Genomic DNA, 144,179 nt, shown 5'->3' on the forward strand with positions numbered 1-144,179 from the left:
TGTCAATGTATGTGTGGGTCTACTTCTCAATTTCATTCTGATTGCTAAACACCCATGAGTTTACTGGTAATCCAGAAATGTATGGTTACAATTTTTGAAAGTGAAATATGATAGTGCAAAAAATGTTGTCAGGAAAAGATTACTTTTGGGGGTAATTTTCTTTTCCTAAAGAAAGTGGGTGCTATGGACTGAAGTGTGTCCCCCCCAAATTCACATTGAAGCTGTAACTCTTGATGTGATAGTTGTTGAAGACAAAAGTCTTTAGAGAGGTAGGGTTGTGAGATGAATTCACAAACGTGAAGCCCTAATCCAATGGGATGGGTATCCTTATAAGAGGGGGAGGAGTTCCCAGAGGAGTCTGCATCTCAGACTGTATCGTAGAGTCTCTATCCTCACGTTGGAAAGGCCACATGAGGATAAAGCAAGAAGGCAGCGTCTGCAAGCCAGGAAGAGAGCTGTCACCAGAAACACCCCTGACAGCACCTTGACCTTGGACTTCTGGCCTCCAGAACTGAAAGAAAATTAATTTCTTTTGTTTAAACTACCCAGTCTGTGATATTTTGTTATAGCAACCAAGGAGACACATACAGGGGGATTTGAGAAACTCTTGAGAAAACTGAAATTAAGAAACTTGGGCCCCCACTGAATATGCTGGTGGATCCTTACTTCCACTTATTGGAACACTGTAATAAAGAGGAGAAACAGTCTCACACTAGATGCTTTTTATGGTGATAGTTTCATTATTTGATATATCTGACAGCATTTAACTGATCCAGATCAATCCTTCAAGAATAAAATGTAGAGGTGGGCTTTGATGTGTTTTTTTCTAGAGAAACTTAACCTGATTAATACATTATTATTACTAGAGGAAATGTGCATAGCTTAATGAGATTAGTAGAATCATCTCTGTAAGGAATGAAAATAATTTTTGAGATTGTAGCACCAAAAGGAGGAAATAGACTGACCTGGAAATAACACACAAGAGAGTGAAAAACCATTCATTGTTTTAAAAATGACTATCTAAGGTTGTTGAGGGCTTATAATGTACAAAAATAGTACTAAGGAAATTTCAAATTAGATTATTGTAAACAGTCTAAGAATGAACTGCTCATGAGAAAAATTAACTTGCTTTGGAGCTATGAATAAGATTCTTAAAAAGGATGGGTGGAATTTGACCTGGTCTTGAAAAGTAGCCCTTGAGAACCCAGATGTGGTAGGGGGCATCATAGGCCATGGACAGGGTCAGGCTATGGAAAGGTAGAAAACAACAGTGTTGAGCTCGAGGACACTGTGGTGGCTGGGAAATGAGGTGCTGGAGAAGGAAAGGGGTGCTCAAGAAAAAACACTACAGAGCCCATAACATGTGTAGACAGAACATGAAGAGTACACGAAGCAACACGGAATCAATTTTTTTTAACACCTCTCTCCCAAACAGAAGCATTTTCCATAAAGCTCTACATTTATCTTTAAGATGTCTTTTCCTATGTATTTTTGTATGTTGTGCCTACGACCCACCTGGGTTAAAAGCCTCTCCACTCCAGTAGCTCAGTTTTAATGATTGGAAGTAGATGAATAAGGAGACAATTACAATTCAGTGTATGATTTATTAATGGCAAAAACTACCTTTATGTGACACTAGTCAAACAGGAAGAAGCCATTAAGCTATTTGTATGCAAATCACACATTAAACTAAAAGAATACCAATCCGAATGTAAGTCTGAGTTCGTATAATTTAAAAACAGAATCACAAATGAAGAACATGGGCTCCGCACAGGGCTGTCTAATTCTTAGAGTGTCATAAGAGGGACTGGCTTAAATGTGCTTTCACCACAGTCTTGAAACTCATAATAATTTTATCTGAATTCTGAGTTTTGTAGGGGGCCAATGGAAAACCTGTCAAGGTCTTTGTTTCAGGTCGTGTGGCGTTCTACCTCCCACATCCTCCCAGTTGGGTTCTCGGGCTTCCCACCTCCAGGTCTTCACCCGGAAACTACCGTCCTCGTGGTCCAGGACCCGCCTCTCTAAGGTCTGCGGCAGGGATCCCAGGCACAGGTTAGGGTCTACACGAGACCATTAGTATTGCTGTGCTTGAGGAACTCCAGATTAAATGCCAAATAAAAACACATGACACACCAAGACACCACGGAAAAAAGAAGACATTTTTCCTACTTTTTGAATGAGGGTTCCTGTATTTTCATTTTGCACTGGGCCTTGCTGACCATGTAACCAGCCCTGGAGTCCTGCAGCAGTGATCGGCCCCCGCTGGGCAACTCTGGCTAAATAAAATAGTTGCCTCCTGCGAAGTCCATTGCCGCATCTGTAAAATCCTAATAGTAGTTCCTATCTCACCGGATATCTATGAATATTTTGGAGATAATTGATGCAAAGTGATTGCCCCTGCGCTTGACGCATTTCTACGCTCACTTAAACCAGGTGTTAACTATTAACACATTTTCTAATTACTATTCACTTCCTTACGCCTCCTCTCCCGCAGGCTAATTCTTCAAAACAGACATTTTCACAGGTAGCAGTAAATGTATATCCGGGTCTTGCTTTAAGCATTTACTGTCTACATTTAAATCTTACAGTGTGCAGAATATGTCCAAGGCTGAGCTATACTGTAAGGCTGGCGATAAGGTGTGGTTGTTAGAAGTGCAGTAATCATCGCAAACACTAGATAAAAACTCGGCACAAAGACTGGTCACTCATTTAATCCTTCTATCAAAGCTCCTTCACCCACATTGGGACACAAAGCCAATGTTCTTCCAAAACCAGGCCACGTCTACAAACGAGTATAAAATGAGCATCCTGAACACCTCCAGACCGCAAGCTCTGCTATCACCGCGCTCTCTGGGGCGCCAGCCGGAGGCCGGGTTCCACAGGAGCGCGCAGTTCCGGCGCGTGGCCCTGTGCTCCGGAAGTGGCTCCCCCCAGTACCGCTCTTTGCGTCAGAGCCAGTCTCACTTTTCTTCAGGCGTCGGCCGAAGCCGCCTGCAGACGAGTTTTGGACGAAAGGCCCTCCCGTACGGGGGCGTGGCCACGCAGCCGCAGTCCCCGGCCGGCCCGGACGGGGACTCCGAGCCTCAGTAACGAGGTAAGTGCCGCGGTCTGGGGGCCTTTTCGGTCCTCGGATCGGCCCCTCTGCGTCCCTCCGGCGGGCGCGCGGTCTGGCGCGGAGCGAGGGCGGGGAGCGCGGCTGCGGGCGGGTGTCCCGGGGCGCGCAGGGCGGCGGCGGGAACGCCCCCCTCGAGCTGCAGGCGGCCGCAGCGAGGGGCGTGTGTCTGGTCCCGCAGCCCCGTGGGTGTCTGTGTGGGGGGCTTTCGGGGAGATGATTCACTCTGCATTCGGTGCTCTTGTCTGTACACGAAGCTCGTGGTGCTTTCCTCCCAAGGTCGTAAGAGCTGTGGTGACTGGAGTCAGTGATACGCGCGGTGCCAACACTTAATAAACTGCCTCTCCGCGTTACCCGCCTTTCCTGCCGCCGGAAGGGGAGGGCGGGATGGAGACCCGTGGGGTATTCCTGACACACGGCTGCTGTTGCTTGAGACCGTATCGTTTATAACTGTGTGTTCATTGCCGCATGTCTTCTATTTACACCGAAATTTTAAGAGAAAGCGTTTATGCGTGCTGTATCCAGTTCTCTTTCTCTTTAGTAAATCCTGCCCTGAATCAGGCATTTGCTCTCCTCACCTCCACCGTAACGTGTCCATATCAGTAGGCTACCCTTTCTGCGCCTATCGTCTTTCCAGTTTCCGCTTCTCTTCAAGGGAGTCAGTCATAGGTCATCTGAATACCTAAAGTAATCTGGGAAAGCAAGAGTCAAATGAGGATCTCACAGCTACAGCAAAGGAAGCTTTTTGTTATCTTTATTCAGTGGGTATGAAGGTGTCTGCCTGTGAGTAAGGCACTGTTCATATTTTATGTAGTTGTGTATGACACACTTTCAGTAGTCAGGCAAGCCACACTCAGATAGGAAAGAGTAAGAAACATCCACCTATGGTATATAATAATGCCCAGAGCAAAATGAGGTGAGTGGTATTTGTTCTTGTTTTTTAAGGATCTTACACAGGAATCGCAGTTGGTGAGTAGGGAAGGGGAAGAGGGCATTCTGGGCAGAGCGACTGGAATAAGCAGGGAAGAGGTGGCAGTCGGAAGCCTCTTGGAAGGTACAGGAATAGATAACTGTCCATTGATGGGAACTTGTGGGGTGAAGTAGGAAATAAAGCTGAAATATGTTATTGCTTTGCAGCTAGGTTTTAAGCCTAGATTTCATTTTAAATATTGAAAAGAGAATCTGTGAGGGCATTTAGTATATATTCGTAAGCATACATTAAGCTTGTGGTAGTTTCAGAAAACATTTGGGAGGCTTTTACCATTAGATTACCTCTGAGGTAGTCTGAGACCTTATCTGGAATGATATCCTTGGGAATTCATGGAAAATGCTAGTGAGCTTCCCATTCAATTCTGAAATTACTCCGAGAGTAGGAGTGATAGTCATTTACCACTCTTCATTTAAGGCTCTTCTTGCACTTAGTTTCCAGGCCCCTTCAGAAGAGTTAAAATTTGACCTTCAGGGAGTCTTGACTAATTCTCCTCAGTCTGGGCAAAGTGTCTGTTCTGTGTGCAACCAGAGTGCTTTCTGCTTTGGGAACACTTGTACTTGTTTCTTTGTTTTCTGTATATGTCTGCCCCCTACAACGTAGGTGCTCTGTAAATGTTTGCTGGATGTCTGAACTATCCACATCCTACACTGAATCAAATTTTTTATGTTCTAGTATGAAGATGGGGGGAAAAAAGACAGAAAAAAGTGGAGAGGAGGGAAGGTGTTGAAACTGAAAATAAATGAAAGAAAAACTACAAAGGAAAAAAAATATGGATACATCTACAGAAAAACTGAAGAACATGCCAAAGGAGAAAAATTGGACACCAATTAGAAAAAAGAAATACAGCAATATGACATAAACAGCTAATGTCATTACTATAAAATAGCTCATGAAAATTAAAGAGAATGTGTCATAGAAAATTGGCAAAAGAATTAACTTCAAGGGAAAAAAATGTATCTGAAAAAGAGTTATCTCTGCATTACTGTTTACTCACCACCCTCATCCTAGTCTAGGTTTATCTCCCACCAACTCCCAGCTATTTTCCTTGATCCTTCCCTACCTCTAATCTGATCTCTCTAGTGCAGCTGAAGTGCTGTCTTCAAAACATAAATCTGATCATGTGACCTCCCCACCCCTTTCCTGAAACCTAGGTGGTGGCTCCGTTGGATTTGGTGAAGAGCAGTCTGAATAAGACTCTCCCTTGTGTTATATATACCACATCCTTCTCAGTCTCTGCTTCAGCTGTGCTGGCCTTCCTCCACTGTCTAGCCCAGCACCCTGTAGATCCTTTTCACATGGTGTTCCTTTTACCCGAAGCTCTTTTTCCTCTCATTATTACATTTCATACTTCTACTTTACTTTCACTTTTTCAGGGAAACCTTTCTAGACTTTCATTTACTCCTTTTATAAGCTCTTGTTGCACCATTTATTTAACACATCTGGTCAGTGTCTGTGTGCGTGTTATATCTTACGCCCTCCGCCTGTCAGTAAATTTTTGCCTACTATCATTCCTCAGTGCTTATCTGTTGAATGAAAACTCGAGGCATTATTTTTATGATCCTTAATAGCTCATTTTTCTTCGTACTGCAAGCTTCCCCAGAAGAGTACTAGCTCTTGGAATAGTTGTTTTCTAAGAACCCTGGGGTTTTATTGCAGGTTAATTAAAATGTATGACAGTCAGTGCACTACCAAAAGAGGCTGGCTAGTTGACTGGCTAGCAGATAGCCAACTGAGAGTCGATTCAAAGTAGATTTTACCTTTATGTTTGCTCTTAGCTTTGTAGATCAGACACGTGTTATCAGTGTCATCCCACAAGTATAGGTCATTCTCTCAAAAACAAGTTCGCATTAACCATAAGCTTATAGAAGTCTGTGTACATGAGAAAGCTGGTTTATTAAGAAATATACCTAAAGTAGATAGGGGCGTTCACCTTGTAAAACACATTATTTTCCTTTCCTTTGACCTACATTAGCTGCTTGGCATGTAGAACCACTGAAAGGGTTTTGTTTTAGTTGCATGATTCAATATTTAGTTATGATACATCTGTCCCCATTATTGAGTTATTCCAGTACAAATTGGATTTCTTAAGTCTTTGAGCAGGGGAACTCTTCTTGGAATCTCCTTGAGTTGGACACTGCCAGCTTTTGCTCTTTGTGTCATTGTCTACTGAAGAGGTGATGCTCTTCAGGTTACACTACCAGGTTAACTGAGGGCATCCTCATGCCTGGGTTCTCGGTGATGCCTCCTTTCTGGCAGCTGTGCTGTGCGCTCCTGTGTGCAAGTCTTCACTCCTCCTCCTGCTCTCATAGATTATATTAAATGCATTCTTTTGCTGTTTGGAGGCGCTCAACTTGGGCTTGTCAGTCTTAGTGATGACCTACAAATTTGTCCTTCAGTTTCTGTCTTCATATTTTTTCCTGTCGTTTCTCTTTTATTTTATATCTTCTCTGTCAGCACATAGGATTTCCATTATTATGCCACTGTTTTCTCCTGCTCACTTTATTTTTCTTTCCTTCCTTCCCCCCATCAAAATCATACTTTTTCACATTTCTTAACAGTGATAGTTCTGTACTTTTGGTTGAAGAATAAAAAAAAAAAACATTGGGCTTCAACAGTGCATGGCCTTCTGATGATAATTGGGTGTTTTAGGCCTGTTTGTTGACTTTTGGGTTATCTGTCAACCAGCTTCATTGTAGGGGCAAATTCATTGTTGACCTTTTAAATCCTGACTGAAAGGCTGTTGGTAGCTAGCTAGGTGTCAATGAAACAAAAATGTAAATGCTCGGAAGAAACTAAGTGCTTGAGGTGAGTAAGTGGGAGAAAAATAAAACTAACTCCATTTTTACGTAAAGTGAATATAAATCTTGCCTACTTTAGTGGCAATTGGGTGTTTTAGGCCTGTTTGTTGACTTTTGGGTTATCTGTCAACCAGCTTCATTGTAGGGGCAAATTCATTGTTGACCTTTTAAATCCTGACTGAAAGGCTGTTGGTAGCTAGCTAGGTGTCAATGAAACAAAAATGTAAATGCTCGGAAGAAACTAAGTGCTTGAGGTGAGTAAGTGGGAGAAAAATAAAACTAACTCCATTTTTACGTAAAGTGAATATAAATCTTGCCAAATATAGTGCTTTTCCAATTTTCTTACTGCCTACTCACTGGTACTGTAAAAGTCAGTATACTAAAGGAAAAGCACTATAAAGTCAGTATACATACTGAAAAAAAGGCTAGGAAAGCATTTTTTGGCATCAGCATGAAACTAAGTGCATGAAACATTCCCTTTGCTTTTAAGAATTCCTGATGCAGTACTGGCAACCATAGAACTTCTTACATTGGAATTTTTAATATTGGAGTCTAGTTCTCCTGTGATTGGAATGCAGTGCAACTGAGGACCAACTCTGCGATTTATTAGTTAGGTTTGTTTTACAGTGGTTAGCAAATGCTGTATACTATATACCTCATGCACCAGCAGGGTATAATACTTAGAAACATGTATTAATAAATTTTAATGCATAATTTATCACTTGTTATTAATTATTGTATGAATGATGTAATTTTCAAAAAATGTGTCATAAATTCCTATTATATTGCTTATAAAATGTAGCAATTCTTTTTTACTTAAACCTAGTCTAAATGACTTTTCATTGATACATATTTTATTAATTGAGATACCTACAATAAAATGCACAAATCTTAGTGTACAGCTTGAGGAATTTTGACATGTGTATACATGTCACTGTCACTGAGATCAAGATATCAGACATTCTAACTAATTTTTTCCCCTTTTGTCTAATTCACCTGTGCCCCTATCTCCTTCTCCGTGGCAACTATCAGTCTCTTCTCTGTGTTCATGGATCTGTTTCTGTTTTGTTTGTTTGTTCATTTGTTTGTTTTTAGGTTCCACATACAGTATTTGTCTTATTTCACTTAGCTTAATATCCTCAAGGTCCATCTATATTGCAAATGGTGAGATTTCATTCATTTTTATGACTGAGTAATACTCCATTATGTACATATATACCTCATATTCCTTATCCATTTGTCTGGGGATGGACACTTACATTGCTTCCATATTTTGGCTATTGTAAATGATACTGCAGTGAACATAGGGGTGCATATATCTTTTTGAATTAGTGATTTTATCTTTAGGTTAAATTCCCACAAGTGGAATTACTGGATTGTATGGTATTTTTCATTTTTTGAGAAACCTCCATAAACCTCCATACTGCTTTCCATAGTGGCTGCACTAACGTACATTCTCATCAACAATTTAGGGGAGTTCCCTTTTTCCACATTCTCTCGAATTCTTGTTATTTCTTGTGTTCTTGATATTACTAGGCAGTCTGACTGGTGTGAAGTATCTCATTGTGATTTTGATATGCATTTTCTTGATGATTAGTGATGTTGAGTATCTTTTCATGTCTGTTGGCCATCTATATGCCTTCTTAGGAAAAATGTCCATTTGGGTACGGTGCACACTTTTTAATTGGATTATTTGTTATTTTTCTGGAGTTGAGTTGTATGAGTTTTTTTATATATTTTGTTTATTAGCCCTGTATTGGATGTATAATTTGCAGATATATTCTCCCATACAGTAGGCTGCCTTTGCATTTTGTTGGTGGTTTCCTTTGCTGTGCAGAAGATTTTTAGTTTGAAGTAGTTCCACTTGTTTATTTTTGCTTTTGGTTCCCTTGCCTGGGGAGACACATCCCCCCCCAAAATTACTAATGTGAATGTTCAAGAGCTCTCTGCCTATGTTTTCTTCTAGTTCTATAAAAGCTGTTTTATAGTTTCAGGTTTTATATTTAGGTGTTTAATCCATTTTGAGTTTATTTTTGGATGTGGTGTAAGACAGTGGTCTGGTTTCATTCTTTTACATGTAGCTATCCAATTTTCCCAACAACATTTACTGAAGAGACTCTTTACAGTGTGATTTTTTTCTAAGTGGATCTAACTTTGAAACAAATTCTAAAGAAGTTAACATATCTAGTGGGAAAGAAACCTGATTACTCTGCATTCTGTTAGCATATACTCTGCACTTGAGACAGTGAATGAACAAGTGAGTATTGCAAACTTTCTGGTTGTTGATTTAACAAATATTTATTGAACAATTGCTATGTCATCCACTGTGTTAGGTGGTAAGATTTAGTGTTGAGTAAAACCAGATACTTGACTGGAATTTATAACCTACTGGAAGGAAGACACATTTAACATAATTAGATTAAAAGTAAAATTAAACTAAATTAAACTAAAACTAACAGTCATGATAAGTTCTAGCAGCACTGTAAGTGCTCATAAATGGAATCTTTTACCTTCTCCAGGAGGCCAGAAAATATTTCCCTGAGAAATGACAGTTGAGCCAACATCAGAGGGATAAGATGTTTACAAGCTAACTTGGGGAGAAAGAGCATTCATACCAGAGAATATTGCAAGTGTAAAGACTTGGAGGTAGATGTGATCATGGTGAGTATGAAGGAATAAAAAAGGCCTGTGTGACCATCCTAAGAGCAATTGGAAACCACTGGGGAGAGTGTAATATCAGATCTGCATGTTAAATAATGTATTATGACTGAATTGTGGATAACTGCGGAGGGACAAGTGTGAGTTGGAAATAATTTTAAACACACTCAAGAGGAAATACCAAGTAGGCAGTTGCAGTTGTATATTTAGATCTGGACCTAAAGAGAGATCTCAGACAAAGGTAGAAATTTTTGAGTCATCTTTGGTTAGGTGGCAAATTAAAACAATATATACATGTAAATCTTTAGGGTTAAACAGTATATTGTAAAAAGAAGAGTTGGCCTTGAACTCATGACTGATTAGAGGTCTGTGAGCCTTAGAAAACCAAGGTAGAGTGTGTAGAGAGGAAGGAGGAAAACCAGGGGAGTGATCTGTTCTGGAAACCAAGGACAGAGTGTTTCAAGGAGGAGGAGGCAGTCAGCAGTGTCAAATGCTGCTCAGATGTCAAGTAAATGAAGTCTGAAAAATTCCTGTTGAATTTTGTGGTAGTTTTAAGTGGGCCATTGGGAAGGGAAACTGGATGTGGAATGCATGAAATAGTTTGAACTCTTTAAAAGCTTAGCTCTGAGGCAGTTGAAGAGAGAGGGTGTTCCCAGTCAACTTTGTAGTGTGGATGTTTTGTTGTGTCTTTAGTGAAAATGATCCTGGCATGATTAAAAAACACTGGGAAACATCCATTTGAAGAGATTGACAATGCTAGAGGGAAGGAATCATCTATAGAAAGGGTTCTAGGAAGGCAGAAAAGGATGGGTTCCCAAAACACAATTAGGAGACTAACCTGACATACGTGTAGGGGTATTTCTTATAACTTTATTAATAGAGGTTGAGGATGCATGTAAATTTGTATTTGTGGTAATAAAAATGATGGTTCCCATCTGATATTTATTTCTCCATGAAATTGAAAAAAAGAGGAAGAAGGTCAGATGTTTAAGGAAAGCACGTGAAGGTTTAAAATAGTCGTAGAGTGTATTGATCAAGAAAGTACAGTAGAGTTGCTAGGAAGTGTAGAGGCCAGTCAAGGTTAGCCCTGGGGGATTTATCATATAATCTAAAGTATTTCCTGCCTACTGGAGTGCTGTGAGAAAAGACTCAGAATGTTGCTTTCCTCCAGGATTAACTAGAGGGAGTTTAAGGTATTGGCAAGTGTTGATCATGTACCAAACTGGATAAAAGGAAAATTAAAAGGCCTGACCATTTGAGAGAGAAGGTGAAAGGGGTCAATGAACTTGGTGGTTTCAGTGAAGTCACAGACCATTGTGGTGGATGAAGTTGAATAAGCAAGCTGATGGAAGTTGTGATCTCATTGTGGAGTATTTGAATTCATGAGTTTAGAAATGGAGTAGTTATTAGTGATGACAAGGGCTGCAGTGTGACCATGGAATTGTGGGTGGCTGAGATGGAAAAGATTAGGTCATTAGAAAAGAGGAAGTCAAGAAGTGAGGATGTAATATCAGATGGGTTATTCAAGTGGACGTCTACCTCACCCAGAATGATGGCAAAACTTAGGATGGAGAGAAATTGTAAATTGGTTGCCAATATCTTCAGTAGATAAAGGATGAATGATACTAATAGGAGATAAGAGAAGCTGTTAAGGCTAAATCCAAGAGCCTTGAAGAAACAGGACGAGGTTGATAATACTATTTTGGTGAGAAAAATTTGAGGGCTTGTGTGTGCCAGGCACTCTTGCAAGGCACAGAAAACACTGTGTAAATACTGCAAGGCCCTGTCCTCTGAGAGGAGGTCAGACTGTAGAAGAAGGCAGCCACATGTGTAGTTAGTGACAGTACAGTGAGATCCTACCTTCAAAGTATAGTGGGAACCTCAAGGAAGAACAGGTTATGTTTAGCTAAAGAAATAATTGAAGGTTTCACTGGAGAGATTATATCTGAACTGAAGTTTGTGTAGTTCCTCAAGTGGAGAAGGGGAAGGACATTACAGGAAGAATTATATAAGATGTATGGCTCCTAACAATGACAGACGAATATAAACTCAAAATGATAGTGTCCCTTTTCATAGTAAGCACTATCGTAATATGGAGTTCTTTATCATTATAACATCTCCATCTCTTTGGCTATAGTTCTGTTTTTTTGTTCTAGAGTTCAACATGATTCTCTAATGGGATGATGGAAAGCATGTATCTGGTGTGTGTATGTCCTTGTGTTTTTGATATTTCTTTTAAAGTTATGCTTGAAATAATATAGTACCAAAGATAAATGTGGAGGTGCTCTATAAATAAATAGAATACAGTTCTTTGACGTATTTTCTATTGTTGTTACAAACACTCCTTCAGGAAATTAAATGTCTCCCATTTTGGGTGAATTTCTGATTTAAACTACAAGGACACAAAGATGAACATGATGGTCTCCGATCTCAGAGAACTCATCGTTTATTATGATCCAGGAACAGGATGTACTGGTGATATCAATATACTGACCACAGGGAATGCTGTGACCTTTTTAAAAATCACAACTTATTTCTCTTAAATCCTCAGACATGTTTTTAGAATGTTGATTTATTCCTTTGCTGTTTATGGAAGAGGTTTGATTTCATCAAACTGAATATAGTTAAAAATTTGGTTCAATTGGTAATCTATAATAAGACTCAAAGTATGTTTCTTCTTGAATTAAGAGCCTCCCTAATTTTGGCTTTATTCCTCACAGGTTGTGAAGATGAGAAAAGAAGTGAAGAGAATCTGAGTTTTTATCTGAAAACTTGTCAGGAGTGTGAGCAGACTGGAGTCCAAAAAGTAAGTCACTTCAACTAATGGTCCTGGGACTAATAAAATGTGAAAAGTTGTTTTTATTCAGTATGTACAAAAGTGAAGGGTGGGACCTAGAGGAATAATTAAATATCTTACTCATGCAGCACTTTGTTTTATATGTGGAAAGGATGTGAGATAAAATGTGCTGTGTCAGCATGCCATTATATAGTTTAGACCTTATTTACTTTAAAATATCTGACGAATTCTTCTGATTTTTTCCCAAACTCTCCTTTCTGCCATTTTGGAATGAAAGCCCTTTGGGGTTGTTTATGTGTTTTATGTTATTGGAAGTTACTTTAAGATGTTGCTATAGTTTAACAAATGTACTAATACTTTGGATCAGTTACAAAGGTTTTATATCACTTTATTCCTTGAATTGGTGATTTATTTGAAATTCTCAGTGTCTTGTGGAAGTGCTTATGAAAACGTGTTCAACCCAATTTTTTTGAAAATGTACTTTGTAATTTTAGCTTCACTAGTATTAGAGGATAAATATGCTATTTATAGTTTTTATGCTTTAAGATACGTTTTATTCCTGATTAACTTCTTGTTCCTTCTTACTAAATATTTCAGAAGATAGCCTTCCTCTCCAAATCAGATTTTTAACTTAGAAATTCTGTTAATTCCAGAGAACAAGTTTTCATTTAGTAAAATTTAATTCAACCTTTAATTGTAGCTTATGAAATTTGTATTATGTTAAAACAAAGTGTTCTTAATCTGTTAATTAAAAAATATTATTTGGCCATCCTATTAAGGAGTAGAAGGCAAACTGTTAATGTTAATAGTCATTAATATAATGCTGGGACAATGCTTCTTTTTGCCAAAAACTTGAGTTTGTTGATGGAATTGAGTTTGTTGAGGACAGTACAGGATGACAAAATTTCTTCATTTTTCATTTGATATGAGTCTAAGAGAAATGCTTTTCTTGGCTACATATTGTATTATCTGCAGGGGCACTGAAGATGCACTGTTAAAAAGCCAGAGACGAGCACGATGATTGCTTGAAGAAATCCCTGCCATGAAGGTAAGGATTTACTACATGGGTGTGTGCATATGTGTGTGTCCATGTCTCCTGTCAGCCTGCACTTTGTGGGTGTGCAGGGGGTAGGGGTAAGTGGTGTTATTTACTTGAATATTAGTTGGAGTTGACTAAGACTTATTTATATTGGTCTGTTTGGTGCAGAATGTAGCACATTTAGGAAATTGTAATGTTTAAGCTTGCATTTTTTCATGTTTTTTCTGGAATTTGTTAAAGTACTAGACTAATTTGAGCCAAACCATGCCAAACTAATCTCACCTATGTCTAATGATGCCTCATGCCTAAGGTTTTTGTTTTTACTGTAATGTTAGCCATAAAGTCTAAGAAGTTCAAGCATTGAACGTTCATGCTGTTTGGTAATGTGGATGGTGATATTGGAGGCTGACATCATGCTTTGCCTATTGCCAGCTCAATGAATTTTTGTGTGGTGATGTCAGCATTTTATTCAGCTCTGTAGGAACTTGAAATAAAATTAGTGTTGGATCAAAATGATTGTTTCTTTCAGCCAGATTCTTCACTAGCATAATTTTTAGGTCTTCTCACTGCTGTTACTTTGTGGAAACTTTGATTTACCAAGTGACATACTATTAAATGTCTGGGAGACTGTTTTATTGCAAAACTTAAAAACAACATTTGGTACCAACAATTATCTTAATTGTAGGGTCATTTTGCATGTATATTTGACTATTACATTTTGGTATTCTTAGTTTTGAGAAAGATAAAGCAAGATAATTCTCCAATATTTTAATTGAGTTAGATTATCAAACTTCTCACCATGTTTTCCTTTTGAAGAGGTGATTGTTTTATAGGACAAAATTACCACAGTTAATCTGAGTGGAAGTTGTAGGACATGGTTTTATTTGGTGTGAGGTATGTTTTTTGTGAGGTATTTTCATTTGTTTTATTTTCACAATACTGCTGAGTTCATGGAATCCATTTGATGCATCATTCTCAAAGCTCCAACCCCCTTCTTATCCAGTCATTCAGAATAATACCCTATATTTGACCTCTGATTATCATTTATGTCAATTTGGGTTACACATTTAGGCTTTTTTTATATACTGTCTTTTTCCCTATGAAATTTCTATAGAAATAAAGTCTTCAGAGACCTTTGTTGTGAAGACAACACTGAGACGGGAATCACGATTCATCCTTTTGCCTCTTACACTTTCTCTTAGCCGAGGCCCTCACTAAATTACATTCCTTTATCTAGATTTTTCCATATAATTTCTTCTGGGTAGTTTTTAATCATAGTCCTAAATTATCCAGAGGCTTTGCCAGTTGCTGATTTTATTCTATCATGGAAAGATACATTATATATAATAAGACTGTGTGCGCTGTGTGAAGAGTTTGAGAACAGAAGGTTGATTACTCTTTAGAATACTTTCCTTCTGTAACTCTCAGTAGTTGCTTTAATTTAATTTAAAAAGGAAATCCTATTTGATCTATATGTGGAAGTTGTTTTTTCTTATCGTTAAATTTCATCAGCAGTAAGAAATCAGGCTCAGTCATAGAGTTCACAGGTTTATAAGACCTTTATGGAAAGGTTTTGTTTTGTTGCCTCATAGAAAGCTAAAATTCATAGCCTGTATGTTCCTTGAATTGATAAAATTAGTAGTGTATATATTCTTTGAATTCGTGGTAGTGGTTAGGGTAGTCTTAGATGGATTGCTGTGACTTCAACACTTTTTGTAATATTATTTGAAAATTGCATTAAGTTTGAATGTGGAAACCAGAATAAAAAGAATACGAGGAAGACTGTGTTTGCTTTCGTTACATGTCAAATTGCATTTCTCATTCATGGTTCTTTTACAGAATTGGTCTTCCTTTCTAAGAGAGGCAAATAGAGTATTTTTAAAAATTGAAAGTTCATCTGTAATTTCTTAAGGAAGTGTTTATCATGTACATGGGAATATCAAAGAAATGGTCACAAGACAGAAAACTCACAGTTTCAATGAAATTTGGAGAAATACCTCTACTTACTCATTTTTTCCAGATGTATTTTTTCCCTTGACTCATATACCACTACGTTTTTTTTTATAAAGGTTTTATTGATATACACTCTTATGAAGAGGTTTTACATGAAAAAACAATGTGGTTACTACTTTACCCATATTATCAAGTCCCCACCCATACCCCAATGCAGTTACTGTCAATCAGTGTAGTAAGATGCCACAGATTCACTGTTTGCCTTCTCCATTGGTCTATGGGTCTATTCTTGTGCCAGTACCAAATTATCTTGATTACTGTGACTTTGTAGTAGAGCTTGAAGTTGGGGAGCATAATCCCTCCAGCTTTATTCTTCCTTCTCCAGATTGCTTTGGCTATTCGGGGTCTTTTGTAGTTCCATATGAATTTTAGAATGATTTTCTCTAGTTGAAGAATGCTGTTGATATTTTGATAGGAATTGCATTGAATCTGTAGATTGCTTTAGGCAGGACGGTCATTTTGACAATATTAATTCTTCCTATCCGTGAGCACAGGATGTGTTTCCATTTATTGGTATCTTCTTTAATTTCTCTTATGAGTGTCTTGTAGTTTTCAGAGTATAGGTCTTTCACTTCCTTGGTTAGGTTTATTCCTAGGTATTTTATTCTTTTTGATGCAACTGTGAATGGAACTGTTTTCCTGATTTCTCTCTCTACTAGTTCATTGTTAGTGTATAGGAATTCCACAGATTTCTGCATATTAATTTTGTATCTTACAACTTTGCTGAATTCAGATATTAGATCTAGTAGTTTTGGAGTAGAGTCTTTGGGTTTTTTTAATGTACAATATCATGTCATCTGCAAACAGGGACAGTTTAACTTCTTCCTTGCCAATCTGGATGCCTTTTATTTCTTTGTGTTGTCTGATCGCCATGGCTAGGACCTCCAGTACTGTGTTGAACAGAAGTGGGGAGAGTGGGCATCCCTGTCTTGTTCCCGATCTTAAAGGAAAAGCTTTCAGCTTCTCGCTGTTAAGTATAATGTTGGCTGTGGGTTTGTCATAAATGGCCTTTATTATGTTGAGGTACTTGCCCTCTATACCCATTTTGTTGAGTGTTTATCATGAATGGATGTTGAATTTTGTCATATCTTTTTCAGCATCTTTGGAGATGATCATGTGATTTTTGCCTTCTTTTTGTTGATGTGGTGGATGATAATGGTGGATTTCCAAATGTTGTACCATCCTTGCAACCCTGGAATAAATCCTACTTGATCATGATGGATGATCTTTTTGATGTATTTTTGAATTTGGTTTGCTAATATTTTGTTGAATATTTTTGCATCTATGTTCATCAGGGATATTGGTCTGTAATTTTCTTTTTTTTTGTGGTGTCTTTTCTGGTTTTGGTATTAGAGTTATGCTGGCCTCATAGAATGAGTTGGAACTCTTCCGTCTTCTTCTACTCTTTGGAAAACTTTAAGGAGGATGGGTATTAGGTCTTCACTGAATGTTTGATAAAATTCAGTGGTGAAACCATTTGGTGCAGGGGTTTTGTTCTTAGATAGGTTTTTGATTACTAGTTCCATTTCGTTGCTGGTATTTGGTCTGTTCAAATTTTCTGTTTCTTTCTGTGTCAGCCTTGGAAGGTTGTATTTTGCTAGAAAGTTGTCCATTTCTTCTGGGTTATGCAGCTTATTAGCATATTCTCTAATAATTCTTTGTATTTCTTTGGTGTCCCTAGTGATTTTTCCATTCTCATTTCTGATTCTGTTTATATGAGTGGACTCTCTTTTTTTCTTGAAAAGTCTGGCTAAGGGTTTATCTATTTTATTAATTTTCTTGAAGAACCAGCACATGCTTTCATTGATTCTTTCTATTGTTTTATTCTCAATTTCATTTATTTCTTCTCTGATCTTTATTATGTCCCGCCTTCTACTGACTTTGGGCCTCATTTGTTCTTCTTTTTCTAGTTTTGTTAATTGTGAGTTTAGACTGCTCATATGGGATTGTTGTTCTTTCCTGAGGTAGGCCTGTGTTGCAGTATACTTACCTTTTAGCAAGGCCTTGGCTATGTCCCACAGATTTTGCAGTGTTGAATTATTGTTGTCATTTGTCTCCATATATTGTTTGATCTCTGTTTTTATTTGGTCATTGATCCATTTGTGTTTTAGGAGCATGTTGTGAAGCGTCCATGTGTTTGTGGGATTTTTCCTTTTCTTTGCGTAATTTATTTCTAGTTTCATACCTTTTTGGTCTGAGAAACTGGTTGGTACAATTTCAGTCTTTTTTAATTTACCGAGGCTCTTTTTGTGGCCTAGTGTTTGATCTGTTCTTGAAAATGTTCCATGTGCGCTTGAGAAGAATGTGTATTCTGCTGCTTTTGGGTGTAAAGTTCTGTAGATGTCTGTTATGTCCATCTGTTCTAATGTGTTGTTTAGTGCCTCTGTCTCCTTACTTATTTTCTGCCTGGTTGATCTGCCCTTCAGAGTGAGTGGAGTGTTGAAGTCTCCTAGAATGAATGCATTGCATTCTATTTCCCCTTTTAATTCTGTTAGTATTTGTTTCACATATATAGGTGCTTCTGTGTTGGGTACTTAGATATTTATAATGGTTATTTCTTCTTGTTGTATTGACCCTTTTATCATTATGTAATGTCTTTCCTTGTCTCTTGTGACTTTCTTTCTTTTGAAGTCTATTTTGTCTGATACAAGTACTGTAACTCCTGCTTTTTTCTCTGTATTGGTTGCATGAAATGTCTTTTTCCATCCCTTCACTTTTGGTCTGTGTATGTCTTTGGGTTTAAAGTGAGTCTCTTGTGTTCAGCATATAGATGGGTCTTGTTTTTTTTATCCATTCAGTGACTCTGTGTCTTTTGATTGGTGCATTCAGTCCATTTACATTGAGGGTGATTAGCGATAGGTATATACTTATTGCCATTGCAGGCTTTAGATTCATGGTTACCAAAGGTTCAAAGTTAACTTCCGTACTAAGAGTCTAACTTAACTCACTTAATATGCTGTTACAAACACAATCTAAAGATTCTTTTTTTTCCTCCTTTTTATCACTCCTCCATTCTTTGTATATTAGGTATCATATTCTGTACTCTTTATCTCTTGATTGATTTGGGGGATAGTTAATTTAATTTTGCATTTGCTTAGTAATTAGCAGTTCTACTTTCTTTACTGTAGTTTTATTACCTCTGGTGACAGGTAATAAATCTTAGGAACACTTCCATCTACAGCAGTCCCTCCGAAATACACTGTAGAGATGGTTTGTGGGAGGTAAATTCTCTCAGGTTTTGCTTATCTGGAAATTGTTTAATCCCACCTTCAAGTTTCAGTGATAATCTTGCTGGATAAAGTAATCTTGGTTCAAGGCCCTTCTGCTTCATGGCATTAAATACATCATGCCACTCCCTTCTGGCCTGTAAGACTCCTGCTGAGAAGTCTGATGAGCCTGATGGGCTTTCCTTTGTATGTAATCTTGTTTCTCTTTCTGGCTGCTTTTAATAGTCTGTCCTTATCCTTGATCTTTGCCATTTTAATTACTATATGTTTTGGTGTTGTCTTCCTTGGGTCCCTTGTGTTGGGAGATCTGTGCACCTCCATGGCCTGAGAGACTATTGCCTTCCCCAGATTGGGGAAGTTTTCAGCAATTACCTTCTCAAAACACGTTTTCTCCCTTTCTCTCTCTCTTCTTCTTCTGGTACCCCTACAGTGCAAATATTGTTCCATTTGGATTGGTTACACAGCTCTCTCAATATTCTATCATTCTTAGAGATCCTTTTTTCTCTCTGTGCATCAGCTTCTTTGTATTCCTTTTCTCTAATTTCTATTCCATTTATTGTCTCCTCGACTGTTTCTAATCTGCTTTTAATACCCTCCATTGTGCTCTTCAATGATTGGATCTCTAACTGGAATTCATTGCTGAGTTCCTGAATATCTTTCACTACCTCCGTGAGCATGTTGATGATTTTTATTTTGAACTCCCTTTCTGGAAGATTCATAAGGTTAGTGTCTTTTAAGTCTTTCTCAGGAGTTGTATCCATAATTTTACGCTGAACCAGGTTCCTTTGGTGTTTCATATTTGTATATGGTGCCCTCTAGTGTCCATAAGCTCTACTCTCTGGAGATGCTCAGCCCTGAAGCAATGTCGGAGGTTGCAGAGGAGTGGTATTGGTGCCTGGGGGGAGGAAAGAGCTGTTTCCTGCTTCTTTGCCGCTATGCCTGTCTCCACTGCCTGAACCAGTGGGCCAAGCACAGAGGTATAAGCCTCTATGCTTTGCGTCTGTAGTTGCTGTAGACAGATCTTCCCTCTGGCTAGCCTAATGACAGGGTAGGGTTTGCTGGTTTGCGAGCCAGATGGGTCTGGCTGGAGGAAGGCACAGTAGGCTGTGTATCACGGAGGGGGTCCTTGGAGCTGTGTAGGCAGCCAGCTGGGCAGAGTGCACCTGGACAATTTTGTCTACCCATACTTTCTCCTGAGCAGTAAGCTCTGTGCAGTCATTGCCCCTTTAGCAGCCCTCTTGCTAAGGGCTTCCTTGTTAGGATGTCTCTCAGCCTGCCTGCCTTGCTTTTGTTCCAGAGCAGCCAGATATGGATCCCTGCTTTCCACAAGTGGCTGGAATCTCAGTCCCTCCAGGAATTCTGCCTGTCTTAGCTTCCCAATCCCCTAATCACGAGAGTATCATGAAAGCACCATGTAATGTAGGTTTGCACTCCCAGAAGGAGCTAGGTATTCAGCAGTCCCAGGCCTTCCACTCCCTCCCTGCTCCGTTTGTCTTCCTCCCGCCCGTGAGCTGGGGTGGGGGAGGGGCTCGGGTGCCACTGGGGCATGGCTCTGGTATGTTACCCTGTTCCGTGAGGTCTGCTCTTTTCTCCAGGTGTGTGCAGTCTGACGCCGCCCTCTTTCCTGTTGCTCTCTCAGGATTAGTTGTATCAATATTTTCATATTATATGCAGTTTTAGGAGGAAGCCTCTGTCTCACCTCTCATACTGCCATCTTTAATCTCCTCGACTTCCACTTTTCTAGGGCCTGAGAAAGTCTGCACACTCGCAGGAGGATGTCTTCCTGCTGCAGTGTTTTCTGGTCTAGTGTCTAAATAGTCTCTTCTTGATCCACCTCCAGCTCCAGCTCCAGCTCCACATCGCTGCCGCCTCCTCCTCCTCCTCTTCCTTCTCCTCCTCCTCCTCCTCCTCTTGCTCCTCCTCCTCCACATCTCCCTCCACCTCCACCTCCACATCCGCCTCCTTTTCCTCTTCCTCCACATCCTGCGGGGCTTTGCTCTCCAGGCCAGACAGGCTGTCAGGCAGGTGTTCCTGTGTACCCAAAGGGCTGGATGTTTTTGGGGCCCCTTCAGGCAAAGCTAATTCTTCCCCTCTGGTCTTCTTTGACGCAGGCTCCAAAACTTCCGCCCCATCCCATGAGACAGCCACACCTCTTTTCACCTGGACACACTTGCTGACACTTGCCGTTCCCAGGTGTGGTGGAAAGGAGTCTTGGGTAGAGAGGCAGGAAGCTTCCCATTCCCCCAAGACCTGGGGTTGAGTCATCTCACAAGGCCCAGTACTAGCAGTATCCAGAGGCAACTGAGGGATTCCTGGGAAAGGAAATTTCAGACATGAGAAAACTAGAATAAGTGTGTGAAGTCTGTAGGAATTGAGATGGTCATGAGACTATTCCTATGTGGGCACATGGCCTGGAAGTACATACATATGTGAAATCACAGAATGCCGTGGGACATACATTTAATCTGATTGTGATTATGTGGGACTGAGGGTGTGGAGGTCTGTGTATGTTCTGGGACATACCTGGTGAGAGTTTCTGACATTGGTAAGGGGGTGGTGAATGACGGTATACATGTGTGTGTGGTGCGCCAACACACGTGAACAGGGGTGGTACGTGTTCTTATTGTGAAACAGTTAAAGACGGAGCATGTTGGAGGAAGTGTGCTTGAGATTCCCAGAAGCACAGCTCCCTGAAGGGCTGAAGGCTTTTGGCTGAAGGTTTTGTGGGTGAAGTGGTAAGTGGAACAGAAAGACTGTACATGAAAGTGCATTCATTTCAGGGCATATGAGTTTTTGAGTGCTTAGGCTGCCTCTAATGAGGGAGGTAAAACAAGTTACCTGTGTGAAAGGGTGTACATTATTTATGGGTTAGCCTGTAGACAGCTGAGTCTGAGAATGATTGCGTGAGCAGGGAAGGTGGAAGTGTGTGTCTGTGTAACGCTTGTAGAGAATGGGAAGGACGCATCTGGAATGAAGGCATGTGTGTATGAGAGAAAAAGTGAAAGGAAGGAATAATGGGGCTGAACCTGGTATGAACGAATGTAGGGTGTGTGTGTGTGTGTGTGTGTGTGTGTGTGTGTCTATGTGAGTTTGTGCTGATCTGAGGGAAGAGGTTGTAATTGAATTACCACACTGAGCCCACTATCTCACAGCTGTCCCAGTGTTCATATGGGGAACTGTCCTATCCTTGAAAGCACACCCCCAGTTTGTCCCTCTGCAGAGGCTTCAGTCTTAGTTCCTCTGCTCTGAAGCCCTTTCCTGTTTTTGAAGGGAAAGTGAGATAAGCAGGGATTGGGCTGAGCAGCTCAGCTACTCATCCTGCCCAGCCTCTGTGACCTCCCTTACCATCCTCATCAGCAGCATGAAACTCTCCTGCAGAGGACACGCAGGAGGAGGAACACTCAGAGGTCGAGGACTCTTCTCCTGGCATCTCACTGCAGCCTAGGACCACCACACTTGCCTCAGGCCCGGAAGAATCCTCTGGGGTGTTCTCGAATTCTGAGGAATGAATACAAAAAAACAGATGTGGCATTTTCTGGAATCTGTATCCATTCAAAAAAGACATGTTGAGTGACAATCATGTTAGGCATTGAAACCCCCCACCCCATGAAATAAGCATTTGAAACTTCACTTGCTCCAAAATATAAGGAAACAACAATTATGAAAATTGTGTGTAGTAGATGTCAGTGATATTGGGTATCTTGTATGTGATATTTCTAAAGATGTATACAAAATATCAAAACTATTGACTAAAATTACTTATAAGCTCCTGTTCCCTCATGAGAAATTATATAGAGGACATGGGGGTATAAGTTTTAAAAGAATTCTGCATGTCTACCTGCCTGCCTATCTGTCTAGATTAGTATCTATATTGATATATAGAAAGATAGGGATGTCAATATAAATATAAAGAGCTGTAGAGATACAGCATTTTCACAGGGAATTCCTGGGCCGTAGCTGTGGTGCTGGAGATGTTCAAAGGAAGACTTTACAGACTCGCCCCAGACTCCTCTTCTGGGAATGTATTTCTGTATTTCTCCAAGACTCTTAACCCCCCTATTCAGATCTTTTAAAAACCTCTTTCAAGGATGCAGACACACCCACATGATACATTTCTGCCCATGGATTGGAAACAGACACCCTGGGTGCATGCATGAGCCGCCAGTGACTGTAAGGAAGAAAAGCCTTTCTCCCAACCTGCCCTTTTCCTGGACTTATCTTCATTTCACTGGTTCCAGAGGGAGACTTGGCCCAGGGCCTGGAATGCCCTTCCCCCTGGAGCTACAGTAGTTCTGACCATGTGACTAAATTTTCTGCAGCGGGAAATGAGTGGCGAGGACATGTGCCCCAACCAGGCATAGGCATGAAGTCCTCCTCTGTGCCCCGCTGTGTTCTCCCCTTTTCTAGCTAAATGGGAGGTTGATAACTTGGGGTCTATTTGAAAGCTGAGTGTTAATGATAAAAAGTTTCTATCAGCAGGGAGACTTGCCCTATTTCTTCACATATACTAATTGTTACTTAAGAAATAGATACATTCCTTTGTGTATTAGTTACTAGGGCCTCTTCTACTCCAACTAATCAATCTACTCTGTTAGTGATATAATGAGTTTTGAGAAGCAAATAATTGGACCTGGTGCATATTAAGCAAGCCATTATATTAGAAACTACTCAGTGTCTTCCCTTGGCTTATGTATGCTGTATAAGCCAAGGGAAGACACAGAGTCACCTCACAGTCACCACAACTATTCCAGTTTCCCGTTTTTCCAGAAGAGCCAAACTTTCTCAATTCAGCTGTCGTGCTTAAATGGTATTTGTGTGTGTGTGTGTGTGTGTGTATCTGCTGGTTTTTTCCTTACATTTCATAAAGGAGCCTCACATTTACATCTCTATAGTCTGAGACAGTGAAAGAAAGGTCTCAATGAGACAATCTAAGAAATCAATTCATTTTCTGTATGACTTTACACTCGCATCCCTGCACCTCCAATTTTAGGTAGTCAGATATTTTTCCTAATTTTTCATTTACCTCTTTGAGCCACACTTTCTTCATTAACTGGAAAAAGTATTATTGGAAAACTTGTAACATTGTAAAAAAGGAAATAAAGGGAAATAGATTCTATAGGAAATATTATACCAATCAGTCACTCCGTCTGTGGTACAGGAACCCAGAGCGGCACCATGTGGGGAGCACAGGTCCTGAGCCAGAGACAAGGACCTGGTCTCGGGAACCTCCTCTCGGCCCTCGGGTGATCTGGTCCCTGAGAACGAGCGGCGCACCCACACCTTCTCCTCCCTCCCGCCTTCCTGCCCTTTCTCTCCCGTAAGTAGGAATCCTCACTCCTTTTTTCTTTAGAAGACGATTTCTAGCTCCCCAGTGCGCAGAGAATATCACTGACACAAACCTCCTGACATCCTGGCCGCTTTGGGGGCACGTGTGGTTTTAAGGTGTTTCGTTTTTTGTTTGCGCTTCATGGCTCAGCACCTCAGAGAGTGACTGAAATCAGGTGCCTTCCTCCCTGGAACTCTGCTGCCACAGGTTCAAGTCAAAGCCGAGAATCAAGTATATCAAAGAGCAGCAAGCGACTGGACAGTCTCTCTCCTCACTCATTCACTCCCTGGCCTGGCCGGGGCTTAAGTACACTAGTAGGGCCATTATGATGTAAGTGAGACAGGGTTCTGTAGCAGTCTGACCCGTGCATCAGGGCGGATCACTGACGGGTGGGGACCCTTTTACCCAACAAACTCTACCATCAACTTGAATTTTTATCTTGCACTTCATATCCAAACTTGAGAACCAATGATATGGATTAAACAAAAGACAATTACTGTATGTATCTAGGGTAACCACATTACTAAATCTCCCCAAGGGTGAGGATAAGGCATTACCTGAGAGAAACAGGCCTAAACCCATGCCTGCTTCATAGAACATAGTAACTGTCATATCTATATCTTGGCAGTACCATATAACTTATGTACACATGTAAATTATATGGAAGATGCATGTGTATAGTGGGTTTGCGAACACCTTGTGATTCCATACAGCTCCACCATTTGTTAAATTTTCCCTGCTATAGGGAACAGGCTCGTGTTTTAACCATGCATTGTCTCTTTTGAATCTCTCTTCCCCATCGCTTTCCCAAAGCCTTCAGGGAAAGAGGAAGCCCCTGGCTTTACATCCAGGGCCCTCATCATGAATCCTGTGCTTGTCAAGCATGAAGGCTTCATTCACCAGCTTCTGTTCTAGGCCCTGTCTCCTGGAAACCAATGGGTTCTGCACAGGGTTTGAACTCTAGTTAGCTCCATTCTGCTCCCAACTTCCCACCGACTGGCTCCTCCCTGAGGGACAATATGTATTTCCTTCAAACTTAGCAGTTGCTCTAGAGCCAGGCCATGATCCAGCCAGCTTCAGCCTTCTTTACCTCCAGTAGGTCCTCCCTCACAGTGTTCCGTTCCCCCCACATGGGCTCAGCCTCTTGCGGCCACTAAACAGTAGGCACATTTCCCAAGATATTCTCAGCCTTGCCAGCTATCGGAGAAACCCAAACCAAAAATTAGATACTATTTTATACATATCAAGTTGGTAAAAATTAGATCAGCCTCTACAAATGAGGGTAAGGATATGGGTAAAAAAAAGAACCTTCATGAAATAAAATGAAGTATTGACCTATGTAGCTGTGTTGGGGAACAATTAGCCAACATTTTATGAAATTAAATAAGGATATAAGCTATGAGCCTACAATCTCATTCCCTAATGGGATCTTTACAAGGGTGATACTCGTAGCATTATTTATACTAGCAGGGAAGGTGGCATTTTAGTTTCTAACTCAAGAAGAATGGATAAGCAACATATGGTTGGTATATACAACAGAATACATTTCCAAGAATAGAAGCCAAGCCCATTAAACTGTATGCCTATAGGGCAGGGCATCAGGAAGGAATTGGAGATCAGAAACCTGGGCTTATGACTGGCTTCTGAAGTGTGGGGGGAGGGGCAGTAGTCTTGTAGCATTCCCTTAGTCTACAGAATCTGATGCCATCTCTGGGTAGCTAGTGTCTGAACTGCTTGTTGGAGGGTCGGAAATAGCCCTCTTCCTACCTGTCCACCACACACACAGACACACATACACACATATGTTGGAACTGATAGTACAGCCAATCTGATGTTTCAGCCCAGCCTTCCTCTGGCATGCTTGGCACACCCCTCGGTGTTTGTGGTGGCGCTTCCCTTTCCCTGGCATGCTCTTCTGGGTGTCTGTGGATCTCTTCCCCATGTCCTTGAATTTTTGCTCTGTTGTCACCTTCTCAGTGACCATTCATTTCTCTTCCTAATAAAAATTTCAGCCCATCTATGCTGGCACTTCATATCTTTTTTTAAAAAAAAAAGTAGTATTTATCATTTTAAAACTTACTCTAGTACTTATTTGTGATTTTCACTATCTTTATCTTCTCACTAGACTATAAGCTCTCTCGGGCAAGCATTTCACCTGGTTTTTCATTGATGGATCTCTGCCACCTAGAATAATACCTGGCATATGGCAGGTGATAAATGCATGTTTGATGAATGACCAAATGTTTGAATACATCCTACTTTGTTCTTACCTCTCAATGAATTCCACCATGTTTTCCCTTAAGATATATAACCCATGTGCATATCTCATTACTCCAACTAAATTGTGAGATCTCTACTTAAACTGTTTTCTCTTGCAACTTCTCTTCATGTACTTGTCCTATCAATTAGTGTAAATGTCTCCAAATATAATTGTGGATTTGCCTTTTTCTTTTTTTCAGTTACATATTTTTGCTTTATGTATTCTCAAATTCTATTATTAGGTGCATGTATATTTATGACCATATGACTCCTTAGGACTGGAAGGACACTGAGAACACTATCAACCAACTTGACTTAGTCAACATGTGTAGAACACTTTACTTAACGGTACTAAAATGCACATTCTTTTTAAGTACACATGAAACATTCACCAAGATAATTCCCAGTTGACTTAACATGTATAGAACACTTTCCTTAATAATAGCAAACTAAACATTCTCTTCAGGTATACATGAAAACTTCACCAAAATAATTCATATTCTGGGCCACAAAACTAATCTTCACAAATTTGTAAGGACTGAAATAATACAAAGCATGTTTTCTGAATGTAATAGCATTGAACTAGAAGTTAATAAGAGAAAGACTAAATAATTAGAAATATATGCTAAATAATATAAAAACTGTAAATAAATAGAAATAAAAATCTTACACTTGTAAATAACCTGTGGATCAAAGAAGGAATCGTAAAGGAAGTTCTAAAGTATTCCGACTTAAATGAATAAAAACACAGCATATAACAATATGTGTGCTATAGCTAAAGAAATGTATACATAAATACATATAAATGCCTATTTACAGAGAATAAATAGAAAGAAGTCTCATAACAATGATCTTGATTACCAACTTAAGAAATTATGAAAAGGGAAGCAAGTTAAACCCAAAGGAAGCAGAAGGAAAGAAATAAAGATATGAGCAAAAATAAATGAAGTAGAAAACAGAAACAATAAAGACAAATCAATTGTGTAATTTACAAATTTTTAGCTAGTCTGATCAAGAAAAATAAAAAAGAGAGCGAAGATAACAATTGCCAGTATCAGAAATGAAGTAGAAGACTTTCCTACAGATCCTACAAAAATGAAAAGGTTAGTAAGGGAATATTATGAACCACATTTTACCATAAAATTGAGAACTTAAATGAAATGGAAAAATTACTGAGAGATCTAAACTCCCCAAGTGCACTTAAGAAGAAATACAGCCCAAGAATGCTATACCTATTGAAAAAATCAAGTTTGTAGCTAAAAACTTCCAACAAAGAAAACACTTAGCTCATATGAGTTTGGTGGTGAATTTTACCAAACACTTAAGGAGGAGTTAATACCAATTTTAGAGAAATTTTTTTCAAAAAATGGAAGGGGGTGGAATATTTTCCAATTCATGTTATGAGGCCCATATTAACCTGATACCAAAACTAGGCAAAGACATTACATGAAGAAAAGACCTACAGCCCAAATGTCTCTCATGGACATGGATGCAAAAGTCCTTGGCAAAATATTAGCAAACCAAATCCAGTAATATATAAAAAAGATAACACCAATGAACAAGTGGGGAATGCATTCAACCCCCTGAAAATCAATGTAATTTGCCATATTAACAGATGAGAAAGGAAAAATGATAATCTCAAAAGATGCAGAAAAAACATTTTAACAATTCAATATATATCATAATAAAATCTCTCAAGAAACTAGATACTGAAAAATAGAGAAATCTGCTCACAACATCCTCCTGCCTAAAGCCCTGTACAATTCTGTTGTTCATATGTCCTATATAGTCCACCGGCTTCATACATTGGCATTCATTCATTCAGTATGCTCAGTACCTACTATGTGGTAGGCTCCATTCTAGGCAGTGGGGATACAGTTGTGAGCAAGATAATAAAAATTCTCTGCCCTCGTGGAGTTTACGTTTTAGCAGATGAATGCAGCTCCTCAGAACTCCCTGCACCCTTGCTCACTGGCCTTTCATTTGAAATTCCTGTTCTTTCTGGCACAGAGCCTCTGAGGGACATGCTGGTGCCTCTCTCTGGAATTTTTTCCCCTCCTGTCTATGTAACTCTTACTTACCTTTCAGATATTATCCTTAAGAGTCACTTCTGTTGGGAGGTCTTCCTTAATTTCCCCACCTGATGAAACTCCCCTTTTATACGATCTTCTGCTACTACATACCTTCCTCCTTGTCATAGCCCTTACTGCATGATCGGTTGTGGGACACTTTGATTGACTTCTGAGTCTGCAGTGGATAATCGGTTCTGTCAGGACAGGTGCTCTGTTTTCACTCAACGGTATCACTAGTGCCCAGGACAGAGTAGATGCTCAATCAGTATTAAAGGAGTGATTCTGTACCTTCATCCGAGACTTTATTAAATTTAGGCCTGGAACAGAATGAGAACTGTGACTAAGAACCTGCTTGGAAAATAGCATCCAAGGAAACATTGGGTAATTTATTAGTGGTCTTTAATCAGTCTAACCTTATTTGGATTCAGCCCATGATTTTTCCGTCTCATTTGCGAGATCTCACAGGAGGCTTTGGGAGATCTCAAGTTCAGCTTGTGTTCCTCTGCTCTGCTGACTATTCAAAAGGCAGATGAGGTCTGTTTTGTGCAACTAGATTTTGTGCATACTTGCAGCCTTTCCATATTTGTTCCCATTCTTCTCACCTGTGAGATACGGGGCTCTGTCAGGCAATTGCTCAGATTCCTTCCCACCAAGACTCTGGAGCCAGACCTGGGGGTTTGCACATAACCAGCGAGGAGTCAGCTCATGGAGGCGTCTGAGGCTTCGGTGTGATGCCATGCCCACAGCTCCAGCTTCACCCGAATAGCCAAGGGAGGTGTTCGCAGAGAGAGGCTGGATGGAGCACTTTTCCAGGGACAGGCCATGGGGTGTGAGCCACAGCAGTCAGAAAGGGAGCAAGAACAGTGGCGTTGATGCTCTGTGCCCTCCTCCGCCACCCAGGCTGCCCCCACGGGAACCAAACTGTGCATCTCAACCTAGAATTCAAGGAATGTGGCACAGCCTGAGAGGCATGCAGCAACCTTCAGAGAGGCAGGGAGGAGCACTACTCCCAGTCAAAGGCCTGACAGTGCGAGGACTATGGTCCTGAGGGCTGGGCGAACCCTCCCACCTTCCCTGGGCCTCCTGCTGCAGCCAGGTAGCAAAGGCTGCATTGTGCACTGAGCAGGCCTTGGTCCCTCGAGTGCCAGGGAGGAGGCGGGAGGGAGGACACGTTGGGAGGCTGTCCCCTTCCAGGACTCTTCTGGCTGGTGTTCCCAGGGGCCTCAGCCTGGGAAGGATGGTGCACACATGGGTGGCTGTTTCTGCATCCCAGGGGAGCTGAGTCTGTCCTGGGGCCCAGTGAGCTTCCTGGGGGGGGGGGGGCCTGGCCTGTGGCTTGACCGACATGATCTGTTCAGTGATGGCTCAGGGGTCTACTGGGTTGGGGAGGCTGCTCTTCCAAAGGCAGGGAGGTGTCTGTGCCTTCTGGCTCCCTGGCCCCCTCCTGTGCGTCTGTTATTCTGGCTCGGTAGAAAGGGAGTAAAGCCTGGGAAGCATGGGCTTCTCCTGAAGAGAGGCTTTGAGCGACTGTGGAAGGAGTGGTGCCCTTGGCTGCCGCTCCTGGGGTGTGACTACTCCCTTCTGCCCTTTCCTCCCAAGATCCCCTAGGCCAGGAAGAAGGCTCAGGCTGTGAGTTCCTCTGGGGCCCACGATGGTCATAACCTTGGCCATAAACTAGTCATTCCACCCTATTTTTATCAGGGTTGCTATAACTGGAAAAAAACAGGCAGTTTCTTGCCTCCTACCTGCTACAGTGTGATTTTGCAGGGTGGGGGTGGGGGGTGGGCTGTATATCAAGTTGAGGCCACAGAGAGTTGTTGCTCTAAGAAATTCTTAAGTCATCTGAGACTTAACATTGGGTAACCAACCATCCTGGTTTGCCTGGAACAGTTTTCCTAGGATGCCATCAGTGCTGAACCCAGGACAGTCCCAGGCAACCAGAGTGGGTGGTCACCCTACTGCAAACTCCTTGTTTCTTTCAGAACAGGGCCAAGGGGAGGTCCTGTGGTCTTGCTATGGCACTTGACAGGACGAGTGGAGGCTTGTGGGAGCGGTTGGTGTGGTAGAAGACTTTCTTGGGAAATACATGAGCATTACTCCAAGGAATCATTCCTAGCCCTTATTAGGATCCTGCCTCTTCCTGGACCACCCCTGTGGTTCCCTGGGGGCGCAGACCAGGAGAACCCTTGCCAAGGCTTTCTAGTCTTTGACAGATGACATCCTGCTGTAGTCCTGTGACCTGGGCTGGATAATGTAGAAGGCACCAGAGGTCTGTAAACCAAACCTGAAGCAGCCATGTTCTACCTAATCTGCTTGAAGCCCCAGTCTAGGCACCTTGCACCTTCCCAGGGAGAGGTCCCCAGACTAAAGCCACCCTGAACTTGAAACTATAAGCAAACACCTCCCCTCCCCAGACACACACAAATAATGCCCTTGACACAAAAGGCATGACCTTCAGGTTTTAAATTATTTTGCCTCTCTGGATTTCTAAGATTTATAAACTTTCCATATCCTCCCCCTAAACCCCCATGTACCCCATGGGGACAGACATTGCATGGGAGTGGGGGGAGTATGAAAGTCTGTAAGTCAGGGACCTGGGCTGTAGATCTGACAGTCTGCCTCCGTGTAGACTAGGCAGACATCACGGGTGATTGCCTTCGATGCCGCAGTGTCTGGGTTTAAATTTGGTTCTTTGACTTGCCTGGAGCAATTTATTTAATCTGTGTGCTTCAGTTTCCTCATCTGTAGATTTTTTTTTTTGGTATCATTAATCTACAATTACAGAAAGAACATTATGTTTACTAGGTTTCCCCCTTCACCATGTCCCCCCGACGTACCCCTTCACAGTCACTGTCCATCTGTGTAGTAAGATGCTGTAAAATCACTACTTGTCTTCTCTGTGTTGTGCAGCCCTCCCTGTGTCCCCCACGCACTATACATGCTAATCGTAATGCCCTCTTTCTTTTTCCCCGCCCTTATCCCTCCCTTCCCACCCATCATCCCCAGTCCCTTTCCCTTTGGTAACTATTAGTCCATTCTTGGGTTCTGTGATTCTGCTGCTGTTTTGTTCCTTCAGTTTTCCTTTGTTCTTATACTCCACATATGAGTGAAATCATTTGGTACTTGTCCTTCTCCACTTGGCTTATGTCACTGAGCATAATACCCTCTAGCTCCATCCATGTTGTTGCGAATGGTAGGATCTGTTTTTTTCTTATGGCTGAGTAATATTCCATTGTGTATATGTACCACATCTTCTTTATCATTCATCTACTGATGGACATTTAGGTTGCTTCCATATCTTGGCTATTGTAAACAGTGCAGCGATAAACATAGGGGTGCATCTGTCTTTTTCAAACTGGAGTGCTGCTGTAGATTTTTTTTAAAATTAAGGTATCATTGATACATAATCTTATGAAGGTTTCATAAGACCATATTTCATTCAGTAACAAAATAATGATTTCCTCTTACCTGTTGGGTTTTCTATTTGGTAACCCTTTAAAAGCTTCTATGGGTCCTTGACTTTCTGCTGCATTTCCCTTCTGCCGGTCACTGTGCCTGCAGCTTTGGTGCTGGAATCATTCTGATGGATAGGGACTGGGAGTGCTTCCGATGGATGAATTGAAGGACTATAATTTTGCTCATGGGTGGGGTCTTGAACCTCACTCTTGGTGGCCTAGGAGTGATCCTGTCCATGTATACATTTCCTTATATACTCCATTCTATCTTCAGACAGTTCTAAATATTTAAAAAAAAAACACCTTTCTAAATATTTGACTGTGCTTCAGAAACTGGAATACACATATCCACAGAGTTATGCGATGGTGCTCCAAGAGGACCAAAACAGGCCATAAGATAAATAGAGGGTAGCTTCAAGTACTTCAAATTAAATTGTTGGTAATAAAAAAATTTTTTTTGAAGTAAATATTTATATTACACTAAGCTGAACAAAAAGTCACATAAATTTTTAATGTGAAATCTGAGAACCCTCAACAATCTTACAACTGCCGTGGACTCTTCTGTTTTGGCCCCATGAATCTGGTGTTAAACACTCTCTTTCCTAAGAAGAGATACTGGGTTTGGAAGTTTGAGATGCAGTGCTATTATCACACAGTGTCTTGGATATAGTATGTGCTCAGAAATATAGCTATTATGTCACTGTTGTTTTATCAGTCTGAATTCTCTTTTTATATAATTTCCTAACCCCAGCTCTAATTTTTTTGATATTGTTTTGTTTCTTTACAATAGGATTGTAATTCTTCAGCATTTGACTCCCAGTGAAGTCAGACACAACCTCCTCTCATTATTTAGAATCCATCCCTTTGTTCTGAACCCTACTGGTTCCAAATCTACTCCTTGGGAAGATAATGACTGTAAAGTCATCAACACATGACAAATACGGGATGGCAGCTAACTCATCCCTCCTGAGACCTTTTCCTCCTGACTATTCATAGTTTCTTCAACTCTTCTGCATATAATATGCTTTTTATCCTGTGATTTTATCAGATGGCTCTCTCACCATCCTGGTCCTCCCTCAAAAGATTCTCTGATTTTATCTATATCTTCTTCAAAGAACTGATCCAACAGACCCGGAACTTCTTATTCATGTTGTATGCCTTTTACTGCAGGCTAATCAGACTCAAAGGGAGCAGAGAGAAGCCATCTCCATCTTACTGAATATTTCACCAGTATTAATTGGAAATGTGATATCACCTATTAAACAGTTAAAGTTATCTGGCTGTTCAATAGTCATTTTCTTTCTTTCTTGATTTCTTGATTTTGTTTTTTAAAAGCAACTGGATTTCCTTCTCAGGCACTATTTCTTCCCCAATGGATATTGTCTGTTGGGATCACAGTTTGGGGTCCTGTTTAATCCTCCCCAAGGACTGGGTTATGATGTCATCTAGGCCAACCTGCTCTTCCTTCCCTGGAATTTGAAACTTGAACACGACTACAATTACATTCAAAGTAGCTGAACTTCCATCCCACCCCAGCAGGACTCTGATCATACTGTTCTTTGTATGTAGTTCCACTGTTGTAGTTCCTGCTTTCCAGCCTTCCCTTCTTTCTGCAAACCTCACACCCTTATAAAACATCCCTTTGGCTTCAGTTAGCTTGAGTTGCTATCTGTTGCTTACGATCAAAGAAGCCCAACTAATACTACCATTGTACATGATGGTTTGCTTATCTACTACTATATAAATACTTGTACCTCTCTCCCTGAAGTTTTCTTTAATACTTATTCATACAGTTTTAAAAATTATTGGTAATATCCTCCCTTTTAATTTTTGCCACAATGTGCTAGCTATCTAAATTTTGAATCTGAATGTGTTCCCATCTTCCTTTCCTTCCTAAAATATGGTTCTATAATTTTTTTACTAAGGAGTTATTTAACAAAGCATCTAATTTTAACTAAACATAAAAGATCAGTGGCGTTTTGAAAAGACAAAATGTCTGCCTTTTAAATAGAAAGAAGTCAGCTCAGTCACGGAGCTGCATGGAGCACAAGGAGCTTTATTCTTCTCCAGGTGAAACTGGGGGAGTAGGAAGCATTTGCATCTGCCAAATGTCAGTATTCTGCAGGTAAGTCATATTTCATCCTCTTACTGGTATTGAAATGACAAAAGGAAAGCAGGGATCCTAGCATAAGACTTAAATCAGTTCTTGAGCAAAGAAGCAAGCTTTGTCAAGGAAGTGGCCCAGCAACACAAGGCCAACACTTAAGTGCCAGTGAGACAGCAAAGCCTCTCAGCGTCCTGCTTATACTTGACACGCAGCTAGCCAGGCAACTTTGATGTGTTGGGTCTGTGCTGATCTCTATCAAATTCAGATTTTTGTTACTAAAGATTAAAGTTACTAAAGTTTCATACCCCTTTTTACTAGTGAGATCTCAGCAAGATATCTTGCTTTGGAAGTAGATGCTGAGAAGGAGTTAGTAGTAGCCCAAGAAATTTAGTGAGACTGACATCTACAAAAGCAGAAAGGGAAAGGAGGCAGGATTGAGCAGGGAGAGTCCCAGGCCGCTGTGCAGATAGATGTCACAGGTTCTGCCAACCCAACAGGGAGCTCCTATCAAAATGCCAAAGATTGCTGATTAGAAAAGTCTGCTTTGGGCAGAAGCAGCCAAGCCCTAGTACCTTCATCTTGTGGCTGTTGGTGGGTGATTGCTTAGGAAGAGCGTGATCTCCTTTCAAAATCTCTGGGTCCTGGGATAGCTGTAGCCTGCAGTTCATGTCTTATTGAATTCCTTGCAGCTAAGTGGTGGGCTTCTGTCACTGTCACACCGTCCCTCTGAGTTGTCCTAAGTTCATTCATGGTGTAATTGCTCAGGGCATGGACTCTGGAGCCAGACAGTGTAGGTTAGAATTCCAGCTCCAACATTTGCTTGTGTGTGACCTTGGAAAAAATTTTAAACTTCTCTGTGCCTCACGCTCCTCATCTTTAAAGTGGAGATAAAATCAGTAATAACCTTACAGAATTATTATTAAGCACTCCAGAAAATGTTTGGCAAAAATATATATTGTACAGACTATGTAGTTATATAAATGTAAATTGCTTGCACAGTATATATATTTGCTATTATTTATTCACTGAATATTAACTATGTGCCAAATTCCTACTGACCTATGTAACTCTGGGGAGTTTAAAATACCTCTAAAACTGAAATCAGTCAAAGGGAGAACTAAAGTTTAAAACCTGTTTATTGCTTACAAACTGCAGTCCGGGGCCATCTCTTTCCTACTTGGGCAGAAGCAAGCAAGATCTCCCCCTAACTTTCCAGGTTCAGATAAGCCCTTTGTTGCCCAGGTAATTACCATTGATATGGAGATGATCAGCTCTCCACCCCCTGAGGAATGCCTGTTGATATGCAGATGCACTAAAGCACAGTAAGATATTCTGGAGATATTACAGTTTTACCCAGAGGCCACCCCTCCAGAAATCTTGCCTTACAATCTACTCATTTCCCCTCTTCTGCTATGGTCCTTGGGCAAGAAAACTGGAGCATTGTGACCAGACTAATGACATTCAATAGCAATAGCAATAAAATCATGATAATCCTCAAGCTGGAGGATTCAGCTAAATTCAGAATCTTATGCAGATTAAGTCTGTAGCTTGCCCATTCCACAGACAGTGAGTAGCTGAAGAGGTAGAGGGTTCAGAGCAATCATCACACGGCAGCTGCAGCCACAGGGGACATCCAAGCCACAAGGACTGTAGAAGAAAATAACTTTAAGGGTGATAAGATACGTGTTTTAATGAAACTAGCATAGGCAGATCTTGTACATCAGGTTAGATACATGCAAGAGAGTGGTCCTGTGATAGGACAGTAGCAGTAATGGGATCTCATCCTGCTCTAGTATATTTCATCCTTCCTCCCTGTGGGAGTTATGGATGGGTCAATATATAGGGCTATGGGAGGTAAATACACTGACTATAAAGATAAAAAATGCAAAACATCCCCGTAAGATGCTCTTACCTCCTGGACATTTTGGGTACACTACCATGATCTTTGGGGGCCACTCTGTTGTTACTCCAGGACTACACATGAGGCCAGCTTCCGGGCCGTTCACCCAAGTTACCTGAAGGGCCAGCCATTGCTGGTCCATGTGTTGAAATGTCCAGGGCCACGTCCACTCAACAGAGTCTCCAGGGTTTAACAGTTGGAGCTGGCAGCAGGACCCTGCTCTGCTGGCCATCTCCTGGCTTCAATAATTCCTCTTTGGTTTGCACATGCAGTTATATAGGAGAGGCAGCAAGGTGTGTTAGCATATCCATAGGGCTCAGAACTTGTTCAAACGCCATAGAACTGTCCATAGGTGAACTGAACAGCCCCATAGACTATTGGTGCCTGACTTCAGGCCAGATTTCAAAAAACTGTCATGCCTCTCTATCATGCCTGCCTCGGTAGGGTTATATGGTACATGAAATTTCCACTTTATTATTAATTGCTGCACCCATCTTTGTAATGCATGTCCAGTAAAGTGGATGCCTTGATCACTCTCAATCACCGGCAGCTGGCCATAGGCTGCAAAGAGACACTCTAGACCCCTCTTGGTGGTTTGCTGATCTGCACAATGTGCAGGAAAAGCAATCAACTGTCCAGTAACTGTATCCACACAAGTCATGACATACTGATATCCTTCAGATATGGGTAGACGCCCAATATAGTCTATCTTCCACCTGACAAGGGGTATTGGCCTCCTTACTATTGTCCTATGTTGCTGTGCACAGTGTAAGTCTCTCTTAGAACACACAAGGCACTTCTTCTGGGCTCTGCTGACTTCTTCAAAGGTCAGTGGCAATCCCCACTGATGGGCTACGGCCCACCTTGTCTTTTGCCCCACATGTAGCAAATGCTAATGTAACCATTGGGCCACATCAGAGGCAGGCATCTGGGCTAATTTGTCTGCTTCATCATGGCACCCCTGGGGATGCCAAAGGCAAATGGCCAACCATATGATATACGGTAACAGTCTTAGCCTGACCAGAGGCCCATAGGTCTTGCCACAGCTCTTGTCCCCAAATGGGCTTGTGACCAATTATCCAGTTGGCATGGTACCAAGTCAGTAGCCACAGGGTCAAGCCCAATAGATGGCCCAGCTGTCAGTACAGACCACTATAGGAGAGGGCTCCTGGGTGATCACAAGCCATACATACTTCCTGCAACTCAGCCCATTAACTGCTCTTCCCCTCTCCATCCTCCATCTATATTGTCTCAGTCTTAGGATGGAAAGCCACAGCCCTCCACTTCGGGGGCTACCCATGACTGGAGCTGTCTGTATACCAAGCATCTTCAGGTACAGGGGCTTTTCCCTCCTGATAAGGACTCTTGGCTACCAAAGGCCCAAAAGTAAGTTCTTCTTGCTTTCCGCTGGTATAGGTCACTGGCCCCAATAAGTGCTGGAATTCTTCACTTAAGGGGCTAGTAGAGAGGGTGCTGCACTGCTGAAAATATGCGCCCTATTGGGCCATTGTAGGTGTCTGTGCCATGCCACTCTGTGGCCTTTGGGTCCGGTCTCACACCCACCCCGCGATGGGATAGGTGGTTTTTTACCTTGGTTGGAGCTGTTCCAGCAATGGGCTCCGTAGCCAGCAAGGCATGGTACACAGCAGCCAGTTGCTTCTCTATCAAGGTGTACCGGACCTCTACTCCTTTCCATAGTTGTGACCAGAATCCAGTACATTAGCATGTCCATTCAAGCCGCTGCCAAAGACCCCATCCACACCCATCTTTGGTTATATGGACATTTAGCTCACAGGGCCTTGATGAGTCCATTACATTCAAGGCCTGTGCAACCTTGACTACCCACTTGGTAGTGTTAAAAGCAGCTGCGCATGTCTAATCCCAGTTCCACCTGATGCCCTTTCATACCAACTGCTATAAAGGCTTCAGAATTTGTGCCAAGTGCAGGATAAACACTCTCCAGTAGCCCAAAAGACCCCAAAACTCTTATAATACCACAACAGTGGTAGGGGTGGGGAAAGCCAAGCCTGGCCTTTGTCTACAACTACTTCAGGAACAACTTTTGTTTTACCCGACCTTACAACCCCCAAGAATTTCACAGACAAACCAGGTCCCTGTATCTTGCTGTGCACAGCCCATCCTTCCTCCTGTAGATGTTGTAACAGTCTAGGAACTGCCCCTTCTAAATCTAAAGGAGAATCAGACATGAGCATAATATCATCAATGTAGTGACACAACCTCAACGTTTGCCTTTTTTTCCATGTGGCCAAGTCCTGAGCTACAAGTCTATGACAGATGGTGGGACTGTGGAGGTATCCCTTTGGAAGGACAGTGAATGTCCACTGGTGGTCTTCCCACATGAAGACAAACTATTCCTGACTTTCCTGTGCTATGTCAGTAGAGAAGAAAGTATTAGCAAGGTCTAATGCATAATGATACATTCGCAGCTCATGGCTGAGGTGTCCAGAATGTCTGCTATAGAGGGGACAGCAGCATGCAAAGGGGTGTGACTTTATTCAATTCCCTGAGTCCACAGTCATGTACCAGGAGCCATCTGGCTTTCTCACTGGACACCCTGGGGAATTGAAAGGACTATGTGTGAGCTTTATGATGCCCATCTTTTCCAACTCCTGTAGTGTTTCTCCAATTTTCTTGTGCCCCCCAGGCAATTTATACTGCTTAATATTTGTCACCCACCGAGGTACAAGCAGAGCTACAGGTGGGTGCGTAGCATGTCCCCTCAGACTGCCTTTACCACACGTACCCTCAGTCTGAACTCACCTCTGGTGGTCTGTAACCACAGGCCCTGCGGGATATCTACCCCCAAAATATCTTCAGAGATTGGAGAAAAGTACATAATAAACTCCTTTGGGGGTAAATGCCCTATTCCCAATGGGATTAAGGCTTTCTTCACTCTAATTGCCTTACCCCCATAGCCATCTATCATAGCAGGGGTCCTGGGAAAACGCTTAGGGTTGTCATAAATCAGAGAATATTCAGCTCTTGTGTCCACCAGCGCCAGGACACGTTGTACTTTCACAGGGGACCAATGAATTGCTAATTCTGTATGTGGCCTCCAGTTTCCACCATGTCCCCCAAGGTGGGGACCTTGGCCCTCCCCCAAGTAAAACCGTGATGCCCAATTGTCCTCCTGGGGGGGTGAAGGCTCAGATGAATCCTGAGTACTGTTTCCCAGGAAGTTTTGCAGGGACACAGGCAGGGCATGAGGCCTTGACTCCAGTTTCCATTTCCTGGACCTCAGCAGCTGGAACTGCTGTTCTGGCTTAATTGGTGCCACAGTTCTAACAATATTGTATTGGGCTGCCCATCAGATTTTTCTTTCACTACCCTGGCTTTTATCAAATCATCCCACATCCTTCACGGGGCCTTTTGCACTTCTTTCAGTCGTGGCCCCTTCTTTCCATGCCCTTATTGTTTCAACCTCCCCCAGATCTGCTAAAGTACGAGTAGCCTCACTTATGGGTTGCCCTATGTGGGGGGCAAGAGCAGTTACTAGAGACCCAAAGAGAGATGGGGGATCTGTATGCAGTACCAGATTTCTCATTCCTATAGTGAGCACCTCCTCATTGGGGCCCATATTATAGATGATATTTTTCATACACAATTCCCACAGTACCTGTTGGAGCTCCTCATAACGTTTTCCAACTACATGGTAAATATGGTAAACCACCCTGATTAGGTCAAACTACCCTGATGACAGCTGTCAGCCATTCCAGGAGTGTCTGATTCCCTGAGGCATGACCGGCATTTTTCAACATTGCCAGAGGGAAGGGTGAGTCATCAGGGAAGCCATTCTACTCATGTCAGTACCCGACATAATACCTTTTTCCACCCCAATATCCCAGAGACATAAAAGCCACGTAGGCAGAGATTCTGATAGCCTCTGCCTAAACCGGATGCTCAGGTACACCAGCTTCCTGGGTGTAGATAGGAAGAAAGCATGGAGTGCTCCACAACCTGGGGAGGGAGCGATTCTCCCCCTGAGGAGCTGCAGTTTTTTGTTTTTATTTTCTTAATTACAGCTGGGTGGGCCTTTAAAATGGGAGAATGGTACCTCGGGCAGTAGCCTTGGTGGCAGATCAGCCCATGGTCCCCCTTCCTCCTCTTCTCCCCCTGGCTCTTCCTCCATCTCTGGGGCTGAAGGCACCACTCTTCTCCCCCCACCCACCACCACCGACTTCTGCAACACGGCTTTTCCTGCCACCTCCCCCTCGCCACTGCTAAGGAATCTTCTAGGAGCATGACCTACCTTTTCAGTAACTATCTTTCTTCCTTAACGGCATCCCATAGGTTATCGTTCAGCTCCTCCAAGTGATGCTGAAGTGTCTCTCTCCTGCCTAAGTCCCTCTCTCTCCTCACTAAACCTCTTGATAATTCTTTCTCCTGGTTAACATTTTCCACTATCTCGATGAAAAACGACCCTACAATGCCAGCTGCTACATGGCTCCCTAGGGTCCCCAAGCAGTCTTCCAACTCACGGAGGGCTAATTCTGCAGCTTCCAGTGTTTTCACCCTTCCCCAGTTCTGGGGAAGGCCCCACCCCTCTAGGAGGTACTTTACGCTAGACCAATTTCCCACCTGACAGCAGGTGAAGCTGCACCCTCTGCTGCTGCATCCACTGGGGCCTCCCCACCATCCACAGTGGGGGTTCTGGGCATTTCCCCACCATCTCTAGGGGCAGCCCTCCTATAGGTTGCACCCATTTTGACAGACTTCGGGTTCAGACATCCTGCCGACTATGCCAGATGTAACTCCAGAGAGAGAAAATTCTGGAGCAAAATACCTCTAAAACTGAAATCAGTCAAAGGGAGAAATAAAGTTTAAAACTGAATGCTGCTACAAGATAAGTGTGGGTAAATTTGTAATATTTCAAGAATATATCTCACCTGGCTTTAGTGCATCTGCATATACCCCATTTTACAGCCCTGGCAGTTGAGGTATAGTGAGGTTAAATGACTTGCCTAAGGATAGAGGTTAATGAAAAGCAGAGCTGGACCTTGAACACAGGTGGAGCTTGTATCTCTAGCTTTTTGCTTGAAATTGCTACAGAGCCTGCTCCTTAAATGTGTGCTCATCTTTAAAATTGTTTGCTTCTATCACCTGATCTTGAGGACTCTTAGGAACATAAATCTCTGAAAGTAAGGTCCTAATTTACTCTGGATCCATCTATCTTGCTTTGGAGAGAAGCCCTTAAATTGTGTTTCTGGTTTGGGGACTTCTGTGGTTTGTTATTTTGGGACTTATAATTTGGAACCTTAAATTGGAGCCAGCCTGAACTCCTAGTGGTTCATTGGATCAAATTTGCCAGTCACCTGGCAAAACACTTAGGACAAATTCCCTAGCCTTTAGCCCCATTAAAGACAATAAAATGATCCCTAGTTGACAAGGCTGACAACTTTAAGAGTGTTGCAAGATTTGGAATTTAGAAACATGATTTTGCCTTAGTTTTGTTATTACTTTAAATTGTATGTTAAAAACAATTGTTTTCCTGGTTATAACTCTTATTTTTTGGCATGTGCATTTGTGTATGAATTTCCTGTGTTTTGCCTTTCATACACAGGTGGAATAATCTGGAAAATTGCAATGTAGCAGACTAAAAGCATTAGATTTTCATATCAGGCTGTCATGATTTATAGCAGATTTCCAGAAAGCAATTAAATCTCACTCAATCCTACTGAATGGGGAGTAAGGCAATCTGCATTCTAACTCCAACTTTGCCATAAATTCATTGTATAGCTTGAGCAAAAACATACTGAATTTCTCTGGGCCTTCGTTTGTTCATCAGTGACTTCTGTGATAATTTCAACCCCAATAATAGTAGAATTTTGAGGAAAGACTGGCAGCAGAGCTTTCTATAGGGAAAAAAATAAGGCAGTATTTATTATGTTGATTCTTCTTTTCCCCCTACTCATTGTGAAGTTGTGTGTGTGCTATTGTCTGGTCAGTGTGAGACACATTACTCTGTAGTGCCATTTACAGTGAGAAATAAGGTAGATGGTAAATCATGAAATGAATTTTTAGAAATGACTATAATGATATTATTTCTGATGACATTCTTAATTCAGTTCTGGAGATAGGTTAGACAGGTGAAGTCTGGGGGTGGTGAATTATATTGATCTAAGCGGGCTCACTTGATAATCTTCTATAATAGAAACTTTGTAGCCACAGTGAGAATTATTTTTTTCCTCATCAAGCTTATTATCTTTCTTCCCATGTCTCTTCTACTGTTTTTTTTTGTCACTGTCACCAACAGAGTAGATTCATACATAATACAGGCTTTTTGTTTCTTATTTTAAAGGTAAAGAAAACAAAGCCAAGGAGAAAGAGTGATATTGTAAATTTTAATTTTATAAATGCCATAGCCTAGAGTTTTACTTTAATGGCACAATTACATTTCATTAATTGAATAATTATTTCAGTCAACCAGTATTTCTTGGGCCTAGGCACTATGCCAGGTGCTGAAGATACAGCAAAGAATGAAAATGCATCTTACCATCCATAGGGAAGTCAGACAATAAGAAAATTTCACAATACAAACTAGTGCATAGAATAAAAAGAAAGTACAAAATGTTCTGAGAATGTGTGTCTGGTAGGGTCTGCCCTGATTTGGGGCAAGAGGTGAGGGAAAATTTTCCTGAGAAATTGACTTTTGAGCTCAGCTGTTAAACAAAACTACAGTCTATTCTGCTACTTTGACACATATTTCTCTAAATTAGATTAGCTGATGCATGATTGGTGAATTGGAGAATGGTGTCAATGTAAAGTGAAAGTCACATTCTTTGATGGTGTAGATCTTCCCCAGCATATTAATCCAACAAAATAATGCAGTTGAAGGCAAAATCCACTGATAGAACTGAACACAGTGGAGTTGGGGTATCCAGTGCTGTGCATGGTGCCTGTTCATCCTGCCAGTCTTCCCCCAGGGTGTATACATGCTCTATCTTGGAAGTACTTACTACGTGTGTTTTTTTTTTTTTTTGAGCTTTCAGCCTTCACCATTGCCTTTCTATAAATCAGAAAACTCAATCTTTCTTCACCCCTGTTCATTATAAAAAGTTCACGTTATGGGAAGATTCCCGTATTTATAATAGCATTTCTTCATTGTGAATTTAATGTCTTTTTAAAAAGGACTAGTATTTTCTATTGGGATTCTTATCATTATTATTGTGTACACAAATTAGAACATTGTATAGATTTGGAGTGGTTTTCCCCAAGTTTAATTTTCTTCAAGATTTTGTAAGGGAGTATTTCCAAATACTTTATAGCAGAAACACCTTTATTTGAAACCAAACTCACAATTCAAAAGTATGTACAACTACTATACATTTTAAAATGAAACTTTTTTCAACGAGCTTGATGTAGGTACATTCAATCTCAGCATATTGCCTTTGACTTGTGAATTATTTTTACTTACACTCACACATTTTCTTAGACATACACCAGTCATATGATAAGGCCAAAAGTATTTTTAAAATAAATTGCATACAATACGAGCCATACGTTCTAAGTTTAGAGTAGGATTAGCTTTGTCAAATGTAGTCACCAACTCAAAAGGTCCCTCATGTTCCTTCCCAGTCAGTCCGCGCACTCCAGTCCCAAGCCACCGCTGATCTACTTTTGATCACTATAGATTAGATTTGTCTTCCCTAGAGTTTCATATGTCAAAGCAGTCAAGCAGTTCCTAAACAACAGTACCTCCTCAGGTGCTTAATCTGGCTGACTCTTCCTTCACAGACTTGGCCAGTGAGATGCCATGAGCCCAAATGGATTTAGACAGTACTCATAGCCCAGAAAGTAGCATGAGCTAGCTGTTCACACTGATTCTCCTTACCCTCCAAGACCCATGTGGGTTGGCCCACATGAATGCTTATGCACACAGTGGGTCTGTGTCACAGCTGAAGACACGGGTACTGGAGTGTGCGGATTGACTGGGAAGGAACAGGAGGGAGCCTTTTGAGTTGGTGACTGAATTTGACAAAGCTAATCCTACTCTAAACTTAAAACGTATGGCTCATTTTAATCCTTCTGTGTGGAAACAGACATTATTCTTACTCTCCTGGTCAGGAAACAAATCTGCCTACTGACTCAGATGAAGCTTTAGCTTTATAATCCTGGAATGTCTCTTGGGAGAAGAGAAAACTTTAATTTTATTACTGCAGAATGAAAGCAAATCTAATCCCTCATATGAAGTAGCTTTGTAAACATCCTGAAACAGAGATGTCAATGCCCTCTGCTCAGATGTGCAGAAATGCCACACCATATAAATGGAATCAGACAGTATGTGCTCATTTGAATATGGCTTATTTTGTTCTGCGTAATGTTTTGGAAAGTCATCTTTCTATTTCTGACTAGAATTGCATTGTATGGTTATTACACAAATGTTTATGTTTATTTACCTGGTGATGGATGCTTGCCTTTCATGTTTTACTGCACTCAGATGCCATTTTAGCTTGATTTTGCACCCGCTTAGTGACGATGCTGTGTATTCCTCACTGTTCTCTCTCTAGGGAAAGAAAGCCTTGGCAGCAACTGGAGATAGCCTCTGGTTTGGATGGAGTTCTTCTGAGTGGAAATGGCTCTTTTTCTAATAGTAATAGAAATAATACTAGTTATAATTTGTAGTGTAATATAACAAATAATTTACTAGTAACAGGAATCACAAATAGAAATAATAATGAAGGATTTTGTTGAATGAACATACTAGCCAATGAATCATTACTGATGTTCAGCAGATAATGGAATACAAAGGTTGATAAATGTTTCTACAAGATATGCCACTTTTTTGTGTCTAATGTCCTTTTACTCATGTAGGAGGGTCTTTTTTTTTTTTTTTTATCAGATCCATTCAGCTGGTAAAAAATTAAAGGATGGTAGATCTTCTCAGACATAATAAAGGATAATGTAGTTGAATGAACCATTTTGATGTCTTACCTGTTCGTTAGCCTAGGACTTTTTTCCCCTTTCTTTTTGTAGTTTTGCACAATATCATTTCAGAGGAATTTCCTGTTTGGAGAAAAAAAAAATCCCAGCAGATTAACTCACTCACAGAGCTGGAAGACTATTTCCCTCTAAGCATTGTTCAAAGGAAACTAATTCTCTTTAGAGAGCTAGTAGAATTTGCCTTGGACATCCATTGGCTCTATTTATTTGTTTTTGCTCCCCATAAAAGCAGAGTTAAAAAGGAAACATTCTGTTATTTGAACATATGTTAACATCCTAGTTCATTTCTGTCATCATAAATGGAAGAAATATTGAACATCAGCTGGAAAGGAAACACCGAATTCTTCAATCTTTCTGAAGATTTGCATATTTGATGTTTGTGTCATCTTTGCATGAAAAGAATGTCTTACTAAGTTATAGAATTCATGAGACATAGCTACTTCCCTTAGAAATAACATGATTCTCTTTTTTTTTTTTTTGGCTTTCAATGTTATATAGAAGATGTCTGACTCCAGTCTTTTTTTAAAAAGATATTCTCTCATAGTAACCTGGAGTGCTAGGTGTTGTTGGGTAATGTTATCCGCTCAATTGTTCAGCAGCCTGAGTTGGGAAGGGAGGGAAGTGGGGTCCTATGTGGACTAGGAGAGGGGGGAATCTGTACATTAGTCACAGAAGTCGTGTTTCTACGTTTTGCTAATATTATCACACCAGAGGCCAGATATTTTACATTCAGTTTTTATTTTATTATCCCTCTACTCCAAGTGCCCAGGATAGGTATAGCTTTGTCTGGAATCTTCCCTGGGGGTTTTACCCACCAATTTGGGAAAATAACTTGTCATCGAGGAGGGCTGTCTCTCTACCATGTTCCAAATTATCTCTAACTTGGGAATGTGTCTTAACATATCTGGAAGAAGTAGCACAGTAGGTAAAATTCTGGATGAGCGAAAACTTGTAGCTTGCTGAGTGTCACTGATAACTTGGCCCGATGCAGGCTGCAGGTATTTCTAACAGAAGAGGTGCCCTCACAAGGAGTGATTCTCATGGCCTTTCTTGCCCTTTCAGAATCGGGTTGAGAGTCCTGCTTTCTTCATTGTAGGGGACTGCTTCTCCGTGTCAGAGTGAATGTGTGCTGCTGTTGAGGAACTGGGTAGGCAGCAAGCTGAGTTGCTGCAAGGTTTCTGTTGTGCCCACAGGTTTACTTTTCCTGTCCTGCCTCTATCAATCATGGCTCTGTCCTGCCCTTTGCCCACCCTCACCTCTTGCCCTTGTCCCTCATTATTAGGGTTGCCCGTAAGTTGTCAAAATCTGCCTTACTTAATTCTTTACTTACTTCTCTGCACCACTTCCAGGGAGGGAAAACTCAGCTGGCTTTAGTGAGATCTTTTGATCCTATTTAACATTTACTTTCCAGATCAGATCATCTTTCCTGTTTATTGACCACATGCTTTACTTTCAGTGCTCAGGAATTATTTCTGGTATTTTTCTTTTATGATTTTTGTCTGTTTCTGGGGGGAGGATTTGAGACTAATTGTTCTGCTGTCACCTTCCCTAGAATTTAAAAGATTACAGAGAATTCTGCATACATTGCAGTTTATCCCCTTCCAAAGAATCTGAAAGATTTCTTTGCAAATTCTTTTAAGGGTCACTTTCAACATATGGCTTAAATCATTCATTTTTCAATTGATTCATATTAGCTTCCTTTGGACTTGTACCCCAAATTTGGGGGTGCTCCCTTTCTTTGAATAGTAAATATTTTGTCGGTAAGTACATGGTTTATGTGGCAACAATAAGTTCACTTGAACGGGAGACAATCATCAGGCCAAAAGAATAAATGCTGCTAATCATCAGAAAGTCTGTGGCTATTAGGGATGTCACATAGAAATCTAAAATCACTCAGAGGCCAAATCTAAAAGAAGATACATCCTCATCAATCTACATGAAAATAGATTACACTGGACCCCACAGAAGGAGTACTTCTTTTGTGAGACCTGTCATCCACAATGCTTTAACCTCAGCAGCTTTGGAGAGGTTAGGGGTGTACCTGAAGGAAAGGCTTGTAATTGCAGGTGTGTTTGCAGCCATGCTAATCCCCAGGCCACCTGTGGGAGGGCCGATGAACTGTCAGGTCTTCAGAAACTGTGATTGGCCTCCCTCCATGCTCTCAGAGTTCCAGGCCACATCTCCTATACTCACACAATTTATTTTGTAGATTATCTCTGGCAAAATTTTCTCTCTCTGGCTCCCTGTGCCCTTGAGGCTGCTATTGGGTATTTTCCCCATCTATGAAGTAATGAATACCCAAAAAGGCAAACAAATCTTAAATATAATTGGGAAGATAAGTCTCCTGCAAATAATAATATAATACAAAAGCAAATATGAAAGATTTTTGGATTATCTTTGCTGCTGTAAATTTTTGTTAGCATAGATGATGAAGGACTCTAACAAAGTTGACTTGTGCATTATGTCTGTAATTCCTTGTACCCTGTTCCTTAGGTAAATCCCTTACTGAAATGATTTCATGAACCAACAGTCACATTACAGCTACTTTCAAAATGGCATCTTAGCTGACTTTCTGAGTACTCTCATTTAACCATATCCATCAAATGAGATTTAGATTTTGAGTATTATATATATTCATTGTCTTTTAAAAGCATTTTTTTTCCCATAGAGATATATGCATTCTAATTTACCTTGTAAGGAATTAAGAGCAGTGTCCCAATTTAGAAAATTTCTGTTTCTTTCTGACATTTAGTAAGCTATTAGGGAAAACTGTTGAGTTACATCAGTTATTTAGTGAATTAAATGAGAATGCATTGAGCTTATTTTTAGAATGTTCCTTCTTATAAATGTACCATGTACGTCAGAGAGACTTAGCAGCGCCACTAATGTGGGAAGTGAGCTTGTCAGATATCACTCCTTTGCAGGTCTAATTGAAACTTAGAGAGGGAAGTAGGAGACCACTCAAGAAAATTCCAAGTGATTCAAGTAGCAGTATTTATAATCCTCTGAGTCAGTAATGACTCAGCACTGAAGCACAGAGCTAAGGATGCTGGTTAAAGAGACACTGGTATGAAATTAAAGCTGAGACCACTTGTGGTTCTTTGTGGATATGTGATGTTATGAATCAGCAAAACACTTAGCACAAAACCTTGTTCACTCCAGGTTCACTTGTATAATTTTTCATAAACTTAAGAAGCCAGTTTAAACTCTTCCTTCCAATTATTTTTTTAAAAATAATACAAACAGAAAAAAAGTACCTGTGTAAGTTCTTTTGAGGTTAAAATTTGGAATCTAATTAGATTTATAAGAAACGGGACCAGCATTTCTTGAGTACTTTATGCCAGGTACATTACAACCATGTGCTGTTGGTCCTGCAATACCCATTTTATAAATGATGAAACTGAGGCTGAAAGAGATAAGAAAAACTTTCTGAAAGTGCACTGAACAAACTATTATCAGTCATGATTCAAACTCAGGTCCCTGCTGCACACAGCCCTAAGTTCCCCACACCATGCTGACTCCTGTAGTGGAAGAAGAGAAGCACCATGACAAATGTGCCAAGCTCCCAAATGGAACTCAGATGTAAAGTAAACTCCCTAAAATTTTATTCACTAAGTTATGGAGTTAACATGTGAAGTCATTTTGAAATTTTGGAGGATAAAAACATGATGTAAATGAAGAAGATACTTGCAATCTATTGGTAAAATTATAACCTTCAATTTTCATTCCCTTTTCTTTTGAATTTTGAAGACATTCAGGCCACCTTTGTCATATTTGTGATGATTGCTATATGTATATCAGAGAATTTCTTTTAGAATGCCATTGGATTATGATGAGCTTCCTCAGTAGAATATGTTGGGGACTGTCTTGCCTGAAGGTTTCATGCCTGGGCAAGTGTCTTGCCAGTGGACTTCAGCCCTGGGCAAGTTTGCTATGGATTCAGTGAGACCAAAGAAATGGCAGCAAATGTTCTTTGGGGTGAAAGAGTTTATTACCCGGCTTGTTCTCCCAGCAGTAGGTTGAGCACTAGCATCTCTGCCTCCACCCAGGGCACAGGGCCGAGCTCTCTATGTAGGGCAATAATAGTTTATTACCTAAAGGTGTGGAAGTGGTAGCCTAGCAACAGGCCAGTTACATCATCAGGTGGTTTAAGTTCAGTGAGGATCCTGGCCATAGGAACCCCAACTTCCCCACACTCCACCCCTCCAGGATTCTCGCCTTCCAATCTAGACACTTTCAATCTTCTGAATGGTCCCTGTATGAGAAAGCTGGAGCACTGTAACCAGATTCCACAACAGCGAAAGAGGATAACAACAACTCAGAGATAATAACAAAAATTAAGATACAACAAAATTTTGATACAGGTAACAAAAATTATAATAATCCTCAAGCCAGAGCAGGTTCCCCATCCACAAAGACCTTAGGAGCAATAAGACACATGTTTTAATGACACCAACATAGGCAAATCTTGCCCATCAGGTAGGATGCATACAAGACAGTGATCCTGTGATAGGACTGTAGCAGGAAGGGGGTCCCTTCCAGGTCTAGTATACCATACTTCTACTCCTTTCCCTGTGGGGGTTACTGAAGGGTCCATATATAGTGCTGCTGGAGGTGCATGCACTGACCATAATGATAAAACTCCCCGGTAAGATGCTCCTACCTTCTGGCCATTCAGAATTTACTACTGTGATCTTTGGGGGCCACTCTGCTGTTACTCCAGGAATACACAAGAGGCCTGCTTCCAGGCCTTGTCCACAAGATGCCAGGAGAGCCAGCCATCGTTGGTCCATGTGTCAAAAGGTCCAAGGCCACGTCCACTCAATGGAGTCTCCAGGATTCAGTACAGTTGGTGCCGGAAGCAAGGTATTATTCTAGTGGCTTCAGTGATTCTTCCTTGGTTTGCACTTGCAGTTGTATAGGGGAGGCAGCAATATGTGTTAACATGTCTATGGGGCTCAGGGCTCCCTTTTGGGGTCTGTCATTCAACTGCCATAGCACGGTACATAAGCCGACTTACCATCCCTGCAGACTATTGGTATCTGACTTTAGTCCAGATTTTAACAAGCCATTGTGCCTCTCTATCATTCCTGCTGTGGTAGGATTGTATGGCACATGAAACTTGCATTTGATTCCCAGTTGTTGCACCCATTCTTGCAGTGTATGTCCAGTAAAATGGGTCCCTGATCACTCTCAATTACTGTGGTTGGCCATCGGTGGCAAAGAGATGTTACAGGACTCTTTTGGTTATCTGCTGATCTGTACAACAGGTAGAAACTTAATGGCTGAAACTGCTCCTCTGGTTTCAGTTGTTACCATAGCTCTAATAAGATCTGATTTGACTTCCCATCTAATTTCCTTCCATCTGCTCCTGCCAGTATTAAATCAACCCATATCTGGGTCCTCATAACCTTCATGGAGCCCTTTAAATTCTTCTTTGGAGTAGCAGACCTTCTTTCTTACTGTTTTCTCATTGCTTCAGCCTCTCCTAAGTTGGCTACTGTACATGTCACCTTGTTTATGGGATGCCCTAAGTGAGGGGAAAGAATGGCCACTAGAGACCCAAAGAGGGATGTGGGAGCCGTTTGAAGCACAATGTTTCTCATCCCAGTAGTGAAAATATCTTCATCTGGGCCATAATTCTCTGGACTATAGATGGCATTTCTTATGCCTAGCTCTTATAACACTGTTGGAATTCAGCATACGTCTGTCATCTAACAGGATAGGATGGTCGATCACCTGGATTGGGCCACACAGCATGAAGTGCAGCCATAAGCCAATCGAGGAGGGAGTGACTCCCTGGGGTCTGATGTGCATTTTGTAATCACTGTCTCAAGGCAGGCTGCACTGTCAGGGAAGCCAGCTTTCCTGTCTCTGATCCCGACAGAACAATTCCATCCACCCCTAAGTCCCACAGATGCAGGAGCCAAGCTGATATTGACTCCGAGGGCTCCTGCCTGAACTGGGAGCCCAAATCCACCAGCTCAGCCTGAGTATAGGTGCTGACCATAGAGTGCTCCACGACCTGGGGAGGGGGCTGCTGCTCCTCTCCTTGGGGAACTTTCAGCTGCTGGGTCTTTATTTTCTTTACAATCACTGTGCATGCTTTCAGTACAGGAGGGGCCAGAGCCTCCAGCACCACCCCTTCATCCTTCCCCAGCTCCTCCATTTTCGGGGCTGATGGCACCTTTCTCTCCCCTCCCCCAGTCCCTCCTCTGCTACAACCTTTACCTTTTCTACTGTGCCTCACAGCAATACTAGCTCAGTCTTCAGCAGCTCTCTTACCTTCACCTCAATGCTTTGCAGCTGGCATTCTCGTGCCACCTCGGCCTGTGCTTTCCTCAGGAGTCCCTCTTTTTTCTTCATGGCCTCTTCCTCCTTCAGAGCACCTGGTAGCGCTGCCATTTCGTTCTGTAAAGAATTTTTTACCTCTTCAATGGCACCTTGCAGCTGTGTTCTCGTGCTGCCTCCTCTTGCATCAATGCCATTTCCTTCTTCAGGGCATCCACATAAGTTTGCAGCTCGTGTTCTCATGCCACCATGTCTTGGGTCTCTTCTGTAGACCTTTTTAATACTGTGAGAAAGCAGCCAACCCACAGTCCCTGCTGCCTCATGAGCACTCTGTTTCTCAAAAGACCGATTTATTGTACAAAGGGCCACCCCTACAGCCTCAGGTGTCACCTCCTCTTGCCTCCAGTCCTGGGGTGGGGCCCAGTCCTCTAGGAGGCAAGCCACCTCAGACCACATACCCACTGGGGGACAATCCACTGTTTCCCCATTCACAGGGGCAGCCTGCTGAAGCACCCCTCCCATAAGGGCAGCCTGTCTTTTTCCTTGGTGAACAATGAACACTGCCAACTATGCCAGTTGTCTTCCCAGTGGGTTTGTGCCACAGGCAAGTTTGCTATGGATTCAGTGTGACCAAAGAAAATGGGGTGAAACAATTTATTACCCGACTTGTTCTCCCGGCAGTAGGTCGAGCACTAGCATCTCTGCCCCTGCCCAGAGCACTGGGATGAGCTTTCTGTATAGAGCAGTAATAGCTTATTGCCTAAAGGTATGGAAGCAGTAGCCTAGCAACAGGCCAGTTACATTATCAGGTGGCTTAAGTTCAGTGAGGATCCTGGTTATAGGAACCCCAACTTCCCCACAGCAAGTTCATTATGGATTCGGTGAGACTGAGAAATGGCAATGGAACATTGTTGGGGTAAAAGGATTTATATTCGGCTTTATTCTCCCAGTGGTAGGTTGAACGTTATAATCACATCTGCATCCAGCCATAATCCTCCTCTATCTCTGCCTCTGCCCAGAGCATTGGGCAGAGCTCTTAATATACTGACTCAGTCAATAACAGTTCATTGCCTATGGCTGTGGAGGCATTAGCCTATTTGCAGGCCAATTACATCATCAAGTAGTTTAGGGTCAGGGGAGGAACCTGGCTATAGGAACTTCCATTTTCCCCAGAGGGACCACGTATTTACGCTTATGACATCAGTTGTCCATGTGGGGACACAGTTCATCAGGGATTTTAAAAGGGTGAGGTCAGTCATCAGGCTTGACAACACTTTGCACTGCAGTGTGTTCTTCTGTCTTCCCAGGTCAGGACTCCATATCCTGATCCCTCCAGAGTAAATCTGGCTCTTTGAAGGACTGGACTATTTCTCTTGCTGGTCAAGATGCATTTGCAAAGAGTGGGAAGTGACTGCAAAAATGTTACATCCTTTTAGCATGGGTGGTCCTTTGAGCTACAGAAAGGATACTATAGATAACAAGGGTCCCTGCACATTAGAATTCATAGAGTAATACATCTTATATGCATGCATACACTAATTTATTTGGAGGTCATAGGATTGCCAACTTTGTATTTTTCAAGTAAGAACATAAAACAAAAACCCTGCCATCTCCTGTTATTTCATAAGAGAAAGGTCAGTTTAAAACTAAGAAGAAGGACATACTATCAGGATAAAGAACAACCTTCTAAATGGAATAGGCTTAGCTTTACTGAAAGCTCACTCTATTACATTTATCTCTAATTTTGGCTCTGATTGATGGGCATTGTCTCTCCTGAGGGGGCTTGCCCCTGGGCAAGTTCACTCTGGATTTGGTGAGACTGAATAACAAAAACAGAACATTAGGAGTAAAAGGATTTATACTAAACTGTATTCTCATTGTGGCAGGTCAAGTGCTGGAGTCATGCCTGCCTCTAGGGCAGTGTGCATGTAGCAAGCCTGTTTCAGTCTCTGCCTCTGGGCACAGCACTGGGTGGAGCTCTTTATATAGGAACACCAACAATAATGGATCATTGCCAACAGGTGTGGAAGCAGCAGCCTAGTAGTGGGCCAATTACATAATCAAGTCGCTTAGGGTCAGGTGAGGATCCTGGCCATAGAAACTTCCCTTTTTCCCTGCAGGTGCTGAGTCATGAAGCAGCACTGCCTATGAAGTATTGACAGACAACCCCTGAATGTGAGCCATTTGGAAGCCAGACATGAGTCCTAGATCTTTGGCTCACTTACCAGACTTGAGGGTAATTTTGGAAAATTGCCTTAAAAAAGAAGCCCAGAACAGGGCCTTACATATACCATGTACTCAAAAAATGTTTATTATTGAAACTGAAGAGAGATGAAAATTTGCCAAGGGCTAGGATTGAGTCTAGGGAGTGGCCTGCAGAGGGGACAGAGAGTTACTCTAGGTCTCCCTTTGCGATGCCCACTCCTCTCTCTCCCCTGGTATAAAGCATCAGAATGAGGGTTAAAAGCCATCTCCTCAGGAGCCAGACTGTTGGAAGTCCACGTGAGAGTAACTGGGCTGAGGTCATGCTGTCCTAGCAGTGTCTGTGCCGTCTCTGAGAGAGGCACCAGGTGCCTCCGTGCCCCTCTCTGCCTTGGTGGGCCTTGTGATCCTCTTGCTGGGTTCACTGTGGACCAATGCCTAATGGTATTTGCTTCATATATTTAGCTTTTCAGATATTTTATACATACAGATTTATGATGTTATGATATCTATTTTATTCTTTTTGTGTTTTATAAATTTCCTCTTGTCCTGATTAAGACTTTAATCTTAAATGCCGCTTTTCTAATTATATTTGTATTGCTGCTTTTCTTCCTTTTCTGTTTCTTAAAAAGTGTATTTTCCATATGTCTGTTTGCCTTTTTTCAACATAAAAAAAAAAACACTGTTTAAAGTGTGTTTTGAAAATAGGAAACATTTATTTTTTAAAGTCCAATCTAATAATCTTTGTCTTTGAAAGATGAATCCAGTCCACATTTAACTGAGCATCATGTATCTTTGATTGTATTTCTTTTATCTTTGTGCATACCATTTGTGCTACTTTGTTTTTCCTTTGTCCCCTTATTTTTGGTGGGTTGATTAAGGTACTATTAATTCTCTCCATTTTCCTTATTGAGTTTAGAGGTTCTATCACTGTCTTGCCAATGGGTTTCAGCCATAGAAAAGTTGACTATGGATTCAGTAAGACCAAAAATGACAATGGAACGTTCTTGGGTAAATGGTTTATACCCAACTTTATTCCCATGGTGGCAGGTCAGTCACTAACATCCTGTCCATTCAGACCGAGTCTGCATGCAGCAAGCTGGTCTCTGCCTCTGGGCCTGTCTGTCCACACAGCTGTCCCCCAGTTTCTGTCCTCAGGATTGCCACCACTCCAGCCTCTGCTCTCCTGCAGCCCTACAGTCCTTCAGCCCAGAGCACTGGGCAGAGCTTTTTATACAGAGTCAGTAACAACATATTGCCCACACATGTGTAGTGAGCAAGCGGACCAGGGCCAGGTGAGAATCCTGGCCATAGAAACCTTCACTTTATCCACAGTCACAATTTCCCGAGGTATTACCTTCCCATTCCGTTCATTCCTATTGAACCATTTCTTTCTCTGCTATTAATATGAAAACGAGGTACAACTATATCTCTCTATCAAAGTGTTTTATTTTCTTGCTACCCTCTTTTACCTTTATAATGCTTTCATTTCTCTACTCTTATCTTAGAGGAAACTTTAAGAAAACTTGTATTTCCCTTCTTTAATTGCTCTTTCCCACTTTCCCAAGGATTTGTGGATAGGTTAGTACTTACAGACATTTTTTGTTTTTTCCCTATAGGGTTTTTCTTCTACTTATATGATCATTATTTAGCACTTAGATTACAAATCCCCAGGCATTCTCTCATTTTCAATTTAGATTTCAATGTATATATATCTAAGTTGAAAATTGTATGCCCTACCCTATGCAGAGAGACAGAGACTCATATTCTTGCTGTTCCCTTACTTCTTTGTGCCCTACTGGGGATCCTATTTTGATTCATACTTTGTTGTTTTAGAGTCCTTCCCTGAAGCATTTCCGTAGATGGAATACATGGGTGGTGTAAGCCCTGGATCCTTCCATATTTTCCCGCGTCCTTCCCTCACTCTTTTTCCTATGTATGGCTCTATTCACTTTGGGGTATTAACTGAGCAGTTGAGGGGACTATTGAGTGATGGTAAAGCCAGGTGGAAGCAGTAATCTGTGCTCCTCTAAGCTGGTCATATACCTCCTAGCGAGCAGTCAGTCATTGCTCATGTTGTCTATGTTGCTGGTCAAGAGGTTCTCCTGGATGACTGCTTCAAGCAGGGACTCAGGGATCCAGATTCCTGCCACCTACTGGTTCTTTAATCCTTTCAGACCTTTTCATAATCTTCTGTAGAATCTTCTAAATATAGCAAATTGTACACATTTTAGAAGGTGATGAGTACTATTAAACAGAGCAGGATAAAGAGTATTATATGTATGCATTGGAAGTATGTATGAGGGCACAATTGTGGTTTAAATAGGAATGGTCAGAGTGGGCTTTGTTTGGAAGGGGACATTTGAGCAAAACAGAGTGCTGAGATGTGAGGATATCTGGTCTAGAGCATCCTAGGAAGAGGGAACAGCCAGTGCAAAGGCACTGGAGTGAGAGCAAGTCTGAAATATTTGATGAGCAGCATGCCTCCAGTGTGGCTGGAGTGGACTGAAGTGGATATGGAGGACAGTGTTATTAGATTTGTTTAGAGAGATAATGGAGGTCTGATCAGTTAAGAGGTTACTTCAATAATCCAGGCAAGAAATAGTGGTGACTGACTCTGTAGTGGTAGTGATAGGGAGGTGAGGAGGAAGGGTGTAATATAAAGGTGTTAAATTTTAGATAGGTTTGAAGGTAAAGCCAAAGGGATTTTCTGACTGACTTGAGAGATGGTGTGAGATAAAGAAATGGATTAAGAATTGCATTTATTTAAGTAACACTTATGTATCACTTACTACATGAGATATTATTCTAAGCATTTGACAAATACTCATTTGACAGAGACTAAAAAATACTAACAAATACTACCCACCCTTAAGGGATATTGTTATCTCATTTTTAAGATTGGAAACCGCAGCACAGAGAAGTTAAGAAATTTGCCCAAAATTATACAGCTAGTGTCATTACAGGATTTGAACCTAGGCAAGCTAACTTCTAGAATCTATGATATTAACCATCATTATACTGCCCTTCCTGTATGGATTCTGCCAGTTACTGAGACTATTTCAATAGCCTTTATGGCACTAGAGAAATAATCACAGGATGTGTCTCTGTACCAACTGGGCTTATGAGGGTCTTAGGCCTAAATTATATTTATTTCCTGACCACCATAGGTCTCCATTTGGTCTGGTAGAACACAGTGGCAGTTTGGATTCTTGTGGATGAGTGCTACTCAGAGCCAGCCTTTCAGTAATCCCAGACAAGTTTGGGTATTTCATTTCCATAGTGCAGGGTCACCCTGGTAAATGACCATGTCACTGACTCCTTCCTCGAAGGGATCTATGACATTTTATTAGGGTCTGTCTACACTTGGGAAAATAAAAAAAAAGTGACTTTGAAGAAATCAGACACTAATTTTGAGGCTTTGGGCTTGAACAGGTAGAAGGATGGGTGCTGTGGACTGAGGTGGGAAAGGTCATGGGTCATCCAAATGCGATGGTGGCAAGAAAATCAGGAGGTCAATTTTGGGCCCACTAATTTTGAGGTACTTTTTAGGTATACAAGTAGAGTTTCCAAGAAGATAGCTGGATGAATGAGCCAAGATTTCAGGGGAGAGGTCCAGTGTGGATGTATAAACCTGGCAGTTATCAATATGTAATGGTATTTAAATATATAGATGAGATCCCAAGAGAGAGGGTGGAGAAGTAGGAGAGGTTGAAGAACCAAGTGCTGGACTTGAAGAGGTTGGAGAGGAGACAAGTGTAGTCACGAATTCCACGAAAGACTGTATTTCCACGAAGTTGAATGTGATCAACTGTATTAAATGTTCCTGATATGTCAAGAGTAATGAGAACTGAGCATTGGATTCAGAAATGTGAAGATCATTAATTACCTTGGGAAAGCAAATTTGGGGAGTGGTGGTAGTAGAAGCCTAATTAGAGTATGGTAACAAAATTGGAGAGAGAAAGACTAAATAGTGGATAGTCAAATATTTCAAAAAGTTTTGCTGGAAAGGACAATAAAGAAATGGGCAGTTAGCTGAAGGGGTAAGTGGAGTGTAGAGAGGACATTTTAATAAGGTGATGAAGATAATACTATTTATATGTGGTGGAAATGACCCAACCATAGATAAGGAGAAATTGATGACATAGGACAGAGAAGGGAACATACCTGGGGTCAAGCATTTGAATAGGTGAAAGGCTGTTTCATTACAAATTTGAAGCAAACCATAAGCAGTAATCCACAGAGATTTATTCTAATTCACCACTCTTTCATTTATTTATTTTTTTGCTATTCTCATACCTAGTTGGCCATCACTGCCAAATCTTTGTAAGAGTAATGAACCACTTTGGAGAGGAAACTCCACTCTTTTTCTTACAATTACATTGCTGTAGACCCACTTTGTTATTCTGGGGCTTCACAAATGAGTTCTGAGAATGCAATTTCCCAGGGCTCTAGGCAGGAGGAGGGAGAAAAGAGGTGGTAATCATGGAATTTTAAGACCTAGAGAATATTTGGTTCCTTTTCTCATGGCATGTTGGCATCATAACCCACCTTCATACACATTTATCTTGCCCCTGATAACAGGCTTGGCATTTCATTAGGAAAGACCAGTTTCCGTCTCCCACTTAAAACATCTCCCTGTTCTTCATCATGGACATTTACTTTTTAGTACCTTGGTGTTTATTCTTTTCTGTCAGATTATCTATTAATTTACTTTAATTAAATATTATATTGTTAATAATTGTTATTTCACTTAGAAATCAAGACCCTGCCAGGTAGCTTTTAGCTTAAGAAACAAAGCAGAAACCTTAAACATGAATAATTCCAAGGCTTAACTCTCTTTTTCCACTTTTTTCCAAAGCAGCATATTTTTTTCCAGTATTATCTATAATATCACACAAACGTAGATTCCCAGTGGACAGAAAGTTGGCATATTTCAACTGTGACATAAGAGACCCCACAGTACAGTTGTCTGAGGCTTAGTGAAAGAGAAATTGCCTACCACTGGCTCTTGTCTACTGTTATTCTGATTACTCAGCCTCCTTAAGAATCTAATTTTTAATTTAGTAGCTTCTGAATTCAAATCATGGTGCATTTTGTGCACTGTGCCGACTGACTGTTAGTGGCCACACCCCTATGCTCAGTCGTGGATCATCTGAGCAAAGCAAGGACACTGTCATGCTATGTACCTTGTGCCTTTCTGCTGTCTGTTTGCTGTGCACACCATATTGGTGCTCCATGCTGAGATACCAACCTCCTCCTCCATATGATGCCCTTGAGGAGGGAGGTATCATGCCTTCTTCACCTCCTCTGCAGTGCCCAGCACAGTGTCTGTCACACAGAGGCACCCAAGAAATATTTGTCGAATGAATACCTTAATGTAGTTAAACTATGTAGCTTGGTTATCAGTTTCTGCATGAAAGTAGCTTGCAGTTTAGAAGACAGAAATTTAATATATTTAGTTTCTAGCTTCACTGTAAATAAATTCTATGATCATCTACTCCAGTGCTACTAGCAACACTTTTACCAGAATTATCTTATTTGTCTGTTTAGTGATTTAGGGCCTCTTTTTTCCTATGACTCAATTTCAGTCAGGTTGTAAAGGTGTAAGACTTAGTTGGTTTAGTGTGTCTATAGATAACACCAAAAGCTTTTAACAGAGACTGTAATCTTTTTCTACCTTCCACCAGGCCCTATTTTACATGAACGTCAGCTCCTGTTCCCTTCAAAGTCTTTATAAACACTTGCCCCTCTGCCTGAGATGTCTGTCCTCCACCTGCTCACCTGACAAACTCCTGAAGAGGGATGTTAAGAATATTAGTGTAAGAAGCTATAGTTGGGGATTAAAGATGGCGGTGTGAGAGGTGAGAAAGAGAACTCCTCCCAAAACCACATATAATGTGAAAATATAGTTAATACAACTAATCCTAGAAGAGCAATAGGAAAGAAGGCTGCGTGAGACTGCATACACCTGGAGAACAGAGCAGACCTCATGAAACAGGGTAACATACCAGAGCCTTGATCTGACAGGACCCAAGCCCTTCCTCCACCCCAGATCACTGGTGGGAGGAAGAGAAATAGAGTGGGGAGGGGGTGGTAGCCTAGAACTGTTGAACACCTAGCCCTGGAGATCTGCTTTGGGAGCACAAACCAACATTGCATGGTGCTCTGGAGATTAGTGGAATTGGAAAGCCAAGACAGGTGGAATACTTGGAGAGATTGAGATTCCAGCCATTTGTGGAGGACAGGGATCTATATCTGGCTGCTCTGGGACAAAGGAAAGGCAGGTGGTCTGAGAGGCTTTCTAGCAGAGAGAGGGCTGCTGAAAGGGCGGGGTTGGCACAGAGCTTGCTGCTTGGGAGAAGGGATAGGTGGACAGTGTTGTCTGGGCACACTCTGCCCAGCAGGTTGGGAACTTGCAGGAACTTCAGGCACTCCATCCGCCTGGCTGGCTACTCAGCTCCGAGGTGCACCACTGTGATATTCAGCCTGCTGTGCATTCCACCTGGCCTGTAGGCAATAGCTCTCAAACTGGCAGTCCCTGCCCTGGAGTCAGGCCAGCCAGAGGGAGACCTTGCCTATGACAACTACAGATGCAAAAAACAGAGGTTTACACCTGTGTGCTTGGCCCACTGGTTCTGACAGTGGAGACAAGCACTGCAGCCGGGAAGCAGGAAACAGCTCTTTCCTCCCCCCAGGCACCAGCGATGCTCCCCTGCAACCCCAACATCACTCCAGCAGCTGAGCAACTCCAGAAAGTAGAGCTTCTGGGCACTAGAGGGTGCCACGTACAAATATGAAATGTCAAAGGAACCTGGTTCAACCCAAAATATCACAAACACCAGAAAAAGGCACAAATGAAACTGAACTCACCAAACTTCCTGAAAGAGAGTGCAAAATAAAAATCATGAACATGCTCAAGGAGGTACAGAAAAATATTCAAGAACTCAGGAATGAATTTAGGATGTAGATTCAATCATTAAGAAAGTCCATATCTGAAATGAAACATACAATGGAGGGATTTAAAAGCAGATTAGATGTAGTAGAAGAGATGGTAAGTGGAATAGAAATTAGAGAAGAGGAATACAAAGAAGCTGAGGCACAGAGAGAAAAAAGGATCTCTAGGAATGGAAGAATATTGAGAGAACTGTGTGACCAATCCAAACGGAACAAAATTCACGTTAGGGATACCAGAAGAAGAAGAAGAGAGAAAAAGGGACAGAAAGTGTCTTTGAGGAGGTAATTGCTAAAAACTGTCCCAGACTGGGGAAAGAGATAGTCTCTCAGGCCATAGAGGTGCACAGCTCTCCCAGCACAGGGGACCCAAGGAAGGCAACACCAAGACATAAAATAACTGAAATGGCAAAGATCAAGGATAAGGACAGACATTTAAAAGCAGCTGAGAGAGGAAAAAAGATCACATACAGAGGAAAACCCATCAAGCTATCATCAGACTTCTCAACAGAAACCTTACAGGCCAGAAGGGAGTGGCATGACATATTTAATGCAATGGAGCAGAAGGGCCGCGAACCAAGAATACTCTACCCAGTAAGATTATCATTTAAATTTGAAGGAGGGATTAGACAATTTCCAGATAAGCAAAAGCTGAGAGAATTTACCTCCCACTAACCACCTCTACAGTGTATTTTGGAGGGACTGCTATAGATGGAAATGTTTCTAAGGCTAAATAGCTGTCACCAGGGGAAATGAAATCACAGTAAAGAAAGTAGAACAATTAATTACAAAGCAGATGCAAAATCAAACCAACTACCTTCAAAGACAATCAAGGGATAGATAAAGAGTACAGAATATGGTATCTAATACATAAAGAATAGCAGAGAAGAGAAAAAGGAGGAAAAATAACCTTTAGGCTGTGTTTGTAATGGCATACTAGATGAGTTAAATTAGGCTGTTAGATAGTAAGGGAATTAACCTTGAACCTTTGGTAACCACGAATCTAAAGCCGGCAATGGCAATAAGTATATACTTACTGATAATCACCCTAAATGTAAATGGTCTGAATGCAACAATCAAAAGACATAGTCACTGAGTGGATAAAAAAACAAGACCCATCTATATGCTGAATACAAGAAACTCACTTTAAATCCAAAGACATACACAGACTAAGTAAAGGGATGGAAAAAGATATTTCATGCAACTAATAGGGAGAAAAAGCAGGAGTTGCAGTACTTGTATCAGACAAAATAAACTTCAAAACAAAGAAAGTAACAAGAGGCAAAGAAGGACATTACATACTGATAAAGGGGCCAGTCCAACAAGAGGATACAACTATTATAATTATCTATGCACCCAACACAGGATCACCTACATATGTGAAACAAATACTAACAGAATTAAAGGAGGAAATAGAATGCAATGCATTCATTTTAGAATACTTCAACACACCACTCACTCAAGCAAAGATCAACCAGAAAAAAAATAGGTAAGAAGAAAGAGGCACTGAACATGTATTAGAACAGATGGACCTAACGCACATCTACAGAACACTCCATCAAAAAGCAACAGGATACACATTCTTCTCAAGTGCGCATGAAACATTTTCAAGAATAGATCATATACTATGCCACTAAAAAGCCTCAGTAAATTAAAAAAGATTGAAATTCAACCAACCAGCTTCTCAGACCACAAAGGTATGAAACTAGAAATAAGTGACACAAAGAAAATGAAAAAGCCCACAAACACGTGGAGGCTTAATATCATGGTCCTAAATAATCAATAAATCAATGACCAAATAAAAACAGAGATCAGACAATATATGGAGACAAATGACAACAATAATTCAACACTGCAAAATGTTTGGGATGCAGTGAAGGGCCCTGCTAAGCGGGAAGTATATTACAATACAGGACTACCTCAGGAAAGAACAATCCCATGTTTGTGGTCTAAACTCACAATTAACAAAACTAGAAGAACAAATGAGGCCCAAAGTCAGTAGAAGAAGGGACATAATAAAAATTCGAGTAGAAATAAATAAATTCAAGAAGAATAAAACAATAGAAAGAATCAATGAAAGCAGGAGCTGGTTCTTTGAGAAAATAAACAAAATAGACAAACCCTTAGCCAGACTTATCAAGAAAAAAAGAGTCTATACATATAAACAGAATCAGAAATAAGAAAGGAAAAATCACTATGGACATCACAGAAATACAAAGAATTATTATAGTATACTATGAAAAATTATATGTTAACAAACTGGATAACCTAGAAGAAATGGACAACTTTCTAGAAAAATACAACCTTCTAAGGCTGACTCAGGAAGAAACAGAAAATCTGAACAGACCAGTTACCACCAAGGAAATTGTATTGGTAATCAAAAAACTACCTAAGAACAAAACCCCTCTACCAGATGGTTTCACTGCTGTATTTTGTAAAACATTTAATGAATACCTAACAGACATCCTTCTTAAAGTTTTTCAAAAAGTAAAAGAGGACGGAATACTCTCAAATTCATTCTACAGGGCCAGCATCTCTCTAATATCAAAACCAGGCAAAGACACCACAAAAAAGAAAATTACAGACCAATATCTGTGATGAACATAAATGCAAAAATATTCAGCAAAATATTAGCAAACTGAATTCAAAAATATGCAAAATGATCATCCATCATGATCAAGTAGGGTTTATTCCAGGGATGCAAGGATGGTACAACATTTGAAAATCCATCAACATCATCCACCACATCAACAAAAAGACGGACAAAAACCACATGATCATCTCCATAGATGCTGAAAAAGCATTTGACAAAATTCAATATTCATTCATGATAAAAACTCTCAACAAAATGGGTATAGAGGGCAAGAACTTCAACATGATAAAGGCCTTATATGATGAACACACAGCCAACATCATACTTAACAGTGAGAAGCTGAAAGCTTTTCCTTTAAGATTGGGAATAAGACAAGGATGCCCACTGTTCCCACTTTTATTCAACATAGTTCTGGAGCTCCTAGCCACGACAATGAGACAACACAAAGAAATAAAAGGCATCCAGATTGGCAATGAAGAAGTTAAACTGTCCCTGTTTGCAGATGACATGATATTGTACATAGAAAAACCTAAAGAATCCACTCCCAAACTGCTAGATCAAACATCTGAATTCAGCAGAGGTGCAGGATATGAGATTAATACACAGAAATCTGTTGCATTCCTATACACTAATGATAAACTAGCAGAAAGAAATCAGGAAAACAATTCCATTCACAATTTCATCAAAAAGAATAAAATACCTAGGAATAAACCTAACCAAGGAAGTGAAAGACCTATACTCTGAAAACTACAAGACACTCATGAAAGAAATTAAAGAAGATACCAGTAAATGGAAACACATCCCATGCTAATACATAGGAAGAATTAATATGGTCAAAATGGCCATCCTGCCTAAAGCAGTCTACAGGTTCAATGCAATCCCTATGAAAATACTAACACCGTTCTTCAATGAACTAGAGCAAATAGTTCAAAAATTCATATGGAACCACAAAAGACCCCGAATAGCCAAAACAATCCATGGAAGGAAGAATAATGTGGGGGGGGGGTTACGCTCCCTGACTGCAAGCTCTACTACAAAGCCACAGTAATCAAGACGATTTGGTACTGGCAGAAGAACATACCCATAGACCAATGGAACAGACCAGAGAGCCCTGATATAAACCCAACCATATATGGTTAATTAGTATATGATAAAGGAGCCATGGATATACAGTGGGGAAATGACAGCTTCTTCAACAGCTGGTGTTGGCAAAACTGGACAGCGGCATGCAAGAGAATGAAACTGGATTATTGTCTAACCCCATACACAAAAGTAAACTTTAAATGGATCAAAGACCTGAATGCAAGTCGTGAAACCACAAAACTCGTAGTAGAAAACATAGGCAGAAATCTCGTGAATAGAAACATAAGCAACTTTTTCCTGAATGCATCTCCTCACACAAGGGAAACAAAATAAAAAATGAACAAATGGGACTACATGAAGCTAAAAATTTTCTGTACAGCAAAGAACATCATCAGCAGAACAAAAGGGCATCCTACAGTATGGGAAAATATATTTGTAAATGACATATTCCACAAGAGGTTGCCATCCATGATATATAAAGAACTCACACACCTAAAAGCAAATAACCCTATTAAAAAATGGGCGGAGGATATGAGCAGACAATTCTCCAAAGAAGAAATTCAGATGACCAACAGATACATGAAAAAATGCTCCACATCACTAATTATCAGGGAAATGAAAATTAAAACCACAATGAGATATCACCTCACACCAGTTAGGATGGCTAACATAGAAAAGACTAGGAATAACAAATGCTCGTGAGGATGCAGAGAAAGGGGAACAAACCCTCCTACACTGCTGGTGAGAATGTAAACTAATTCAACCACTGTGGAAAGCAATATGGAGGTTCCTCAAAAAACTACAAATAGAAATACCATTAGACCTGGGAATTCCACTCCTAGGAATTTACTTACCCAAGGAAAACAACTTCTCAGATTCAAAAAGTCATATGCACCCCTATGTTTATCACAGCATTATTTACAATAGCCAAGATATGGAAGCAATCTAGGTGTCCATCAGTAGATGAATGGTTAAAGAAGTGGTACATATACACAGTGAATACTATTCAGCTATAAGAAACAAATCCTACCATTTGCAACAACATGGGTGGAGCTGGAGGATATTATGCTGAGTGAAATAAGTCTGGCAGAGAAAGACAAACACCAAATGATTTCCCCCATTTGTGGAGTATAACAACGAAGCAAAACTGAAGGAACAAAACAGCAGCAGACTCAGAGACTCCAAGAAGGGACTAGCAGTTACCAAAGGGGAGGGTTGGGGGACGGCAGGTGGGGAGGGAGGGAGAAGTGGATTGTTGGGTTTCATGATTGGTGCACATAGTGTGTGTGGGATCTCAGGGAAGACGGTGTAGCTCAGAGAAGACAAATAGTGACTCTACAGCATCTTACTACACTGATGGACAGTGACTGCAATGGGATATGGGGGGACTCAATAATAAGGGTGAATGTAATAACCACATTGTTTTTCTCGAAACCTTCGTAAGAGTGTATATCAATGATACCTTAATTAAAAAAACAGGGATTGGTTGTTGATTCAGAGAGAAAAAAAGAAGCTATAGTTGGAACCAGTTTTGGCTTTATCAGAAGTTTTTTTAGGTGGTTTTGATTCTACCTTTGTCTTGTACGGGGATTAGGTAAAATCCTTAACATCCTGGCTCTCTATTATTTTCTTTGTAAAATGTGGGTGAAGCTCATCCTGACGGGCTGTTGTGAAAATTCAGTGAGATAATACATGTAACATGGAACAGCTACAGTCCCTTAGCCAATGCTCAGTAACAATTGCTGCTATGACCTCCCCACCCCCCCACCCCCCCATCATCGTCATCTTTAAACCGTCAGTTCGTATTATAGTCTCCTCGGTGAAGCCTTTATAGACTCTGAGCAGCATTAGATATTTGTTTTCATGCATCCCTGCAGCATTTATATAGCCAGCACTCATTACATTATGTTGCTCTTGCCCCTTTTCATGTTGGCCCTCTCAGGGCTGAGCCACTTGATGGCGATGACCCTGTCATCGCAGTCACTGGGTCTCCAGTATCTAGCTCTAACACTGGAACTGACACCTAAGCTTGGCTCAATAAATGTGTTTTGAATGAATACAGGAATAAAATAAACTTTTACTTAAGGATAAAGTTGGCATTCATCATGTATCTGAAAAAGTAACAAAAATTATAGACACAAGTCTGTGACTGAGACTGAATACAACTGTAACAATAGTTTGCTAAGAGTCAGTAGGATTATATTGTTTGTAAACTCGCCATGTAATTTTAGTAAATTGGGACTGCTTTAAACATCAATATACAGTGTAAATTTGTGCACATTTATAGCACTTGAATATTATTTTATTTTTTAAGTAATGGCAAGTTTATTAGTTATATTTTTTGACTTTTTGTTGGATATATCTTCACTTTTTTTTTGAGATGGTTTTTTGATGAAGAATGCATTCCTGATCAAAATACTGTCTGAGGGACTGCAACTGCTTTAAACATGTTTTCTTTTATTATAAGGTTTTAAGGCATTCATTTTTTGGAGAAAAGCAGTCTGCCTGATTTCCATCATGTTTAGAGTTATTCAGTAGTGGCCAGCTCTGCAAAACTTGAGGGCAAGGAGGCAAATAGGAGACCCATTTTGGATTTCTGTCTCTTTGTGTTACTCCGTGGTCACTCACTACAACCTTTTCACTTCCACCTTACTTCCGAAAGGCTAAAATCTGGTTCTGGAAGTGGGAGCCTGAGGTTCTGGGGGTGTCTCAGCTGCTGTTGCAGTAATTGTTGTTGCTTTTGTGAGAATTATCAATGCCTTACCAATTTGGAAATACCTAGTGGTTAGCCCGTTTGATGCTGTTTTTGTATTCATTACAGAAACCCAGATTTCTGGGATGATTGGGCTCAAATTTTCTTGGATAGAATTTCAAAATTATACAGAGGTCCTCTTGTGCTTTGGAGGCCCAAGTACACAGTGACCTGGGAGACTGTGACTAGCAGAAAGAACATGGGCTTTGGAGTCAAGTAGATCGGCAGACTTAAACTCAGTCACTGCTGGTGTGTTCATTTTTTTAAGCCTTCCTTTCCTGATCTTTTATCTAGGGAATTATAATATCTACTTGTAAGGTGTTCTGGTGATGAATAAATAGGATTATATCTAGGAAGTATCTAGCATAGTTCTTGGCCATTGTTCAATTTCAGTATAAAGGGAAGAGACTGGGGGAAGAAAAAGGAAGGTTGAATGGGGCCCTGTAGATTGAGAGACACCTAGAGGACATAACAACCAATTGCCATACATGGAGTTTATTTGGGTCCTCATTCAAATTACTGGAAAATATATTGGGAAGTTTAAATGCTGGGTGGACATTTGATAGTATTAAGGAATTACTAGTTTTTTAGATGTGACAATGGTATTATTATGTTGAGAAAAATGAGTTCCTTGCTTTTAGAAATACAGAAATATTTATGAATAAAACAAAAAAAACTTGTTAACATATCCTTGATAAGAATGTTGTAGCTACACACAGCTCTTTTTAACCAAGACTGTATATATAGACATATGTAAAATTTGACAAGTAAATATAATATCACTGCACATGGGGAATGGGATAAATTAAATGCCAGGTAAGGTCCAGGCACGTACATTGTGTTCCTACTTTCACTGGCATTAATAATCAGGTGGGCAACATAGAGTAGTAACATTGTACCATAATATTTCACCTGTTTATTTGTATATTGTGAGTGCTTCTTTTCTGACATTATAAAATGAGTACAAGCAACTCTTTGATACTGTTAACTGATTTACATTTTAAAAAAAAATTACTATTCGTCTTCTTTTAGACTCTAGATGTATTTAAGACTGTCCTGAAATAGCAAAGTGAGCTGTCAATAAATAAATTTTCAATATTTCCTGTGTGTGGAGGTTGTGATCTTACTGATACTGTATAACCAGAATAAAAGAAATAATTTGGATGCTGAGTTTGGCACGTCTGAATATTCTTAAATACAAGATTTTGTATTTATCTGGGAAACAAACTCATTTTTATTGACCAACTATAATAACTTTTTAGACATTTTGAGGGAAAAATGGCTAGCAGGAGAGGAGAGGGCAAAAGTATGGTTTGGTTCCTCTGTGAAATGAGGTCACTTTGCTATCTTTCTCAAACATCAGGGATGACTTAGATTGGAGTGACTCCTGCCTGCCCTGCTGCACCCGTGTTCTCACTGATGACCTCACCTTATACTTTATAGAGAAGAAAGAGGGGAATGTGCACTCTTCTCTTCATTCCCTGTGCTGTTATCTACAAACTTAACCCCTATCAGCATCTGCTTCAACCCCTTTTCTCCAGCTTCAGAACAAGGTTTCTTCTCATCAATCTTGTTCTACTTTTGCTGTTCACCTGTGTTTTAAAAAAATTTCAATTGTGGTGAAATGCATAACATAAAACATGTTAATGGTTTTTAAGTGTACAGCTCAGTAGTGTTAAGTTCATTCCCATTATTGTGCAATCATTCTCCAGAACCCCTTGTATCTTGCAAAACTAAAATCCTACACTTGTTAAACAGTAATTGCCTATTTCCTGAAAGAATAATCCCGACTTCTCTTTCTCACCTTTTCTTCTCCAGCTACAACCAAGATATTCTTAACTTTCTTATTCTCTGAGGTCTGCTGGTGGACTCTATTTCTTTGCTGTGTATCACACTTTCCCCCCAAAACAATGCTTTCCTGGCTCACCTCCTTTTTTTCTGAGTGCTCCTCTCTGTTTCCATCGCTAAATATTGATTGCTAATGACCCATTGCTTAACCATCCTCTAAATGTTGTTACCTGCTTGGTGCTGTCTGTCCTTGGTGTTTATCCTGTTCTACACTTGTTTTTGGTAATCTCACTCCCCACTCCCATGACTTCAGTTTGGAAGTTTCCCACATCTTTATAAACATCAACCCAAGCCTTTTGCCTGAGCTTTAGGCTCTGCAAGATTTACTTTACTGCTACTCTGTGCCAGACACTCTGAGAGCACTGAGGTTTCAGAGATGAATGAGAGAGGCGTGGAGAATCCAGATGCTGTCAAAGAAGGTCTGCCTGTAAAATGGTATCTTATGTCTCATTTAAACCATATTCTAAAGCCATTCATTCTTTTCTTGGCTTCTATCAAGCTACAGTATATTTTCCTAAGCATATTTACAACTCCTTAGCATCCAGCACTTGGGTACCCTCTCTCCTCCAGTTACACCACTTCCCTGGTGCCCACCCAGTCCCTGTGCTTTGGAAACACTACATGGGGGTGACTTCCACATCTTTATCTACAGCTCTGATGTCTCCTTGGAACCCCAAACATACCATCCATTTGCCAACTTGTCTTCTCCATTTGATGCAATAGTTATCTCAAATTCAATATGGCGCAATAGAAATTCCAATTTTCATTTCTCATATCTGCTCCTTTTTCAGTAAATACTACCACCATCTACCCATTGCACATGCCAAACATTCAGCAGTGTTCTTTGATTCCATTTTATCTCTTGTCCATACTTAATCTATCACCAAGTCCTTTTTGACTCTACATACAAACATATCCCAATTCTGTCTGCTTTTTGCCATCTCCCTGATCTCTTCATGAGGACTACTGCAATGGCTTTCTGACTGCTTTCTGCCTGTACTCCTGTCTACCTTCCACAAAGCAGCCAGTGATCATTTAAGAATATACACCTGACCATACCTCTTGCCTAACTAAAACCATGCAGTGACTTCCAATGGCATTAAAATAAAATTCAATCACACGGTCCCAGGTCACATGGCCTTTGAATTCTAGTCTGGGTCTACCTATTAAACCCAATCACTTCCTTGCTGTTGCTCCCTGGGCACACTGGCCTTTCCATTTCTTGACATGGCGTACGCTTTGCCATTTTAGGGATTTTGCACCAGCTGTTCCCTTGGACTGGAATATTCCACTTCCAATCATAAAGTGACTTTTTCTCTTGCCGTGTAGAGTATGCTCAGAGAGGTCTTGCTTAGTCATGCAATTTAAGGAGCCACTGGACATGTTCTTATGTCATCCTATTTTTATATTTGCACAGTGCTTAACACTGTCTTCCATTTTTCTTGTTTATCCAGTCATTTGTCTGGTCATTGTCTAAATGCCTCTGCTAGAATGCTCCATGAAAGCATAGATCTTGTTTCTTTGGTTCATTGCTGTGTTCCTAGAGCTTTAGACAATACCTGGCACTTAAAAGTTACGTAAAACACGTTTGAATGAATGAATGAAACATCTCCAGGCCCCAAACTTATAAATTCAATCTCTGAACAACTGCCAGCGAGATCTCTCTCAAGAATTTATCTTACAAGCCATTCCTTACTTAAAACACTCCAGAAGCGCTGCATTGTCAAGAGAATATAATCCAGGCTGCTCAGAACACAAGACCCTCTACAATCTGGTCCCTGCTTGCCTCTCTAATTTCATTTCTCAACAAGTCCCCCTACATGCTTAATAAGCTGCAAGAGGCTTAATGACTAACATGTCCAAGGTGCCATGCTGTTTCATGCCTCTGGGTCATCAATGCATTTCTTCATCTGTCTGGACCACCCTGTCTTCCTATTATTTGTACTGCTCCAATCCCCGTATTTACTCAGTTTTCAAGATACAGCTGAAGCCAGGAGCCATTCTGATCCCCCTACCAAACTCCAATCTTTTCTTTTATGAATTATACTTCCCTCCATCATAGCAGCTGTAAGTCTTTACTGCCCTTATTTGCTTTCATGTTTGTCTCTGCACTTAGATCACAAGGGCAAGTAGAGTGCTCTACATAATTTTATTTCCAGATGTGACTCATGGTTGGCACTAGCACATGTGTAGGTTGACTGACTCACTGAACGTATATCAATTTATCTTACTTGTCACAAAAATGTAAAGAACTTGAGAATACTTGACATCCCTTGCCATCAGGGTTGACAGGTGCTACTTGTTATACTGTGTTTACTGCACTTGGGCCTCACTGCAAAACTCAGATAAGGTAGATAACTGTTTTTAAACTCTTAAGAAAAATGTACTCTCAGAGAGCACAGTCACTTTACCACCTCAACTAATTCTTGTATCATCACTGGGGAAATGAGTGGGCCTGACAAGAATCTGAAATACTTAAGGAAAAGTTGATTGAAGAAGGCTTCATGAATGATTTTTATAAAATTTAATATCTGAGTTTTGCTGACATTTAAATAAATACCAACAAAAACAAAGTGCAATTAAACATTTGCCATAGTAAATAAAGTGTTATCAAGGTGTTCATTCTGAATCACAATTATATAAATACAGTATGTGCAACTGTGAAATAGATGGTCATATGAGGTATGACTCGCTGATTGGAGTCTTGAGTTTTGGATACTTTTGTTTTCAGCATAATTGCAAGTCCTGCTATGCGAATGTGAGTTATACTAGGCCTCCTTTCCCTGGACTTCAGTTTACTATTTTCTGATTTCGAGTTATCTGTATTTTATTGACACCTTACTATAAAGTCCCCAGTGACTTTCCTCTCAACATGCCCGATGGCCCCACCTTGCTTAAGTCTTTGGGGTATTTAATTCATTGATTCAGTGAATGTTTATGATCACCCACTGTGTGTTAGCATTAGGCACTGATTTGGCACATGGTAATAAAAACAGGAAAAGGATCCCACCAACGCTACAAAACCAAACCAAACCAACAAAAACCTGAAAAAAAAAAACCCAAACATAAAAACAAACAAAAATAAAAATAAAAACCAAACCAAGCCAAATAACAAAAACAGACTTGGTTCCTGACCTCAAACATCCTATTGTGTACTAGGAAAACTGACATCAAGTAAATAAGCACAGAGATAAAAATCCAATTAAACTGTGATGAATGCTATGAAAGAAAAGCACATGGTGTTCTGAGAAACAGTAACAGGGAGCCCAATTTAAGTAGGGGATGGAGGCAGCCACTTTGAGAGGACCTGAAGAAGGAGAAGGGGAAAAAATGTCCAAATAGAGAGAGAAAAATGGTAGGTTGGAAGATACGTTTGTTGGGCAACACATGAAGAATATGAATCCTGTTTGAATCTTTTTCCTTCAAGCAACAGATAAAGAGGAAGAATTGTCAGTTACCACAAAGAAACCAAGCATCTCAGGCAATAAAGTGATACAAGGAGAAAGTGTATGGAGCCATATTTTAGAGAAGATTAAGAGAAAGTCTAACTTGAAACATTTTCTTCATTTTGGCATGTTTCAGAAAAAATAAGAGAGAACCAGATAGCTTGAGCTTACATATAAGAAATGTAAAATACATTATGTAGGTATTCCAGCAGAAGAAAGAGGAAAGATGTTGGTTTCTGGTCAAACACCAGTTCTGCTACATTCCATCCAACACACCAGAGAATTTCTGGGAAGTTGGTTTTTCTTCTGACATATAGCAGACTTCCCTTAATCCTTGATGGTCCATAAATATAGGATACATCCATGCTCTCAGGAATGGGAGAGATGACCTCAGGAATGGGAGAGATGAGATCATTGGCTGAAAACGGTTTTATGTGCCTAGGATTGCAAACAATAAGCATGAAAGAGAAACTGATCGTTTTTGCAGAAATGAAACTTCCTTTGTGTGGTTAGCACATGTGATTAAAACAAGAACTGCAAAGCATACTCACCACCCTGCTTGGGCTTTTCTGGATTTTAGGCACTTTCATTCTTTATTAAAACTAGGGAAAAGGTTTTTTCTTTCTTTCTCTTTAAAAGTTAGAAACAAAATTTTTTTCTAAGGTAGTAGCTCTCAACCTTGTCTATACACCTGAATTACCCTGAGCACTTCAAAAAACTCCATGTGCCTTGAAACCATATCAGGGACTATTCAGTGGGTCTGGGATGGGTTTGGGGCTCAGTAGTATTGAAAGCTTCCCAAGCGATTTCAATATGCTGCCATTTGAACTACTTTTTTAAGACTTTATTTATCTCCTGTCTTTTTTCTCTTTAAAGTAATCCCTTTTCTGAAAAACATAAAAAAAAAAAAAGCTCGAATCATCAGATTTCTCAAAAAGGAGGAGCTTGGCAAACTTCCACTAGAATGTTTATGATCTTTCGTCTTGCCCTCATCAGCCTGCCTCAGAGGTGGTGATGGGTGGCTGGGCCGCAGGCCCCAGTAGGTAAGTGTGGTTCTGGCTGGAGGACTGTGCAGGGTTTCCCAAATATTCTCATTCACCACAACTTCTACATGACTCTACATGTCTACAAAACAGTCCTACAGGACTAGTGTTCTTTTCCTTCGACAGACCACATATTCTAATCAGGCCTTCTGAAAATAGGGCCGCTGGGCCCATACCCGTTTCCCCTACTTGCCATTCCTTCCCCTCACTTTGGTCTCAATTTCCACTCGCAGATGCCAGTATAGATACACAATCCTTTATCTGAAACCCTTGGGCCACATGTGCTTTGAAATTCAGAAAGTCTTAGGCTCTGGAAAGATGGGTTCTGCATTCCACTTTATACCCTCCCTCAGTGTGGCTGGAGGAGCCCTGCAGTCCAGCGTTTTCATGTTTCTGCAAGAAATGCATGGCCACTCCCACGAGGGGGGCGGAATAAAGACGACAAGTAGCATCACCTCTGTGAAGGTTGAGTTTTGCCACCAAATGACACTGCTAGAAACATTATAAATAAAAAAACTTGTTGATTTCAGAGCTCTTTGGATTCTGGAATTGTGGATAATGGATGGAGGACCTGTGGTAGCAGCGTTATTTAAAACTTGTTTTGCAAAACTGTCTTTTCACTGATTTAACTAGTTCTCACTGCTTATAAAAAAATAGTAACATGAAGTTAAATGGATTTCTATTGCCAGTTGCTTTCTTTTCTTTTTTCTTTTGGTGTCATTAATCTACAATTACATGAAGAACATTATGTTTACTAGGCTCCTCCCTTCCTCAGTCTCCCCCACATACCCCTTCACAGTCACTGTCCATCAGTGTAGTAAGATGCTGTAAAATCACTACTTGTCTTCTCTGTGTTGCACAGCCCTCCCCACACTATACATGCTAATCGTAATGCCCTCTTTCTTTTTTCCTGCCCTTGTTCCTCCTTTCCCACTGATCCTCCCCAGTCCCTTTCCCTTTGGTAACTATTAGTCCATTCTTGGGTTCTGTGATTCTGCTGCTGTTTTGTTCCTTCAGTTTTCCTTTGTCCTTATACTCCACATATGAGTGAAATCATTTGGTACTTGTCTTTCTCCGCCTGGCTTATTTCACTGAGCATAATACCCTCTAGCTCCATCCATGTTGTTGCAAATGGTAGGATCTGTTTTTTTCTTATGGCTGAGTAATATTCCATTGTGTATATGTATCACATCTTCTTTATCCATTCATCTACTGATGGACATTTGTTGGCTTCTTAATGTTAGTACTTTCCATTTGGTCAGAAATGGAAATCCCAGAGAACCTTAGATTTCTTTTTTGGGGGGGAGTGTGTAAAACTAAAATAGATTAAACAAACAGATATTTAGAAATTGTTACCACTGAACCCTGGTGACTCAAGTTCAGAAACCTAAATAACTGACTTAAACCTCAGGTGGGCTATATTTGCCCATGGTTAAGCTAGTAACTTTCCCTTCAGCCCCCAGGTATCTTTCCCCCTATAATTATGTTATATAGTCTTCATAATTATATTGGCTGAATTTCCATTGTATTGGCCTTCTTTATATCTATGAGGACATGAGACCAGGAAGTCCTGGGGGAGGTGAACCTGTTGTAGAAAATGAACCATTAAAACTGTGTAATCTCATTGTTTTCGTAGCCTAGTGAGGCCCATGAGAAGTTTCAAATTTGACTTATGTGCATTTTTTCCCTATTAGATTAACTACTTCAGAGCAGATCTTCCTATGTAATTCTCAGAGCATGAGGTATAGTTGGTGCATGGTAAAAAAAATCCCATTGTTTTCTTAATAGTCAATAGTATATTTCTCTTTGGAATAAGTGGTCTTAAACAAAGAAAATACCTCAGAGATTTCAGTATGAAAAAATAGGTCATTGTCAGAGTCATAAGTCTGGGGCAGGACAAATGGAGGTTAGAATTACTTTGCATTTTTTAAAAAAGCTGGTGTTGGTGAGAATGGACAAAAAGGAGAGGATGTCTGTGCAACATGGGAAATCAGCCAAAAGACTTCATGCAACAGGGTGGTTATCATAAACTCCAACTGCTTACGTGTTAGCAGTGCAACCCCACTTCTTCACTTCTCTACACTTTCTTCTACACAAAGCCTTTGTGTGAATGATTTGCTGTTGTTTGTGTGCAAAACTAAGGAAAGCAGTTCAAGAACCCACACAGCAGTAAAGACAAAGTTGCATGATGCTGAGTGGAGAGCCAGAAGCCAGCTAGAGCAAGAGGTGGTCATGAGGACAAGAAGAGAGGAGGTTAGCCTTTCAGCAGGAGGTGTGTTGGAGACTAGTAGTCTTGTCTAGATTTTAAGAGGCAGGATGGCCTTGAATATCGTGTAGATTAAGTAGTAAATGCTCAAGTTACAAAGGACATTAAAAAATGATAAACAGTGGACTTAGTAGAGTGTTACAGTCATCTGGGCAATGGATAGAGTCCTGAAGAGGGAATTAGAAGTTCTGGGTTTGAATTCTTTTCCTTTTTCCTTCAACTTCCAGAATCTTTATTTTTCCTAGAATCTAGATATGGTGCACTTTAGTTGGGCAGTCCTCAATACTATTTAAGCCTCATACAGTAGGTTTTCTATATTACTTCAATATTTGTAAATGTGAGGATGCACAATCCAATAACTAGGAAAGGAAAATTTGAGATTGTACTGACAAATTTACTCAATACTGATATAACTACACAATTTTATATGAAACACATAAATTTTATTATTATAGAGTTTGGCCTTTTTATATATAGCTGGGTCATAAATGAAGATGCTCTTTGCTTGTTTGTCCTAACCTATGAACTCTTTCAGTCAACAGATACCTTCCCATAGTTTACACTATGTCCTTAAAAAACATAGGTGATTCTTCCTCTGAGAAAAGGTGAAAAAATCCAAAAAACGTTAACCTAGAAATATCAGATTTTGAAGTTTCAGCAGATGGAACACCAAAAGTAGATTATATCATTTACTTACATAGCACTATAGGAATTTACAATGTTGACTGAAAGAAGATACAGATTTTTCACTAAACTTTGTTTAAATGGGTCTCAAAATTCTGTGACCCATTCAAATTGTTTCCATTAAAAATTAATGACTTAAAACTGCTCCTCCCCACATAATAGTCCATAAAATATTGCCCTTCCCTTCTGCAGGTTTTATGATGCATTATCATTGAACACTGTTTCACTATTAAATGGTTAACAGAAACAATATTTCTGAGACTGTTCTCCTACCACTGATGAAGACTGGAGTGGCTGGTGAAGAGATAATGGTCACTTCAGCTTCTGAGCTTTCTGGGTGGACTTGGTGACCTTCGAGCTATAGCAGGCTTCTTGTCCACTGCTTTGATGATGCCCACAGCAAACATCTGTCTCATGTCACAAACAGCAGAATGATCCAGAAAAGGATAGTCAAAGAAGTGCTCAACAGACATGGGCTTGCCAGAAACTATATCAACAATCTCAGCATCACCAGATTTCAAGAATTTGGGGCCATCTTCCAGCTACTTCCCAGAATGATGATCAATCAGTCTTTTGCTTCAGCTCAGCAAACTTGCAAGCAACATGAGCTGTGTGACAGTCCAGCACAGGTGCATAGCCGTCACTGACTTGGCCTGGATGGCTCAGGATAATCACCTGAGCTGTGAAGCCAGCTGCTTCCATTGGTGGGTCATTTTTGCTGTCACAAGCCGTAGTGTCATAACATTTTTGACAGATACATTCTTGACATTGAAGCCCATATTGTCCCTAGGAAGAGCTTCACTCACAGTTTTGTAGTGTATTTCAACAGACTGCTTCAGTTGTAATGTTGACTAGAGAGAGCAAAGGTGACTGTCAGGCCAGGTTTGAGAATACCAGTCCCCACAGGAACAGTATCAATACCACCAGCTTTGTAGATGTCTGGAGGGGCAGACACAGGGCTGTCAGCTGGTTGAGTGGTGGCAGGATGCCATCCGGAGCTTCAAGCAGCCTGGTTTCACTGGCATCTTTACAGGTGACTTTCCACTCCTTGAACAAAAACATGTTTGTGTTGAACTCCAGCATGTTGTCACCGTTCCAACCAGAAATTGACACAAATGCTACTGGGTTACAATTGTAGCAAATTTTCTTAGTGTAGGTGCTGACTTCCTTAAAGATCTCTTACTTTTTCTAGCTGTAGGGTGGCTCGGTAGAATCCATTTTGTTAACACCCCAATGAATTGTTTCACACCCGGTGAGTAAGCCAGAAGAGATCTGCCCATTTGTGTAGATACCCCTTCAAATTCACCAACTTCAGTGCAACAGTCAGGACAACTCAGCCTGATATATGCCTATAATCATGTTTTTGATAAAGTCTTTGTGTCCTAAGGTATCAGGTCATATACTACTTGGTGGTTCCAAGTTTTATACAGAGGATATCAATGGTGATACCACACACCCACGTTCAGCTTTCAGTTTATCTAAGACTCAGACATGCTTGAAGACTTTTTACATCTTAGCATCCTCTGTCTCAATTTTTCTAAGGTTCTTTTGTTGATCCCACAACATCTATGGATCAGATAGCCTAATACATGTGTCCAGTGACAATGATAAAGATATGAGTTGTTACCTTTCCCATATTGGCTTAGATCTAGTGGTGTTTTCATGACATCTGTGTTATGGCAGCAAATCTGTTGTGAAAAAGTGGGTTTGAATTCTGTGGCATAGAATTATTATTTGACTTTAGGAAGACACTTAACTACTCTGAACTGTAGTTTTCTTATTTGCCAAAGGTGAAAAGAAACTAATTACTAATTCTCTTATCTATAAAATGGCTCAGATGGTAAGTAAGATGGCCTAGGAAGGAGCACAGAATTTGGAATCAGAAATATTCATGTAAAATATACCTATGTTTGCATCCTGCTTCTGCCACTCACTGGCTGTGTGACCATCAGTTAGCTACTTAAATTCCTAAGCCTCAGTTTCTTCATTTATAAAGTGGTAATAATAACATCTATGCCTCAGATGGCTTTGAGAGGATCAAATATTTTAGCCTAGGTAGAGATGTTTGATAAATATTAGAGCCATCTCTTTCAGATTTAAATTCAATTTCTTTGCTCAGTTTCCTTCTCCATGATGTCTCAAGAGAAACATTTCTGGTCCTGTTTTATAGGGTGGTCTAGTTCATACCAACATATGAAAAAGAAATAACATGAAGTAAGATTAATTCAACTTTGCATTTTGCCAATTATATGAAATTTAACAGCAATATTCCAATCCATATACTGCTGTGGTTACTGATTAAATGTACTAAATATTAACCAAAAAGCTCTGTTTAAGGAAGGAGAGTTGATAAATTTTGCCTACAGATTCTTTCATTACTATATAGTTTCTATATCTAATATAAAGAATACTTTCCCAACATTAATTCTTAACCCCAAGTTGTTTGTTTTAATAATCCTGGAAGATACAGTAATAATGGAACTCTTACTTGATTTTTTTTTTCCCTTGGAATAATTGCAGGCTGCAGCTGTCATTTACTTCACTCTTCACTCCATTAAGCCAGGCAAAGGTCTACTTAGATTTATAGTAAAAGGCAGCCCACAGACAAAGAAGGTGTGAAATCCTTAGTTCTCCTATGAAAGTGAAGTCCTTCTCTTTTTCTGGATCATCTCCTCACAGATCTCACTAAACAGCCAGCCATCAAGAGGATGCCTCGGTCAGGACGTCATCTCACTAAGTACTGCGTCTGCAGACTCACCGAGCAACAGCTAGAGTGAAGGGACAGGTCTATCTACTTCTGTTCAGTTCATATTTCTTGGGTATCTATGCTTCCTGTGTCCTTAGGGCCCAAGTGTCTTGGGATAGGAAAGGGAGCTCTTCCCAAGTGTTGACAGGCCAGTTTTCCTGTCTTAACTCTTCTGTGTCTATTTCCTGTTCCCTTTCACCCTCAGAGTGTATCTGAGTGTTACCTATCCAAGGAAGTGAGTATAAGGGTAGTGGATTTGAGACTCGGTGGAAAGTGTGTGATCATACAGGACTGTGCAGATACATCATTCCTGAGTTGGCTTCACAATCTCATCTGCTACCTTAAGGGGGTGAGTATATATTTGTTATTGACCCAGCAGCTTTATAGTCCCATAGGCTGAAAAAAGTTCTTAGCTGATTAAGAATTTCCAAATGATTGTTGTATTTCGAAAGTTGCTTTTCTAGGCATTGTGTTAATATATGCTGCCTATATTTATGACTTAATATTTCCTTTTATTTGTATGGACCATATCTTTCTTTGATAAATATTTATAATCCTGAATTCTCATTCTTATGAGAAATGAGCAGATTTTTTTTCTCTACCCTGTTTTCATTAGGATGGTAATGAAGTGCAAAGATATTTGGCGCTGATTTAGTTAATTTTGCTCTGGAAATCCACAATGCCTTTAATTATAAATATACATTGAACTTAGAGGTTCAGTGTTTGAATGTGAGTATAACATCAACAGTACATCTTAGATTCTGACTGATGAGCAGGAAGACCTTTGTCAAGTCAGCATGACCAAATTGTGCCAGTGTATCTTGATCAAATAAGGGAAATGAGACACAAAACAAATTAGTTTTAGGGATCTAGAATTAATAACTAAGTGAGAATGTAGTTTAGGGACTCTAAATCTGGAAATATCAAACTTTTAAACAGGCCATTTTGCAGAAGTTGATTTTGAAACTCAGCACAATTTCACGTAGCATTGAAATTATAAGCAGTGGTTGCTTTCTTGGAGCACTGTATACATTTACAAATGTGGAGTATAAGGTCTAGGAATCTAGAGTACGGTGTAGGCACAGGATAAGGAAGGCAGCAGTTGTGGTGGTGCTGGAAGGAGGTTGGGCTTAGACAGAGCACTGGGGTGGGCACTCAGAGCTGGCTGGGACATGAATCCCGATGGCTTGTTCTAGAGATGGCCCTTGGCACCAGGGTCTTCTGATTGATTGACATCGGAGCAGCAACCACAAAGCCATATCATTTCAACTTCCTGAAAACTTTTTAAATCTGTGTAAGTCTCTTTATTTTTATTACAACCACCATAACACCATATCTCACCAGGACTCCTGGAACACCTTTCTAACCAATCTGCTCTATATCTACTCTTTTCCACCAAATCTTCATAATATAACCAAACTAATCTTTTAAAGACTCAGTTTTTAGAGAATCATGGCTATATTTGAATCTGTGAATGATTTCCCACTGTCCTTAGAATAAAGCCCCAAATACTTACGGAGGCCAATAATACCCTCCACAATGGGCTTTCTCCAACTTCCCAACCTCATGTTGAACAATCCATCACACTGATCTTACTTCCATGTCTTGGAACTTCTGTTCTGAAATATGCCAGCCTTTCATGTTGGGACCTTCATGAATGATGTTCCCTTTTCCTGAAACACTTTCCCCAAACTCTTTGCCTGATCTGGGGGCATAGGTAGGTTCTCAGAACTATTTAGTCAATAATTAAAGTCCATAATCATACAACAAGATAGAGGCCTGTCACAGGCTGATTAAAATGTTAAACTGGATTTATTTGATCTGAAAGTCTTCATTATTTCCTGCACACAAATAAACACACCGTAAATAAAACAAAATTTACACAGTATATGTTAGTTTGTAAATGTTTGTGGGCGGCTATTTAATCCTTAGAGCTAATGTTTTATTTCATAAGAGTTCAAACATGAATCATATCTTGATAATTCACAGCAGAGTAAAGAAATTTTGATCAAAACATTTAAATTCCATTCAATGCTATTGTAAGGTAGGAGGATTTCTTAACTCCATAACAAGTGGTTGTAATGAAAAGGAGATCTTAATTCATTTGGCTGAATCATTGACATTTTGTTAAATAGTTATTAATAATGTAACTAATGTTTAATATAAAGCAGATTCTATTTAGGGTCCTTAATTGATGGCCTTTGGGCCATAACCAGACTGTAAACATGTTCTGCTTAGCCTATACAGTATTAGAAAACATTTGAGGCAGTATTTAAAAATTGGGAGAATGAAAATTGAGACTTCTAGCTTCCAAAAACATGAGAGATTTGGTGACCTGGGATTAACACAGTCCTTTCCTGGCAACAAAGGCTCTCCTTTGTTTGGAATGGCAGGCTCTCCTTTTAGTGTGCAGTGGTCTCATCCCGGAGTGCATTAGCCTCTCCTGGCACACTCCTTGAGTGCTGCAGAGGAGCCTGTGGTCCAGTGTGCTGTGGTCTGAAAGCCTGTACTTCTGTCACGCTCCCAGTGGTGTTGATGCTGCAGGTCAGGGGACTTACTTTGAGAACCCCTGAGGTAGGAAATGTGCTTCCCAGGAAACCCTGGTCCTTCCACTTCTTGTCAGTTCCCGTAGCCTGGGGAATACCTACTTGCCATTTATCATTAAGCTCACATTATTAACTTTGGTATGTTAAGAGAAATATTTTCCGCCATATATCTCTCTGAACCTGGGGAAATTTTTTAAGAAGAGAAACACATGTCTTTGTGGAAGCTAAGAATATTTCAACATGTTTATCATGTAAACACTTGGCTCTTTTTGTTCATAGGCATTTTCTGCATGACTGTGGGAGCCTTTGAGTCCATGAGCTTGGTTCCGTGGCAACTTCAACACAAGAGAAATTGCCAACAAACTTGGGCAGTAGGACTTCGACTTTGAGTCATTCAGACCCAAGTTTGAACCCAATTGCTGTTTACCAGCTCTGTGATCACGGAAGGCTTCTGAATCTCATTTCCTCATCCATAATGTAGGGATTTTAATGATACCTACTCCATTTGATTATTGTGGAATTAAAAGCTTGACTGTAAGGTGCCTAGTACACAGTAAGTGCTCAGTAACTGTTATCTGCCAATGTTATTGTTGATACTTTAATACAGATTTTAAACTGGTAAAACCATAAGCTAGAAGGAAAGGAAAGAAACTTAGAAATGGAAAGCATTAGGAACCTGGAAAAGCTGGATTAGGAAGGTTAAAATTGAGACTTCTAGCTTCTAAAAACCTGAGAGATTTGGTGACCTGGGATTAACACAGTCCTTTCCTGGCAACAAAGAGCTAGATATTTGCAATAAATACAAAGGACAGAGTAGAGCCTCAGTCATTTGTAGAGTCAGAAAAATAAGGAAGGGCTGTCTATTGCTTGAGGAAATTTGTGTAGTGTTAACAGACAACAGAAAAAAACCCCCAGAACTATCAACCTTGTGTTTTAATTTTTTTTCTTCTTGGTCAAAGAGAAGTATTTTCAGTCAGAAAGGGAAGAATAAACATTGGTAAGAGGAGTCTAAGTTCTTAGACAGAAAGAGAGCTACCCAAATGAGTTCATATTGCTCATGTCATAGGCAACCGGAAAGAAGAGCAGCTAAGATTATGGCTGCAAGTGGCGATCTAGGAGGCATCGCTAGAGCATGAGTACGTGTCCAAACAATGACACAGAAACAGATTTTATCCAGATTCCCAAAAGAAAACAGAAGAGTCTACTTGTAATTTCATGAATTATAAACCAATAAGCTCTCTGTTTATCCTGAGCAAAATGGTAAATGGATTGTTTGTGAGCATTTAGGAAAGGAAAAGAATGACCACAGAGTTGACACTGGTTGATAAATATAAGTTTTGTCAGTACATTCCTTTTCCTTTCTGATAAGATTATTAGGCTAATAAGGTCATGGAAAAGATTCACTCGTTTAGCAAATATTTATTGAATACTACCTAGGTGTAGGCATATTGCCTGAATGTTTTTCTTGGAGAAAAAGGCAATATGTTTATTTATTAATGAACAGGAGATTGAATCAAACATTCTAGGAAGGAATGAGACAGAGATATGACCAGGTATACAAAAAGGAATGGTTTCTGTGCCAAAATTGGAAACACAGGAATTGCTGAATGGGGTCATTGTAAAAAATTTTGTTTTTAGACTTGTGTTTAAAATGTTTAAAATGCTGTGGGTGGAGATGTCTATTAACATAAAGACGTGGAGCTCAGGAGGCCCTGGACTGGAGATGGATCTGGGAATCATTAGCTCGTATGGTTGTTGAGATTTTTACAATCACTGGGATTTTTCAAAAGAGGGTGTAGAGTAAGAAGAGAGCTAAGGTGAGAACGTAGGTAGCAGTAAAATTTAAGAAGAAAAAGAACTTCCAAGAGGCCTTGAAAAGCACAGGCAGGGAAGTGCGCGGAGAGCTGGAGACAGTCATACTGGTGGCCCCGGGGGAGAGATGCCTGTCTTCTCAGGAGAGCGTAGTGGGATCTGGGACACATGGTCTCCACCTGATGCCCATGGGCATGAACGTGGTCACAGGGTGTGGGAGAGGAAAAGGGGGCTGGGCAGAACTGCCAGGAAGGAAGGATCTGCAGAGATGGTGAAATAGGAGAACGAGGAGGAGGGGAAAGAAGCTGGTGGAGAAATAGATTCATATGGTAATTTTTAAAAACTGAAGCTAACAGGATATTGAGTAGGCAGCCAAAACACTCGTCACCATAACTGAGACGCGGGAGCAGCACAGGCGGAGCAGACAGCCCTGACGCAGGCCGATGCCTCCAGAGAGCGCGCGGGCGGAGTGCTGGGCAGGCAGGACGCTTTCCTGGGCAAGGAGGTGTATCTCCTGTCCTCTCTCCTGTGCACTGCCTCCTAAAATGGCAGTAAATTACCCTTTTTCTTTATTTAAGAATGGATTTTAAAAGCAAAATGAACTGAATCAACATTTTTCAATTTGAACATAAGAACCATGTGGTCAGTTGATAGTCATACAAGTGAAAAGCACCTGTTGGATTCTGTAGTTGACTTTGAATTCACAATGTTAATAGTAATAGTAGAGATAGTATTTTGAGCATTTATTATGTTAGGTAGTTACAGATATCTATTGTACTGATAGTAGATCTATGAATCTCACTCTACAAACTCAGTTAATCTATAAAAATAAACATTTCTTGTAACCCAATTCTGTTTAACCCTCCTACTGCCAGGTTAATAGTAAATTCAGGTAATTTTTAGCTTGGACCTCCTGTGGGGTTGAGACAAAGGACCTAGAGATATCTACGAAGGGCCTTGGCCAGTGACCTGGGGGGCAGGGAGCCTTCTGGGCCTGAGTCGTCTGTTCCCACAGGGTTACCCGGAGAGAGTTGGCCTGCAGCAGGGCCCTTCAGGACTGGAGGCTCACACGATGTTCTGCGGCGTCACTTAAGGGCTGCAGCGGTAAGAGGTGACAGACCGTTGCAGGTAAACTCTTTGCTAAGTTGTTTCCTCTTTGGGGTATTGGTACCTCCCAGCCAAACAGCCTAGAAAAAAGGGAACTTGGCCTCTGGAGCTATCTTCCTGTCTGTTCCCTTTGCCTACTTTTCACTCTACTTCCCTCAGCCCACGGAAAATCCTATTTTAGGCAGAGTGGAAGAAATGATGGCTCCCTGACCCCTGTCTCCTCCATGCATTTTGTCTATACATCATTCCCCAAGCCCTGTAGGCCCACAGACACAGTGCTCATTGGCTGTTTCTACGTTCTGACTAGGGCATCCTTTTCCTGAGGCAATGAGCTCAGTTGTGCCCATATGCTTGGGAAAGGGGAAATACCAGCAGAAGAATGTGCCAAAATAATCATACCAGCCCATAAACACAGAGTTCTTTATTTTTGTAGCAACAGAATTAGAAAATTAGGTAGGTTCTTAGATATTTACATGAAAGGGTTCCAAATTTAAGATATAGTTGTAGTAATGTTACTCTAGGCCATTGGTTTGTGCTGCCAGGAAGGAAGGGGAAAGCCCTGGGAAGCTTTTGAGGCAGACAGCAGCAGTGGGTCAGACATCAAGAGAAAGGGCTCTGGCCCACTCTGTTTGAGAGTGCTTGGCAAGATTCTTAAGAAATAACAGTGATTAAAACAGAAAACTTTTATCTGATGCCTAACTGTGGACTTGGACTCTGCTTCCTCTCTCGAGCCATTACCTGGAGGTTTTCTTTTCTCTGCCATTCAGTTTCCATTCGATTTCTCTTCTGACTGTGCCTTTTCAGGATGTCTCCATCCTCGGTGCCTCTCTCTCCTTCCTCGGGGTCACGACCATCATGTATCATGGTAGCCTGTGGAATTTCAGGCAGCCTCATTTTCAATGAGCATTTATCAGCGTGAGGTGTTCAGAGCCCCATGATAAGGTTTCACATATCGTAAACCTCAAGGGGCTAGAGATGGAGGATGCATAATCCAGCACAGCATGTCCCAAACGGCCTCTATATTATTGCTGCAGGAGTTTGAGAAGGGCATGAAGCAGAACTTTCAGCTGCTGAGTCAAAAAGGTATGCATTTGTGACACTTGAATTGCAGCTGTTTTTTGGAACTCCACCTAAAAATAGTACAAGCTCAATCTGCAGAAATTCTGACTGAGTTTCAAGTCAGAATTTGAAACTGAGTGGATATGCCTAAATTCAAGAAAGATGAGTTATTCTTAGACTTTTATAAGCAACTGAGAAGGAAGTCTCTAGCTCAACAACTGTCAGCAATTAAGTCAAATAATATCTATCTCCAAGACATATGCTTTGAAGATTAAGCAAGCCTGTATTGCTGAAAGAACACTGATTGCCATTCTGATACTTGCTGGGATTATTCATCATTACTGTATATTCAAGATATAGCAGGTGTCTTCACATTTCGGTCTGGCTACTAATTCCAGAGAGAGGTCTTTCCTGACAAACTGATCACTCTGGTATTTAAATCCGATTCTGAAACTTCAGAATACCAAAGTACCCAATTTAAAATGCTATTTAAGATGACTATCCTATCTTTTATGTTGGATTTTTGAAACTAATTCAATTAGAGAAGTATTTTGATGTTGCAAATACCTATACATCAGCTCATCTACTTTAAAATTAATCAAAATATTTAGGCATCTTCACAGAAATTTCTCATATTCATATAACAAGGCAATAGTTATTTACTTCCTGGTACTCTAATATGTTTTGGTAAATCTCTACATGACTTGTATAAAAGCAATAAAAGCTAGTTTCATGGTACTCCATTGTCAGAATAATGAATGCTTTAAAAATATGTTGATACAAAGCCTGTCCAATTCTCTCCCTTGGGTTCTGAAGAATGTGCACTTGTGGGTCTTAGAAGGAAGGAAACTTCCTGTACCTTCTTTGGAGCTGGGCTTCTAGCTAGTGGGAGCAGAGAATGGCTAAACTGGAAAAGTTTAACAGCCAGCATCTCTCAGCATCTCTCAAAGGTACTTAGGGAACTAGTTGCAGAAACTGAGTAGCATCCAGACAGCACCCCAGAGAGAGTACACTGGAGCTTATCATCCCACACGATTACATATTCAAATTGGTTTGAATTCCCTGGCCACCCATGGGGATGTCATGGGAGGTGGTAAAGAAGCATGCTGTGTCAGGGCAGAAGCACTGGAGGAACCTGGTCTAACATTAAAAATGTGGTACAGATATTTATTTCCCTAAGGTGAAAAAGTCCCACAACCATGAAAATTCAGACATCCAGGAAAGAGCTGTGAATGTAAAAATGAGGTTGAATTTCCAAGTGACATGTGATAATCTTTTTCAATACATTAAGAATTCTACCTTGCCCTTGCAAGGATTTCTTATTCTTGAATGCTTCATATACAGCTCTTTAAGATGCTCCTACTGCAGCCAGGTAAATTAACACATACCCACCCTGCCCTCTAGACTAGAAAACCCCAGGTATTATGAGTAAACGTCTGTGACATTTTGGTTAATTGGAGCTGGTGTTGGGGGAACTTTTGAGCATTAGTAGCTACAGGCATAACCTTTGCTTATTTTCACTAATGTGGTTTGAGAGGGTTCAGGGTTGTGTTGGAAAGTGTGGGCAGCGGCAGGGGAATTTGGAAAACACATGAAGTTTACTTGCTTTGTATGTTTGTGACCTTTCAATGGCGAAATATAAGAACTTTGCAAAATCATGTTTCAGTGATACAATAAATAGAATATCAGCATATAGGTGATAAAGAATACAATCTGTTTGCAACACATTGTAGGGTTAAAACTCCTTGTCAAGTTTGCTGTTTCACCTGGGAATATCCAAGTAAACCCAACTGAGATGTGCTGGCAGACATGGGAGGATAAACCACAGGAGGAGGGAGCTGGATTAGAAGGAGGTGGGACCTGGAGAATCAAATGGAGGCGAGGAATTTGGACTCAGCCCAGAGAGATCTAGAAGGTACAACACACTGCAGGTGATAGACTGCAATAGGCAGTCTCATTGTTATGGAAAATACTGGAAAACCTGGACTGGATCGCTGATGGAAGAACCAAGCGGCACTTGAAGGTCTTGGAGTGTTGAGGTTTTATTTCACACCGGCGGGCTCACAGAGGAGTAACCTCCCAAGGCCTGATTCCTGAGCACAAACAAAGGGAGTAATTTATATTATTTTGACATGTGGCATTTCAGCATGCGCAGGGCAAAGCAGGAGCCTGGAGGAGGGGAGGAGGGAGCTGGGGGGCTCTGCCAACCGGGGGCAAAAGTGGTTTGCTGACCTTGACGGCTGTGTTGAGTGTTTTCCTTACCATCAGGAGAACCATCTTCACAGTCACTGTGAGATGCTGACGCTGCCCCACAGAAACATCTCATTAAAAATTTTCTAGTTATCTACATTCTAAAAAAATAAAAAGAAGCATGTAAAATAAGTTTTATTTTATATTTTAAAATTCTAAAATTATATTGAACCCAGTATATCCAAAATACTATCCTGTCAAAAATGTACCCATAATGCCTAGCAGCCACACATGACTACAGACAACACCGAGATCAGTGGGTCTTTCGGCACTGGGGTGTCTTCCAGGCCAGAGGAAGGCTCGACTCATGAGGACCGATGGAGACCGGTATGTTAGCTGGTGATTCACAAAAGAGAATTATATATGTTAGAAATCCATTAGAAAACTGCTACCTCATTTGTAATCGAAGCTATAAAAATTGAAATATGAGTAAGATGCTATTTCTCACCTGTCAAAAGGGCCACTTTTAAAAAATTGCAGCTGGTTGGAAATGTGCTAAAATTCATATATTGCTGTAAGTGTAAATTGGTATAACTCATTTGGAAAGCAGTTTTACATTTCATGTCAAGAGCTTTGAATTGTTTTTTCCAACTTCTAAGACTCTATAATGGAAAACAATAAAAACAATAATTATTGAGTTTTATTATATAACAGCATACTTAGCACTTCATATGTTTTAAGCCTTTTAATCTTTACAACTATGAACTAGCTATTATCCAATTTTAATCCTATAAAAATAACCCAAAATTTGGGAAAAATTATGTGTCAATGTTATTATAGTATTGTTAAAAGAAGAAAAAATACAAACAAACAAAAAACTAGGAAAAAACCTAAATGTCTCAAATCAAGGAATGGTTTCTTAAGTGAAACTACTCAATGGAATTGATGTATTTACTAAAGTGTTTTTTAAGAATATACAATGCTATGGAAAAAATGCATGTCTTAGTCTGCTGTCATTCAACAAAGCTGCATAACAAACAGGTATTAAATCTGGGTGGCATACAACAGTAAGCATTTATTTCTCATGCACATATTTGCAGGTCAGTTGGGGTACGGCTCTGCTCTTGGCTCCAGGTAAGCTGACTTTGGTTTTAGGTTCATTTATGATGCACTGTATTCATTTTGGAGCCCAGGTTGAAGGGGCATCTGCTATCAGGGGAAAGCTCTTCTCATGGCAGATTCCTGGAGTGAAAGACAGCAAGAGAGCAAGAAGGCATGAGTGACAGCACAGCACATCTAAGCATTTACTTGCTTCATGTGTACTAACTTATTCAAAGGAAGCCATATGGTGAAGTCTAAAGTTGAGGAGTTGGGAGCTATCCTCTGCCTGCCACGAGAATGTGCAAGAATGTGTATGTATAATTCTATTACAAGAGAATAAAGATTTGGAACCAATAATGCAGTCTACCGCAGTCTGCTCTCCATCACTGTTATTCACATCCCTTCCACATATACTCACCCCCTTTCCATTCTAACATTCTCCAAAATCTCATCCCATTATGGCATTCGGCTAGCAATTACCATCACTTGATCTGTGTCACCTCCAGATGTTATTCCTCTTGGTCTAGGAGACCTTTTTTGAACTACAAAGGCAAGTCTTAATCTCCTTCTCCCACACCCAACATACAAAAATGTAACAGGAACAATATGACCACAATAAATGCCCCATTCAAATAGGGGAAGAGTGAGAAGCACACAGTAGGCATGGGTTTATAAGCAGCTGTGAAATCCTGGGAGGCTAATGTTGCCAGGTTTCCCTACCTTGGGGGAAAGGGAATGTTCTTTGGATTGGATCCCATTACTGCTCCGTGGGAGGACCCTAGTCAAGATTTCCCCAGGCTCTTGTCTCCACTCTGTAGGAGGGCCTTCTTTGCAAAAATTCCCCCTTGAACATGTCTGAAGATGGCTTTGGAGAATATGCCTGGTCTGGTGGCTGAGCAGCCTTCTCAGCCTGCTTCCTGCTTGAAGAAAGTCGGGGGAAGAGGAGTCCTGAGATATTTTTGTATCTCAAAAAATCACAGTCACTTTTAGTTCAAGGTGACAGAAATTTTCTCAATTAGTTGAATTTTTTATCCCTGCAAATCCTAGGATTTCTGGGCTCTGTTCACTCAGTTCAGTCTGCATGCAACCCAGCCGTGTTTTCCCCTGAGCCATCTCTTACAGTTCCTATTCAGGGCAGTCAGCAGGAAAGCGCTCAGCCTTCCGGCATCTGCTCATCATCCCAGCTTTATCAGGTCCATTTTCTGTCTTCTGGTTTGCTGCAAGTAACAGTTATAACAAATGCTTCACTACTGTATAACACCGATCAACATTTTTCCAGCCACCTAGAACAGTTCCCTTGTTGCCTGCACCCAAGTACTAAAGCCAGTGGCACATAATTTGGGGTTTATTATGAAAACACCCAATTTCTAGTAATAACTTCTATGTTACTAATACCACAATAATGCTGTGTAACAGTCACGCACAAAATCTCGGAGGCATGCAGCAATAAGCATTAGTTTCCTACTTATGTGGGTTGGCTGGAGTTTAACTCAGTTTCCAGCTGAGCACTAATTGGCTGAGCTCCTGGTCTTGAGTCAGGTTTAGGTCTGCTCCACTTGTGGCTGTTCTGCAGCCATGGCTGTGAGCTTGCCTCCTCATGGACAGCCACATCAGCACATTTTGAGCCTCTGCTTACATCATGTTGTGTTAATCATGTCTTATTAGGTTGTATTTTTGATGCTTTGACATCTTGGAAGGGATTGCTATCCCAGGATTAACCAGTTCCTGAAGATAGCAGATAACTAGGCTTCCAGTGCACCTTTCATATGTAAACCAATTCAAAGGCCGTAACACCAAACCATCACCTTTATTAACTCGGATTTTGCACCAATATTCTCCTGTCCCAATCACCCCAGGGAGGGGTGGCAGACTGTTAGGGATAGCCCTTGGACCATAGGGCCCACTGAAATTATTAAAACCAGCCAAGCTTGTTCATCCTGCCTTACCCGTTCCTTCCCATGGAATCCACAATCAAAAAGTCTAGCCCGCAGTTCCCCTTGCTCCCTCTGCCTCCTGACAGACTCTGCTGCTTCTCGGTGTGGCCTGCGATATGGCATGTCCCTTTCTCTTGGGATCTGAATATGACAGACTTTCTTCTCAATGCATGCTATTTCCTAATCTATCGGCCTTGTCATTCTAAATAACAAAACCTGCATTTAAAAACACTTGTCCACTAATATTCCACTGACCAAGTTAAGTCATTTGGTGAAGCCCAAATTCAAGCTGTGGGAAGTACTACTCTCTGTCTACTAGCTGGGCAAGAATGAATGCATATTTCTACTAGAAGGAATTGTTCACTAGAGTGCCAAGGGTGCTATTAGACGGCAGTGAAGAATTGGGATGAATAATTCAATCTGCTCCCCTGAGTAAATATATATATATGTATGTATATAACATTAGATAATACATTAAGATATTTCAAATACGTAAAACAATCTTTGCAGAGAAGTGTTGAAGGAAAGACATTAAAATGTTAATAGGGCTTGTCTTTGGGTGCTAGAACTGTGGATGATTAACATTATTCTTCCTCTATTTTATAAATTGTCTTTCATGAGAAATATTCATTTTAAAAACTAAAATTACCATATTAATTAGAAGCTGAGTCTTCTAAGTATTAACTAAAATGGCTTGAATTATCTTCTGTTTAAGATTGGTAATGGTCCTAAAAGCTTTGGGAAGGAGGGTTTGCTGCTGATTTCACCTGTGAGAACAGAAAGGTTGCCAAAGCAGGGAACCAGGCAGGATCTGACGTGGATCATCTTCTTTTCTTTGCTCCTGAAGTGTAATACACAGATCACCAGCACTGGCATCCCCTGCCCACTTGTTAGAATATATATACGTCTTTACCCCAGACCTACTGAGTCAGATCTGTATTTTGAGATAATCCTCTAGGTGACTTTTATGCAAATTAAAATGCGAGAAGCATGAATACATTCCATACTATTTAAAGCAAACACATTTTACTTCATGATTCAAGCTGGTTAATAGGAATTGTCATTATAAAATGCAAAATAGGAAGAAAATGGGATATAGAGGCAAACAGATTGGTGAGTCCAATGACCAAGTACCAGTTTTCACACAGTAAAAATGAATTACTTAATTTATAATATTTATTGATTGCCAGTCAGATGTGGGCCCCTATTCGAGGTAGAACAGTATTCCCCCCCACCCAGATTGTAACACAGAACCGTAATTCTGGTGTTAATAGGATGTTAATAGGTACCCACTGGATTAGTTTCCTGTGGCTGTTGTAATAAACTACCACAAACTTGGTAGTTTAATACCTTAATACAACAAATATATATTATATTACAGCTCTGGTGTGAAAAGTCTGAAACGGGTCTTGGATTAATGGGGCTAAAATCAAGTTGCTGTAGGGCTGCAGCCCCTCTGGCAGCCCTGGGGGTAGAATCAGTTTCCATCCCTTTTCCAGCTTATACAGGCTGCCTGAGTTCCTTTGTCTCCTTCCGTTTACAAAGCCAGCAATGCGGGTAGTGTATCTCACTGCATCTCTCTTTAACCAGCTCTCTTCTGCCTCTCAATTCTATTTTTAAGGACCTTTGTAATTACAGTAGTCTTACCAGGACAGTCCAGAATAGCCTTGCTATTTTGAGGTTAACTGATTAGCAACTTTAATTTTATCTGCTACCTGAATTCTCTTTGTCATGTCGTGTGAGCTTCCAAGGATTAGGACATGGGGGGCCATTATTCTGCCTCCCACACCAATGAACTTTGCCCAACTTGGGAACACTTCTACTACTTTTACATTTCATGAAGCTGAGCCAGAGAAATAAGGAAAACTTCAGAGAAAATGAAAGAACTGTTTTTTTCCTTAAAGGAATTGGAAAAAGGTTTTTATTTTTTCAATCATCTATTGCAAATTAATCCTCAATTCATTAGTGCTGAGGGAACGCAGGGTGGAAGAGTGAGTGAGAACGTTCGTAGAAATCAGAAGCCCTAATTACCAGGCTTCTGTTCCATTATGAGGCAGCACGGAGGCAGCAGAGGTTGAGGGAGTCTATGCCTATTTCCATTTTTGCCAGTGTCATATTGTAGTATTATAAATACTTAAAAAAAAATCTCTCTCCATCTCTCCAGGTCACTGTCTTAATCTCTACAACTCTGTTTCTCATATGTAAATATGGGTTAACTGTATCCCTTTCATCCAATACCATTGTAGTGGTTTAATCAATGTTAAAATGTTCTTTGGTATCTGCATGCAGGAAGTTACTAAGTTTTGGTGACAAATATAATGGTAATGAGGACTAGCTCACCAATGTTTCATTATATGTGCAACTTTTTTCATTAATTAACTGCATAAATCATCAATGGCTACATACAGTATTATCCCTCTAACCAGAATAGCTAGCTTCTTTCATCTTTTAGATATCTCATATTGAACTAAGAAATATAAACTAGAGAGAGCTGTCTCTTATAAAAAAAATTCCCAGAAAGCATTGTTTTATGCGGCAAGCATAATGATAGCATGCAATAAAAAAACCTTGAATGGTCTCACTTGTTCTAAGATTATTCACGCAGCAATTGTGCTATTGATGACAAACTGTTTTTTTTTTTGAGAGGGCATCTCTCATATTTATTGATCAAATGGTTGTTAACAACAATAAAATTCTGTATAGGGGAGTCAATGCTCAATGCACAATCATTAATCCATCTCAAGCCTAATTCTCGTCAGTCTCCAGTCTTCTGAAGCATAACGAACAAGTTCTTACATGGTGAACGAATTCTTACATAGTGAATAAATTCTTACATGGTGAACAGTACAAGGGCATTCATCACAGAAACTTTAGGTTCTGATCACGCATTATGAACTATAAACAATCAGGTCAAATATGAATATTCGTTTGATTTTTATACTTGATTTATATGTGGATCCCACATTTCTCCCTTTATTATTATCATTATTTTTATTTTTAATAAAATGCTGAAGTGGTAGGTAGATGCAAGATAAAGGTAGAAAACATAGTTTAGTGCTGTAAGAGGGCAAATGTAGATGATCAGGTGTGTGCCTATGGACTAAGTATTAATCCAAGCTAGACAAGGGCAGCAAAACATCCACAGATGCATTGTTTGAAAAGGTTAGCTTTTTACTTCTTTGCAGATTTATGCCCTGTGGCTTCTATGCCCAGCACTTGTCTCGAGGTATCTTTACCACCTGGAGAAATTATGATACTCGGTAAATTCGATATGAGGCACGAATTCTATTTAAGGGTTGTAATTAGGAAGAAAGAAGAAAAGCTATAGAGGTAGCATATGGAAGAAAACATGGGAGGATTGATTATTTCTTTGACATATCTTCTTGTAGAGTACCTTAAGCATGTATAGGTTTTAAACTACTAACTAACTTGCGCACACATATTAACATAATAGGAATATGGTGACATAAACAAAGCAAATCTATAATTACCAGCCATCTCCAGTGGAGCCAAGAAAACCATTTAGGCACCCTAGGCATTTGTGAAAATTTGTCTATGATATGATGGATATTGTCCAACTGTACTTGAACAGTCTGAGAGAAATCAGACAAATTAAAGCAACCCATTTCTGGGATCTGTTCACATCCCATGTGTCTTTTAACCGTAGATAGTCTATAGTCATAAGATTTTGGAGTGCTACAACTTGCACCCCTCCCAACTCCTGGTTGAGTTCCAACAGTACAGATCCGGTCAAATTCATCGTCTCACTGTATGCACATGCCAGCCTAGACATCTCCCTCCTCATTCCAATGGCAAGTCCAGGAAACGTGGTGGGGTGGACGCAGCCACAACCGCAGCATCGCCCAGATCCCTGTGGAGGCTTTTTGATGATCATCCCCCGGAACAAGTCCTCCAGAGAGTGCTGATGCCGGAAGCTCCTCCTCATATCGTATCTTAGTTCATTTTCTGGGAAGCCAAGCTAGGCCTTGCTTTTCTGCATAGAAACAAACAGACCCTTTGCCCACACTTTGAAATGCTCTCTATACCACTGTGTAGATCTCATTGGAGGTCAGCACACAGGAACTTCTTTTTTTTTTTTTAAGAGAAAGGAATATTATCAGAAAAGAGTAGAGTACCTCCATAGCTGATCATCTGACACCCTTTAAGTGATCAACATTAAGGATATTTAAAGCATGTGTTGATCTTTTATTTACGAATAGTTTTGTCCTATCAAGGAGTAATCCCCCTTTTCTTCCTTTCTTTTTTTATTTATTTTATTTTATTTTTTTAATCTTTAATCTACACTTACATGAAGAATACTATATTTACTATGCTCTCCCCTATATCAGGTCCCCCCTAAAAACCACATTATGGTTACTGTCCATCAGCTTAGCAAAATGTTGTAGAATCACTACTTGTCCTCTCTGTGTTGTACAGCCCACCCTCCCCTTTCTCCCTCCCCCCCATGCATGCTAATCTTAATACCCCCCTTCTTCTCCCCCCCCTTATCCCTCCCTGCCCACCCATCCTCCCCAGTTCCTTTCCCTTTGGTACCCGTTAGTCCATTTTTGGGTTCTGTAATTCTGCTGCTGTTTTGTTCCTTCAGTTTTTCCTTTGTTCTTATACTCCTCAGGTGAGTGAAATCATTTGGTATTTCTCTTCTCCGCTTGGCTTATTTCACTGAGCATAATACTCTCCAGCTCCATCCATGTTGCTGCAAATGGTTGGATTTTTCCACTTCTTATGGCTGCGTAGTATTCCATTGTGTATATGTACCACATCTTCTTTATCCATTCATCTACCGATGGACATTTAGGTTGCTTCCAATTCTTGGCTATTGTAAATAGTGCTGTGATAAACATAGGGGTGCATCTGTCTTTCTCAAACTTGGTTGCTGCGTTCTTAGGGTAAATTCCTAGGAGTGGAATTCCTGGGTCAAATGGTAGGTCTGTTTTGAGCATTTTGATGAACCTCCATACTGCTTTCCACAATGGTTGAACTAATTTACATTCCCACCAGCAGTGTAGGAGGGTTCCCCTTTCTCCACAGCCTTGCCAACATTTGTTGTTGTTTGTCTTTTGGATGGCAGCTATCCTTACTGGTGTGAGGTGGTACCTCATTGTAGTTTTAATTTGCATTTCTCTGATAATTAGCAATGTGGAGCATCTTTTCATGTGTCTGTTGGCCATCTGTATTTCTTTTTTAGAGAACTGTCTGTTCAGTTCCTCTGCCCATTTTTTAATTGGGTTATTTGTTTTTTGTTTGTTGAGGCGTGTGAGCTCTTTATATATTCTGGACGTCAAGCCTTTATCAGATCTGTCATTTTCAAATATATTCTCCCATACTGTAGGGTTCCTTTTTGTTCTATTGATGGTGTCTTTCGCTGTACAGAAGCTTTTCAGCTTAATGTAGTCCCACTTGCTCATTTTTGCTGTTGTTTTCCTTACCCGGGGATATATGTTCAGGAAGAGATCACTCATGTTTATGTCTAAGAGGTTTTTGCCTATGTTTTTTTCCAAGAGTTTAATGGTTTCATGACTTACATTCAGGTCTTTGATCCATTTTGAGTTTACCTTTGTATATGGGGTGAGACAATGGTCCAGTTTCATTCTCCTACATGTAGCTGTCCAGTTTTGCCAGCACCATCTGTTGAAGAGACTGTCGTTTTGCCATTGTATGTCCATGGCTCCTTTATCAAATATTAATTGACCATATATGTTTGGGTTAATTTCTGGAGTCTCTAATCTGTTCCACTGGTCTGTGGCTCTGTTCTTGTGCCAGTACCAAATTGTCTTGATTACTATGGCTTTGTAGTAGAGCGTGAAGTTGGGGAGTGAGATCCCCCCTACTTTATTCTTCTTTTTCAGGATTGCTTTGGCTATTCGGGGTCTTTGGTGTTTCCATATGAATTTTTGAATTATTTGTTCCAATTCATTGAAGAATGTTGCTGGTAATTTGAGAGGGATTGCATCAAATCTGTATATTGCTTTGGGCAGGATGGCCGTTTTGACGATATTAATTCTTCCTAGCCATGAGCAGGGGATGAGTTTCCATTTGTTAGTGTCCCCTTTAATTTCTCTTAAGAGTGACTTGTAGTTTTCTGAGTATAAGTCTTTCACTTCTTTGGTTAGGTCTATTCCCAGGTATTTTATTCTTTTTGATGCAGTGGTGAATGGAATTGCTTTCCTGATTTCTCTTCCTATTGGTGTATAGGAAAGCTACAGATTTCTGTGTGTTAATTTTGTATCCTGCAACTTTGCTGTATTCTGATATCAGTTCTAGCAGTTTTGGAGTGGAGTCTTTAGGGTTTTTTATGTACAGTATCATATCATCTGCAAATAGTGACAGTTTAACTTCTTTACCAATCTGGATTCCTTGTATTTCTTTGTTTTGTCTGATTGCTGTGGCTAGGACCTCCAGTACTATGTTAAATAACAGTGGGGAGAGTGGGCATCCCTGTCTGGTTCCCGATCTCAGAGGAAATGCTTTCAGCTTCTCTCTGTTCAGTATAATGCTGGCTATGGGTTTATCATATATGGCCTTTATTATGTTGAGGTACTTGCCCTCTGTTCCCATTTTGCTGAGAGTTTTTATCATGAATGGATGTTGAATTTTGTCAAATGCTTTTTCAGCATCTATGGAGATGATCATGTGGTTTTTGTCTTTCTTTTTGTTGATGTGGTGGATGATGTTGATGGATTTTCGAATGTTGTACCATCCTTGCATCCCTGGGATGAATCCTACTTGGTCATGGTGTATGATCCTTTTGATATACTGTTGAATTCTGTTTGCTAATATTTTATTGAGTATTTTTGCATCTACATTCATCAGGGATATTGGTCTGTAATTTTCTTTTTTGGTGGGGTCTTTGCCTGGTTTTGGTATTAGGGTGATGTTGGCTTCATAGAATAAGTTTGGGAGTATTCCCTCTTCTTCTATTTTTTGGAACACTTTAAGGAGAATGGGTATTATGTCTTCTCTGTGTGTCTGATAAAATTCCGAGGTAAATCCGTCTGGCCCCAGGGTTTTGTTCTTGGGTAGTTTTTTGATTACCGTTTCAATTTCTTTGCTCGTAATTGGTTTGTTTAACTTTTGTGTTTCTTCCTTGATCAGTCTTGGGAGGTTGTATTTTTCTAGGAAGTTGTCCATTTCTTCTAGGTTTTCCAGCTTGTTGGCATATAGGTTTTCATAGTAGTCTTTAATAATTCTTTGTATTTCTGTGGAGTCTGTTGTGATTTTTCCATTCTCATTTCTGATTATGTTGATTTCTGTTGATTCTCTTTTTCTCTTAATATGTTTGGCTAGAGGCTTATCTATTTTGTTTATTTTCTCAAAGAACCAGCTCTTGGTTTCGTTGATTTTTTCTATTGTTTTATTCTTCTCAATTTTGTTTATTTCTTCTGTGATCTTTATTATGTCCGTCCTTCTGCTGACTTTAGGCCTCATTTGTTCTTCTTTTTCCAGTTTTGATAATTGTGATGTTAGACTATTCATTTGTGATTGTTCTTCCTTCTTCAAGTGTGCCTGGATTGCTATATACTTTCCTCTTAAGACTGCTTTCACTGCGTTCCACAGAAGTTGGGGCTTTGTGTTGTTGTTGTCATTTGTTTCTATATATTTCTTGATCTCTATTTTGATTTGTTCATAGATACATTGATTATTTAGTAGCATGTTGTTAAGCCTTCATGTGTTTGTGAGCCTTTTTTTTTCTTTGTAGAATTTATTTCTACTTTTATACCTTTGTGGTCTGAAAAATTGGTTGGTAGAATTTCAATATTTTGGAATTTACTGAGGCTCTTTTTGTGAGCTAGTATGTGGTCTATTCTGGAGAATGTTCCATGTGCACTTGAGAAGAATGTATATCCTGTTGCTTTTGGATGTAGAATTGTATAGATGTATATTAGGTCCATCTGTTCTAGTGTGTTGTTCAGTGCCTATGTGTCCTTACTTATTTTCTGCCCGGTGGATCTATCCTTTGGGGTGAATGGTGTGTTGAAGTCTCCTAAAATGAATGCATTGCAGTCTATTTCCCTCTTTAGTTCTGTTAATATTTGTTTCAATATGCTGGTGCTCCTGTGTTGGGTGCATATATATTTAGAATGCTTATATCTTCTTGTTGGACTGTGCCCTTTATCATTATGTAGTGTCCTTCTTTATCTCTTGTTACTTTCTTTGTTTTGAAGTCTATTTTGTCTTATATTAGTACTGCAACCCCTGCTTTCTTGTCACTGTTGTTTGCCTGCAATATGTTTTTCCATCCCTTGACTTTTAGTCTATGCTTATCTTTGGGTTTAAGGTAAGTTTCTTGTAAGCAGCATATAGATGAGTCTTGCTTTTTTATCCATTCTATTACTCTGTGTCTTTTGATTGGTGCATTAAGTCCATTTACATTTAGGGTGACTATTGAGAGATATGTACTTATTGCCATTGAAGTCTTTAGATTTGTGGTTACCAAAAGTTCAAGGTTAGGTTCTTTAGTATCTTACTGCCTAACTTAGCTTGCTTATTGAGCTGTTATATGCACTGTCTGGAGATTCTTTTCTTCTCTCCCTTCTTATTCCTCCTCCTCCCTTCTTCATATGTTGTGTGTTTTGTTCTGTGCTCTTTTTAGGAGTGCTCCCATCTAGAGCAGTCCCTGTAGGATGCCCTGTAGAGGTGGTTTGTGGGAAGCAAATTCCCTCAGCTTTTGCTTGTCTGGGAATTGTTTAATCCCGCCATCATATTTAAATGATAGTCGTGCTGGATACAGTATCCTTGGTTCAAGTCCCTTCCGTTTCATTGCATTAAATATATCATGCCATTCTCTTCTGGCCTGTAGGGTTTCTGTCAAGAAGTCTGATGTTATCCTGATGGGTTTTCCTTTATAGGTGACCTTTTTCTCTCTAGCTGCCTTTACAACTCTTTCCTTGTCCTTGATCCTTGCCATTTTAATTATTATGTGTGTTGGTGTTGTCTTCCTTGGATCCTTTCTGTTGGGGGTTCTGTGTAATTCCGTGGTCTGTTCGATTATTTCCTCCCCTAGTTTGGGGAAGTTTTCAGCAATTATTTCTTCAAAGAGACTTTCTATCCCTTTTCCTCTTTCTTCTTCTTCTGGTACCCCTATAATACGAATATTATTCCTTTTGGATTGGTCACATAGTTCTCTTAGTGTTGTTTCATTCCTGGAGATCCTTTTATCTCTCTCTATGTCAGCTTCTATACGTTCCTGTTCTCTGGTTTGTATTCCTTCAATGGCCTCTTGCATCTTATCCATTCTGCTTATAAATCCTTCCAGGGATTGTTTCACTTCTGTGATCTCCTTCCTGACATCTGTGATCTCCCTCCGGACTTCATCCCATTGCTCTTGCATTTTTCTCTGCATCTCATCCCATTGCTCTTGCATTTTTCTCTGCATCTCTGTCAGCATGTTCATGATTTTTATTTTGAATTCTTTTTCAGGGGGACTGGTCAGGTTTGTCTCCTTCTCAGGTGTTGTCTCTGTGATCTTGATGACAAACTGTTTTTATGATAATGTATTACAGCTATTCTGGACCCACTCCACAAAGCATAGTCTAATGCTTGCAATCTTCTTCAGGAACTGTCTTTGTAAGATACCTGTTCAGCTCCTTGATTAGAAAGAGCTAAAGAATATAAGCATTTAGAAAGAGAGATATAACAAATCAGCTGAAATCTACAATTAATTGGAACTTGTAATTTTAAAGTGAAGAATCGCAAAAGAGAAATTGTTGAGCACTCTGACTTATATTGTAGCTGATCTTATTTATCTTAGTACAAATGCTGTCCAAGTGAGTCCTGAAATTGTGTATATGACATGAAGGAAGGTTTGTGTTTACAGGTTACTAAGAGCAGAAGGGTTTTCCTAGCTCTGATCTTAAATTTGGCTTTGGAATGCTCTAAGTTTTAAAGTAACAATTCATATTGCAAGTGAGTATTTTTATTTAGTTCTTAAGGTTCTTATTTTTTTTTGTGTGGAGTATGTAGCACATTTAACCCATTTCACTTTACAAATAGTTATTGTGCTTGTTTTACCTGAGTGAGTCTACATGAAAACAAAGTTGAAGCTCATTATTAGAAGATAGGCTCCCTAATATTAAAGAGGTTAAATCTTTACTCTTGTGTCACTCAAGGCTTTTTTTTTTACAAGTTTAAACAGAAGTTATATCCATATGGATGGAGTAAAAATGCCCCACTGAAACATATATTTGATGTTATCTATGTTCACAGTCAGTCCACAAAGGTTACTAGTTATTACAAGAAAGGTGCTTTTATGCTCATTAGTAGGATTTTTTCCCTTATTTGTTTTCCCTCCACTTCCTTTGCCTTGTAGATGTAATTTGGGTAAATTTTAAATAAAAGTTCATTTGAAGATGCTGAGAGTGAGTAAATTAATTAATATCCTGGTCTTCTTTGTAAATTGGATTACAAAAATTATGTAAAATAAAATAGAAAAATATGTATAGAAGTCAGGGTGAAGGAATATCGATAGAGAAAAGCAAAAGAAAACCAAGTGTGAGGTCACACTTAAAACGCACCCTGTTCTTGGGACACACGCAGGCACTCGCTCAGGCTGACCGGCACATGTACTTGGTTGAGGTGGGTCAAACATGTGGTTCTATATTTTTCAGTAGCCTATGAAATTAGGGGAAATAACCTCTAATGAGAGTATCTTGAAGCTAAAAGGCAATCAGTTACTCAGCTGGAATATATTCCTAACCATGAGGCAGAAGGAGAGGATAAAACTTTCTTTCTCTGTGTCTGTCTGTCTGTCTCTGTCTCTCACTCTCATTCTGGGATAACGGGTGATAGGCCAAGTCTATGCAGTTGAAGTGTATGAAGTTAGGTGTGTTTATGACATAAATTCTATTGTTCTCTGAATTGGGCTATTCAAATAACATAATTCACTCACCTCTGTTGTGTTCAAAAAGTGTAGCCAAACATCTGAAAATATCATGATACAATATAAATTTATATTTAGCCCTGAAATGTAACCAAAGGACTTAAAATAAAATCCAACATACTTTGTTAGAGATGCTACAACCAGTCAAGTCCTGTTGGCACTGCAGAAAACTGAAAGCAACAAAGGGAGTTATCAGTGGCAGCAAAGAGCTAAGGGAAAGTCCTTAGGCAGTCATTGAATCGATGGCTGATTGGTTTGCCCAGTGGTAGAGGAGTTGTGTTTATGCTTGTAAATCTGAGACAGCAATATCTAGTGAACCACCGATTTCTACTATCAATTACTATGGGTGAAAGTGGCTCTTGATTTTGAATGCTCACATGTCAGGCTGCCTTGGAGATGTGGAACCTTGTCCTATCAATATTACTAATTAGCTCTGTGATCCTGAGATAATTACTATATTCTTAGTCCATTTCCTCTCAGTACAATGTGAATTGTACTAAATACCTTTTAAAGTCTATTCTAGGACGTGAAGTTTAAGCAGTGCAGTAATATCCCTTCTGAACCTCATATATATAAACATGTAATTCCCTATTTCTCTATAGCCAAACTGAATTGCTCACAGCCCCTATTTCAATGATGAGAAACAGAGAGAGAGAGAGAGAGAGAGAGAGAGAGAGAGAGAAAGAGAAAGAAAGAATGGGAGGGTGGGAGAATAAAACCAGATATATCAAGCAAACAAGCAACAAAGAACTTTAATTTTGCCACTTTAAGGTACCTTATTTTCTTTTGGTTTAGAATTTAGTTTTTTGTTGTAATTACTCCAAATTTAAATTTAGTTGATTTACAATCCAAACTCTCTGTCTTTTCTTTTCAGCGGTTCCATCCTGTCCTCTCAGTCCTTGCCATTGACCTCCTTGATGCTCTCCTCTTCCTACAACTTTTTGTATAGTTTCTCCTCCTCACCGTAGCTTACAAGAATGAGAGGAAGCCTATGTAGTAGCATGGTGGGAGAGGTAGGATTTCTGGCCTGGATCGGGCTATGCCTGAGTGTCTCATCCCACCAGTCCCTGCTACTTCTCTGCATTGCTGTTCCTGCTCAATCTTCTGACATGTATCGTCATCTCCTACTGGTTCCCTCAATTGTAGCTATGCCATCTAATCTTCCAGTCCACATACCTCGTCCCCTGCTTATCCTGTCTCCTATCCTCCTCAGATTTCTAGCCCCTCTGTAGCTTAGAGGAACCATTAGAAAGGAACTGAACATGAGGAGTCAGAAATTTTAAGGCTCTTTACCTAAATATGCTATGCCTCCATGTCCACTCCCCTGAATCTAAACTATGATGGCTTAGGACACACAGTAAGATCATTTTTTGTGTGTGTGTATAAAGTAGACTCTTTTCCCTCAGATCCTCAAACTCAGGGGTTTATATTTTGCATTAAGCTACTTTCTATCCTGAGAGGAGGATACCCATCTATGTTGCTCTTTTGTACTTCTCAGCTGGGTGGAATGCTTTCTCTTATTTAGTGGGACATCATATCCTATCTTTCTGTGTTTCACACTGAGCATTCTATACTCAAGTCCTCAAAGCTTTAATGCTTCGAATTCTGCCAAAATATTTCCTCCTATTTAACAAAGATTAGCTCTTACAAATTAAAACAAAAGATCTTGTCTTCAGAATGTGCATGATCAGCTTATTTAAGAAGGTAGAAACTGAAATTTGACTACTTTCCTGATTTTAATTAAGAGATTACAAGACTTTCTTGAGCAGTGGAAAAATGAGTAGCAAGATTTAACAAGAATAAAAATGACACCAGTTAATATTTCAAAATATTTTCAAACAACATTGGGTTCTTCTAGGAAGATGGAATAGACATACTTTTCTCTATTCCTCCCACTAAGAACAACTAAAAACCCTGGTCATTATATATATATATCTAACAGACATAAGGATGCTCTGAAAGGTGAAGAAAAAAAGGGGTTGGCTACAGACCTTGAGACCCAGGGAATGATACTGCAGTGAATTCCTTGGGTTTTGTTTTTGCTTCATATATCCCATACTTGGAGCTGAAGAAGCTGGCAATATGGAAATGCCAATAAGTACAGACAAAAGAGAAAAGAAAGAAAGAAAGAGAAAGCTACATTAAAAGACTGCTTTCTCTAATCAAATGACCAAGAGACCAAGAAAACAGCAGTTTAGCAAGACAAAAATATTTGAAACAATACTGCTCTATGCCACTGAACACCACTGACATTTCTGTGGCCCACAGAACCACACCAGAAAAGGCCTGGTACGGAACTTAGATTTTCATCCTTGAAACTTTCCCCAACTCCAGAGTCAGTAGAAATTACAGAGTGATCCTGAACTTCAACTCCCACCAAGCTATAATGGAGACTCTCCCTCTCTCTGATGAGCTGGTGTCAGAGGGGGCCTAGTGGAAAGCTAGGACTTTCACCACTCCCCAGCAGCAACAAAGCCATCTTTCTAAGGTGTCAGTGGAGTTCATTTGGAGAGTGGTAATAAAGCATTCCTGGCCAGATTGGTATCAGTGGTGGCTCAGTGAGAAGCCAGAACTCCAGTGTCCATTCAGCAGCAATCAAGAAGCCCTCTACACATTGGATGTCAACTGAGGCCAAGTGGGGAATCTGGATTTCTACCTCCACCTCATAGTAATAAGGTGGCACCCACCCTTATTCTGCCAGGACAATGTCAAATGAAACCAAAAGATTTGAACAAGATACACAGTCTTAGACACTAGAAAAGTCCAAGTTTAAATAGAAAAATTACTCATCACATAAAGAACCAGGAAGATCTCAAATTGAGTAAGCAAAAATAACTTCAAACGGTCAATAGATGCCAACACCAATATGACAAAGATGTTAAAATTAACCTGACAAAGATTGTAAAGCAATCATACTAAAAATGCTTCAATGAGTAATTAAGAACACACATGAAATAAATGAAAAAAATAGAAAGTATGAGCAAAGAAATAGAATGTTTTATAAAAGTAGGAGATATAAAGAACAAAATGGAACTTTTAGAACTGAAAAATACAATAACTGAAATTAAAAAATACCTCAGTGGATGAGCTCAAAAGCAGAATAGATGCAACAGAAAAAGAGTCAATGAATTGGAAGACAAAAAAATAAAAATTACCCAACTTAAACAATAGAGAGAATATAGACTGAAAAGAAAGAACAAAAACATGACAGAACTCAGGGACCTGTGGAAGTATAACAAATGATCTAATATTTGTATTATTAGAGTCAAGGAAGGAAAGAAGAGCGAGGGCATGGCTAAAAAAGTATTAAGATAAATAATGCTGAAAACTCCCCAAATTTGGCAAAAGACATAAACCTATAGCTTCAAGAAACTAAATGAACCTCAAGTGGGATAAAGAGAAATCTATACCAAGATATATCATAATCAAACATCCAAAAGATAAAGAAAAAAATCTTTGAAATCAGAGAGAAACCACCCCTTACCTATAGGGGAAACTAGTTTGAATGAGAGCAGATTTCTCATAAAAAATGGAGGCCAATAGAAAGCAATAACATTTTTAAAGTCCTGAAAGAAAAGAATTGCCAATCTAGAATTCCATATCCAGCAAAAATATCCTTCAGGAACAAAGGGGTAATATTACAGGTTTTTCAGATGAAGAACTAGGAGAGTTGTCACTACAAACATATGCTAAAAGAATAGATAAAGGAAGTTTTCTAAACAAAAAGGAAATGGTAAAAAAGGATTCTTGGACTATCAGGAGGTAAGAAAACAATAGGAAGAGTACAAATATGGATAAATACATTTTCCTTCTCTTGAATAACAAATGACTAACAAAAATGGAGAGTGAATGAGTGGTTGCCAGGGGCTAAGTAGAGTGGCAGGAAGGGAATAGGAGGTGGTACAGGGAAGTGGGTGTGCCTATGGGCACCACTAGAGATTCTAGTGGTGATGAAAATATCTGTATCTTGATAGTATCAATGTCAGCATCCTGGTTGTGATATTGTACAATAGTTTTGCAAGATGTTACCACTGGGGAAACCTAGATAAGGGGCCCATGGGATTTTTGTATTCTTTCCTACAACTGAACGTGAATTTACAATTATCTCAAAATAAAACATTTAATAAAAAAAAGTTGAAAGGAAAGAAAGCAACAATGATTCCATATTTAGTACCTTTGCCCCTTACACGCTTTCTAGTACCTAGAACAGCTCCTGGTATATAGAAGTTACTTAATTTTGTTGAATGAAAAAATAAAACAAATTTGAAACAAGGAAGTGATTCATAAATTATTTGATATTTATTTAAGATGCAGAAATCTTAAAACACCAGAGAAGGTAGAAACTATTTCTTTTCCATGATCTACAGATGTTTTAAAGTCTTCCCCTCTCTGCCATAATTGTAGTTCATTCTTCTAAGTTTGTGGATTGACCTTTGAAGGATTGTTGGAATCAAAATGTGCTTAAGAGCATACTTCTCAAAGAAGCCAGTTGGACATTGCATTCATCAATTTCTTCCTATTTTCCTCATCATACTTGATACCTGGGTCTTATTTGGCAAAGGACAAGCAGCCATTTGACCCCACTGTGATTACTGTCCTCCCCGTGTTCCTCTTTTGTGTGACCTAGCACCCAGCGAGTACTTGGGGGGCTATAGTTTTGACCTGCTTCCTTATGGAATATCTGCACACTCTCTGTTTACTCCTCACCCTGAGTGTCTCAAGATAGGCTATCTAAAGGCACCCAGGTCTCTGAGAACTTACTCTAGTGAAGGGGTGTGTTTCCATCCTCAAAACTCTGATGCCAGGGGAGTGTATTTTACAAGTCCTGAAGGAGAGGTGATTGGATTAATGATCAATTTATGCTTCTGAGTGAATTGGTATAAAATAATATTGTATAGTCATAGTTGCAAGAACGCAAGGCCTGTAGCCAATTTATTATACAACTGATGCAGCAGCTCCCTCTAGTGGTCGGAGCCTGTGCTGCCGAATGAAGCAAAAGGGCTTCTTGTAATTCCATAAACTAAGGCTAATGAAAACGGCACCTTTTAGTTTGGGCCATTGCTAGCAGCCTTGACGTTCATAAACCCCTTTTCAAAGTTTATCAAACAAGCCAGCCTCCACAGGTACCGGATGCAAAATCGTAAGAAGCCCATTTGCCTTTGGAGCCTTTCTGCATCATTTCTTTATCACCCGTGCCTCAAATTCCCCCGGCTCTTCCCAGGCAGTGCAGCCCATCACATATACATTAAAAATACAGTGCTATTGCCTCATCAAGATCTGTGATATAGTTACAGACTGTTACATTTTTCTGTGAAATTAATTCCATAGATTCCCTTCCCTAATAGAAATACATTCTGAATCTTGTTCCCTGAATGTGGAGTTAAAGGCCATTACGTTTAAAACATCAGAAAGAAGTTAACATTGGTTAGGGCAATTTCCCCAAGTCAGCTCATATCTCATAATCCTTATCTCTGGTTGTTCTGGGGGCATTGGGGCGGCAGTAACAAGACTTTGAGTACTTGATTGCCCCCAAGTCCTATGAAGTCTCAAAATCCTGTTTGAAAATGGTTTCTTTGCCTGGAGGCTTCCTGTCCTCAAATTCCTTTTACTCATCTTCAGAAGTTTCCTTCTTTTGCTGTTTCTCCTAAATTGGATAGTTTACCTAGTTATTACAGTATTTAGGGGCCATGACTGCTGTTTGGGAGGTCACTGTATCTGGGAAAGGCTCTGTTTCCCTGCAGTGATGTTTCCAGGTGTTGGCCAAGGGAGAGGAAAGGGAAGAAAAGAGGTGGCTACCCACCTCTTCTTACAGCTTTGATGCCAGGCAGGGTTCTTGTTTGCCGAGTGGAAGAATGACCTTAGCAAACACCCAAGGTAGGAGAGCCAGGGAGAGGCTTTTATTTAGAAATAAAGTGAGAGAACAGAGCTCCTGGCTCAAGCCAGGAGGGAACAAGAGGGCCTGGGGTGGTGCGTTGTCTAGGGGATTTATAGGCAGTTGAGGATTTTTGGGAACTAAGGGCTTAGGGTGTGGACTTGTACCACCTGCCCTGCCCTCAGGGTGGGCTGGGTTGTTGTCTGTTTGCTAAGGCTGTTTACAGTGAAGTCATGGGTTTTGCTGAGATACTCTTGCCGAACACTGAAACATAACACTGAAACATTCCAGGCCAAATTGCTCCTGGCCTTTTGACCTTTAACTGATCTCACTGAAGATGTCTATATTCCTAGTGTGGCATCTTTACCCTAGAGAAATAGTGTGACCTTGACTTTACATAATGCTGAACACAGAGTTTTGATAGGGACTTTACACTGTTACATTGCTCTGACTGAAAATATCCTGCCTTGATTTTTCTGGAGGCCCTCACCCTGCTCTTGACTACACCCACAGTCTCTGTCTCAGCTTGACAAAGTACATTTTAAAATTACCTTTGCTTTAATGTACTTTTTACTACAATCTTTATTTTAAAAGTTTTAAATACCATTAAGGGATGTGCAAGACATTTGTGCTTTTATAAAGGAGGTACCATGGAAAAAAGAACATCTGAGACAATTTTGAGCTTTTGAGAATAGTACAATAATGACAGTAGATAACCCTTGTTGTGCTTGCTGTGTCTGGTGCTGTTCTAGATACTTTTATGTAAAAAAAATGACTTATTTAATGCTCAAAACAACAGTGGGATAGGTTAGTAACTTATTTCCTATTTTACATGTGGAGAAATGGAGGCACAGATACTATGTAGAGTGTCCGGTGTCACCTGGCTAGTTAGAAGGCAGTGTGACTGAAATCTTGGCCTTAAGAGACCATAGCTACTGTCTTGACTGTGTGATCTAGCAACATGTCATGGAGCATGTCTGAGATTTCCTTAGCTATAAAGTGGGGATAACAATTCCTGCTTTGTCTATTACACTAGGTTACAATGAGACCATTCATTTATTTCCCAGCTGTTTCTTGAGTGCCAACCATATACCCACTGGAAACTGGATTGCAATGACATACTTTCTTACCCTAGTGGACTTTATACTCTAATGAGGGAGAAAGAAAACATGAAGAAAGAAAGAAAGTCACTGCCAATTTATGCTAAAAGGCTATTAAGGCAATTGTGGGTAAAACTGCAGTATTTCCAGAATCTCTCACCTGGCCTTAGTTCATCTCTATTTCAATAGGTGCTTCCAAGGGGTGGTGAGTAGCCATCTCTATATCAATAGGTAATTACAAGGGCGAGTGAGGGCATATCTGGACTGGAGAGATTGGGTGGGGTCCCTTCTTCTGCAGCCGTGTCACTAGACACTGGAGAGCAGAAGTGGATGACTCCTTGTAAGAAATGATTTCTCCCTTTGACTGATTTTGGTTTCAAAGGTATTTTGCCCCAGGATTTTACCCCTGGAGTTATAGCAATGATGCAGGGGTTGACATAGGGAACCAAAATTGGGGAGAGTGGAGGGTACATAGTGGTGTGACTGCAGCTCCTTTAGATAGGGAAGTAGAGGAATCAGCAAAAGCTCAGAGAAGGTGACATGGTAGTTGAGACCTAGAGACGGATTGAGAGGTGGCCGTGGGGAAACATTGGACCATACAGGAGAATATATTGTTCTAGATGGAATGGTGTGTGCAAAAGCCTTATGGTGAAGAGGAGCTAGCTATGCTTGCAGAAACTGAGAAAAGACTAGTGTGATGCCATCAATGAAGTTACTGCACATGGAAATGTGGAAAGAATTATCAAAATTAGGGAGTTAAAATAAATAACCTAAAACAAAACAAAACAGAACAAAACACTCATGCATTGGCTGTACCAAGGCCAGTTAAAATCAAAGATTTCATGAGAAAAAAATGACTTAAATATTCCCATTGCACCTATCTCCATGTCCACAGATATACAGGGTCATTTCTATTCTTGCTTATTTCTTAGTTTAACAGGATGGTTATCAAAACATATAGGTTTATTTATCTGCAATTTTTTTCTATCTTGTTCTCCTGCACTCAACCTTCCTCACTCTTTTTATGTCAGGGATTTTTTTGCAGTTTTTCTCAGTCCTTTTTACTAAAACCTTAGAGTACTGAGAAAAGGCTGGATGCCATTTTCCTCTTTTCATTGGCTCTCTGCACCATTTATTTATTTAAATTCTTAGTTTTTCTTCCTTATTTACTCAAGCGATTATAATAGTTATCTATTATAAAACATGGGTAAGAAAAATAAAATAAATGTAAGTTACCTTATATCTTACTATTCAGATATAAGGAATCATTATGGACATTTCAAGTACCCAGCTTTTGTGACCTTTTTTCCTTTGTTGCTTTCCTTGCAGTTCATCTATCCTGCCATTACTCAGAGACAGTGTGGCTAAGTGGTAGGACAACTGTAGGCTCTGCTATTAACTGAAAGAATAATTTTCTTTTTTATTCTCTCTGATCTCTATTTTTATAAGGTCCCTTTATATCAGGAAGAAGGTAGAAACAGCTATATTTAAATTCCAACAAACAATCAGAGTATCTGGTCATGATAGATACTCAATAAACACTCATTTCTCTTATTTCTCTTTTCCTTTCTGAGACTAGGGACATAGAAGCAGCCCTGGTTTATTTTTTTTCCAAATTTGATGAAGATATTTCTCCTTCGTGTCTCCTGTCCCTCCCTCCTCATTTCCTACCTGCCTCTGTCTCTCTTGCAGTAAAGAACACTCTCTTCCACCTTCTTACTAGCTGGGTATAATTTAACCTGTTTAGATAAACTAGTTGTTGCTGATTAATCTTGGGTATTTATTACTTTTAGCAAGCAGTCAATCAAGAAATATTTAGATCTAATATGTGCTGGGAACTGTGCTCAGATCTGTTGGAGAAAAGAAGAGTCACAAAATATAAGAGACTAAGTGTAAGTAGCAACTGGCTTTCTTTACAAATTATGCCTATAGCTCCTTAAGACATGATGTCCCACTCTCAGAATCTTGCATCCTTTCAAAGAACATTACATTCTCAATAGAAATTAGAAAAGTTTTAACTGACTTCATTTTAATGTCTCAACAGTTCTTTCTTTTTTATAATTTGGGTCTGAGAGGGCTGAGGCAAGATTATGTATTTCTCACTTTTTCTCATGCTGTTGTTGAAAAAAAATAAAATCAGTCCTGACATTTAGATTTCCAACTATTACATTATAAATACAAAAAAGCAAAGTTTATTGAATAAAAGATTATTTGTTTTAGGCTTCACATTACAAATATCCTGCTTATATGTATCATTAAAAAGCCAAACACTCATAGTTTTGGGGAAATAATTTTAAAATATACCCTTCAGAGATATCTTCTTACCTTTCTGCTTCTTTCTTTCTCTGTTTCTCTTTCTCTGGAGCACACACACACACACACACACACACACACACACGAAATTATTTAATTTCATCCTCTTGCATTTGGGACAAGTTTAGTAGTAAGCTTGGGGACAAAGTGGAAAACAGTCATTTAGCCGAAGAAACTAGATTGCAGCTTTCCTCTACCAAGAAACTGTGTACAGATGAGAAAATATTGAACATTTCTCACAGTAATTTAATGTTATCCATTTAAAAGTCATCTGATGGTTTTAATATGGAAATTTTAGTTTCTCATCCATATCAACAGATAATAAAATTTCTACAATTCCTTATGGCCATGTCACTCTTGATGCACATAATGCCTCTTTGAAGTGAAACTAGGCAGAAAAATCTCCATAATCTGGAGGTTTGGAAGAAAGAAAATTACTTTTTTATGACAATTGAATAGCTTCTTAAATTATTAAAGTGTTGCTTCACTATAGCCACTGGTTCTAACTGAATCTTAAACATAGAAGTATTTTCTAGCTTAATAATGGAAGCATTGCCTGGTAATTTGAAGCGACTTGCTCAAGGCCCCACAACTGGTTGGGTGGAGTTGGGCCTAGAACCCTGCCTGAGACACTCATCCCTATCTTTGTGCTAAATTGTCCCTCAGTTCTGGGGTCCCCAGCTTACCCCAACTTTTCCTTTGAGATCTACTCCATATTGTAAAAGACACATTTCTATTGAAAGGGAGTGTGATTCAGTATCAGAGCAGGAGTGATGAATCCTACCCTAGGGTTCTTAGGCACAGAAATGTAATTCTTATAGACATAAACCTTTAATGTGACAGTCTCTTTTTCAGTGCAGTAAATACTATGTTTCTATAATAAATTGTACTGTCGGAGTGTTGAGTTTGTTCTCCTTGGTCCTTGTCCGGCCACAACAAAGAATTGAAGGGCAGAGACAATAGTTAACCAGAATGCAAGTTTTATTTGCATACACTCCAAGGGTAAAGCGAGCCAGAGTCAAGGTAGGCAAAGGCAGGTTTACTTGCTAATCTAGAGTAGGACAGAGGGACTGCAGACTTGTGCTTGAAGTCTGGAAGATGGAGTGGCACAGCCAAGCGACAAAGACCCTCTGGGAGAGCACAGGGACACAGTGTGATAGGCTGAGCAGTGAGAAGTCTCTTGAAAATGCACACTCCAAGAAAGGGGAGTGCTGGTGTGATTCCAGTGGGGAATATATCTTCCCAGCCAGGACAAAATACCTCTGAACTAAAATCAGTCAAAAGGAGAAATACAGTGGGAGAAAGAAACCCCTTTATTGCTTACAAGCAGTCGTCCACTTCTGCTTGGCCCTGTCTTTTGCCACCTGGCTGCAAAAAGGGAACCCCCCCCCCAACCTCTCCAGTCCAGATAAGACCATGCCCGCCATTGTAATTACCTATTGATATGGAGATGGACTGCTGCTCTCTACCCCTTGATAAGGAGGTTCACTAAGGCCAGGCAAGAGATTATGGAAGGCTTTGAAGAATGGGATAAAGGTAACGGGTTGGGGGTGTAAGCTTGTCAGGTGGCCTCATGATGTCTATCTCAGGTGACAGACAACACCGCATTACCCAGGTGATTCTGTAGGACAAGACTTTTGTTCCTGTCCAAGATAGTGGCTATTCCCAAGTATTGGGTACACATCAGTTAAGACTGCGTGCCCTGCATTAATAAGGTAAGCCCCTCCTGTTCTTATTATGCTTATCTCAGCATTTTAAAAGAAAATTATGATGCCTGTCTCATGTCTCTGCCCTATCTCACTTGCATTAGGTAAAGCAAGTCTCAAGGTCAGCCCAGATTCAGAGCATGTGGATTGAAGTCACATTGCAAAGGGCATCAGCTCTGACCTTTCTGGCTCTCTGGCTTAATCTGATTAACTCCCTGAGTTCTTGGTGGGTTCCACCCTCCTCTCATCCCACTCACGTCTGTCTTTCTGCTTAACAGTACTAATATATTAACAGGAAACTCTGAAGCAAGACCAAGCCATGCAAAGGAATGGTGAGTCTTATATATGAAAACTGAAGTTATTCACTTAAAATACCCATCATTAAACCTTTTGACTTTCTGTTTACTTAAAATCATTAATAAGGAAAGCATGAGGCTTGTATAATTTGCTCCTGATCCTTACCCACTTCTAGAAGCCTAATCTACTGTGTTAGAGAACCTTTATAAATATGTTCCTTTCTTCCATTTTTTCCATAAGCAGCAATTCAGTTATTGTCCTTGTATTTTACTTAGACAATTGAGAATTCATGTATAGTATTAAACATTAAACATTTCTCTTCTTCAAATATAAATAACTTGACTTTCTTTGCTAACTTTTTCAATTCTCTAAAAATTAAGGGAACAGTGAGGGATTGGCTTCCTGATACCAATTCTAAGCCACAAAAGAGATTTAGGGTGGGACAAGATTTTTTAAGTGATAATTAACTATTTATTTACATTTTAACATTTTATGTTTTGACTAAGGAAATAGTCAAAAGCGGAGAACTCTGATGCTTATTTTTTTTGGATAGAAGCATGCCAAGGATCAGTAACAGGTGTAAAGGAGGCACACTTGACTGTCAAAGGAGAGTAATCGAGGATTTGTTTAAAAGTGTAAGCACAAAGCTCAGAGAATGTCACCCTCTCATTCTCTCAGGCTAGAAATACAGAAGTTCTGGGGGAAAACATTAGCCTCAACTTGACAATATTTCTGGAGAATAGTTTAATAGGGAAAAATTTTGGTTTAATTTCATGAGTTAATCTTCAGCTAAAACTTAGAACCCTTTTTCAGAGAGGTTTCACATGCAAGCTGTTTTGACCCAACATATGGGGAGGCCCAGAAATGTTATTCTTATTAGTGTTTCATTAAAGTTATGTCAAATAAAATTGTTCCAATATGGATGAATATTGAAAATGGAAGAAAGCTCATTCTGTTTATTATCATATTCTGACTTTACCAAGATAACTTACATATTGTTATTTCCACACTGCTGACCATTCTCCAAAAGTCAAACCACAAGTGTTAATTAAATGTCCACTGTATGCATTTGATAACTGTGATGGAGAAATAAGGTAACAGCCCCACCCTTTCCCTACATTGAAACTGTTGCATCCTTTCTCACTTCTCTGACCTGGCTTCCTTGATCACCCTTCCCCTATTTGCCACTTGTAACCTCTTATTCATGTTTCAAAACTTCAGCTGCAATTTCATCTTCTCTGACATGTCTATTCAGATTCAGCCAAACTGACTTAACACCTTCCTCCTTTGTGTTTCCGAAGAAATATGCTCATTTTGCACATCATGACATGTTGAATGTTGAATTATACGAATTTTTCTCTATGCTCTGTCTCTATTAGGTTGTAAGGTCATGCCTGAGTCATCTCTGCAACCATCTCCAACATGAGGGCTCTTTAAAACTTTGCTTTGAGGATCTTACTGTGAAGCAAAAAACATATTTAAAGCAACCAAAATTATAGGAGGCAATAAATAATTCATTAACTTTTTGAACAAATTTTTATTAGTTGCTGTGGGTAAAATTGTAGTATTTCCAGAATCTCTTGCCTGGCTTTAGTACATTGCATATCAATGGGAGTTTCCAAGGGGTGCAGAGAATTAGTCCATCTCCATATTAGTATGTTAACACCAAAGTGCCCGCCTCAGGGAATCTGGTGCTTCTGGATAGGCTGACAGCAGCCATCAGGGCAGTGTGGCCTAATCACGTTGATGTACCATACTTATCCACTAGCTGGAAAACATGTACAGAGCTCCATTACAGGAAATATGACAAGGGTGAGCAAGGGCCGGAGAGGTTGGGTGGAGCTTGCTCTTCTGCTGCAGCTGGGTAGAGAGAGATGCAAGATGACTGCTTGTAAGAAATAAATGGGTTTCTTAATTTTATTTCTCCCTTTGACAGATTACAGTTTTAGAGGTATTTTGCCCCCGGGATTTTCTCCCGAGTTACATCTGGCAGTAGTCGGCACAACCTCAGAACCTGAAATCTGTCTACATGGGTGTGACCCTTGGGCAGGCTGTCTGTAGGGATGGTGGGGAGGCCCCAGTGGTTGCAGTGGTAGAGGGTGCAGCTTCACTTGGGAACCCCTATATATGGGGCTTCCAACTGGGGAGCCTGTAGTGGGGAATTGGTCTAGGGTAAAGCACCTCCTAGAGTGGTGGGGCCTTCCCCAGAATTGAGGAAGAGTGAAGACACCAGAAGCTGTAGAATTAGCTCTCCATCAGATGGAAGACTGCTTAGATGCCCTGAGCGGCTGTGCAGCAGCTGGCATTGGAGGATCTCTTTTCATCGAGATAGTGGAAAGTGTTATCGAGGAGAGTGAGAGAGACTTTGGCAGGAGAGAGACATATTTGGAGGAGCTGGGTGATGACCTATGGGAGGCCCTTAAGGAAGAGAGACAGTTATCGAGAGGACAGGTCACACTGCTGGAAAACTCCTTAGCAGCAGCAAGGGGGGAGGCAGCAGGTGATTCCGCTTTGCAGAAGGGCATGGGGGCGGGGGAGGGAGAGCGGCCCCTTCAGCCCCAGAGATGGCGGAGGAGGTGTCAGGAGAGGACGAGAGGGTGGGGCGGAGAGCCCATCTTGCAGAGGCCACTGCCTGAGGCACCATCCTCTCTTGTGTTAATGGTCCGCTCCGTTGTAAGAAAGTAAAAACACAACCACCACCACCACCGGCTCCTGAAGAAGAGGAGCTGACTCTCCCCAGGTTGTGGAGCACTCTGTGACCCAGCCCTGTAGGAGGATGGGCTGGTGGACATGAGCGTCTGGTATAGGCAGAGGCCATCGGATTTGCCTACATGGCTTTTGTGTCTCTGGGATTTGGGAGTGGAGAACATTGTTATGCCAGGTTCTGAAATGAGCAGACTGGCTTCCCTGATGACTCACCCTTCTCTCTGGCCGCGGTTGCAAAGTGCTCATCTCAGGGAATTGGGTGCTTCTGGATAGGCTGACAGAAGCCATCAGGGCAGTGTGGCCTAATCAGGTTGATTTACTATGCTTTCCCACTAGCTGGAAAACATATACAGAGCTTCAACAGGTGTTGCAGGAATTGGGCATGAAAAATATCACGTGTAATATGGACCCTAAGGCCCTAATGAGTTGTTCATAGTAGGAATGAGAAATCTGGTGCTCCATACAGTTCCCCCATCTCTCCTTGGGTCCCTAGTGACTATTCTTGCCCCCTATATAATAGGGCAACACATAAGTGAGGCTGCTCATACTTCAGCAGATCTGGGGAAGGTTGAAACAGTGAGGCTGGAAGGAAGTACAGGCTATGACTGAAAGGAGAGGTGCAAAGGGCCCCATGAAGGTCTCAAGGACCCAGATGTGGAATGATTTGATAAAGACTGGGGTAGTGAAAGAAAAACTCGATGGGCAGCCCAATAGGATCTCACTGGAACTGTGGCACCAATTAAAGCCAGAGTAGCAGTTCTAGCCTCAGAGGTCCAGGACATGGAAGCCAGAGGCCAAACCCCACATCCAGCCTGTGTCTCTGCGAGACTTGCTAGGGTACAGTACTCAGGCCCCGCCTGTGCCCTCACCCCCACAGGACAATGATTGGGTGTCATGTTTTGACTGAGGGTAGGGTCAAGGCCCCCACCTTGGGGGATGTGATGGCACCAGAGGCCACATGTAGAATTAGCAATTCATTGGTCTCCTGTGAATGTACAAGGTGTCCTGGCACTGGTGGACATAGGAGATGAATGTTCTTTGATTTATGGCAACCCTGAGCGTTTTCCTTGGACCCCTGCTGTGATAGATGGTTAATGGGGGTAAGGCAATTTGAGTGAGGAAAGCCCAAATCTCTTGGAGATATAGGGTTTTTACTCTGAAAGGAGTATACCTGTGTACATTTCTCCCATCCCTGAATATATTTTGGGTGTGGATATCCCACAGGACCTGTGGTTACAGGCCACTGCAGGTGAGTTCAGACTGAGCCTCAGGTGTGTCCCTGGAGTAACAGTAGAGTGGCCCCCAAAGATCACAGTAGTGTACCCAAAATATCCGGGGGTAGTAGCATCTTGCAGGGAAGTTTTGTTTTATCTTTATGGCCAGTGCATGTACCTCCCATAGGTTACATCTGTAACTCCCACAGGGAGGAAGGTAACAGTCTGGTGTACTAGACCAGGATGAGATCCCATTCCTGCCACTGTCCTATCACAGGACCACTCTCTTGCATGCATCCTACCTGATGGACAAGACTTGCTTATGCTTGTGTCACTAAAAACATGTATTTTACCACCCTTAAGGTTATTTCTTCTACAGTCCCTGTAGCCTGGATGTGCCCCTGGCTGCAGCTGCCATATGATGATGGCTCTGAACTCTACCTTTCAGCTACTGCCTACCTGTGGAAGGGGTGAGCTTTTACTTAATCTGCATAAGACTTTGAACCTAGCTGAAGCCTCTTGCTTGAGGATTATCATGGTTATATTGCTGTTGCTATTTTATGTTATTAGCCTGGTTACAATGCTTCTGTTTTCTTGCCCAGGGGCCATTGCGGAAGATGGGAAATGTGAAGATTGTGAGGTGAGATTTATGGAGGGGTGGGCTGTGAGTAAAATTGTAATATTTCCAGAATCTCTCACCTGGCTTTAGTGCATCTGCATATCAATAGGTGTTTCCAAGTGGTGGATAGAATTGGTCCATCTATGTACCAATAGGTAATTACAAGGGCAAAAGAGGGCTTATCTGGACCAGAGAGGTTGGGTGGAGTGCCCTTCTGCTGCAGCCTGGTCAAGAGAGAGATGGGACGACTGCTTGTAAGAAATAAACTGGTTTCTTCACTTTATTTCTCCCTTTGACTGATTTTGGTTTTAGAGGTATTTTGCCCTGAGATTTTCCCCCTGGAGTTATAGTTGTCTTATTTTGACCTGGGTATAGAAGAAAGATAAACTTGGCATCTGACTTCATAGAACATAAAATTTGGGTTTAGAGATAGAGGTTAAATAATATATCATACAAATAACTTGTGATTAATGCAACATTGAAAAAGTGCAAGGAGACAGTAGAATGAAGAATGGGCATAGAGAATAGCATGTTCAAAAGCCTTGAAGTGACATGAAGTTTGGCCCTTTAGAGAAACTGAGAGAAGACTAGTGTCAATGGTGCAGGCACAGAAGGAAGAGGCTGGCGAGAGATCAGTTTGGGGAGCTGGGCAGAGGCCAGGTCATAGGGGCTTTTAGGTCATGTTGAAATGTCTGGAATTTATTTGAAAATCAAAAGAAAATCACTCAAGAGTGTTAAACAAGACTATACGTGATTGAATTTATTTAAAAAATATTATTCTAGCTGCCAGATGAATATTGCATGTAGAGAGATGTTAGCTGGGTAAATGGTGATTTTGACTTACACTAGTGTAATGTAAGTGGTAACTAAGAAATGTAGATGGATTTGAGAGACTTTCAGGAGCTAGAATCCACATATTGAGAGATTAATTGGATCTGTATTTACTCGTGTGTGTGTGTGTGTGTGTGTGTGTGTGTGTGTGTGTGTGTGTGTGTGTGGTGGTAGCATATCGAGTTAGATTAGTGGTGGAGGTATGAGGGAAAAGAAAGTGTCAAAGACAACGCACAGGTTTCATAACTGAGAAACTTTGTGAATGACAGTATGTTTTTAATTCCTTATATGGAAAAATTTAAGAAAGGGAGGCTGTCAACTCCAAACTCTTTCATCAGTCTTTGCTATCTGAAATTAAATTTAATTCCATGCAGTCATTCCCTAAAAAAGTCAAAAGATCCTGATGATTGTGGTGATATGTACCCTTTGGTAACAGCTTTACTAAGTGTAAATTTAGTACATTACTAAAATGTAATTTTAGCGAAACACTAATTTCTAGCAAAGAATGAGCACTGAGTGCCTGGCACTTGTCTGAGGGGGAGCCTTTAGAGAGGGTTGGGAAAATGAAGGAGTGGAAAAGAGAGAAGCCCCAAGGGGCCGGTCTTGTTGACAAACGTAATAATTTTGCAGAAGAGTAGAGAGGTTCTAAAAGAGATATAGCATCCTGTGTCCAGAGAAACTATGCAGCTGCAATTCAAATCTATTCTCCTTTGTCTCAGCTGAGCCCTCCACCATTCTAACCATGATCTTTCACAAACTTAAAAAATCTCATTTAGTTTCACTGTCCCTTACATCTCATTTCCTGCAACTTTCCCCTGAAACAGTGTAACTTCGTGGGGTAAAATCCTGGGGCAAAATACCTTTGAAACCAAAATCAGTCAGAGGAAGAAATAAAGTTTAAGAAACCCGTTTATTGTTCACAAATAGTTGTCCCTCGTCTCAACTCAGCTGCTGAAGAAGAGAGCCCCACCCAACCTCTCTGGTTAAGATAAGCCCGTGCTTCCCCATGTAATTACCTATTGTTACGGAGATGTACCTCTCACCACCCCTTAGAAACACCTATTAATATGCAGATGCACTAAAGCCAGGCCAGAGATGCTGGAAATACTGCAATTTTTACTCACAAACATGTAGCTCATAAGCCCATAATAAGTTGTCTGTGACCCAGCACCTCTTACTAATTAATGTAGGACATTTAAAACACTGTCTCAAAAAGTGTTAGCTTTAATTAAATTTCTGCAACCCCTGCCCTCCATTTCCCTCCGTCCTACATTTCGAACTAAATATAAACCAGCTCTACTGAACTAAAACTGCTGAATCCCTTTATAAGATGCGCTAGATGGCAGTAGTGGAACTCCTTTGCAGCAGTTGAAACCCATGCAAAGGAATGTGTCTGAAAATGGTCAAGTGCAGCTTCCCGCTGTTACCTGAATTAAAGGCAGAGGGAATATAAAAGAGGAAAAGTAGCACAGTTAGCTAAATGCTGCTGCATCAATTCAGCTTGCTTGGGATTCATGCCACATGGAGAAAAGGTTTTCCAAGTGCACTTGTCTCTTGTTTATTGAAGTAAAGGCATTTCTGTTGTCCTTTTAAGCCATACAATTAATTTCCATTAAATAAACCCAATTTTTCCTCACCGAATTTCATTACTAAATTGGGGATACAGGCCTTCAGGGGAAAAAAAAAAAACCTGTTCATGAATATTATTAAATCACAGGAATGCAGCAAATCTTTTGAAATAGCCTGTTTAAAGGAAAATAATAATCTGCCAAAAACACTAATAGTATTAAAAAATTTACAAATATTTACAAAATATCAGGAACATTATGCTACATTCCAAATAAGTCATATTCTAGAAAATATTAAGAAAAAACCATAGTACAATGTCTGGCTCTTTAAAAGTAAATGATAAAACTTTCATGCTGTTCACTCCTTAAATCTTCAGTAGTTTGATGCAATTTTTCCATTACCTTAAACTGCCTAATCTCCCTTTAAACTGTATATTAAACCTAATTCATTAAAGAATTTCTTTCTGTATGTGAGCTTGGGCTCTTCCCAGTTATTATCTCATGCTAACTCTTTAATATCCAAAGCAGTGTTATTTATTTACCTGACTGTAGATGTTTTTTAGTAGGTGATGATATTATTACTAACACTTGCATAATGTGTTACAGCTTATAGAATATTCTTCCCATATACATTATTTCACTGAATCTTTACAATATTTTATATAGGGATTATTATTACCCCCATTTTAAAAATGAGAAAAAAAGGATGTCATAAAGACTAAGTAACTTGTCCAAGGTCACATATATTTTAAGTGAGAGAACTTGGACATAAGCATAGGTTTTCTGACTCTACATCATAGGAATCTTTCCACTATTACTCACTGATTCTCAAACAATTAGAATATTTTTAAAAATTATGTTCACTCACCAAAAAAACCAAAAGACCAAAAACAAAGTGAGGCGTATAAAGAGGAAAAAAACAGTGGCCCATTGGGGGTGGGGGGGGAGCTATTGAAGATAGATGGGGCCTGGACTGTGGGGGGCTTTATAAAGTCCCATGGAACAGGGACTCTCTCAAGGGCGGCAGGAAGTTATTGAAGGGTTGTAAGCCAAGGCATGACACGATCTGCATTTTATGAAAGATAGTTCTGATTGCAGTGTGGGAAGTGGTTTGGAGGCAGCCGAGAATGGCTGTGGGGAAGTTGGTCAGGCATCTGCATCAGCACTGCAGGACAAAGGCATCTTCAGGTGGTGGCAGGGGGCATCATGAATAGGTCTTGAAGATCAACTGTAGACTGGGGATAAAAGAAAGGGAGTGTCAGGGGTGAATTTTAGGGCAACTGGGTGGGTAGAGGTGTTATTTATTGAAATAGAAAATATTGGAAGAACATCTGATTTTTCCTACCATCAATCCAATCAATAAGAATCGTTATTAAGAGAATTTCTTTCATAGTTTTAAATTAAAGTTCAGAAAGGCTGTGCTCTTTTACCTGAGGTGCTCTTGCTGCGGTTCTTCTCCATCCTACAAAGCGAAGCCCACTCTCTCTCTTCCTAGGAGCACTTTTCAATCTTCCCATGAAAAACCTGCCTTTCCTCTGCTCTCCCAGGGTACCACGGCAATATCTCTGCCTTGGCTATTGTCACACTCTACCTTTACTTTGGTGTTTATATCTATTGTCTCAGCCAGATTATAATTCTCTTGAATTACAGATTTGGACTCCCACTTCCCTTCCATTATACAGAAAGTAAGATGGTTTTCTAATTGAAAAAAGAAAAATCAACATCATCAACAAGAAACCTAAGCCAGAGATGAAAATAAGAGAAGAATAGGAGATACTTAGAGCTCTAATGTAAAATAATTTGAGTTTTAGCTCCAGACACATTACTTTATAGTGAAAATACTTTAGATGTGACCTCCGAACCATGAGTGATAATCTTTTAGAAAATAATAGAAAGTATCAGTAGCCTCAAGAGAATGCAAATGGAAGAGTGCCACAATTCTAATTAGAAAAGAATGATGGGTTCCAGAAATAATAAATCACTAGTTTTTATTTAAAACTAATTAATAAATTAATTCTCTCATTTAAAAAATTTTATAAAACTATATTGACTACTGAGGATACAAAGATGAGTAAGAAGGAAGCCACAGCCTCTTGAGGAGTGACAGAGGCATGATAAAATAAATGTAATATGATGTGACCTGTATTACCATAGAAGTGTGTACACACTGCTATGGTAATACAAATGAGAGAGAGGCTAATTCTGTCTGAACATGTGGTCAAGGACAGCTATAGACAGGAAGTGCCATTTGAGTCGGAATTCCCTAGTAATAAAATAGGAAATGCATGCAGAAATGCATAATCAAGATATGAAAGAATTACAATGTCTGTCTCAGTAGGTGGAACAGAAGACATGTGGGAGAAAATGATGTATTCTAAACCCCAGAAAGGTGGACTAAAACCAAGATAGAGAGGATCTGGCTTAAGAACCAGAGTAAGAGATTGGAGCTTGATTGTGTGTAAAATTTTAGAGCTCATTTTAAAACATGTGGTTTACAGATGTGCAGGAAAAAAATATAGTGGTGGATAAGAACATAGTCATGTGGATGAGAACTACAGTGTCTGGTATGGAGAGATGCTCAATAAATACTGAATGATATAAATAAACTTAGGTTCATAAAGAAGTTTTTCAAAAATAAGATGTATAATATTCATGATATGAAATAATGGATAAAAACCAATAGCTTTTCTATATACTGAAATGAACTACAGGAAACTAGGAAGCAATGCCCTTCACTATAGCAAAAAATCAGAATCTACATATGTGCAAGAATATAAGAAATGAGTAAAACAGCAAAATACTAAAAAGTGATGTGAAAGATGATGAATATTTGGGAAAACATACTGTACGATAAAAAGATGTTGTCTTACAATTTAGTATTTAAATATTATTTCAATGAAAAATCAATAACTTTTTTTCTATCCACGAAAAAAAGAGTTTAAACTTCTAGAGAAGTATTAAGATAAGAATATCCAAAGTCAATTTTGTAAAGAAAATGGAAAAAAAAGACAAATGAGTCTTCTCTTTCTTGATATCAAAACATATTACAAAGCTATAATAATTGAAATAGTGTGGTACCAGAACAAATTGGACACATAGGTCCCTAGAATGTCAGAAAGAACTCAAATAAACATTAATGTATAAATAAGAAGTTGTGGAAAATTAATGTGAAAAAATGTGGTAAAGTTTGTTAGCCACAATAGATCATTTACCTAAGCTTCTAAACACCAGAAGGATTCATGTAATACACATCTTAAATGTGATTAGTGATTTTAAAATGATGCCATTATAATTATTGAAGAAAGACTTGTTATATAATCTATGAATTATGGGGTGGAAAAACTGGTGATTTTATAGAATGTACGATTTGTGATGGTTCTTGATAGCTGCAAGTTTTAGCAGATGTTATCTTAATGCAATGAACTATTTATGCAAATACTTATACACAAATGTACCAATTAAAGAAGTATGCATCCTTTTGGATAAATATTATCAATCCGGAGCAAGCCAAATTCTTGACTTTATCAATATGCTTGGTTCTACTCTATTTGGAGTAAATTAGACCCACACTAGACTTCATAAAGACTCTCTGATGAAAGGGCAGAAAATGTCAGATTGTATAAAAAGGGAGATCCAACTTTATGCTGTCTATGAGAAGCATATTTTTAAATATAAAGATAACAGTATAAAAAGTAAGAGGATTAAAAAAGATTTACCAAGCAAATACTAGTAAGAAGGAACAGCAGTGGCTGTATTATCAGATAAAGTAGACTTCAGAAAGAAGAATATTATAAGAGATAATAAAGATTTTTAGGCAATAGAGAAAATTGATAAGCCTGTCTTAGTCTGGTCAAGACTAAAAGAAGAAAGTCACCAATTATCAATATAAGAAAATAAAGGAGGATATATCATTGTAGATCCTACAGACATTAATATGAGGAAAATATTATGAATAAAATTACGACAATAAGTTTGACAATGTAGGTAAAGCAGAAACTTCTGTGGGAGACATAAATTACCAAAATGGACTCGTGAAGAAGTTAAAAACAATAGCTTAAAAATCTTCCCCCCCAAAAATGTCTAGCCAATGGCACCACTGGTCAATTCCACCAAATTTTTAAAGAATGAAAAATCCCAATCCTATGTGAATTCTTTCAGATGCAAAATAGGTAGAAATAGTTCATAACTCATTTTTATGAAGCCAGGATAAATGTCATGTTCATGGATTGGAAGGTTCAATATTGCTTAAATAACTTCTCCCCAAATTAACCTGTGATACATGACAATCCCAATAAACATTGCAGTTGTTTTTTTTTTTTCGTGGTAAAAATTGATTCCAAAATTTATGTGGAAATGCAGAAAACCCAGAGTATTTAAAACAATTTTAAAAAAGATCAAAGATAGGCAACTTCTAACTTACTGAAGCTATAGTAATGACAGTGTGGTTTTGTCTATGCATAGATATATAGGCCAATGGAACAGAACAGTGAGTTCAAAAATACACTTACACATATATGGTCAGTTGATTTTTTATACAAGTGCATTGCTAATTCCATGGGGGCAAGCAGAGCCTTATAAAAAATGTTGCAACAATTGTTTATTTTCATAAAGAAAAAAGTGAACCTTGACTCATGTCATTCACATACATTAACTCAAAATGAATTATAGCACTAAATATAAAAACTAAAATTACAGAACATCTAAAAAGAATAAGTAAAAAAAGAGAGTCTTCACAACCCTGGGGTAGATGTAGATTTGTTAGAAAGGACACAATATACATAAACATACAAATTAAATAAAAGGAAGGAATGGAAAATTGGAGTTTATAAATATGAGAAATCCGTTATTTGAAAGACAACCTTGAGAAAATGAAAAGGCAAGCCACATATTGGGAGAAAATATTTGAATATATCTGATAAAGTACTTGTACACAGCATGTATAAAGAATCCTTACATTTTAGTAATAAGGAAAGAATCAGTAAAAATAGGCAAAAGGTTTGAACAAATACTTCATAAAGGAATGAATACAAATGGTCATTAAGCACATTTAAATGAATTTGACATTATTAGTCATGAGGAAACACAAATTTAAACCATAATCTGATGTCACTTCACATATTAGAACAGCTAAAATTGAAAAGACTAACAGGCAAATTGCATGAAAGTGGACTAAGAGGAACTTCCATATTTTGCAGGTAGGAATGTAAAACAATACAACCAGTTTGGAGACATCTTGGAGGTTTCTTGTAAAGTTAAATATAAATATATTTACTTATAAGTATATAAAAATAAATATATGCTTACCATATGACTTACCATTTACATTTCAGATATTTATCCAATAGAAATGAAAATATATGTTAACAGAAAGGCTTGTACACAAACTGTCATAAAAGTTATATCCATAGTAACCTGAAACTAAAACAACCCTAATATCATTAAACAGGTGATAATACTCAGCAAATAAAAATTTCAGTGAGGGACACATGCAACAACGTGAATGAATCTCAAAAATATTATGCTTGACTACCAGAAGCCAGACACAATATAATATATATTGTATAATTCCATACAATCAGTAATGACAGAAATCAGATAAAAGTTTTTTCTAGGGATAGGTATTAGGGGGATTTTGCAACAACAGAGATGTTAGAGAATTTTCTGGGTGATGCAAATATCCTATCTCTTGATTACACTGATATCTATATTTTTCAAAACTCATCAAATTATGCTGTCAAATCAGGGAATTTTATTGTATTGAAATTGTAACTTCATGAGGATTATTTATATAAAGTCACCTTTTTAACTGGAATATACTTTTGGCACAACTTTGAGAGACAGAGGGTTATTCTGACTTAATATATAAAACCATATAAATAAATAAAAACTTAAAAACTCAGTAGATGAATGGTGAAAGGTTATGTAGAAGAAAGGAATTAATGGAGGATGAAATACAAATGAGTAATAAAGTTATAAAATATCCAAGTTTAGTAATCAAATAAATGCAAATTAAATGATTAAATGTGTTTTTGCCTTTTGGTAGCCAAAAATTGAAAAATATTGCAATGATGCTAGGTAGAGTTTGGTGTTGGTTCAGTGTTGACAGGAGCATAAAACAGCATAACTGTGTGGAAAGCAAACTGTAAATATATAAAATGAGCTTCAAGATTTTCGTACTTTGTTCCATTCTCAGAAATTGTGTAGATTAAGCTTTTAGTGAAATAGGTTGACTACAGCATTGTTTCTATTATTAAAACCTAAAAATCACCTAAATGTCAAATAATACAAGCATATTAAATTAGTGACTTTCAAACTTTTGAGAAAATCTAATGGAAATAAAACAAAATCTTACTTAGAATCTCAATTAATTAAGACACATAATGGCAGGTCAGTTCTGGGGATGGTAAAACCTGTACTATATACACCTGCCCTACCTCTTTTTGGCCCTTTGCTGTGAATTTTTCAGAGGCAACTTGGAAGACTGCTATGGCTTAGAGGGCACAGTTTGAAAATCACTTCATCGTGCAAGTTACTGTAATCTGTACAATGGCACCTTGTGGTATTTGCAAAGACTAATTGGAGGTATGAGGAAATCTTTATGACAAAAATTCAAATAAAATATAGAATATAAAGTTGTAAATATAATTTTGTGACCTCTGTTATGTGATAATAAATGTATATAATATCTGTAATAATAAATATAATAAGTGATTGAATGTTCTCATAAAAATTTAAAGGAGCTATGCCCTCTGAGTAAGATTAGGACTAATTTAAATATCATCTATATACTTTTTTAAATTTCTCAAGCTTTTAACAAGAATATATTGTTTTGTGTTGAAAAAAAATGTGTATACACGTGTGTTTAAAAGCAAGCTTGACAAACAGTCCTCATCTGTTCTTTTAATATGTTGGTGTGTTGTGGACACGTTGTAGTCCTATCAATCTTATTTCAGCTTAGTGACTGGCAAAATGTCTAATGACATATTATTACAAAAATAACGGACCGTAGGGTATGTGAAATACAGCTAGGAAGTCACAGTTGGTTGAGTGGTTCACTCAGTTACAAATACTTACTGAGCGCTCAGGGTTCTCTGGGCCTCTGCTGGACCCTGAGAATGTAAAGTGAGTAAGACTGAGTTCCTGCCAGGGACACTCCATTCAGGGAGGAACAAGCATTAGTTCTTCACAATTCCACTGTGATCTACATCCTTGGGGAGGCATCGCAGAGAAGGGAACACTTATGTCCCCTTTTTTATAGTAAGCACGATTCTAAGAGCTTTAATTTGTTGCACCAGTCAGAGTCATCATTGCAACCAACAGAGGCCAACTCTGGCTGTTACGCAGGAAAAGAGTTTTATGGAAAAGATAATGTATCCCTGGAGAACCAGGCTCGAGAGTGAGTTTCTGGAAACCATATCTCAAACATTGCTGTGGAACTGGCTCCAGGGAGAAGTAAAATGATCACCGTGGATGACCTTGTTCCATCAGGACTCAACTTTGTTGCCACTTAGTCCCTAAAACTCCTTGACTCTGCAACCAGCATCATCAGCAAAATGATTGCCATACAAAGGCTCCTTCTTCAAACTACCTTCTTTGGGTCTGAAGTCTGGGGTGGGTGAGTAAATGTGGTTGGTGGATCCCAGGTCACATGCCCACACCCAAGCTGTAAGGAGGCTGGAGAGTTCTAGGTTTTTGCTGAGAGTAGAGAGGACTCATAAGACTGGACACTAGCATGGGTATTCAAAAATATGTTCAGGACACCACAGAAATACAAAGAATTATGACAAAATACTATGAAAAATTATACGCTAACAAACTGGATAGCCTAGAAGAAATGGACAACTTTCTAGAAAAATACAACCTTCCAAGGCTTACCCAGGAAGGAACAGAAAATATGAACAGACCAATTACCAGTAAAGAAATTAAATTGGTAATCAAAAGGCTACCTAGGGGCAAAACACCTGGTCCGGATGGTTTCACTGCTGTATTTTATCAAAGATTTACTGAAGGCCTAATACCCATCCTCCTTAAAGTTTGCCAAGAAGTAGAAGAAGAGGGAATACTCCCAAACTCATTCTATGAGGCCAGCATCACTCTAATATCAAAACCAGGCAAAGACACCAGAAAAAAAGAAAATTACAGACCAATATCCCTTATGAACAAAGATGCAAAAATACTAAACAAAATATTAGTAAACCAAATTTAAAAATACATCAAAAAGATCATCCATCATGATCAAGTAGGATTTATTCCAGGGATGCAAGGATGGTACAATATTAAAAAATCCATTAACATCATCCACCACATCAACAAAAAGAAGGACAAAAACCACATGATCATCTCCATAGATGCTGAAAAAGCATTTGACACAATTCAACATCCATTCCTAATAAAAACTCTGAACAAAATGGGTACAGAGGGCAAGTACCTCAACATAATAAAGGTTGTATATGACAAACCCACAGCCAACATCATACTTAACAGGAAGAAGCTGAAAGTTTTTCCTTTAAGATTGGGAAGAAGACAAGGATGCCAACTCTCCCCACTTTTATTCAACACAGTTCTGCAGGTCCTAACCATGGCAATCAGACAACACAAAGAAATAAAAGACATTCAGATTGGCAAGGAAGAAAAACTGTCCCGGTTTGTAGATGACATGATAATGTACATAAAAAACCTGAAGAATCCATGCCAAAACTACTAGATCTAAAATCTGAATTCAGCAAAGAAGCAGGATATAACATTAATACACAGAAATCTTGCTTTCCTATACACTAAAGATGAACTATAGAAAGAAATCAGGAAAACAGTTCCATTCACAATTGCATCAAAGAATAAAATACCTAGGAATAAACATAATGAAGGTAGTGAAAGACCTATATCCTGAAAACTACAAGACACTCATGAGAGAAATTAAAGAAGATACCAATAAATGGAAACACATCCCATGCTTATTGATAGGAAGAATTAATATTGTCAAAATGGCCATCCTGCCTAAAGCAATCTACAGATTCAGTGCAATCACTATCAAAATACTGATAGAACTAGAGCAAATAATTCTAAAATTCATATGGAATCATGAAAGACCCTGAAGAGCCAAAGCAATCCTGAGAAGGAAGAATAAAGCGGGGGGAATTAAGTTCCCTGACTTCAAACTCTACTACAAAGCCACAGTAATCAAGACAATTTGGTACTGGCACAAGAACAGACCCATAGACCAATGGAACAGACTAGAGAGCCCAGATATAAGCCCAAGCATATATGGTCAATTAATATACGATAAAGGAGCCATGGACATACAATGGAGAAATGACAGCCTCTTCAACAGCTGGTGTTGGCAAAACTGGGCAGCTACATGTAAGAGAATGAACTGGATTATTGTCTAACCCCATACACAAAAGTAAACTCAAAATGGATCAAAGACCTGAATGTAAGTCCTGAAACCATAAAACTCTTAGAAGAAAACATAGGCAAAAGTCTCTTGAATATAAACATGAGCAACTTTTTCCTGAGCTCATCTCCTTGGGAAAGAGAAACAAAATAAAAAATGAACAAATGGGACTACATCATGCTAAAAAGCTTCTGTACAGCAAAGGACACCATCAGCATAACAAAAAGGCAGCCTATGGGAGAATATATTTGTAAATGACATATCTGACAAGGAGTTAACATCCAAAATATATAAAGAACTCAAATGCCTCCACACCCAAAAGCAAATAACTCTATTAAAAAATGGGCGGAGGACATGAACAGACAGTTCTCCAAAAGAAGAAATTCAGATGGCCAACAGGCCCATGCAGAGATGCTCCACATCACTAATTATCAGGGAAATGCAAATTAAAACCACAATTAGATATCACCTCATGCCAGTTAGAATGGCCAACATAGAAAAGAATAGGAACAACAGATGCTGGTGAGGATACAGAGGAAGGAGAAACCCCCTACACTGCTGGTGGGAATGTAAACTAGTTCAACCATTGTGGAAAGCAGTATGGAGGTTCCTCAAAAAAATAAAAATGGAAATACCATGAGACACAGGAATTCTACTGTCTTGCCAATGGGTTTCATCCCTGGGCAAGTTTGCTGTGGATTCAGGGTGACCAAAGAAATTGACAGCAAAACATTCTTTGGGGTGAAAGGGTTTATTACCCAGCTTGTTCTCCTGGCAGTAAGTCGAGCACTAGCGTCTCTGCCTAGCACTGGGCCGAGCTCTCTATATAGCACAATAATAATAGCTTATTGCCTAAAGGTGTGGAAGTGGTAGCCTAGAAACAGGCCAGTTACATCATCTGGTGGTTTAAGTTCAGTGAGGATCCTGGCCATAGGAACCCCAACTTCCCCACACTCCACCCCTCCAGGATTCTCACCTTACAATCTACACACTTTCACTCTTCCGCAGTGGTCCCTGTGCGAGAAAGCTGGAGCACTGAAACCAGATTCCACAATAACAACAGAGGATAACAACTTAGAGATAATAAAAATTAAGATGCAGCAAGATTTTGATACAGGTAACAAAAATTATAATAACCTCCTAGCCAGAGGAGGTTCCTAATAACAAAAATTATAATAATCTTTAAGCCAGAGGAAGTTCCCAATCCACAAAAACTTTAGGGGTGAGAAGACACATGTTTTAATGCCACCCACATAGGCAAATCTTGTCCATCAGGTAGGATGCATGCAAGAGAGTGGTCTGTGATAGGACTGTAGCAGGAAAGGGGTCCCTTCCAGGTCAAGTATACCACACTTTTACTCCTTTCCCCGTGGGGGTTACTGGAGGGTTTATATATAGTGCTACTGGAGGTGCATACACTTGGCCATAATGATAAAACAAAGCTCCCCAGTATGATGCTCCTACTGTCTGGCTATTCAGGATATACTACTGTGACCTTTGGTGGCCACTCTGCTGTTATTCCAGGAATACACAGGAGGCCAGCTTCCAGGCCTTGTTCCCAAGGTGCCAGGAGAGCCAGCCATCGTTGGTCCATGTGTCGAAAGGTCCAAGGCCATGTCCACTCAATGGAGTCTCCGGGCTTCAGTGTAGTTGGTGATGGCAGCAAGATGTTATTCTGGTGGCCAAACCTCTGCTTCAGTGATTCTTCCTTGTTTGTACTTGCAGTTATATAGGGGAGGCAGCCATATGTGTCAACATGTCTACAGGGCTCAGGACTCCGTTTCAGGTTCTCTCATTCAAACGCTGTAGCATGGGCCATAAATGGACTGACCATCCCCGCAGACTATTGGTATCTGACTTTAGTCCGGATTTTAACAAGCTATTGTGCCTCTCTGTCATGCCTCCTGCAGTAGGATTGTATGGCACATGAAACTTCCATTTAATTCCCAGCTGTCGCACCCATTCCTGCAGTATATGTCCAGTAACATGGGTGCCCTGATCGCTGTCAATTACCTGTGGTCAGCCATAGGCAGCAAAGAGACACTTCAGGCCTCTTGATCGTCTGCTGGTCTGCACACTATCTGCCACCTGATGAGGGGTATAGGCCCCTTAGCTGTTGTCCCGTGTTGCTTTGGAACTCGGTGTAAGCCCCTTTTGGAGCATATAACACACTCCTGCGGGCTCTGCTAACTTCCTCAAAGGTCAAAGCAAGCCCCACTGACGGGCTACAGCCCACATTGTCTTTTGACCCGCATGCAACAAACACTGATGTAGCCATTGGGCTTTCCTTCTAACCAATGTATCTGGGCCAATTTATCTGCTTCATCATTTCCTGGGGATGCCAGTGGCAAATGACCTATCACATGGTATACTGTAATTATTTTGGTCTGATGACAGACCCATAAGTCTTGCCACAATTCTTGCCCCCAAAGTACTCAGTGACCAACCAGGCATTTGGCATCGTACCAGGTTGGTAGCCACAGGGTCAAGCCCCAATAGACAGCCCAACTGTCAGTACAGACAACTATAGGGGAGGGCTCCTGGCTGATCACAAGCCACATAGCCCACAACTCTGCCCATTGGCAGCTCTTCCCCTCACCATCTTCCATCCATATTGTCTCAGTCTGAGGATGGAAAGCTATGGCCCTCCATTTTGGGGGCTGCCCACGGCTGGAGCCTTCTTTGTACCATGCATCTTTGGGTGTAGGGGCTCTTCCCTCCCGATAGGGACTCTCTGCTACTAATGGTTCAAAAGCAGTTCTCCCTGCTTTTCACTAGTATATGTCACTGGCCCCAACAAGCATTGGAGTTCTTCACTCAAGGGGATACTAGAGAGGCCACTACGCTGCTGTAGGTAAGCACCCCACTTGGCTAGTGTGGGTGTTTGTGCCACACTACTCCTTGGCTTTTGGGTCCAGTCTTGTACCCACCTAAAGATGGGATAGGTGGTTATTATCTTTATCGGGGCCATTCCACTGATGGGTTCTGTAGCCAGCAAGGCATGATACACAGCAGCCAGTTGTTTTTCTATCAAAGTGTATTGTACCTCTGCCCCCTTCCAGAGTTGTGACCAGAATCCAACGGGTTGGTGAGTTCATTCAAACCGCTGCCAGAGACCCTAGTCATAACCATCTTCAGTGACATGAAGGGCCTTGATGGGTCTATCACAATCAAGGCCTGCACGGACTTGACTGCCTGATTTGCTGTAGTAAAGGCAGATGCACATGTCTCAACCCAGTCCCACCTGACGCCTTTTCATACCAACCGGTATAGGGGCTTCAGAATTTGTGCCAAGTGCAGTATAAACACTCTCCAGTAGCCTAGAAGACTCAGAAACTCCTGTAGCAATGCTACAGTTTTGGGGGTAGGAAAGGCCTGGACTTTGTCTATAACTGCTTCTGGTATAACTTTGTTCTTGCCCGACCAGACAACCCCCAAGAATTTAACAGACAAACCCAGATCCCTGAACTTTGATGCTGTTCACTGCCCATCCTTTCTCCTGTAGATGTTTAGCAGTCTAGGTGCTGCATCTTCTAGATCTGAAAGAGAATAGATGTGAGCATGACATCATCAATATAATGGTACAGCCACACTGTTGGCAGTTTCTCCCATGTAGCCAAGTCCTGGGCTACAAGTCCATGACAGATGGTGGGGCTCTGGAGGTATCCCTGTGGAAGGACAGTGAAAGTCCATTGCCGTCCTTCCCACATGAAGGCAAACTGTTCCTGACTTTCCTGCTCAATGTCAATGGAAAAGAAGGCATTAGCGAGATCTACCACATAATGATATGTTTCTACTTGATGGCTGAGGGTATCCATCAAGCCTGCAATAGAGGGGACAGCAGCATGCATAGGGGGTATGACCTTATTTAGTTCTCTAATCCACATTCCTATGCCAGGAGCCATCTGGCTTTTTTACTGGCCACACTGGAGAATTGAAAGAACTATGGGTGGGCTTTATAATACCCACCTTTCCCAGCTCCTGGAGAGTTTCTCCAATCTCTTTATGCCCTCCAGGCAGTTTGTATTGTTTGGTATTAGTTACCCGCCGAGGCACAGGCAAAGCCCTGAGTGGGTGCCTAGCATGTCCCCTCAGAACTACCTTCACCACACGTACTCTCAGTCTGAACTCACCTGCAGTGGTCTGCAACCATAGACCCTGCAGGATATCAATCCCCAAAATATACTCAGGGATAGGAGATATATATACACAGTATACTCCTTTGGGGGTAGACACCCTATTCCCAAAGTGATTTGGGCTTTTTTTCACTCTGATAGCCGCCTCCCTGTATACATCTATGATAGTGGGGGTCCCTGGGAACCGCTCAGGGTTACCATGAATCAGTGAACATTCAGCCCCAGTGTCCACCAGAGCCAGGACACATTGTATGTTCACTGGGAACCAGTGGATAGCTATTTCAACATGTGGCCTCCGGTCTCCCCCTGGTTCTTCAGGACAGATACCTTGACTTTTCCCTCAGTCAAACCGTATTCCCCAGTCTCCTTCCTGTGTGGGCTCGAGTGAGGTTGGCTCGCTCCCCAGCAGGAAATCTTGCAAACATACAGGCCAGACTCGTGGCTCTGTCTGTGACCTCTGTCTCTGGTCTTAATGTCTGGAACTTCTGCTCTGGTTTCAGCTGTTGCCATAGCTCTAGTAAGATCCTATGTGACTTCCCATCTAATTTCCTTCCATTTACTCCTGCCTGTATTAAATCAACTCACATCTGGGTCCTTGTAACCTTCATGGGGCCCTGTAAATTCTTCTTGTGAGTAACAGGTCTTATTTCTTTCCAGATTCTCATTGCTTCTACCTCTCATAAGTCTGCTACTGTATGTGTCACCTCGCTTATGGGCTGCCCTAAGTGAGGAGAAAGAATGTCCACTAGAGACCCAAGGAGGGATGTAGGAGCCATTTGAAGCACAACATTTCTCATCCCAGTAGTGATAATCTCTTCATCTGGGTTATTCTCTGGACTATAGGTGGCATTTCTCATGCCTAGCTCTCATAGCACCTGTTGGAGCTCAGCGTACATCTGCCATCTAACAGGAGAGGATGGCAGATCAACCTGATTGGGCCACACAGCACGAAGTGCAGCCGTAAGCCAATCAAGGAGGGGGTGACTCCCTGGGTCTGATGTGCGTTTTGTAATCGCTGCCTCAAGGCAGGCTGCACTGTCAGGGAAGACAGCTTTGCCGTCTCTGATTCTGACAACAATTCCATCCACCCTTAAGTCCCACAGACACAGGAGCCAAGCTGATATTGACTAGGAGGGCTTCTGCCTAAACCAGGAGCCCAAATTCACCAGCTCAGCCTGAGTAAAGGGGCGGGCCACAGAGGGCTCCACGACCTGGGGAGGGAGCTGCTCCTCTCCTTGGGGAACTTTCAGCTGCTGGGTCTTTATTTTCTTTACAATCACTGGGCATGCTTTCAATACAGTAGGCGCCAGTGCCTCCAGCACCACCCCTTCATCTTCCCCCAGCAACTCCATTTCTGGGGCTGATGGCACCTTTCTCTCCCCTCTCCCGAGTGCCTCCTCTGCTACAATCTCTTGCCTTTTCTATTGTGCCTCGCAGCATTGCTAGCTCAGTCTTCAGCAGCTCTCTTACCTTCAGCTCAGTGCTTCGTAGCTGATGTTCTCATGCCACCTCTGCCGGTGCTTCCCTCAGGGGTTTGTCCTTGTCGGCCTCTTCCTCCTTCAGAACACCTGGCAGCTCTGCTGTCTCATCTCCATTGGCACCTTGCTGCCGGCAGTCTCGTGCTGCCTCCTCACGCATCAAGGCCATCTCCTCCCCCAGGGAATCCACAGAAGTCTGCAGCTCGAGTTCTCACGCCACCATTTCTTGGGTCTCCTCTGTAGACCTTTTAAGACTGTGAGAAGCAGCGAACCCACAGTCCCTGCTGCCTCATGGGCACTCTGCTTCTCAAAGGATCTGGTTACTTTACCAAGGGCCACCCCTACTGTCTCAGGTGTCACCTCCACTTGCCTCCAGTCCTGGGGTGGGGCCCAGTCCTCTAGGAGGCAAGCCACCTCAGACCACATACCCACTGGGGGATGATCCACTGTCTTCCCATTCACAGGGGCAGCCCACTGAAGCACCCCTCCCATAAGGGCAGCCTGTCTTTTTCCTTGGTCAACAATGAACCCTGCCGACTTCCGCCAATTGTCTTGCCAGTGGGTTTCAGCCCTAGGCAAGTTCACTATGGATTCTGTGTGACCAAAGAAATTGACAGCAAAACGTTCCTTGGGGTGAAAGGGTTTATTACCCCGCTTGTTCTCCTGGCGGGAGGTCGAGCACTAGTGTCTCTGCCTCCACCCAGAGCACTGGGCCGAGCTCTCTATATAGAGCAGTAATAACTTATTGCCTACAGGTGTGGAAGTGGCAACCCAGCAACAGGCCAGTTACATCATCAGGTGGTTTAAGTTCAGTGAGTATCCTGGCCATAGGAACCCCAACTTCCCCACATCCACTCCTAGGAGTTTACGCTAAGAATGCAGGAGCCCAGTTTCAAAAAGACATATGCACCCCTACGTTTATCGCAGCACTATTTACAATAGCCAAGAAATGGAAGCAACCTAAGTGTCCATCAGTAGATGAATGGATAAAGAAGTTGTGGTACATATATACAATGGAATATTATTCAGCCATAAGAAAACAAATCCTACCATTTGCAACAACGGATGGAGCTAGAGGGTATTATGCTCAGTGAAATAAGCCAGGTGGAGAAAAACAAGTACCAAATGATTTCACTCATCTGTGGAGTAAAAGAACAAAGCAAAAGCTGAAGGAACAAAACAGCAGCAGACTCACAGAACCCAAGAATGGACTAACAGTTACAAAGGGAAAGGGACTGGGGGGCGGGGTGGTGGGAAGGGAGGGATAAGGGGAATAAGGTGCATTACAATCAGCACACATGATGTAGGGGCAGGACATGGTGAAGGCAGGATAGCACAGAGAAGACAAGCTGTGACTCTATAGCATCTTACTACGCTGATGGACAGTGACTCTAATGGGGTATGTGGTGGGGACTTGATAATGGGGGAATCTAATAACCACAATGTTGCTCAAGTAATTATATATTAATGATACCAAAAAAAATGTGTTCAGTAACCAGAAAACCTGACAATTATCTACCACACATATATCATTTAATCCTTATGACAGCTCCTTGAAGTATTGCATTTCCTGCATTTTTAATATGAGGAAACTAGGGATTTAAATTATTTGTACTGTATAGTGCCTCTCCTGGGACCTCCTTCCCCTGACAAAATTTTTTTTTTCCCACCAGTGTCCCAAATCCCTCTCAGTTGTTCTGGCCACAAAGTGTTTGGATTTCATTTTGTAAATCCTTAGTTCTTAACCTGTTGAAAGCTATGGGGTTTTCTTCCCACACACCATCCTGCATATATATCTTCAAGGTGGTCACAGACCTTCTTTTCGAGCCCATTCACAGAACTTTCATGGGTTCAGTGATGAGGATAAAAAGGAGAATTTAAATGAGAAAATGACATAATGAGACTTGTACTTTAAAAAGAGGTAACTCTGATACTCTGAAAGTAGCAGGGCAGATGAGTTGGGAGAGGACAAAAATGAAAGAAGAGAGAACAATCAGGGGGCTGTTGAAGTCTCCAAGAAAGAAATAATGAAGACTTGGTTTAGAGAATTGTTAATTGTTCTGTGAAACTTAGATGGACAGCTCTGCGGACAGCTGTACTTCAATTCAGGTATTCAATTACAGGAGGAATGCGACCACCTGGCCTGAAGCAGTTCCTGTTTGGGACCCTGGCAGCCTGTTGCTGTATACAAATGTGTACTAACATAGGAAGTAACTGCCTCAATTCTTATGTCTTTTTAGTTGAGTGAATAGAAGTATGTTTCCTCAGGAAAGGGTAGTCTCACTCTGCTCTTCTCTGGGTGAGCTGTATGTAGAATACTGTTTGCAGCCTTTGGTTCCATGTTTATAAAACATGTAGCCAAATTAAAAGGAGATTTAGGAGAGAGGTGATAGGACATAAAAATACTGGAGAATTATTTCACATATGTGAGAGGAAGGATGAGAGCACGGTACTGCTTGAGTAGATAACAGAAGACAGAATTAAGGTTTTCAAATATTTGAGAGACTAGTTACATGTATCTCTTGTACTTCAGTTGTCAGAAAGGAGTCAGATTTGGGCTCAACTTAAAAAAGAAGTAACAGAGCTGTCTAAAGATGGATTGCCTGTTCATATACAGAGGGCCGTTCAGACAAAAGCTGGACAACTGCTGGCCACAATCTCTGGAAGGGACTTTGGCATGGAGGCTGGGGGCCAGGGCTCTGAAAGGTGAAGGGTGACAGGGAGATGGAGGAGGAATGAGCCATTTGGACTCCAAGTTATCTTAAATTCTGAGAGCATGTAATACCATATAATTAGACATCATAAAGTCTTAATGGTTTAAATAAAATTATATGAAATAAAATTATTGGGGAAAAAAGTAATGACCAAAGGACCCTTGAGGTCACAGGAACCTCTGATTGAATGGGGATGGGTGAGAGGCAGCTTCTTCTGAAAGAAGCGTTCAGACCTTCTGTCTCCTTTTACTTCTGGGTTTTCTGTCTCTGAGCCTTCATCAGCACTTCAATCTCATCAGCTTTCAATCTCACTCTGGGCAGCAGTGAGATTTCATAGAAGAAACATGCATTTTTTTTCATCCCCTTGACTAATTTATATTATGATTATGATTTTGTGCCCCTTTACTTACTTCGCTTACCCACCCCAACCCTACCCCGATGGTAACCTCCAGTCAGTTCTTGTGTCTGTAAGTCTGTTGTTGTTTTGTTTTAGGTTCCACATAACTGAAATCATATGTATTTGTCTTTCTCCTCCTGGCTAATGTCACTTAGTATAATATCTTCTAGGTGCATCCACACTGTCACAAGTTGCAGGATTTCTTCATTTTTTATGGCTGAATAATATTCCATTATAGAAACATGCATTTTTGATTATAGAAAAAGCAAAGAACAATGAAGAGTACATAATGTTTGAAAAGCAACAGGAAGGGAAAGAAAGGGGTAAAAAGGAAAGAAATTCTTTCTCAGGAAGAGCAGGTAGTTGTGAAGACAAAAATCATAATAAAATCATTAATAATATTTTTTATAATGATTGAACATTTAGTATGTGCCAGATTCTGTGCAAAAAGTTTTGTAAACATTGTTTCAGTTAACCCTCACAAAAACCCTAGAAAGTAGTATCAATGTCATCCTTCATTTTATAAATAAGAAAATGGAGTGTTTGAGTGGTTAAGTAGCTTGCTAATAAGTAATGTTGGAATTACTAAACAGGCCAACAGGCCATTTAAATATCTTATCCAAAGAACTTTAGTCTCCAAGGTGTATCCACAGGATTTTATAACCCAGTTTATGTAATTGAGAGCTATTTTATTATTTTAGTATTAATTAGCTTCTGAAGTTCAAACAGCTTTCTCTCTCAATAGTGCTCACCCTGTTTCTCTCTCTCTTTCACTTTGTCTCTCTTGGATAAAGCAGTGTTGTAGTTGGATAGCCAGATGGATGCAGCTTGGATTGACAGGAGTTCTCTCTGATTTTAAAGAACAGTTTCATGTTCATCTACCCATCTGCTTGGTATCCATGCAACCATGAAGTAAAACAGCCTTTGCATATTTATATTCTGCCATGCAAAGATGGGGAATTACATGGTCATTTAGACGTTTGTCCATTTAGGAACATCTCATTATACTCAACAGTATAAAATTACAGAAAGAGAACTTTTCTTTTTTTTCAGAGATTATGTTCATATTGTAGTTAACCACATGGGTACAATTCAAATTGACTAAGACTCCTTATAGCAGCTTTCTTCAAGCTTGCAAATCAGGTCTCAAATGATTTGGTTCAGCAAAATTCTAGTTGGTTCACAAATTCACTTTGTTCAGGCCCACCCCTTAATTTTTTTGTTCTTAATAACCCTGTTGTCTTCTATTTCGTTTTGCATTGATAAGCCAGGGGAATGGGAACATCTGCTCATAGCAAGTGCTCTTGGAGTTTTAGACAAAGACAACTCTGAAAATTAAGATATAATACACATTGGTACTATAACACAGGGAGTGTAAAGAATGCTTCTTTTCAATACCCTACAGTTGACACATCTTACTAAGAATTTCCACAGCCATCCAAGTCCAGGGACAACAGTAAGGAATGTGGGTGTCTCTCCATGAATCTTCTAATCTTTTAGCCCCATTGATAGATTGGTAAACTCCCTGCTCCCACATATGCTGCATTGCCAAGGTTGGTCACTGTTAACTTTCACACATGCCCATCACACTATGTGTGGCCCCATAGTAAATTGTTTACCCTAAATTTATCTGGACCCAACTAGGAGCAATGGAAGGCTGGAGAATAGATGATATTCCTGGAGATATTCCAGAATAGAACAGGCAAGAACCTGACGACAGACATCAGACCTTGCCACATCTCTTGTTTTGTACTCTTGCTTTTTCCTCTGCCTATTTCAAGTGGAAGAAATGAGTAACCTTCATAACCTGACGATATTTAATTAAGTCACAGGTTCAAGAAGTGCTAGTACTAGAAGACACATTACCTTGTCAGACTGAAGCAATATTTTGCAAACTATAGCTTGCAACCCATTAGTGAGTGGTCAAATCAATCTAATGAATTATGATTGATTAAATATAGCACAGATTCTCTGATTTAGCTATCATTAAGGAAAAGGGTCTGTATTTCTGCCTTTTGATTCTGGTTTACCTCAGTACCTTGTCTGACCAACAGCAGGTGCTGGAACCGTCGTCACCTTGGGACCCCAGATGCCAGGCCACAGGCAGCCGGGCAGCATCCACTCGGGTCCCTTGGAATGTCCGTTCTTGGAAGGATCTCTCTGGGAGCCCAGCTGCCAAGGTGTGAGAACCCAGGAGACATAGGGAACCAAGTGTAGCTGCTTAGTTGATGACCAGAGTTGAGATCCCTGCGGACAGCAGCATCAACTGCCAGCCATGTCTGTGAGTCTTTTAGGAATCAACATAGCTGAACCTTCAGAAGTCTGTAGCCACAGCCTACACCTGCCTGCAACTCCATAAAAAACTGCAAGTGAGAACCACCCACTGAGCCCATTGAACCCATAGGACCCCTCAAAATAATAACAACATGTTGTTTTGAAGTCCTAAGTGTTGGTGTGTTTCATTATGCTGCAAAACATAATTAGAACACAGGTTAAGATAATTTTTTAGTGAAATAGAATAAAACAGAAAAGGAAGTAACAGAGGTGTATAAAGGTAAGTGTCACTTTGTGAAAGTTTTTATGTTGCATGTGTGTCAGAGAGAGAAAGAGTTGGAGGGGGTTTGCTGTGTTGTGGTATACAGCAAAGAAAACAGGTTTATAGGGATATTACCCTATAGAACTTACTCATTTAGAATGTAAAATTCAGTGTCTTTTAGTATATTTGCTGAGTTGTACAATCAATTTTGGAACATTTCCTTGCCCATTAGCAGTTATTTCCTATTCCTGTTGCTTGCCCAATCCCACATTACTGTCTACTTTCCTTCTCCATAGGTTTACCTATTCTGTATATTTCATGCAAATGGGATCTTGTTTGACTTATGGTGGGGTTATATCCCAATAAACCCAGCGTAAGTTGAAAATACAAGACAAAAATGCATTTAATTTGCCTAAGCTTCCAAACATAGCTTAGCCTAGCCTACTTTAAATGCGCTGAGAACACTTACCTTAGTCTATAGTTTGACAAAATCATCTACCACAAAGGCTAAGTGTTGAAGATCTCATGTAATTTATTGAACACTGTACTGAAAGTGAAAAACAATGGTTGCCAGGTACAGAATGACAGTAAGCGTGCTGGTAGTGGACCTTCAACGGCGGCACAGCTGGTTGGGAGCTGCGGCTGCTGCCTCCGCCCGGCACCACAGGAGGCAGTATTGTACTGCCTGTCCCTAGCTCCAGGAAAAGAAGACAATTCACAATTCAAAGTACAGTTTCTACTGAATGAATATTGCTTCCACACTATTATAAAGTAAAAATATTGTAAATTGAGTCATTGTAAGTAAGGTAGGTATGTGGTCCTTTGTGACTTCTTTTATTTAGTATGTTTTTAAGGTTCATCCATGTTATAACATGTATCAATATTTCATTCTCTTTCATTGCCAAATAATATTCCATTGATGGATATACCACTTTCATCTATTCACTCAACAACTGATGGGACATTTGGGTTGTTTTCACCTTTTGGCTATTATGAAAAACGTGGCCATGAACACTCATTTACAAGTTGTTATGTGGGGAGATATGTTTTCATTTTCTTGGCATGGTGTAACATTTTTGAGGACCTGCCAGACTATTTTCAAAGAAGTTGCACCTTTTATATTATCACCAGCACTGTAAGAGTGTTCCAATTTCTCCACATCCTCACCAACATATATTATTAGATGTGTTTTTGATTATAGCCATTCCAGTTTGTATGCAGTGATGATATCTCATGATGATTTTGATTTGCGTTTCCATAATGAAGAATGATTTTGTGCATTTTTTTCACATGATTATTGATCATTTCTATATCCTCTTTAGAAAAATATCTATTCAGATCCTTTGTCTATTTCAAAACTTAGGTTTTTTTTTTTAAGTTGTAAGAGCTCTTTATATATTCTGTGAACAAGTCCCTTACCACATGTATAAGTTGCAATTTTTTTTTACCTTTCTATGGGCTATCATTTCATTTTTAGGAAATAGTTCTTGTAGCACAAAAGTTTTCAATTTATTTAGAAATCTAATAATTTTTTATTATATGGCTGTGCTTTTGGTGCTGTATTTAAGAAGGCTTTGCTTGACTCAAGGTCATGAATATTATCTCCTATGTTTATAGTTTAAGCTCCTACATTTTTGACTATGATCAATTTTGAGTTAATTTTTATGAGAAATTAACTCAAAGAGAAAGAACTAAATTCTCTTCCACATGAAACATCCAGTTGCCCCAACAAGATTTTTGGAAAGATTATTCTTTTCCCTATTGAACTGTCTTGATAACCTTGTGGAAAATCAGTTGATCTAGTTCACTCTACTAGATTAAAGTCAGGCAATGTCTTGTATACATTAATGCATTTTTTTCCTTTAATGGGAACTTTATAAACTATCAAGTCCACCCTCAAGGGAGCCTGACCATGGGTCAGGTCTTTGCCATCTGCTCCCATACTACCCTCTACTCCTACTTTATTGAATTGCTCTTTCTTCTTTATTGTCTGCTTTCTCAACTAGCTTAAAGCTTCTAGGGCATGGATTGTGTTTATTTTGTTTGCCTAGGCAGTAGTTGACAGAAAGTAAATATTTGCTATATTGTTGAATTAGAAGTGAGACCATAAATGTGGAAATGTTAATTGACCTGTTCAGGATCATAAACTAAATTAGAGTTAGAGTCAGGACTGAAATCTAGTTAATAGAGTTCTCCACTCTCTCACATCATTGGTACTAATCCTGTGCATTATAGATATCAGTAAATGAGAAGTTTTAGAGTAAAAGTCTTGTTGGAGTGCCAACTAAAAAAATGTGTTGATTTATTTGGGAATAGGCCATTTAGATTTTAATGAAGAAAATACAAGAAAAAAGCTAGGACTTCCAGTTTCTGGTCTGGTATGTAAGAAACTTGGAAGTTGTCACTCCATCCTGACAAGTAAAAAGCTGGACAAACTAAAAATTCATCAACTTTTAGATCTGTCAAAGAAATGAAGCCATAGGCGAACCACTGCCCCCAATATTAAAGAGACAGACAAGATAATACAGAAAATCACGACTTACTGGAGCAGAAACCTATGAGCAGAAACCTCCATGGGAACCAGTACTAGGGTAGGAAAGCCTGAGCTGTGATTCAAGGATTGCTGGAGGGCTCAGAGGGGAGAACTGCAGAGTGAACAGCAGCAGGACACCCGGACAGCACGGTCCCCACGCTTCTGTGAGTTCACCACCAGGACTGGGCCGTGCTCTCTACAAAGGATATAGGAGAAAAACAAACTCATGCTTCTGACGAAGTAAGGGGAAACGAGTTATTCTGAAATATTCTAGAATAGTCTGTTCATAACAAGGCCTACCCTCTAAAGAAATGATTTTACCAGAAACTAAACTATACTGTGATTTTATCAGAGCTTAAACAATTGAGGAAAGGAAATACACACGTCCAGTCCTCTCTGAGTTTCCACAGGCAGGAAGAGAAGTATCTAACTCTAATCTAGTCCAGGCATCCCGTTCCATCTAAGGCTGGGGTGGGGGAACTGAGAAGCACGTGGGACCTTTACAGTTGGGAGGCACAAGATCACTAAAAGACAGATCTGCTCATGGACTGTGGAGCTCTTCCCCTCCTCCCATACCTACTATCACATTACTAAAGACGTGTTTATCATAGTTCCTTTTATTTGGCACATCATGTCTAGCTACTAAGAAAAAAACTATAAAGCACAAAAATTAAAAGGCAAAAAAACACAGTTGGAAGAGACAGAGCAAGCATCAGAATCAGACAGATTTAGCAGGGATGTTGAAATTATCAGACCAGTATTTTACAACAACTATGATTAATATGCTAAAGACTAATGGATAAAATAGACAGCATGTAAGAACAAATGGGCAATGGGCAATGTAGGCAGAAAGATGGAAATCTTAACAGAGACACAAATGTAAGAGAGCAAGGACATTGTAACAGAAATGAACACCTTTAATGTGCTTATTAGTAGACTGACCACAGCTGAGAAAAGAAATTCTGAGATAGAAGTTATGTAAAAGGAAATCTACCAATGTTTAAGGGAGAAATTATAGAAATTATTGGTTTTATTCTCTAAAATCTCTTCCAGAAGATAGAAGGAGGGGAGTACTGCCTACCTCACTCTAGCAGGCAATCATTAACCTAACACCAAAACCAGAAAAGACATTATGAGAAAACTACAGACCAACGTCTCTCATAAGCATAGATGAAAAACTCCTCAATAAAATATTAGCAAATCAAATCCAACAATGTGTGAAAAGATTTGTTCACCACAACCAAGTGGTATTTACTGCAGGTACACAACACTAGTTCAACATTCAAAAATCAACTAACGTAATCTGCTACAACAATTGGCAGTTGAAGAAAAATCACATGATTATGTCAATAGATGCAGATAAAACATTTGACAAAATCTAATACCAATTCATGATAAAACTAAGAATAGAGAGGAACTTACTCAATTTGGTAAAGAACATCTTTGAAAAACTTGGAGCTAACATCATACTTAATGATGAGAAAGTTAGGAGCTTTCCT

General features: G+C 40.2%; 2 long non-coding RNA genes and 1 pseudogene across 12 annotated transcripts; 2 read left to right on the top strand and 1 right to left on the bottom strand.

Annotated features, from left to right (window-relative positions):
• Positions 1–2,409: 2,409 nt before the first annotated feature.
• LOC108405244 (uncharacterized) lies at positions 2,410–88,795 on the top strand. Of its 11 annotated transcripts, none has more exons than XR_012132497.1 (8): positions 2,417–3,094; positions 9,421–9,562; positions 12,280–12,365; positions 13,332–13,404; positions 78,829–78,972; positions 81,449–84,109; positions 85,123–85,171; positions 86,881–88,795. It is a non-coding gene; the product is annotated as an uncharacterized lncRNA (long non-coding RNA). The 11 variants fall into 11 exon arrangements; XR_012132495.1 differs by having other exon boundaries at positions 2,669–3,094; positions 81,449–81,722; positions 83,997–84,109; positions 84,893–88,795; XR_012132499.1 differs by having other exon boundaries at positions 2,669–3,094; positions 81,449–81,722; positions 83,997–84,109; positions 85,123–88,795.
• Positions 76,070–77,513, bottom strand: LOC108405243 (elongation factor 1-alpha 1 pseudogene; annotated as a pseudogene).
• Positions 88,796–109,514: 20,719 nt separating the features above from the next.
• LOC140849974 (uncharacterized) lies at positions 109,515–139,871 on the top strand. Its single transcript, XR_012132503.1, has 4 exons — positions 109,515–110,133; positions 116,841–116,947; positions 117,080–117,117; positions 139,666–139,871. It is a non-coding gene; the product is annotated as an uncharacterized lncRNA (long non-coding RNA).
• Positions 139,872–144,179: the final 4,308 nt, after the last annotated feature.

This window comes from Manis javanica, chromosome 6 (genome assembly GCF_040802235.1).
Source record: "Manis javanica isolate MJ-LG chromosome 6, MJ_LKY, whole genome shotgun sequence".
NCBI lineage: Eukaryota > Metazoa > Chordata > Mammalia > Pholidota > Manidae > Manis > Manis javanica.